General features: G+C 36.1%; 2 protein-coding genes across 4 annotated transcripts; one reads left to right on the plus strand and one right to left on the minus strand.

Annotated features, from left to right (window-relative positions):
• The first annotated feature begins 28,948 nt into the window (after positions 1-28,948).
• LOC115620738 (zinc finger protein 1) lies at positions 28,949-68,796 on the plus strand. 2 transcript variants are annotated; one of them, XM_030514124.1, is made up of 5 exons: positions 28,949-29,150; positions 50,436-50,608; positions 51,071-51,790; positions 65,824-68,176; positions 68,401-68,796. In XM_030514124.1, the coding sequence occupies exons 1-5, from the start codon at positions 29,054-29,056 to the stop codon at positions 68,592-68,594; spliced, it is 3,537 nt and encodes a 1,178-aa protein (XP_030369984.1). In that variant the 5' UTR covers positions 28,949-29,053; the 3' UTR covers positions 68,595-68,796. The 2 variants fall into 2 exon arrangements, with proteins under 2 accessions (XP_030369984.1, XP_030369983.1); XM_030514123.1 differs by lacking the exons at positions 28,949-29,150; positions 50,436-50,608; positions 51,071-51,790 and adding an exon at positions 65,563-65,741.
• A 4,644-nt stretch (positions 68,797-73,440) lies between these two features.
• On the minus strand, positions 73,441-104,097 carry LOC115620668 (serine/threonine-protein kinase Warts). 2 transcript variants are annotated; one of them, XM_030514024.1, is made up of 8 exons: positions 103,895-104,097; positions 90,390-91,621; positions 77,792-80,087; positions 77,601-77,721; positions 77,413-77,528; positions 75,774-75,852; positions 75,515-75,710; positions 73,441-75,459 (listed from the first exon to the last, which is right to left on the minus strand). In XM_030514024.1, the coding sequence occupies exons 2-8, from the start codon at positions 90,510-90,512 to the stop codon at positions 75,061-75,063; spliced, it is 3,330 nt and encodes a 1,109-aa protein (XP_030369884.1). In that variant the 5' UTR covers positions 90,513-91,621; positions 103,895-104,097; the 3' UTR covers positions 73,441-75,060. The 2 variants fall into 2 exon arrangements, with proteins under 2 accessions (XP_030369884.1, XP_030369885.1); XM_030514025.1 differs by having other exon boundaries at positions 103,990-104,079.
• Between the last annotated feature and the right edge of the window lie 571 nt (positions 104,098-104,668).

Raw genomic sequence — 104,668 nt, forward strand, 5'->3', positions numbered from 1 at the left:
AAATTGTTTATCAGTAACTAGTTTTTCCCAAATATTTTCATATACAAATTTACCCCATTTAATTTTTGAGATCTTTGAGATCTGTTTTATAAATTCTTAACAGTTCTTTCATTAAGTTCACCTTAAACTAGTTATCAGTAAGTAGTTTCTCCGAAAAATTTTCATTTACCCCATTTTGGGGTCGAATTTTTGAAATCTTTGCGTAAAGCTGCTTCTACGAGCTGTATTTTATATATATATATATATATATATATATAAATGTATTATATATTTACTTGGAATTCTTTCCTCTCACACATTCTGATGACGTAAAACGATCTTTTCAATAATACTACAGTATTAAGTAATTTCGGAGATATAGTTCACCTGCTTCACTGAAATCCATATATTAGTTGCCCCATTTGCTCTTTTACCTTAATTTATCCCAATTTGGGGTCGAACTACCCAGAGTTTCTCCTTAAACAGCTATGGATTCTTTTTAATAATATTAATATTAATTGAATTAGCAGCTGTAACAATGATCTTACTAGAATGTGTGCTCTAAAACGTTGTACCATAACCGATACAAGTTTCTAGCTTCCTACAAATTTGTTATAGCATAGCTTTGCTGTAATAGCTCTACGCTAGCTTGAGCTAACAAAACAAATAATATGAAGCCAAGGCAAACAATGGCGCCAAGTGGCGGCATCTTTTAAAAGGTAACAGAGCCCTGCCCCGCATTGTCCCGCCATCAGCAGCACATCGATTTTAGACTACTATTATGCCCGTTAACGATTTGTGAATTGCACTTTCTGTCGGTAAATAACCAAGAACTATAAATTCTTCGAATGTGCTGCTTACTCGATCCATGGACAACATTTGCATGCCAGGCTGCTCCTGCTGCTGCCGCCTGTCGCCTTGAATATCGTAACGAATGTGATGGGTAAGTGTGTGGCATCTCTTGGTTTAACAGCAAAAGTTTGTCTTTCAAATCGAAGACTAGAAAAACGTTGCGCTTTTCAAACGTAGACACATACCTCCGTGTATATGGAGATATGGTTATAAAGCGTGTAAGATCTTGAAGAACTTTTAAAGCAAATTGCCTGCGCTTCTGGCTTAAAATGGAGCACCTAGTGGCGCTACCCATCCACATCCTCACATTCTGTTTCGTCCTATCATATATATCCTTGTTTGCTTTCGATTGCGCGTTTTCCTCACATGACGATGGGAGTGTGTGCGAGTGTACGGATGTTGATGCCGTCTCTCAATGCTTGCAATTTTCTTGCGCATTTATTTGCATTTAATATTTGTTTGTTTGTTTGTTTATGCATAACGGCAAAAAGAGTTTTCCACAGGAAAAGCAAAAAGGACCTCGCTTTGTCTCTCTCTTTCTATATATGTAGTATGTGCTAGTATATGGCGGTATTTGTTTGTTTTAAGTGAATAATGCAAATTTTATGCTTTTATATAAGCGCAAAACTTTTGCACATGAACATGAAAATATCGCACACACTCATACATTCATACATACACACACACACACACACACATAGTTCAGTGCATCAACAGCAGCAGCAAAGAATGCAAACTTTTATTGTGGGTTAAAATGAACTTCCGCTGGCTGCTAACGGAAGTTCATAATTTCAACTGATTTGCAAAACTTTTCGCTACTTTCTTCTTCCTTTTTTTCCTTTTGTTTTTTTTAACCACTGCCGCTCAAGTGGTTCATAGTGGCTCCGGCAGCTCAAAGCCAATTTACTTTCGACGCTATTGACTTGACAAAGACGATTGCTCGGCAATTTTAAAAAGCTAAGAAAACAGTAGTAGAAATAGTTATAGTAATACCAACAACAGCAATGAGCACGATTTGAATTCTGCATTTAAATTTTCAGTAATAATATATTGAAATTAGTTACATATACTATAATTCAAGACCATCTAACACTTCTATTTAATGGAGAAATCAAATGGGAGCTGCTGTGCAGATCAAAGCAGACCAATTGAACAAAACCATGTGCAGTTATTAATTTATTAGAACCACGTAATCCTCAATATTTTCTTGTCAAACAATCCGGTTTCCAATTTCATTTTTCAGCAGAAGAATACATAATTAAAGCCTACAAATCAATTAACTAAACTACGGCTACATAAGCGACTCATTTTCATACACATTTGTGTACTTTTAGAAGTAGATTTTAAAAATATAATCGCCAAAATTTGATTTAGAATTCTTATTGGAAATTATTTACCTGCCTGTCCGTACCTTAATACATCAACCAATAATATAATTCTTATTCACAAATTCAATATTTTGGATTTATGAATTTTTAAACAGAACTTGTAACAACCCAGAACAGAATTCCAGCTATAAAACTGTAGCTACATTAAAAAATAAATTAATTTAAAAAAATCAATTTAAAAATAAATCAATTTAAAAATAAATCAATTTAATTTTTAATAATTTAATTTTTATAGGGAAAACTGTCAAATGCATAAAAACTAATAAGCGGATTTGACAATAATTATAGTTGGTACTTTAAAAATAAATCAAAAGTATAGCGAATCAATATCAATTTAAATATTATACTTTGATTTAAGTTATGAATATTTATTTTGTTCAAAATTAAATGTAATCGTTTTTAAGGGAACTAATATCGTAACTAATAGTAACTAATATAGTAACTTTTCAATAAAAATTATTAGAATGCTATCTAAGTTAAGTGTTTATTAAATATGTTATATCATTTGTTTATAACAACAACAAAAGCCTGCTTCATTGCAAAAACTAAAATATGTTCTGCTTGACTAATTTACGGTTGAGTTCTTTTGTATTTTGCTGCAAAAAATACCTAAAGCGAATGATTTAAAATTCATTCATAAGCCTAAGCCTGAATTTGGCACGCCCCCCTATTGAGTTTTAATAGCGCCGGTAAACGCCGGCGACGTCGGCCAACATAAACAAAGTGTGAAACATTCTTTTCTTTTTTGGTTAGCTAAAATAAAAATGTTGAAAATGTATGGGTACGTGTGTGTGGTGGGCGGGCACATCCTTTGGTCGTTGTTCCTAGCTCAGACAGACGCCGCAGACACAGACAATCTACATTTGATTTCCTGTGCGCTGTTTGGTTCTTTATTTGCATTTGTGTGTTGCCTTTTCACATACAGACGAAGCCAGGACAGGACAGGCGAGGCCAGGCCACGGCAGGGCAAGCCGAGCGATTCACACCTCTGCACATTTTGGTTAGGTTTGGTTTGTAAAGATTTTTCACATGCCGTGGCAAACATTTGGCAAACACATGTGCACCAAAATGCGCACAGTCGTGGCAGGAAGGCAGAAAGGCTGCCACAGAGCGTTGAAGAGTGCGGCCAGAGGCGAGAGAGGGCGTCATAAAGTCGTTCAACGCTGCTGTTTTGGCTTCAAAAGATGCGAAGATATCGTAGCCGTGTGTTTTTGAAATTTGGTTTTGTGTACCTACGCCTCTTGGTCACAGCAACAGATTTTTATGTATATATGTATTTACATAAACAAATACAATGGCGCTATAGTTTTTTCACTCTTGTTTCAGAATTTGCAAAGGAAGTTGAAATAGTAAATATCTTGATGCTAAACGAAAAATGACGTAACTAACCCTCTACTATTTACTTGATTTATATCTTCTCTCTCATGCACTTATGTAGGCTGATAATGAAAAACTATCTAAACAAAGATACTCTTCATTTCTACAAGCGTGTGCGTGAAGATCTGAGCTGTAATATTTTTGATGGCAAGAGAATATCTTCCACCTTAATAATACCAAAGGATTCCCAGAGTGGAAAACATTCATAAAACGAGTCCTAGGAGGAGTCCTAGGGTGCGTGTTCAGATCGAGAGACGCGTTAGTGGCATTTCGTCTTCTCACCAAACTTGTCACTTATATTATGACTAATATTTTAATTTATAAAACCGAACTCCATTCTTCACATCTCAAATACAGTAAACAAATCAAAACGTTCTGCCTAAGAATTTAATGATCCTTTTACAGCTAAACTTCTGTAAACTTTTCTAGTTCACCCTTTGCATGAATACTGAACGTATTGGAATCTCGAACGTATTGTCTGTCCAGAATCAATTCATAGTTTTTGCTGTACGTAGATTAGGCTGGAATCGCAACCTTCGCTGGCCATCGTATTCCAGCAGACTTTTGCTTTTTCATAAAAATCAATCCGAATGACTGTTATTTGACAATAGAGGCTCCTCTGCCACAATTTTCAGTTCAATGTAGACCAACAAGTAATTAGTCGTTTTTTCTTACAAGCTGATTATTGACGATGTCTCTTAGGTCATCTGAAGTTTTCTGCTCCTTGTAAGTTAGACCCATATTATAAGGATCTTTCTGGCTTATTCTCAACAGAACTAAGTACCTCTCTCTCTCTCTACCTCTACTGTATAGAAACTATTCTCTATATTCTCCTTCTTCTTTTGTTAGTATATTCGTGACGCTGTCTTTTCTTTTGAGTTGAAACAATGACGTGATGTACATTTTAATCTGGGTGGACAGACTACTAAAAAAATATAATTGTTTCTATATCTATGCATTCCACAATTAATTTCACTAATTTCTCTATTAATCTCCATATATTTTTTAATAAAATTTATATACAGGTATCGGCTGAATTTTATTTCTTAATTAGGTTTTAGAAATGTCGCTAATAAAACAAAGTCTAACTTATGAAACGATTGGTTATGCAACGCATGCTTTACTTTAACCCACCAATAGTAGTCCGAAGTCTAATCAGCTTATGACTTGTTTGTATAGCTTTGTGTAGGCGTGCATTATAAGTTCCCATTCATATATACATAGTGTATGCAAAAATAAAAAAGATAAAACTCGGAGCCAATCACAACTAGCTGAGTCAACAAATTCGCGAGCTGCCGCCGGGAAACACTAAACAGTTTTCTTTCACATTTGCAATTGACCCACTGGCGGGTTTTTACTTTCCGTTAATGCGAAAGTACAAAGTCCAAAAGTGTTGCATTAATTAGACATGCAACACATGCAGCAGCAGCGAAAAAATGTAGCATATCATTTGTCTTCATCAAAGATCTGTTGATAATGTCATAAGTTCGCATTCGTTGCATTTTGTTTTTCTTTGCAGGCGCCAGCAAATGCATTAAAAATTAAACTGTAAGCAGCATTAGACCAATAGGAGACTGAGCAAGAGAGTGGCAGAGAGAGGGCGGGGGAAGCTAACGAGTGGCGCCTATTAAAAATGTTAAACAATAAGAAAAATTAATGCAAATGTGACAAGTGACTGCGTCAGCGACTGAGTCGGGCTGCATCGAGCGCTTGCATACCTCAATTAGCATTTGAAAGATGCCTGTTGATGGACAGGGCAGACAGCTAATAAAAAAATTGCCAGCACTTGGCTATTAATGCAACAAAATGCAACTGGCAGCCAGCCTCATAATTACAGCAACAGTTACAGTTACAAAATAATTAAGCGCCTCAACTTTAGTCGCTATTTTTAGCTTAACAGAATGACGGCATGCCCCCATGGCAGCCATTCAGACAGCCAGAGTGTCAAATGGTGTGTTTAATTAAAGCCGGCGTTGTCGCAATCGCAATCGCCAACATCGACATCCATATCGGTGCAGGACATTGACTTCCACTACCGACGGCCGACTACCAACCGTACTGTTCAAGTGTTGTGCGGAATGTGCAAAAAGCGACAACATTACACAACAGTCAATTAAAATTAATAACTTTTGCAAATACACACACACACACACGCTCAAAAAGCGAAACATTTCACATGTGTCATCAGTTGTTGAGACGCGCCACAAAATACAAAAATTGTATCCAACAAACACGAGCACGCCTGCCACACCAAAAAATAAAAAGCCCCGAACTCTCTGATCTGCGCTCGAAGCACGCACACACCAAGCTTTTCGTTTAAATGTGAAACATTTTCAGTTTTTTTTTTATCGTTTACGTTTTTTAATGCGGCTTGGTGTGGCTTTATTTGTGTGGTTCGTAGCCATCAGCATGTGGTTCGCAAATTTAGTGACATTGAAGGAATTTCTTAGGCAATTAATGAAAGTTATTTAATAAAGAACTCTTGAGAAAAACGTTATTTTAATTATAAGACACTAATGGAGATTGAAACAATAATAAAAATATTGAATTACTTTTTCAAGACTATTGCCACATAAAACGCAATCAAACATGTTTCAAAAAATTAGACTTCGAAATGTTGACAAAATACTGCATTGATTTGGTTCAAACTTTAATTCTTGAATAATACTTTATAAATCACTACAACTTTTAAACAATTCAAGTATCAGTGAAGAGAGCTTTAAACGCCTTACCACGATGGCAGTACATACAAATAAAATAAATAAAAAATGTTCTTAGGCTGCATAACGTGACGACTTCTAGACATGTCTGCCTAATCTTCCGTAGTATGTTCATCCGTCTGTCTGTATGAACATCTGGATTTTGGAAACGGTTGAGCCCACATTGACAAAACATGGTAAGTAGACTCTTCTAGTCTATATGCATTACGAGTATGCTTTATTTCTTCTTTTCTGCACTTCCACTCTATCTCAATTCGCCAAAGCTACACAAGCATTGTATATAATTATTTGCAAATAATTCTCCACCTACAGTCTTAATTTCCATTGGTTAATCCTCCCAAAGTTATTGCGGAAGTCAATCCACTCCACTACTGTATTGGACCCACAAACTACAATTCGCTCTTCTTTTTTTTGCATATTTCTAGTTCTGTGCTCGCTGAGAACAACACATATAGGACAGTGGAGGAAATTCGATTTTCCTAGAGAGTATTTCACTGTCGTACATGTCGATTGCAGTACATTTCCTCTAAATTTATGTGAAACAGCCTCTTGTGTTTTGAATTTCAAGGCTTTAATGTAAGCTCAGTGAATTTTTTTTATTTATTTTTTTTATTTTTTATTTTTTTTTTTTCATAGCAGATTGTCCATCATGGACAATCATTAAATTGGATAAAGATAAACTTCACAGTTTATTATTTCATTTGGGGCTCAGTGAATTGGCAGCACGAACGTGCAGAACGTGTAGATTGTAAGAGTTCCAGGATGATAAAACAATAATTAAATCAATAAATAAAATAAATTCAAAATCCTGTCAACTATGCTATTAAAGAGTAAGTTGCGTATTTATTTTATACTCTATTAATTTCTTTGCAGTTCTTTAAATCCATCCAGCAATTAGTAGTTGCAAAATATCGAAAGTGTGAGTTTTTATATGATGTTTGTGATTTCGCCTTTTCATGGACTTGTACCTTTTATGAATTGCCTTTTCAGAGTACAAATTGAATTTATACTTCATTGACTATGTAGTTTCTGAACTGCTATTTAATTAATATAACTAAAGTATTGACCAAGTAGTAGTTACACATGTTTAAATCGGAACTTGATTGCATTGAGAAAAAGAGGGAACATTTATTGTAATGCTACTCTATATTAATCAGTTCATGGTCATGCCTGAACAGTTTTAAAATATTTTACAGGTAATCCTCAACGATTAAGTGACATGATTTTGATGACAAAATTCAACCACTGCCCTCCACTATGTGCACAGCTGCGATTGTTGCTTGGCAGCTTTCACTTCATTACCTTAAGGCCGCATTTTTTACACCTCTGAAGGGGCGGCAAGTGGAAGAGACTCAGGACAGGCAGCAGACAAATCCGCCAGCCAGTAAAGACAACCAGCCAAGGACTGTCGCACATTTCAATCAATTAATCTAATTTAAATTTTTTCTTTGTGGGACGCTTCTGCTCACTTCTCTTTTATTGTTGTGTCTACGCTTTAGCCACCACCGTTAAACAGGTTTAAGCTCCGCTTCTTTTCTCCTTTTTTTTCTGCATAATCATCAACATTGTCGTGCCTGCCAGGTTGTTGCTCGCTTTGTTGAGTGTCATTAGCATGCGCTAGGGGTTGACAGCAATCGGGTTTTTGCATGACAAACACCCTAACTGAAAAAAAAGTCCTCGACTTGAAATAAAGAGAAACCGAAATTGAGTTATGCTGCTGATCGGCATAAGCTCAGAAAACTGTAGCTAAGCTGCAGCCAGCGGAAATGCGCTTTAAATGCGATTTGCTGTGGCCAAAGTGCAATGAGCCATTTCCGCCATTGGCGCACAGAAAACAAAACTACTATGCCATAAATGTTAAGCAAAACCACAGCAGGACCGCAGGAAAACATACATAGCCACATCACCACAGGCGAACAGAAGCAGAAGCATCAGCAGCAGCAGCATAAAAAAGAGCAGTGAGTGCACTTAGAAAAATATTCCAACAGAATTTGAATTGCTTCAAAAGCGAAATAGATTTAAAAAATAAAGTAATGCAAATTTACCTAAATATATTCATTTTCTTAAAGATAAACAAGAGAGAACGCTACAGTCGAGCAAGCCCGACAGTGTAATACCCTGTACCCAGGTAAACTTCCGTCACTGAGTTATATGCGCCCATAGCAGCAGCAAAAAGAGGAAGAAGAAGAGCGAACTTGTTGCTGCAGTTTGTGGGGGTTGTACTGTAGAGAATTTGTTTCGCTAATAACTTTTCTCAGAATTGACCGAATTGGATAAAATTTTAAACAACAGTAGACAATTATATATAAATATGTGTGCAAAGTTTGGTTTAGGTAGCATTTGAAATGTGGACGCTATTGACGAAATTCTGTAGCGGGGGAAGGGGGGGAAAATTAAAAAAAAATAAACTCGTCCTTACTCGGACCTAGGAGAATCTGGATGCCAACTTTGGTTATTCTAGCTTTTATAGTTTCTGAGATCCTCGCGTTCATCCAGACGGACAGACGGACGGACATGTCTAGATCGATTTCTCTCGTCATGCTGATTCAGAATATATATACTTTATGGGGTCGGAGATGCTTCCTTCTGCATGTTACATACTTTGCACAAACCTAATATACCCTTTTTACCCTACGGGTACAGGGTATAAAAAAATGCATTTTAAAAAGTAGGATAAGTTTTCTTATGAAGACAAGTCAATGAAATATAGCCACGATATTAAGCTAACGTTTTAGCTAAAATACGAAATTCAGAAGTGTGCTAAAAAGTTATGGAAATTTCTCAAGCGTGTACTTTTCATTTTTTTAAATAATTTACTTATTAGTAATATATACTTGTAGTTGAAATTGTTCAACAGGAACCAGAACGGCCTCAAACTCGCAGGAACAACACAAGAATTTATGAAGAAATAGGAATATTATAAATTATTTTTAGTTTATATTTATATTTTTAATAAAAGCTATAATTCTACTAAATAAGCTATATCAAATATTAAGAAAATAAGAAATCTTATATTCTAATAAAGAAGTGCCTTATTTGTAAGTCAATTATTTTAAAAGCAAGACTATGATATTTCGAAAGAATAATTATTCAAATAAAAGTAAAGTACATGAAACGATATTATTTTTTTCATAAATTAACATTTAATAAAGAATTTAATCGGAGACTGAAGTGTCATTTCTTAATTACTATAAATTAGTAATTTCCCGTAACGCCAAAGAAGCAGTCTTGGCTGCAACCATCCGCCAAATTCCTATTCCATATACTAAAACACCACTTTTCTAATACAATTGTAATTTCTAAAAAAAAAATGTTTAATAATATAGTAATATAAATATATACAGATGCGTTTATTCCTGTAAATTAACGTTTGTTTCTATTAGAGCCGGCACAGGCTGTAGAGGAACACATACGCGTTCGAGGTCGTCCGTGCCCTTTTAAATATTATCCGAAGCTCTCGGAAATACACAACCTACACATCTCTACAAACCGATAATCACAAATAAGAATGGAGCCATCTGACGTCTGTTATAATTATAATAACTTTCTCTATTTTAACATAAAAATGCAACTAAAATCGTATCGTTATAGCAAAAGAGGATGGAAGTTAAAGCCTCTTTTGAACAATGCCAGAAAATACATTACTGAATTTCATTTTCAAGATTTATGTGCAGAAAACTATATATGAGTATATTGAAATGTGCGGTTTTCTAAATAAATAGTATTTGCCATATGCTTTTTCGAGTGTAGGAAAAAAAGGTAAAAAGGAGGCTAACGAAAAACTGGCAGCAGTGATGCAAAAAATGAAGCAGTAGAAAAAGCGCATACGACGTGTGGTGCACGGGCCCAGACAAAAGCAATCTGCTAGCAAGCAGCCAAACTGACAGCCAGCCACGCCCACATTAAACGATGCCCGACAGAGCAGAGCGCACAAAAAGGTAGCGTAAAACTAAAACGTGTGCCAAAAACAGCAGCCGTGCAGGAAGAGGCAGTATATGTACTATCCGAGTATGTGGTATGAGTAGGAGAAGGAGAAGCCCAGCAACATTGCAGTCACAATCAACATCAGCATCCTTGTCGATGCGTCTGAGAGCTGCTGCTGCTACAGCTCCTGCTCCTGCTACCGCCTGCGTATCCATATCCTGGCTGACGTGCGCCAGCCGCGAGTCATGCCATCTGTCAATGTACGAGGACTAATGTCGGTGGAGTGAGCGGCCCGGGCGCAAAAGCGACGAATATCAGCGGCGATATGGCAGAAGGGTTGCTGCGTTTCGCTGGATTGGATTTTTATGAGTTATGTTTCGGGATTCGTTACAGATTTCAGCTGGATATGTGTGCATTGCAATTCAGACACTGCTTCGTATTACACCTTTGGGTCATGCTTTGAATTGCTACGCACTAACAGTTCGTTCAAGAGGCTCAAAATCTCAACTCAAATTGGATTTGTGGAGATTGGTACTTAGTGCTGTGGATGTATTTCAATAACGGATTGGTAGAGAAAAAATTTTTAAATATAAGACCGTCCACTTCTTCATTAACCACAAATTGTTTGTAATTTTCTGCTGCAATTTTCAAACCTTTGAATGTTATGTTTCTTGTTGAATGATAACATAAAGCCAATATTTCTGAAGATTAATTATATTTAATACATGTTTGACAACATTATTTGTAGATAATTACTTCTCGATAGTTGCGGTTTTTTATTTAATATTTGTTTCACATCGTTTTGTTGAAAACATTTTTATGAAAACAGTTTTGCGGCATTCTGAAAACTAGCATTTAAAATTCCCTTAAATAAGATAAAATTTTCAAGAAGGGGGAAAAATAGTTGTCTTTGGATTCTTTGAATAAATCGATAGCTTTTAGTATTACTCTAGACGGCACAAGCAGGCACAAATATTAAGATAAGAATATGCGAATTAAAAATATCTAGACTTGCAAACAAATTATTTTGTTGTACATTTTTAAATGTATTTGTAAATAGATATTTTATGCCCAAAATTCGGTGAAAGTAATAATTTAATAAGAAAACAAAATTTACAACTTTAAAGGGATAGAAAAAACAATTAGCATAGCATTATAGTATAGTTGTTTACACGTTGGTTCACAGAAGCATATTTAAGTTAAATATCTTAATCATTTCAAATGCCTTATTTGTCCATAAATTAAAATTAATTCAAATACCTTCAGTTAATTTGTTTGCTTTGCTCGACAAATCATACCTCTTATCCTTAGTTCAAAGTATCAACAAAAGCAATCGTTTGTCTCCACAAGTGGAAGTCATGCTCTTCTTCTGCCTTTTTATACAACAAAAATACAGAACCTTATAGAAGTAAATCACAAGGCCGTCAATATTTGATACAAAAAATGAAATTAAGGATGTATTTCTGTTCCAAAATTTCACATATTGATATACATTATCTAACATATTTAGTCTAGATCGATTTTGCAAAATATTGGGTGTGAATTCTAATTCCCTTACATATTCCAAACAAAAATCTAAAATGCAATGATAAAATTCACTCTATTGTTGATTCAAAAAAGACTATGTTGGTTATCTTAATAAAATATTATTGTAATTTGATTAGGTTTCTCCTTCTTAAGCTTTTCCATACTTGTAAGATGCTTTTTATAATTTTAATATAATTTCCTCCTATGTCGACAGTCAAAGTTTGTTGACATACTATAAATAAATAAATCTTTGATCAACGACATCATATTATATTGTAGTTCGCCGCCTCTTAATGCTATCTGTGTAGACAAATATTAAGCAGTACAGATAATACTTTAGCTGCTTGACACGCACAGGCATGTTCTTCAAGGTAACCGAAATTGCCGTTCGATCTGGAAATGATGGCAATGTCTGTTTTTTTTTTCTTACGCTTTATCTGCTGACTACGTTCAAAGCTATGAATAGGACTAATAATTGAGGCATATTGCCATTGTTGTTCTGTTTATGGCTAATTAGGGTACTAGTAGGAATTATAAATCAACAACTTTCCTTTCCAAATAATACAAAAACGTCCTTTCAGGCTAAAACTTCTAATTGCAGCTAAATTGTTCGAATCGGAGATGTTAGGCATGTCTTTATTTGATTCACTCTTAAATCCCTAAATATATATAATTTAAATTATATCTGCATGTATGACCTCCCGTCTGCTCTTGACTCCTGGCGTCTGGCTTAGCGTCATATAAAACTCATAATTCAAAAGGAAAACAGACAGCAATGCCCAGAACCCATCACATTGAAGACCAACGAAATCAATCAAAATCGAGCGGCTGCAACAATTGCAGATATATATATGCTTGTACAAATATAAATATAGAAATGTGTGTGCATTAATGCATGAATACCTTATCGAAATTATGGCCCGCACCCTGCACCCCACACCCCGCACCGCGCGCCACTGCACAATATAAAATACGAACAATTGAACAATTGCGAAAAACCAAAAGTAACAGAAGGATTAATGCTGGTCTGATGCCATGACTCCGGCGAGTCAGATTCTGAATGGGCTGCAGTCGGGCATGTGCCAAATGTGCCCAAAGCCCCCGGTAGCGTGGCCGTAAAGGTGTCGTCGTCGCTGCTTTGCAACCCTAAATTGCAGCAGCAACAAGGTAGAGTAGGGCTGCCCGAAACTCGACATCATCAGCACTTTTCATTATGCTAAACCGTAAATGAAGAGGGTTGATTGGGAACTCTGGGTTATGGGCTTCTAAATATGGGGTGAGTGTGCATTTTGTGTACGCGCGCAGGTAATGTCTTTGAAATTTAGCTGAGGTGAGCTAGAGAGCAGGCATGGTCCTGATGAGCCTTGGCACGAAAGCGTGACAGATTAGCGAGCAGGAAAATGCTGACATACGGGCGCATAAGCTGTGCCCATGCGGGGCAATAGCGGCTGCATTGAAAAATCTAATTTCGACCAACATAGAACTATTCGTCATTGTTGCTGGGGGGCTGAGCGCGGGCGCGACTGCGACTGCGACTGGAAGTGAGAGTGTTTCACAATTGGCATTGCTTGCAATCCAAAAGTCATTCCATACTTTGCGGCCACTTCCGGCACTTTGGTCAGGTTTCCGCCTCGGCATTTGCGCGTCTCTCCCACTCCCTCTAAAACTCTCCCTGCGTGACATCAGCTGCACAGGTTTTGGCTTCAACAACAGCAGCAATAAGGGCAACAACAACACAGGCATGCAGAACAGCACTCCGATCAAGGGAATCTAGTATTTCTCTGTGCTGTAGTTTTTAAAATTGAAACTAGACTAGTTGAGTCCGTCGCACATTAGAAACTATACAAATTAGTTAGAGTTAAACAAATTAAATAAAAGGACAATTGAGCAAAAAGCGAACATTTTTTAAAAATCTTCAAGAACAAAATCGAGTTCCAAGGCTTCTTCCATCTGGTTAGTCTGTACAGAGAATACAGCATCTTGTCATCAGAAAATAATTGTAACTTAATGTTTAAATTAATTTGATTTTATTTCGTTAAAAAACAACTCGCGAGAAACAAAATTTAAATGTTTAAAAATTTGTATTAGATAAGAATTAGATGGTTCGTTTATTTTTATAATACTTCCTTATTGTTAAAATGTGCGAGTTTTATTGTAAATTAAATAGAGTTTCGATTTAGCGTTTGTTAAAGATAGCACTAGTGGTGTCGTTCCTATACCTTTTCCTCTAAAAGTTTCTAAAAAATATATATATATCATCCTACTATTGAAATCACTTCATCTTCTTACGTGTATAAGCGTTTCAAACCTAATTCGTCTAAGGACGATAAAAAGCTTATTAACTTCGTTTATTTTAAATGCCATTCATCGACTTTTCATCTTCCTCTTTGCTTGAAAATTTAATTATATTGCAGCATTGTTTTAAATTTATTGCGATTTACTTATTCACATGTGTCTTAATTTCAACACTCTGTAAAATATTTTAGGTCAGAGAAAACTCCTAATTAGGTGCTCTTTTAGTGACCAGACATTAATCTAATATGTCGATTCAATTGAAAGATATTGCATTATAATTTTTTGGACCCAAAGAAAATAACTAAATACGACAGAATTCCACTTAGTTTGACAAGAAATTTGTTTCACTCAACAAGTAGGTTCTGAAAACTAAGTGGTTTATTTAAGCAGCAAACTATATTTTAAAATAGACTTTTTTGCAAATTTATTAAAATAGCATTGACTTCATGACATGCTTGGGTTATTCGAATAATATGTGTGCAAATTGTTTTTCAGTCTGACCATACCTTTACTAATTTAATACTGAGTTTCTAAACGAGAAGTAAATGAATAAAAAGAACCCATTTACTAGAAAAAATATAAACCTGTTATTGTTAAATAAAATGTGAGAAATGAAATATATATTTGAAACCCGAAAATACGCTGCTTTATAACAATCTTACGTTGATTATTTTATGTTTTAAGCAACAATCATGTACTCTTTAAAGGCAACTTTTCTGCATTCATTGCTCGTTTTCAACTGTAGTCTTTAAATACTTATTCCAAATACAAATGCAATATACTGCTAAGGCCGCCGTTTCGGTATTTGTTTACCTTTCCATATGGGACTGACCAGAACTCACTTTACTGCGGATGTTTTTTTTTTTTTTTGCAGCCCTTAAAAGGTAATATCAGAGTCGAGTCGAGTGCTGTGCCGGCTGCGCTTCTCTGGCCAGTCTCTAGCCATGGGGCAGGGGATTTGCCTGCCTATGCGGCGTTAATCATTAAATCTCTGCACGCACACACACATACAGATGTGGTGAAAAGTCGATAAAGGTGCATGGCTTTATACTCTGCATTGTTATTATTATTATTGCTGTTGTTCTTAGCTAACGGTATCATCAACAGCACACGCACGGCCATTAGGTTTCATGCCAGCCAGCCAGCCAGCCAGATAGACGGCAAGGTGTATAGCATTTACAGATACTACCCTCGAATTCAAGCTGACTTTGAGCTTCCCACGCGAAACAACAGCAACAAAGAGAACAACAGCTTTTGGTTTGAGCGCAATTTCGCAATAACTTCAAGCAAAATCACAAAACGCTCAGAAAAAATCCTAATGAGTAAACGTGCAGGGCAGGACTAGGCACGGACGCTGGTGACGCACATGTTGTCGCCAGTTGTCCTTGACGCTGCCACAGTCGCCGCTTCAGCCACCGTTGATGATGATGATGCTGATGACGGTGATTACTTACAACAAACAGCGGCGATAGCGGCAGCAGCAGCAACAAAAACAACAGCAACAACAACAACAGAGACAGCCACTGCGACAGCGACATCGAAATCAGCAGCCGGCGGTAGCTGCAGGCGTTTCTACTTACTATGACGCACAAATGAGGGCTGTACTCGTAAACCTACCCCCTTAGGATGTCAACAAAACAACAACAACAGCCAAGTGCGCGAAGCTGCAATTGAGGTGAAAACCGATGAGCAATTGCAAAAAAAAAAAAAAAAAAGGTGCACATCGTCTGCACATGTGACTCCCAATACTGAATGACTGACTGACTGAATGACTGAGGCTGTCCAACCACCACCACCAACAACAACACGACCAAGCAACACCACAAAAGGTGCATGATGAAAACTTGCGGATACACTCGAAAAATATATGTATTGTTATTAACAAATGGAAACAGAGGCAATCCTATACATCTAATTCTGTTTTTACACAATTTTGATACAAGGAGCGTTCCAAAGTACACAGGACTTTATGAATCTAGCGCCCCCTGGTGGCGCTATCTATATGTCGGCTGGTGCGTTAGATCTTACTATCTTTATCGATTGTCCAGTGAGAATTTCATGACATTTCATCGATTGGAAGTGAAGTTATTGCGTTTTAAGTGTCAGTATGTTTGTGTTATCGGTGCGAAAATGAGCTTCGAACAAAGAGCGAAACGAGCTAAAACACTCGTTCGACCGACATGCTTTTGGATCGTGCAAAAAGCTGTATTGAAGCAGAAGGAGACTATTTTAAATAAAATAAATTGATTTTGCCGAAAAAACCATTTGTACTGATTTTTTTAAAAAGTCCTGTTTTCTTTAGAGATATGGAACCAATCACCTATTATTGCATATGATCAAGATCTTTTTTTACACGGTTGTTTCTGGAACCAATCTACCGTGTAAGAATAAGGTGTATGTATTAATATATTGCACCAATATGACCCGCACTATCTTTCAAAATCTTTATTTATTCTTTAAAATCAATACTATCTTTCAAACCCTTATTTATTCTTTAAAATCCATATTATCACCTTCAAAGTAACCAAACTTTTATTCAATCCTCGAAGCAGCCGAAAAAATCCATTTCTGGAATAGCATTCAGTATCTGCCTCAATAATCACGAAGAACGAATGCATTTGGAACCAAACGAGATTTGACTTTGCCGAGGAACAAAACATCCTAAAAATTTCCAACAGCACGTCAACAGCCACGTCTCTGATTCTTCATCGAAGATTTTGGAGCGCCAGTTCTTTGATTTGCTTAACATTTTCTGATATCTAGAAACTTTTGTTTTTGACATAACCTGTTTTTCGAAAGCCTGCTGCAACATTCTTTACATATCGGCTGCAGAAACTCCATTCAGAACACAAGTCGACTTATGTTAGCAAGGAAGGGAATGAAGGCAGTGCTGACAATTTAGCAATAAAAAGATTTGAAACACCCGCTCGAATCTAATTTGTATTTCCTTGGCAGCTAACGAGATAAAATATCTTCTATTAATATAAAATAATAATAAGCCAAATGGGTAAATAAATAAATAAATAATAATAATACTTTAAATACTACGCCTGTTTGTCAAAAATTGAACTGAGAGATATTAAAAATTGAAAAGGCAAAATCATTTAAAAAGTAGCTAGAAAACTGAAATCAATTTCAAGCCAATAGTGTTGAATATTATGTTATTATAATATATTATTTAATTAAACAGAATATTCAATGACTCAACTTGTTCCATTTAACGCTCACAAATATTTACCAATGTAGTAACCACTTTTCTTTGAGTGTAAAAAATGCATTAGAATCAAAATCGTATGCCTTTGCCGAATCCATAGCCTCCACCTTTGCTGGCCATATGTACTATGTATGTGTGTGTGTATTTCCTCGTATTGTGTTTTGTGTTTTGGCTTTTCAGAGTTTTTCTTTAGTGAGCGTTGATTTTGCTGCTCGATTGCTCGGCTCGCTCCTGACTGGTTCCTGGCTGCTGCCTTCTGTCCGCTCCCCGCACCGCGCTGCCGAGGTAGGTCGCGTGTCGCGTGCCACAATCTCGTTTTTTATTTGCTTGCCATTGAGCGTCCTGCCTTCTGCGTCCTGGCCCGTGTCCTGCCATTGTGCTTTTCGGCTCGTTCATTTGCTTATTTGTTTGTTCACTTTCCAGTGAGCCAGCGCGACAGCATCAAGGTAAGCTTTGATGGTCGTGCGCCGCATTTCATTGTTTTCGTTTTCTTGTTTTTGTTGTGCACGCCGCCGGCCAAATGGGATTTATTATTATTTTTATACTTTAAATATTGTTTCAATAACTGTATTCTGTATTCTGCTCCCGCTTATCGGCATCAGTTTCGCGCAATGTGCCGTGACGTTTTGCGGACCAACTTCGTACCACCACAACAACATCGTGCATCTGTAGATCCGCAAATCTGGGAAAGCCATTGATATTATTCAGCATTATTTGCATTTATTGGCAGATATTGAGGAAACAGCTCCGCAAGCAAGCTGCGTGCAGCGTCCTGTTGACTTATTGAATGACAGCAATGAGAAATTGTTTGTTGTTGTTTTTTTACACACACACACACACTTCAACTGGTGTGGCCAAGAGTGGAGAGTTCCATACTTTGCAAAGAAAAAACCCATATAATTGATAAAAAATGAAATAATCAATTATCTTGCTAAAGAAGAAAACCTACAAAACGCTCCAGATCTGCGGCAGAACTTAAAATAGAATAGAATAGATAATAGAATAGGCAATGGAATAGATTTTAGAATAGAGAATAAAATAGAGAGTAGAAAACAGAAAAGAATAGAGAGTATAATACAGAGTACAAGTATTATAGAGAATAGAATAGAGAGTAAAATCGAGAAATTAATGCAGAGTAGAATTCAGTGGACAATAGAGAATAGAATACAGAATAGAATAGAGAGTATAATAGAGAGTAGAATACAGAGTAGAATAGAGAATTGAATGCAGAGTAGAATACAGTGGAGAATAGAGAATATAATACAGAATATAATGGAGAGTAGAATAGAGAATAGAATATAGAGTAGAATGGAGAGTAAAATAGAGAATTGAATGCAGAGTAGAATACAGTGGAGAATAGAGAATAGAATACAGAATAGAATAGAGAGTATAATAGAGAGTAAAATAGAGAGAGTAATAGAGAGTAGAATAGAGAATTGAATGCAGAGTAGAATACAGTGGAGAATAGAATAGAATAGAATAGAATAGAATAGAATAGAATAGAATAGAATAGAATAGAATAGAATAGAATAGAATAGAATAGAATAGAATAGAATAGAATAGAATAGAATACATAATAGAATAGAGAGTATAATAGAGAGTATAATACAGAGTATAATACAGAGTATAATACAGAGTATAATACAGAGTATAATACAGAGTATAATACAGAGTATAATACAGAGTAGAATAGAGAATTGAATGCAGAGTAGAATACAGTGGAGAATAGAGAATAGAATACAGAATAGAATGGAGAGTAGAATAGAGAATAGAATATAGAGTAGAATGGAGAGTAGAATAGAGAATTGAATGCAGAGTAGAATGCAGTGGAGAATAGAGAATAGAATACAGAATAGAATAGAGAGTATAATAGAGAATATAATATTGAGTAGAATGGAGAGTAGAATAGAGAGTATAATAGAGAGTATAATAGAGAGTATAATACAGAGTATAATACAGAGTATAATACAGAGTAGAATTGAGAATTGAATGCAGAGTAGAATACAGTGGAGAATAGAGAATAGAATACAGAATAGAATGGAGAGTAGAATAGAGAATAGAATATAGAGTAGAATGGAGAGTAGAATAGAGAATTGAATGCAGAGTAGAATGCAGTGGAGAATAGAGAATAGAATACAGAATAGAATAGAGAGTATAATAGAGAATATAATATTGAGTAGAATGGAGAGTAGAATAGAGAGTATAATAAAGAATATTCTATTCTCCCTATTGATCTTGCCAACACATTTATATAAATTCTAAATGTAAAATTATAATAATGAAAGACTTTACTCCTAGCTTAAGTTGTATTTGTATTTATTTTAGCTATTAGTTTAATTTAAGTTTTTAAAATAACAGTATAAATAAAGTGAAAAGAGTTATATATATAAATATCCTATATTCCAATAAAGAAGTTGATGAAATATATTTCGATACTGATTTAAGAAGTAGTACTTAGTTTTAGGTCAAACAACCAAGTCTCTTATTTTTATTTTGCAATCTTAAAGACATTTTTAATCTTAAAAAGACAATTCAAAACAATTTTAGTAAAAATTTTAAAATAGTGATTTTATTTTTCACAAAAAGATATTTGTTTTTCATTCTTAGGCCTATTAGATAACACCGAATGAGAGCAGAACTGTTAAAAAAAACTAAATGTTTTATAAATCCAAAAATGTAAGTATGCTTTTATATGTTAACCATTTCTGTTATGGAATTTTGCATCCAAGGAAGTACGTCAAGTGCTTCAGCCTTTCAATCCACTCAACCTTTTTTGTCTAAGTCTAATATTACATCAATCTAGGAAACTCCATTCCCATTCCCCCGCCCATCCTCAATCTATGTATTTGCGCAGCTGAGCTGTGGATTTTGACGTGCGTGCCGTGCTGCCTTTAGTATTCGTATATGTTTCAAATTTTTGGTTAATGTCCGTGCCATTTGAAGTAGCTGCCACCGCTAAGCAAACATTTTTGCGTAAAACAAACAGAATGTGGAATAAAATATTGGGTTACTCAAAAAAAAAAAATTGAGTTCCTGAACTGCAGGCGCAACGGTAAACGGCTCTGTGTTCACATTATATGAGGGCTGATTGTTTGGCACAGAGTTGCATGCACGGCAATTAAAATCGGTTTTAAATGCGCTCAGAGAGGGTAGAGAGTGTGTGTGTGAGAGAGAGAGAAAGAGAGAGCATGAAATAGAAGGCAGGTAAGAACCGTTATTAGTGGCTTATGCTGCTAACGAAAATAAAGAGGCAGAGGCAAAAACAAAATAAAAACGACGCTTACAAAACCACAAATCAGCTGTTTAACACACGTGCCCTCTTTCCTCTCCCTTTCCCTCTCCCTCGCACGATCAGGCAATACTGTATCCATGTGTGCGTCTGCTACTCTGCCCTTTTGTAACCACTACGAAGGGTTTTTCCTATTGACATTTTATGAATGAAATGCAGACGAGGACAAGACAAGCACATGCTGACGAAATTGTGGGTTCAGAGTGAATGCATGTGTGTGTGTGTGTGTGCGAGTTGTCAGATCGAATGCAAAAGTCAAGGATTTGCTTGACAAACTATTGACAGTTATAAAAACAGATGATGGTGCGGTATGGGTTTATTGTTTATTCCTTTCTACCGTTATTGTCACGTGCGGGCACCATTTGCACCAGGCACGGGTCAAAAATTGTAGCAAGGATAAATATCCGTTTTCTTTCTTTTTTAAACTCTAGAGATACTTTTAAACAAATGTAATTATGTTATATATTTACTTAAATATGATTAAACCAGTTTCGGAGCTAAGACCTTCAACTAGAAAGCCCCGGCATTTAGCTAAATTGGATCCATAATTGTAGATCCACACAATTAAAATTAAAATATATATATATATATATATATATATATATATATATATATATATATATATATATAGACGATAGCCATCACGTTTTATTTAAAAACTAAGCTCTTGTATTTTCCCTAAACAGCGTAGATATCTGATAAGCAATTCAAATAGTATAACAGTAATAATGTGGTTTATTGAATGTGCCAAATCTTAACGAGAATATTTGTATTGGCAACAGCAATAATATTTATGGAACATACTATATTTTGGCGGCTTTAACAAATCAATAACGGATCAGATTAATTAGGTGACTATTTCTTGGAGGTAATAACTCAATAATACAAAAAATAAAAACAAATAATAGTCACAGCTATACTCAATTGCTTCCAGCTCCAAATATATAAATACATAATTTCAGGAATACAGATGTTTGTGGGTAGAACACCCATGAGTGTTCATATTTCAAAATATTTCAGTGCTTCTGGTTGAAATCTCAATGTCATAATCGTCACATATTTAACATTAATTGTTAAGAAAAGGCATTTACCACGTTTATAAGAAAAATAAGAATGTGAAAAAATTGAAAACCTGGCAATAATTAAAAACGTGTTTTGTCTGATTTAAAGTCTATGAAGTCTAGAAAGAAATGCAAGCTCGCCTAGAGAAATAATACTAGCGTACCCCCATAATTAAAAAATAATTTTAAATTTTACATTTAAATTTTAAATTTCAAATTCCAAACATTTTACAGCTTAACAAAACGCCTCAGGCAATGTTTTTATAAGTATGTATACCTAATTCTGCTTTTACACGGTATATTGATTCCAGAAAAAGACGTGCAAAAAAAAAACCGTGTAAAATAACACATTGATTATGTTATTTTGAATCGTGCTAAATGGAATAACGTCGTGCAACCATATATAAAATTTTTAAACCGTGTTAAATCAAAATCGTTTAAAAAAAGAACGTATAAAAACAGAATTGGGCGTATATTCATAAATGTACGACACCAAAATTAACAACTGGTTTTCTGTCACAGTTTAGATGAGCACTAAAAAGTGATTGTTAAAAAATTTGTACAACTTTAATATTCACAATATTCAATATTTTATAACGCTTTTGATCTTAAAAAGTATTGAGATAATTTTGGGCTTACTGATCAGTCGCAAGTCCAGAAAAATCTGAATATTCTTTAAGTTCTTACATACTTTCTTGCACATTGTGTGCTAAAAACTGAAACTAAACTAAGTTTAAGAACATAATCGAAAGCCGTCGCTCCAATTTTAAATGCAACTCAATAGAAGTTATAACTCGTTATTATTATCGAATTGTGGAAAAATTCCAGTCCCGTATTAAACAGCATGGCAGAAAAAAAATCTGCCAATCATAGTTACATACATTACATATGTCCCGCATTTGCATCTACATTATGTTCCCAGGATCGCAAACCGACACAACACACCCACCGTCCCATTTCAGAATAAGTAGGTTGCTCCTGGGAATGACTTCATGCCGCTCCAGTTTGAAGTGATTGTATCGGTGTGTGTTTCTCTGTTTGTGTGTGTGTGCGAGTACTCGAAATTGAATTTCTTTTTGGCAATTTAATTGAAAACCTCCGCCGTGATCGCTGCTGGTACCCACATATAACATTCGACATTGTCTATACATATCCAATTGACGTCAACACCGATGGCCACTATCGACAGAGAGCGGAAGTAAGGCAAAGTTGTCGTCATTAAGTGAAAGAAGAAATCAATTTATTTCAATTTATAATTACCGATAACCTAAAAGTGTGCAACCGTTCTTCTTCCGTACCGTTTAGAGGGCTTCCTTCGCCCAGCGCTGGTGGGAAAATAGTGCGTGTGTGTGTGCGATGAGCGACAATCCTTTGGCTGAGGTGCCTACATGGTATATGAACACTCGTATATGAGGGCTTCACATTTATTTTTAGCACAAAAATCGGAAAAATCTTTCACACATTACAGCTGGGCGCAAAGGATAGAAGTGGAAACACAGACCTTAATAAAATGCGGTCGTTGCCTGCACTCAGAAAAAAATTGTTAACTAGATTTTAGAATGACGACTTGAGAAACTAAAACTTATATTAAGAAGAGTTGCTTTTGCTTTTGCTTTTGCTCATTACGAAATGTTTTAGAAATGTAGTTCTGTTTGGTTTTCAGTTGTGTTTTGTGAAGATTTTTGAAAAAGATATTGCCTAATAGTTGGGAAAATTAAAGTTTTTATTATATTTAATGCAAATTCATATGAACTGTAATTCAGTCAAGAGCTCTATTTATTTCTCAACTGAGCAAAAAAAAAAAATTAAGTAGTCTATTAGGTGGATTGAAAGGTTTGCTAATTTCTTAAATTTGCTTATAATTCCAAAGTGGGTTCTTTTTAAAGCTGAGAGGGGACTACAACTGCAAGGTACTTTGTTTAGAAAACATTTCAATAAACATCTATGAAATGTGTTTTAAAGTTAACAAACAGGATTATTTTGAAAAAAAACACTTCTTTATAAAACAAAATTTTCTCTTTCCCTTAGTTCAGTTAATTTTTCAAATTATTGTTCGCAGTGCATTCAATTGAGTTCGCTTGAGCCTGAAGTTGCGGGTGCGGTCGGGTTCGATAGATTTCGTTGCTTCTCGGGTTCTTCGGTATTGAATTGCATGCATGTTTTTAGTTTCTACAATTTCTAATTAGCAGTAAACTTTGCGCGGTATTCCATACCCAAATCTAAAAGGCAAGGCCAGCCAAAGTAATGACAGCATAAATACTTGGACCTCTAAATGGTGTGCGGGTGTGTGTTTTTCACATCAAAGCGACGGAGGAATCGGAGTTGGAGTTGGCGTCGGCGTCGCTGTCTCAACCTCTCTCAAGTGTTGCACGCATTTCTGTGGCTGCCCCACCCTCCCATGCATTTCATTTAACACTTTATGTGACAGTTAAGTGCATGGAATGTCAAATTTTTGTTTCTAATGTCTGTGTGTTCAGCGGTTTGAATTGAATTGGACATTGGCATAAGGGGCAATGCCTGCCCGCGGTGCAGGCTCTCGGAAAAGGGGTGTACGAATCGATGGGGCCAGCTCGTCATCAAGTGCATCATAAGTGTGGGAAGATTTCTCGGTGTGAAATTTGTTGCATTACCCCAAGAAATTAGTGGGTTCCCATACCTTAACTAATTGGTACAAAGTTTTACTTAAAAAAAAGCAACCCCAATCTAAATAGATCTACAATTGTATACAATTTATCGTCAGATTTTAGCTTATGAGATAAAAATTTTGAAAAACAAATAACAGATGATCACTATATTTTTGTTAATGAAATTTTACAAAACTGTTGAACACTAACGAAAAAGGTAAAATGTTGTTTTATATAAATATTGTAAGACTGTTTAATCATATAACTAGTGGTTCGCCATTTTATTAAATAGGTAGTGACTCATCAGTCTTCTTGTTGCTGGATGCGGATGAAAACCATAGACTCGAAAAAAGACAATTACATTGCTATAGTCCTGTATTTTTTTTATTCACAATATTTCCACACGACCAGTAACTGAAAAGTCTCTCTGGAACATTGTAGGGTTAACACTGTTTTAGTTTTGAGCTAAGACTCTGACAGAACACTGTCACATCCAAATACTATCAATAAACGAACAACATGAAAAACTAATTAAATATGCTAAATAAAAAGAACTCGATGCTAAATTGTGAATATTGTAATTCCTGAGTTATCTGTACTATTTTGTATTATATTTTAACGCTTTTAACAACATAACTACATAACTATCAACATAACTATCTAGTAATCCATTTCAACGTTGTAAGTCTTATAATCAATTCTCAAATTGGGATTTTACAGCTTTCAGCCGAAAAAGTTTAGATTATAATGTTATATTAAGTCATATCTTTAATATACATATATAAATTGTTAAAATATATTTCAATAATTATAGTGGAATATATCGACAGAACTATTGTTGATTTACTAAATAAATATAATTATAAAAATAAAAATAATTATAATTAGTTGTTTATATTTTTTTAAATATCCTTAATTCAATTAGAATGGAACACTGCCAAGGGCATAAATGTGTGATCGCCTACCATCCCCACCAAAAAACGTATACTCTTACACTTTTCCGTTAAGCGTTTAAAAAATAATTTCTAACAATTCTCTCTCATCGTTCATCTACATATATGTAGGTTTGTTTATATGTATGCATGCATGTGTGTGTTTAACATGTCATCATTAATTGCGCGCTGTCATGCAGTGGCTGCCATTGCTTTGTGGGAGAGAGTGAGCGAGAGAGAGAGCAGCCAATGAATTCACCTCAAAGAGCGCAACAGGTGCAAAGCGACCAATGCGAGCGAACCTAGCAACGCACCTAGGCAGCGAGTGCTGCTGGCACACCTCGAAGCGACGTCTGCTCATTAGTACACCCACACATTCACACAAATACATAGGCAAATGGCGCTCACAACAGCAAAAACAAAAGCAACGGCAACAACAACTAATTAACATACAAAATGAAAGCGGCAGGCAGTTGCTGAATAACAACAACAACAACAAAAAACAGCAGCGAAGTAAGCGAGCGTGTGGTCGGTCGGTTGGTCGTTTAGTCGGCTAGCAACCGAGCGCGCCAAATGAGAAATTTATGAAGCTCCACCTTTTTAACCACACACACACACACACAAATGTCAGATGTATGGCTGTGTATTTGTGAGCACATATGTTAACCGCATTAAATATTAATGTACAAATTGTTTATTATGTGGCCGCGCTTTGGCTTTATTTTGATATTTTCGTCTGCCAGCACAGATATTTCCCCATAATCTCACATACACACAGAGAGACATACATATACATATATGTATACATACATACATTTTAGGCATTCATATGTATATTTGAGTTTTTATAAGTATTTTTTGTTGTCAGATTTCCATTGCAACACTTTGAGGATTTTTGCGCCCAGCGACTTGTTGATTGAGTCAAGAAACCATTTTTGTGCCGCTTCTTGCTGCTTTCTGTTTATGGCTTGGCTTGTTTGTGCTTTTGACGTGTTTGATGGACATTCTCAAGAAGTGTGTATGTTCTTTTTCTCCTCAATTTTTTTTTTTTGCTTTTTTTTGAATGGGTTGTCATATATATGTATATATGTTTGGTTGTGTTTGTGTGTGTTGCAATATCGGACTGCAAAGTGACTGCCACATCTGTTGCTTTGATATTTTTTAGCAGGAAATCCAACACACACAAATTTTAGACATGAATTCATTCCGTTTTTATCGCAAGTGCAAACGACGCTTCCGTTGAATCACAAAAAACCGGTGATGATTCAAAGCTGGTTTCATTTTTAGATAAAACATTAGCTTTACTTAAAAATATTAAACAGAAAAAGCACAAATATGCAACCTCTATATATTCGTATGTACATATTTATAATATTTGTTTCTTTGTCGAATGTACATACAATGGAATTATAAGAATGTATTTCTGCTGCCATCAATTCAACAATGCAGGCAACTTTTTAACACGAAACAGCCAAGTTAAAAATTCGATCGAGACGTTTGTAAATAATTATCGACTTTAAGGTACATTTCTCGCCAAGCAGAGATTTGTGAGTGAATTCAACATAGACGAATTTTCTTCGCAAAAACGAGTATCTCAAGCATCAAAGTTGCACGAAGGACTGTCCGAGTCCGATAAATTCAAAGATCGAGAAAAATCCGCAAATTCTTGCGTGGAAGAAGCTTCACAGAACAAAAAACGGAAATTGACTTCTAAGAAATTATCGGGGATAAAATGCCTTTAAACAAAGATGAAGAATGAAAATGTAAGGATTATTTCGACACCGAGGACGTTGAACAGACTCGTTTTAGTAGCTCTTCACCGAAAAAAATAATAATTCAAAAATCCGAGTGAAATTATACCTTTTAAAATAACTATCATAGATGAAGGCAAACAAGATTGTTCCGCCTCAAAAAAATGATTTGTTGACTCCATTTCTTAAGCAGAGAAATCGTCATCTCCGACTAAAACACAGCAATCTACTACTTCTGCAGAAACGTCTCTACAGAGAACTAATGATTCAGAGATAAAGACAAAGCACACACAACAGCAGACTTTCTGCAAATATTGTTCAGCTCAGAACTGAACATTATTACAACATTGAGAGAAGGTAACATACAATGGAAATGCTCTGCCATGCTTTGCCACCAGCTTGGCGGTTAAGAACAAAACTTTTCGTGGACTGCACTGCATGCCGATAGTTGGAGTTCCTTTCGAAGGGCTTCTTCCCCCACAAGACTTGTTTTCAAACCCTTGGAAAGCATAGGAACAATATCTGCCCATATAAAACCTCAAACATTTTAACATCAACATAAAAATAAACTTACAAAATTAAAGGCGTAAAACTCCTTCTTTTTCAAAGAATAAATTTTTAACTTACTGCTGTGCTCTTCTTTTATTCTTTTATTTATTATTATTAAAAACGAACTGACAGCTTTTGTGTAAAACTAGCCACGATTTCGGATTTATTTGGACCCATCACATCAGAACTTTTCAAACCAAAACTTCTATGGTGGGCTGCGAATAAGAAATTCATAGGAATTACATTTATACAAAAAACCATATAACTTAAACTATAAAATATTTAAAACATAGCTGAAGGCTCACAAAGCTGTGCTTATATTTCTGTTAACTTAACATTAAATACTACATTAAATAAATAAATAAATGTTTCTAGTTATTACTCTTCTTACACTAAAGCTTTCTAAAACGAAATGCTTTGAGCAAAACCTAAAACAATTGAAAAAGCAATCGCAGTAAAGACTCTTACGTCGTGAGCTTACGTCAAAACGTAACGTAGGCAGCCATAACAGCGCACTAACAGTTTACGATAAAGCTAACAGTAACAGAATAGCACTCTGAGCATTCTCCAATTGGAGAGCGTAACACAGCACCAACACACACACACACACAGGCAGATACGCTCGCACACAGACAGATGGACAGGCAGCGAGGCTAGCGACGACTTCGACACCATATCACCTCGGCAGCGACGTCGCTGTCGTCGTCCACCACCACCAGCACCACCAACACCACCGCTACGCCACCGCCTGCCTCACACACATGGCTGGCAGTCAACAAACGGTGCATTTACACCGTTGCCGTTATATGCTGCTTAAGCATTGTTATTGGTGTTGGTGGTGGACAACACACATTCGCACACACACACAGACAGTTACAAGCGATACTCATATAAATTCGCTCTCTCGTTCGTTTATCGTCGCTGCTCCTGCTCGGCCCGCTGTGCTGCTGCTGTCGCTGCTATGATGCTGCTGCTGTTGATGCCGCTGCCGCTCACTCAGATACTACGACGACGGCCACGACTCAGAAATCAACAGAAGCCACAATTTAGTTGAATTTTAGACGTCGCGTCAGCAGCACACGCGCTGCTCCCCCACAGCGCACATTTAAAACAAAACACACAACAACAGATAAATACCAAAAAGAGTAAAAACACCAACAATCAAATTATTCAACCCAAAACTACAAGTTACACTTCAATTTGAAAAAAAATATATATATAATAATTATTATTATTCCCCCACAAAACCGCCAATCGCGACGCAACAATAAAAATTTAAAAAAAAAAGTATCTGTGAAATGTTGGCGGAAAATGTCTAGTGCTCTAGTGTCCAACTAATTAAAAAAAAAAAAAAAAAACAACAACAGCAACAACAAACTGCGCTCAGTGAAAATGCAAGCAAGGTGTTGGCATTCAAATGGCCCCTGCACGCGTGTGCTTACTTAAATCTCTAGTGTTAGCTCAGCAATTCTAAATTAAACTCTGAAAATCAGGTTGAGAAACGTTAGTAAAACAGCAAATAAAATATAAATAAAATAGCCGCTACAACAACTACAACAAAAAGCATTCCAATGTTGAGCTGTTTGACGCCGGGGTCTTCACGTTTTGGCCAAGAGGATAACATAATACAGCAAAGCATGCCATCGCCCACCGATTTCTCCATGCAGTGTAAGTGCAAAACCTATATAGTAGAGTAATTACTATGTCCACACATATATATAAATCAAGCAATTCAGCCCAACTTTGTTGCCCAACAACGATCATGATGATTCATACATTCAACTCAATTGGAAAGCAGGGCGAAATTGTCTAGAAATGTATTTCATTATCAGAGTCAAGCAATGCAATTGAACCGAGCTTCTAACTGTCTATACACGTATGTATATAGTATATGAATACATATATGAATAGGTACATATATGTATACGAGTCTGTGCTTTCTGGTTTCATTCAACTTTGGCTCGAACGTTCACACAATTCCAGAGCTGGGACGCTTAGGTTTATATTTGTTTTTTAACAAAATTGAAGACTCTCACAGAGTTGAATTGATTATAAAGCTTATGCTTTTTTATGTAAACTATAAACTGTATAATCTTAACAAAAAGAACTGCCAACAAGTTAGAGTTACTTATACTTTTAACACTTCTCTTTAAAATGCTTCGTTTGTTTAATATATTTATCATATTATATATCAGATTTCTGTCTTATACCTGCAGTCTAAGCACGAAACTAGACAAATTTAGTACAAAGTTAACAACAAACTGCCGCTTAATTCTATTCTTTATAATCGACTTACAAATTCTGCCGCCTCTTCAATAAGAAATAGCTTTTAACAGGAATCAAAATTAATTTATATCAATAGTAAGGGCCAGAAAAATTAGATCTACTTCAAAATATTTACAAAAATTAATTGTATATTTCTATATAAATTTTGAATGTTGAGAAATTGTTGAATTATGGAAAAGCATCCAAAATCCAAGATGAACTTAGAAAAAAAAGTACAGCAAGTATAAAACTATATTCCTAGCGCTTATTTACAGAATCTAGTGAGAAGTAGACGTGTTTTAGTAAAAATAAACTAACTCGAATTCAGTTGAAATTTTTTTACTTCTACTTATACATCTATTTACGTCTGCTATTATAGATCTTAAGCGGACGATATAGTGCAATTAAAACCAACTACTGTCTACGATTTTACACTTTAACAAACTGAATGACACACTACATTATTATTATAAAAATTCAATTAGGTCTTGGATATCTTACTTTAAAAATACTTATATTTAATTATACGACCTGGGTTCATCCTATAAAAGTAATAAAAAGAAAGAAAATTTTTTCAATTTCTTTAAAATGGAACTTGTTCTGCTTTTTAGATACAAAAGTTGCAAAGGAAGTTTTAAAATGAAACTTATTCGTTTAAGATACAAAAGTTGCAAAGGAAGTTTAAAAATGTTGCTGTGTCTAGTTTAATTTCTTCTATATCAGATTTTAAATAGTTCTTTAATCAAATTTGATCAGTCGCTATAAAATTAAACTATTTCTAGACACAAAAGGAGTTACAAAATTTTGCCCTCTCTCTCTCTCTTTCTATCTAGTTTAAGAGCTTTACGTCCGTTATTATGTTATGAAAAGTTGATCTTAATTTTAATTAATTTTAATTAGATACAATAGTTTCAAAAGTAGCTTTCATATGTTGGTCTGCCTGTTAGTTTGAGAATCTTATTAATGCCTTTTCGAGTGGCCGCCATTTTGCAAAAGTGCGCGCCTTTTGTGGATTCTTCTGTGTGGTCCGAGGTCCCAAGGTCCCCAGCCAACGAATTTTTTGCTGAGTCCACTCACACAGAATTCACCTTAAACCATAAGACGACGCGGCATAAACTCACCAACACACGCACACACAGACACACTCACATTATAAATATATATATGTATGTGTGTGTGTGTGTTTGTGTACACAAAGAAGATCGTTTGTTCGCTCTTTCGGGCGCTTGAACGCATCAAATTACAGTTTTTACCTCCTACGCTCAATCACACACACACACACACACACAAACACACACACGCGGACATACACACAGACTCCGACTCCGATTCAGACTCAGACTCTCAAGCAGGAGCGCGCGCTGCCTTTGAAATCTGCGCTTACGTTCGAGGCTATAAAAAAAATAAAATAAAATGCAACAATTCATGCAAACTTTGATAACCTCAACGGAAAAATAAACACCTTCGCTGGCAGAGGAGGGTAGAAGGGTTCTGAAAGGGACCATCCATGCCATGTTTGTAAACAAAAAGATCGTTCCTCTGCTAATGGAACCTGTAAAAAGTAACTCAAAACTAACCAGACAGCAGCAGCAACGCTGTGGGTCTCCAGACAGAGGAGAAATACATACGTATTTCTATTGTTCTAGCGAGCAAGCAGGAAGCGCTTACCTTGCCTTAATTTTTAATGCCCATCCACTCAAAAGTGTAAGGGTATATTGTTATCGGTGTGTACACATTAGGAAGAATGGTAGACCAACACACTATATATAATCAGCACCCCAAGATGAATGCAGAGAGCAATTTGTTATTGGAACCGGATTTTATATTTTGTTGTGATATCAGTTTAAGATGGATATAGGTAGGGGACTTTTGAGACTTTCATTAGAATCAATGGTTGATCAAAATATAGCGTGCAGCATGGTGACGATATTTCTGCCAAGATATATAAATCACAACTCTATTCATAAACAAATTGGCTGTCATTTAATTCAAGTTTTTTAAAAATTTGGCACAACAATTATTCCCTATTCTTAATTTAAATACTCTGTAACTTCTTCTTCCCATTTTCTTAAACAAAATCATTGCTTTAAAAAAAATTAGAACGACATGTTAATATTTTAATTGAACTTTCTGTCATTTTTGGGATTTTTACCAAATTATTGGTCTCTTTTATTTTAATATGTTGTTCCACTCAGCAGCTAATGCGCTTTTCAGGGATTCACTGAATGCCATGCTGTGCTTCCCTATATTTGTCTCGAATAGTTTCCAAGCATGACTTATGAGATTCAAATACCGTGACTGGACTGATGTTTAAACTTTTTTGTACATTTGATTATTCTTTTACTTCTTATCGATATGCACTTATTCGATTCGCGCGGGGTGATATTTTTGAACCTATTGCAATCACATGGGCTTTGGATAACCGTTCTATTGATTTCTCAGGATTTAAACCTAAAAACATTAAAGAAATCTATCAATAGTAAAATGTTTTATTTAGAAGAAAATGAGTATATCTATAATTAAACAGTTCTTTCTATAAAAACAGAGTGCTTTCTATCAGAATATACTTCTAACTATAAAAAGAAGAAGAAGAAGAGTCTTTTTTTCTTTGAGTGAACCATTTCTGACAATTGCCTGAACTGACAATCTTCAATATACTTAGATCACTTTATCTTAAGCATCTGCGAAACATTTTATTTAAGGAATTAGAAATTCCTCACTTGTAAAGGGAACTATGAATTCAACTAATTGGATTATACGAACAAAGTGGGGTACATAGTAACCATTAAGAAATAGTTTGTCTTGTCAGGCTCGCATCACAAGAATTTTTTTCTCTTAAATAAACTATTCTAAATTGTTTGATTTGATTTGATTTGCATTTTGGCACACAATACACGGTGAGGTGCTGCCTTGAATGACAGTGGGGCGACAATGACGAGAACACACACACACACAAACACACATGTGGCGCAATCTCCACCCACAATGCACACACAAACACACGCACACACACACACACACACACACGTGTAGAGACGACAGGTACACAGCTACCCCTAAAATCAGAGAAAAAATCAGCCATTAGCAAACGCTCGACCGCAAGTCAAGTGTAGCGCCTCCTACAAGTCAACGTCAGTTTGTTTTGTTGTTGCGGTCGTCATTGTTGTTGTTTCTGCTCACCTGAGACATGCGCATGCGAACAGGTAGCGCGTTAGAAGCAACTCTCGACAGGTAGCAGTTAGCTACAGCTTTCTCTCTCTTTCTCACTCACTCACTCATTCATTCATTCACTTGTTTCGGTAAACGAAAAACACAAACCGGTTACAAAAAGTTGACTTGCTGACCAAATGAGTTGTTCGGCACTTTATGGCCGACGATTCAGCATTCCTCTTCAGGTTTGTTGGCCATTTTACAGACAGCTAACCATTTTGTTTAAGTCAATTGTTTTGGATTTTTAATAATTGGGTTAATGACTTATGAAATTGTAAAAATGTAGATTACTTTTTAAAATTCGCTTTCTTGCAAAGTAACTTTTTCTTAAAGAACAAACATCTGATTTTAAAACAATATTAAAATATTATATTCCGTTTTTTATTGTTTTATAATTTTCATGTGTAAAAATGTAGATTACTTTTTGAAATTCGCTTTCTTGCAAAGTAACTTTTTTTTAATGAAAAACATTTGATTTTAAAACAATATTAAAATATATTCTCTTTTTATTATTGTTTTATAATTTTCATGTAGCTGCATAAATATAGAAAAAAAATACAGACGAATGGATAACCTCCTCCTTTTTTGAAGTCGGTTAAAAAGCAACTTAGCCTCTTTTCAAATTGTTTCAATTAAATAAATAAGTACTATAAATAGTTACCTTTCTGTATTTGGAGAGTTCGATTACTGTTTTAGTTCCATTGCTTACCATTGTATATTTTTTAATCTAAAAAATAGGAACAGAAAAAAACAATTAAATGACAAATTTGAATAACACAAAATAGTTTAACGAAGTGGATTAAATCTAAATTACGGCTGGCAGAAAGTTACAAAAAAAGAAATGTTGACACAATTATCGAGTTCTGCTTAAGCTACGGTCGCACATGGAAACAATTTGCATACAATTTAGAAAAGAAGATCGCAAAACAGTTTGTTGTAGCAGAAAATTACATATAAGTAAGAAATATATATTATATATTATATATTAGTTTCAATTGAAGCAGCATGCTTTTCTACGGTCACACATGAAAACAATTTGCACACAAATTTATGTTATTTTAAAAGTAGTCGGCAAGCAATTAATTGTAGCAGAAAATTGCATTTAGTTTTAATTGAAAGTACCACTCTGATCGTGAGATACATATTAGCAAAATGCGACAAATTATTTGCCTGTCTGGCCGTAACTTAAGCTATTAGTTTTGCCAACATAAATAGTACTTTCAAGCAATTATATATTGAGTTATACATTTATTTCATTAATTATTCATTTATTGCATTAAAAACCACATTTAACAACATTTTTAAATTAGTTTAAAGCAATTTTTTGAAAATATGCATTTACATGCAAAACTATTCTAAATAGAATTGCAAATTTTAGAAAAAATGTCAGCAATGATTGTAATTTGTGAAATTTATTATAATTATACGCATTTCACTAGTAAAATAATCACAATTTCTTCGTCTATTGAATGCCATTACCTTGCTGCGAGTACTTACTTTCCCACCCACTTGCCCGGTCTGCTCTCACAATTGGTTAAACAATTTTCACACAAATAAAATGAAATGCTTGGGCGCTGACTGCACAGACGACGACGCTTCCAATCAAAGTGTAAACAAAGCATAAAACTGTCAGTGGGCGCAGCTCATCAGACCAACGTCGAGCACCAAAGTGAAGGTGTGAACAAATGCAATATATTTGTGTATCTTAGTGTACGAGTGTGTGTGTGTGTGTGTGTGTGTGTGTGTGTGTGTAGGGCCAATAAAGACCAATTGGAAATACATAGAGCGGTAGCAAGAGCAACATCAAATATTAATGAATAACGAAATGCTTTTCGAAATCTCAATGCGAGCAAATGAGCCAGAAATTTATGCGTCTTTGCCGTTTAACTCAGAAAAAAATTAAAATATGGCGTAATGTCGAGACGGTGGCGCCCACACCCACATCTACGAATACTAGAATAGTATCCGACATCCCCACAGCGGTGGAAAATGTAAAATCGCGGCAACAAACACCTTAAAGCTGTGACAATTAATAAAAACTGCTAAACAAGCGGATTAATTGCACATGTTGGAGACGTTCGTCAGAGCGGCCAACGCAGAAGCTGTCAGAGAACCGCACGAGATGTGCAACTTTAAGCTACACACTCGAAAAGAAATAACAAATATAAATACCTTGGATAGCCAGTTCAGCATTCGAACGATAAATTATAATTTATGGCCGTTTAAGTTGTTGCCCCAACCCCCAACATCACAAACTAAACTAGACGGAAAGAAAAAACTTGCGTGTTGCTTTCAGTAGCTCTTTAAGTGGCACCGGCAACTTCTTCTTCTTGTTGCTGTTGTTGTTGTTGGGCACTGGCCTAAAAGCAAACGGCGCGCACTAATCGATCAAGCAAAACTTGCTACAAATATGCCCGCATGCCAGGGCAAACAGCGAGCACAGGTTGCCCAGTTCCAGAAAAAAAAACGAACCCAACACTAAAACAAAAACGAAACGAATGAAAAATGCTCTTCATTGTCAGCATGACAGAGTATTTAACGATGCTACTGAAAACTTTCTTGTTCTTGCTCTTGCGTGTTCTTTTAAGCCCATTTTAATGCAACTAGGGGATAATTTTTTAATTTAAATTTTTTTAATGTAAAGCCAGTTATAAAGTACTATCGGAGCAATACAATCCGAGAGTATTGTACTTATCAAAAATTTGAAACGAGCTTAATACGCAACACCTTTAGGCACACAAGCACACAAAATGTGATGTCCGCAGCGCTTCTAGTCTTGCAGATAGACACGTTCAGACGTGCAAACAGTGTTAAATTTCGATGTTAATGAAATGAGTTGATTGCAAAAGCAAGATGCCCAGTACCCTTGCAGTGTATGCCAATATTGAAGGAATTTTAGAAAAAGTATTAGCATAGATACATACTACACACACCTACCTACAAATGTGTGTGCTGTTGCTGTTGTTGTTGCTTTTGGCTGCTGCGGGCAACGTGTGCATGCCTTTCCGGTTGTTCGTCTGTTGTTTGTCTAGCTGACTGGCTGACTGTTTGCCTGTCTGCCTGCCTGCCTTCTTGCCTATTTTCTGACTGGCCTGCCTTGATGTCAACGGGCAGCTGCGACCGCGATGTGTATTAATCGTTGCTACATTGAAAATTCTGTTAAGGCGTCTCACTAATTTTGGCCGCGTGTGTTTGTCCGCTTTCGAAATTGCCTCAAAATTATCATAAATCAAAACCAACAACACATATTCAAATACAACGCCTCGCAAAACCTGTCGTTGTGTTATCACCTACACACAAATTATTTACTGAATACGCCCCTTGGCTGTTAGATTTGTTTTCTGCTGTTTTTTTTTTTTTTTTTTCTGTGTCACACATACTATACGCGTATAGTATACTATACTATATATGAGTAGTGTCCAGTTAACGGCGCATGTTTTCTAGCCATCATATAAATTCATGTTGAAAACTGTGCTAATTTGGCGAATGCTCAAAATTTATGACTACCAACCAACCTGACGCTTTAAGTTGTGCTGCTTTTTGATAACATACTCGTATACTTGTATATATAAAGTAAATCCTTGGGGCCGCCTGCTCTACTCACTTGCTTCCATCATCATTTATCTATATCTACTATAGCTAGCTACCTATATACGAGTATGTATGTGTGCACAATTTTCCTATCTGCTAGCTCGCATCTAATTAATCATTTCGTCCTGACGACGCGCCGTCAGTTGATGTCAGTTTTATATGCTGGTGCTGTCGGTGTTGCCATTAATATTCGACCGTCTGTCTGTCTGTTTGTCTGTTTGTCCCAAATTGTTGACATACGTACGCAGTATGCACACATCCTGCCTCCTGGCTGCGTAATCGAAATTAAACAACAAACTTTCGCTTCACTATTTATTTGCAGCCTGCCTGCATGCGAAAAATCATTAATTTCCACAGGCCCTCAAAAGTTGTGCTCAGCCTTCTTTCTGTCTAGCTAGAGAGAAGTTTACTTAATCGGATGCCAAGTCAGGCGCGATTTGATAAGAATCAGCATCTATGCTACTTGAAAGTCATGCTTTATAATTTATATATTTAAACATAAAATGGTGACGGCATTAATCTTTTTTAGGCGCTTACACATTTTCTTAAAATTATAAAAACTTAAAATTTTTTTATTTTATTGATAACAACAATTATTTAATTATTATTATTTAAATTATAAAACAAATTTTTAACGAAATTTTATAATTTCCCAAAAACTGCTTATTCTAAAGTTTTTGATATTTTTTATTTGGTTTTAATATTTTGAACCATATTTCTATTTCAGTTAATTATTTTTTTTTCTAAATGTCTAATTAATTTTTGTTAATTTTATAAATTTGAATTTCTCAAAAAGCAATAATTATTTTTTTTAACATGTTTTTGATTATTTATCCGGTTAAAAATTGTTTATTGTAATATTTTTAAGTAAATTTTTTTAAATTTATATGTTAAAGTTTAAATTTTTGTAAAATAATTTCTATATTCGAAAACTATTTTCTATTACTTGTATATTTATTTATAAAATATTAGAAATTCTTAACTGTATTTATATACTTCTAAACTAATAGGTTTTGTGTTTTTTATTTAATTAAATTTTGTTTTTAATTTGGATTTCCTTAAAATACGATTTTTTTCACAGTAAAAGGCTTTTATTTTGCAATGGAAATCATAATTTTCTCGTTTATTTTCAAATTCTTTCTGCAATTTGTCTTTTTTTAAATATTTTCCCAAGCGTATTTGTATCTGAAACCAATATCTGAAATCAATATTTGTTGTTCTTTGCAGCCATTTATCAGGCATAAATATGGTCGAAAGAATTTGTCAATTTATGCTCAATATTTGTCCAAAGAGAAATGATTTTTCATTTTTTCTGGCCAATTTCACTTTTCAATATCATTTGAAAATAATATCGCGCCACATTTATTTGCATTGCATGCGCATTTCATTTGGCCAACAAACATACCTTTTGGCCAACGCAACTCAATTGAAAGACAAAAGGCCAGGGAAGGGCGCAAGCGGGACCAACAAAAAGACAATAAATCAATGGGTGGATGTAATTGTGGCATGAGGCACGAAATTGTTGTTGTTTCGTTGCAAGTCGAGCGTTGAAAATTACTTTGATATCAAAATGCGGCACAGCTGCCGTAGCTGCCTCGTTTCTTGTATCTCTTAACCAACCAACCAACCAAGCAACCCTCCACACAGCCCCCTCATCTCTCCCTCCCTACCTCCCTCCATCAACCAGTGGTCTTTACACTCCTCCTGGCTATCGGCTACCGTTGGCCGCAGCTTTGTGCAAATTATTTGCAGTACTTGTATGTATTTTTTATTTTTATTTTATTTTGGCTTAAAATAAATTGTTTGCCAATATTTTTTGCTGCTCACTTTTTCTGCGCACACACACACACACACACACACACACTGAATTGAAACAAAGATAACTTTGAAACAGTTGTAAAGTGAAAATTGCATGGAATGTGGATGTTCCGACTCTGCCAGTCGACTCTTCTGCTCTTGGCCAAAACAAAAATACTGCCGAAAAAATGGCGCATGCGACGAGACAACGGCAGCAGCGGCAGCGGCAATGGCAAGAAAAACAAAAATTGTTGCCATAAAAAATAAAAATAAAAAAACAAGTGCCAAAAAATCGGCGCAAACAAAGCGACGGCCCGTGTCCTCATCCGACGAGCCCCATCAAGCCCACTCCACCTACAAAAGGTAGCCAAAGGGCATTGAAAATTGCAGCAGTCCCGTCGAAAGAGACCCTTCTTCCCCCAGATCCCCCTCCCTTCTCCCATCAACCATGACCAACCCATTTCCAACTATGCAGCGGGCACAATTTAACATGTAAACGATTTTTGTTAACTGTGCATTCGATGTTTTTTACACTTCTTTGCCATTTTATTATTTTATTTGAACTCACTCTGATAGCCGTTCAATTGCAATAAATTTCGCACAATTGCACAATAATTGTTAAAAGTTTAAATAAACAAGAGCACATGTCGAAGCATGGCAGGAAGGGAAAAAAAATGAACACATAAAAGTTGCCAATTCCCCAATACCCCGCCTGCTAGCCCTGGAATGTTCATATCAATTAGCTTGAACCGATAAAAAATGTATTCTCTGTTGGTATATCACTAAATAGAATGATTTTCTCTGCACCGATTTAAAGTTTCGTAGCGTTTTTGAATACTATCGATCGAGCTTGCTTTCTAATTATGACAAAATAAATGCTTTCAGACCTTTTTGTAAACCATTTGCAGTAATATGAAAGTTTGTTCTCCTTAAAAAATTAAATGACTTGCGAAGAAAAAGTACCCACAACATTCGTCAGATTACTGAACAAAATAAGCAATTGATTAATAATGATGCTTTTTAGAACACTGAACAAAGAGTTCCAGTTCCATTAACTGGGAAAAAGACATTTCCCCACCTCACGACTTTTTAGGATCGATTCTAAGATCGATAAGCAAATAAGCATGTGAATATTTTGTTACTTTCTCAATATTCTGATCGGTTAATTTCTCAAACTATGTATAAAAATTGAAGTTTTGAAAAGTAATGTTACATTCAGTATTTAATGATGCGTGCAGATTTATGTAATACCTAAGCTTTATACTGATAACGTCTATAACACAAAAATTTTCATGTAGCTAATGATCGATCATCCCCTAAATTTAGTAGAAATGTTTTTTGAATGAATCGGGTATTTCTTTTTAATATTTCACATTTTTGCTAACAGATCTTGCATTCTCTACTTTGATTAACGAATGCTTGACAATACAAATTAAACAAAAATTTAAATATATTTCGCAATATAAATCTACAATCTTAATCAAAAGTTAGAATTGACATTCAGTTGTTGGTTTTCTATTTAATTTATTTCTATTTTTCTAGTTTGTAAAATAGTGTGGGAAACAAGTTAGGTTTCTTTAAAAGCACCAGTTTCCTGATTTCATCATCCAGCTCCCTCTTTCAGCTAAGAAATTAGATGATTAGATGAATAAATGCTGAAATTAATGATTAATAGTGTTATTCAATGCATATGCTTTTAATCCAACTCCAGCACCATCAGCACTCCCTGCCTAATCTATTTCATGTTTAATATTTACATTCTATTTACAACGTTCCCCTCCCCCACCACACCCACATTTGCTGCATTTCTTATGCAAATTTAACTTGGCATATGAGTACGTGTATTTCATTAATTGCTTTCTTGCCGCCACGGCAGGCAAGAAGAAAAAGAAGAAGAAGCAAGAAGAACAACAAATATTGCAACTTCAGAAGACGCCTACGCAGTCACGATCTGCACGGCATATTGTGGATATTTTTTCAAGGTAAAACTCAAAAATAGTTCAGACACGGACACAGACACAGACACAGTGAGGCAGCATATGTGCGCCTCAAAGAGGACAACACAGACACAAACATTTGTACGTACATATGTATGCCGCCTGTGGCAAACTCCAGGAGTCAACGGTGTTGCTGATGGGATGGCAAAATGTAAGCAACATGGACATGGACACGGCTCAGTTGGCTATTAAAATTTCACACTACTCGGCAAAGGGAAACGCTACAAATAAAATAAACGTGGCTGCCAGCAGAGAGGCCGACCAGCAATAGCGACGAAAAATTCTCTGTACAAATAAATAAAAACTAAAGGGCAAAATGAATGCTCAGGCCTCTGCTTTGCTTTGCCTTTTGCCTGCCGCTCTATTTTTAGTCTTGGGCTCCCCGATGCCTGGCTCTTGTTGTTGTTGTTGTTGTTGCTGCTGCTGCTCTGACTGCACCTTTGGCCACCAAGGCACTTGAAGCGAACGAATGCTCGAGCGGCTTACCTAAGCCACCTTTAACTATCCATTCGTGCACCCTTACAGACGAGTATCTCCATATGCATATACTAAACGAGTGTGTATCTAAAGGTGCAACGTTCAGGCCTTAAGTGTTTCTAAATATATAACATTAACATTCTTCTGATTATTACATATGGGTCTCAATGTCGGCAGAGCCATATGTTTTTCATATGGTCGGGTTTAAGTGCAATTCGAGTGCCAGGCAGGCAGGCAGGCAGTTTGAAAAAACCACAAAGAGTTGGACCTCAGGTTTACGAATAAACTTTCGCACGCCAGCACAATTGATTCGAACGGCGCCAACTACATAAATACATATGCTATTGTATGTGTGTGTGTATTTATTTGGAGTCTGGCCTAGCACCTAACGCCTAAGCCAGACGCGTAGTATAAATAAATAAATTGTGGCACAACCTTCCCACAGGTTTTCACTTACAGACGCGCAAGCGAATTAATTACAATAAAAATATATCTATGCCGATATTCAACAGCAGGGTGGTGCGGTTTTCATTCCAATGGAACTAGTTACTGGCTCATTTAAGTGATTTATTGTGCAACGGATATAACAACAAAATGAATTCATTCATTTATTAACTTGCTCTTGAGTTCATTCATTTATTTAAGAATTCGTTCATTCATTTTTGAATTCATTCATTCATCTTAAAATTCGTTCATTCATTATGGAATTCATTCATTCATTCATTCATTTTAGAATTCGTTCATTCATTATTGAATTCATTCATTCATTCACTTTAAAATTCGTTCATTCATTTAGAATTCGTTCTTTCATTATGAAATTCATTCATTCATTCACTTTAAGATTCGATCATTCATTCATTCGTTCTTGAATTAATTTATTCATTTTTGAATTCATCCATTCATTCTTGAATTCGTTCATTAATTTTCTCTGGCTAAAACTATTCTTCAAAATTCACGAATTTTACATTTTTACCAAATTAATTTCGTCATTTTATACCCTGTACCCAAAGGGTACAAGGGTATATTAGTTTTGTGCGAGTGCACATGGAACACACAGAAGGAGGCTTGGTAGACCCCACAAAGTATATATATTCTTGATCAGCATGACAAGCCGAGTCGATATAGCCATGTCCGTCTGTCCGTCTGTCCGTCTGACCGTCTGTCCGTCTGTCCGTCTGACCGTCTGTCCGTCTGTCTGTCCGTCTGTCTGTCCGTCTGTCTGTCTGTATGAACGCAAGGATCTCCGAAAGTATAAGAGCTAGAATAACCAAACTTGGTATACAGATTCTCCTGAGACCGAGAAAGGACAAGTTTGTTCATTTTTTCTGATCCAACCCCCCACTCCCCCCCTATTACCAATTTTCTATAACTCCAATAATTCTTGGAATTTTAAACTTAAATTTGGTAGTCACATTAGGTTAGTAATTATATATCCGTATACCAAGTTTCATTATGATAGAATGATCAAAAAGAAAGTTATAGCCATATAACCAGGCCCAATGCACACATACATACATATGTACAAGTACACAAACACGCATAAGGCACGATTCTGATGTAAATGTAAATGTATGTATGCATGCATGGAATATTTTATATTTAATTAGTTAATATTTAGTTAATTAATTAAATTAATTTAGTTAATTAATTAAATTAAATTAATTAATTAATTAAATTACTTTTTTGTGGGGTGGTACAGGGTATTTAAGAGTTGAGCCTGCTCGACTTTAGCATTCCTTTCTTGTTTCATTATTAGTTTTTGTTTCAATATAATGTATATCTGCGAATAGAAATCCTTGAATTAAAAATGCAAAATGTTTATATTTTCTAAATATTTAAACTAAATTAACATTTCTTTTTCGAAATCTCGAAATCTTAAAATAAATTGTTTCAGGCCAATAAAGGGATTGGCGAATTTTACATGACTTCCCTGTTACGACCGATAAGCTAATGAAGCTTTATAAAGCCACATCTAAATTTTGATCGCAAAAAAAAATAGGGTTCCCAGCGAGTCCAACACAACGCAACAGATATACTTATAGACTCGTACATACTGTGCGTCGAGTGCGTCGATCCGGCAGAGTATGTCGCCCATAAAGGTGTCACTTTCAGTTGAGTGCGGAAGAGTATGGGGTGGATGAGGGGACGGAGGAGTGTTGGAAAATAGCACAAACAAACAATTAGCTAAAATTGTGCCATTTATTAATTTTCTAGCCGGCTGCCAGGCGCAACAAATTTTATGGGAATTTATTTTATAAATATGCTAAAAGCGTGCAATGTGCAAATGACTTTATCAGTGTGTGCCCGTCTGTTTATAATTAAGTGCTAAAATTTATGTTTATTTACAAACGCACCCAGCCCCACACACCCGCAACAATCTTGTGGTTTGTCAATGAAAGCTGAACGAAACGCCACCTGTCGGTCATTTGTATTGCCAAATGCGTCAACAAAATATTGACGCGACAACAGCAAGCAATTAAACAATTAAAATAGTCTTGAAAAAAGAAACCCCTAGTCGTACCTGTCCAAAAGTAATATTCTTTCACCTATGTACATATATATGTATATAGTAGAGTCGGTTTTCATTTACCAACATTTCGAGAGCACTATTTGACAACGAGCTGTCACTGAAATATTAAAAACACTTTAAAATATGACATTTAAGTGCCAAATGAAAGTCCAGCCACATAGCAGATTTGGCAGACAGGTGGGTTGAACATTTCCTATGCCCAGCAGCTCATAAATTAAACGTGGAAATTATTTCAAATAACATAAATGAGAACATACCCAGCTACCTACCTATCTAAAATTAAAAAAAAAAAAAGAAAAACGTGCCCACCGATTCAAGCAAATAAATAAATTTGCATTAACTAAGCTTAGACGAAAAAATGTTGGGCTAATAAAAAGTTGCAATAAAAAGCACATAAAATTAGTGGCTGAAAGCAGAATTTCTGTGAGCCTCGTGAAAAAAAAAAAGAAAAAAACAAAATGAAAGAAAAATTTATTTTCATTTTTTTATTGATTTACGTCGGTTTCTTAGCATTCATATTTATATTGAAATAAGAAAAGTCGAAAATTGTGTACCCTCGAATTAAAATATAGCTTAAAAGATCGGCAAGGAGTTCTTCTAAGGACTGTAATGGATTTGTAAGTTAACAAATTAATTTAGCCAAGGTCAGACAGGTAAATATTTAGCACGAAAATTTGTCAAAGTTCACAGAAGTGCATTAATCAGAATGTCTTTTTTATTAAAAGCAGGGAATTTAGTTGTTTGGGCATTATGAAGAAGTTGATCTCTATATACATCATAATTATTTATCTATATTTTTATTTCTTTTGTTCATGCTTCTGAAACTTATGTTTATTTCATTAGTATTTTTCTTAAGAAGCTTGCGGTTTTTTAGCAGACTTCTCATTTTTTCCATATATTCATTCATTACTTTATACCGAACAATATATGACAAAAAGATTTCATAAATCTGAAAGGATTACTTCTCGCCTTTAGTTGTCATAAACACCTAATTATTTACTTCGAGTTCTGCTATTTGACTTTGCATATAACAAATTTCAATATAATTATAACATTTCATTTGCAACATTTATGTTAACAGTTTATTTCAGTATTTTGAAGCATTAAGCTTAAAATCAGATCTTCTTTCTATTGTGCTCGTATTGTGCGTGACAAACCTTTCATCACAGGTATAATGCCCTTGCTAATGATGTGCAGAGCAGACCAGTTCGGCTATTTCTAGCAGCGCGTGTAGAGATGCCAACAGGTGAAAAATACGGGGGCCGCTTGCCATTGACACGAATACTATTCTAAAGTCGAAAAACGAACCGCAAAAAAGCTGACAACCTAAACAGCCTAAATAGCGACATTAACTTAAAAACAAAAAAAAAACAGAAGGAGAAACAAAACAAAATTCTAAGATATTTAATGCTGCAATATGCCGCACAAAGCTCATTGTTATTTTTATTATTTTAAATTCTAGTTCGTGTTGCCATTGTTTGTATTGTTGCTATTGTGTTTGTTGTTGTTGTTGGTTTTGGCAAACGTATGGCCAGACATAAATTTTGAGTTTGAAATGTATATCCCACACAGAAACGCACCTTCAATATTCTGTCCACACGGTTTCCTTTTCGCTATTTTGGAATTGACTGTCGCCGTCGTTTTCTATAAATTTGTTGTATTTTCTCTCCGCTTTTTGTTTTCTTTATGTTTTGTCAAGTTTTATGTTTTTAATGCGCCCATAAAGGTGGCATTTTAATGTGTGTGCGTGAATGGAAAGTCGTTCGTTTCACTTTGTAGCGAGTCAAAAGCCGAAATAAATCATAATTAAAACAACATTATTAACATATAGTCATTAACGCTAATGTATGGTTGAATGGTCTAGAATCAACAAATACTTATATACTCGTCTGCCAAAGTTATATTGGTGATATAAAAATTTTTAATTCTACGTCCACCTATACTATACACTTCTGATCGTAGTTATACGAGTATACTTGTATACGAAATGTCAGTTATTCTTCAGCTTTTAATTCCCAGCTTGGGTGTCGCCTTCAATGTCGTCAGTTAATTAATTTTTTTACCTGGAGATATTACATGAAATACTACTTGAAATGTTACAAATATCTAGGCTGCGGGTTTCGCTATCTAAGTATTTGCTATAACAGTTGACCTGATAATGGAATTTCCTAGTTAAATGCATTTATAAATAGTGGCATGCTTTTTAGCTAAAACGAAAAAGTTAGATCTATTCTTAAAAAACTATTGTGACTATCTAAAACAAATAAAATGTGGTAGGGAAGGCGGAATACAATTGTAATAATGCAATCAAATTTAAGTACATACATCGCTTTGGTATTTTTTGGTAGCCTTGACAATTGATGATGACTTTTAACTAAAACTGATCCGGACCTTTAGGAAACCATAATATTATTATAATCAGACCCAGAGCTGGCGGAATGCACTGTAATTTGTATTTATATTAAGCTCGTTTTAATTGCTTAACACATTTTTGTATAATTATTTATTAGTTCTCTGTAAAAAGAAACTTTATTTTGAAAACAAAAATACTCGTTTAAATTTTTCAAGACTTAGGAAAATGTGTGTAGAATATTATGATATTTGAGAAGAGTCTTAAATTTATGATAATATTTTGTGATTGGAATTTTGCATTTTAAGATGTCAGGAAATACTTTCAGTTTGAAAATATGAATAAAAATACGAAAGAAAACCAAATTATTATTTACGAAAATGGGTTCCAAGCTTGGGAATTTATAAGCTACTTATATGAGTCACATGATTAGAAAATTCCCAAGAAATGTGTGAGTATTAAAGCAGTTTCCTAAGTTTTTTAGCTAACTATTTGAATCCACATTGAACAACATTCATTTTCTGCTTCTCCCTTTTCTCAACAGATTGCTCTTTAAGTTGAATTCGTGTTGAATTTGTTATCTTCAAAATATATAGTACTATCAATCAATCAGCTTCAATTGGGCTGCGTTAGACAGCAAGCAATAATAAAATAATAGATATATGTACATAGTTGGCTAACAAAAGAAAAGAAAACAAAAATCAACAACAAAAATTTCTCGGCTGCTGCTTGCTTTTTTGATTTTGTTGCGCACAAATTGAAATTGAAATTAATTCGCGAGACACTTTCAATATTTCAATATCGTGAGTGCACACTTTTACGATTACGTTTAAAAGTGTAAAAACGGTTTCGTTAAAATATCTGTTATGAACAATTGATTGAACTAAATGAGCTGGTGACACACTTGTTGAGTGTCACACACACACACACACACACACACTCTCTTAACAAACCACAAAGCCATCACGAACCACTCGACGCCATTATGCTGATGAAAAAAGCCATAAAAACACTTTATATATAAATGTTTTTTTTCTTCACATTTTTACAACTTGCATATATTTTATGAAGATGAGCGACGAGACAGACGATCAGAACGGGCGACAGGTTCATTTAATAAAAATGTCATTAAAAAGGCAGCCAGAAATAAATTTCATGAAATTATTAACTCAACTATATAGTATATGACAGAAGAGCATTGATGTAATACAAGCTATAGATTGGGTTATAAATGAAATACATGCGCTGCTTTTCTTCAACACTCTGCCTACAGCTGTCGTTTTATTTGCATTTTAATGGCATTTAAAATTGTCATAAAACTGTAACAGCGTTGTGGGTCTAATTAGAACGATTATAGAAATAAAAGTGTGCTGAAATGATGTGCCAAAAACAAAACCAAATAAAAATGTTAACAAACAGAAGAAGAGAAAGGCTAGTCCAGAGATTTGAACCCGGAAAACCAGGTGTCATGCTTAAAGAAAATTTAATTTAAGACATGCAAGCGATTTGAAAACAAATTTGTCTTATTTTAGATATGGGATTTGAGAAGTTTATATCAAAGAAGTTTTGGTAGAATAAAACTATATTTCAGTAGAGAATAAAAAAATTAGAAATAGTACTATTAAAATTAAATATAAATTCGGCAAATTCATATGCAAATTATTGCCTGTCTGACCATATCTAACGCCTAGTGCCTAATTTTTATTAAAATATCATTATTTTCATGGCACACTTTTAAAACCCGCAAACTTATGTGCAAATTATTTGCCAGTCTGACCTTCTCTTTTGCCAAATCAGAGTTAGGTTTTACAAATGGTTAGGGCGGCACTATTTGCTCACTTATCCCATTTGTGTAAAGACCAAGCTTAGAAGACAAGCCCAGAAAATTAATAGAGATGTACATTTTTAAAGAACTTCAAATACTATAAACGAATATATTACTTCAGTCGTATATTTTTTATTTGTAGCTCATTTTACAGAATATTTTGTTTAATTTGTTAATTGCTGTTGTAAAAGGGTAGGAGTTGTCTTTATAATACCATAAAAATTCTTAATATATTTAACTTCAAAATAGATTGAAGAATGAATGCAGAAATTTCGAGTAGTATTGAATGATTGCTTCCCCTATATACTTGTAGTATGTTTCTATTCACTTTTCGTTTCAAATATTTTCGCCCGCATCTATTATAAGTGTATTTCATTCAAACTTTAACAATATCAATTAATGTTTGTGAAAGCAAACAAAAACGAAAGTGATAACAAACATATACATACGTACGTGTATATATAGTAGTACATACATATATAGCGGCAATACCGATCAACAAAACGTGCAACGAACTTTTGTAGATTGCTCTTGATTGCCCCTTCCAAGCACTGCAATTCCAAAGATACTGCGAGTACACACAAACGCGCTCAAAAGGTATGACCAAGCTATTAATTTAGTGACGAACAGGCCGCAACCGAAGCGGCTGACGTTGCATGTGACTGCAAGTTGTTAGTTGTTGTTGTTGCTGTTGCTGTTGCACGCTCGTCTGCAGGCGGTTAATTGGCTTAAATTAAGGTAGCGATCAAATAGCAGCAACCAGTCGAGCAATACAACAAAACAGAAACAGTTTTTATATACCTATGTACTCGAATGTTTGTATGTATGTGTGTATATACTGATATACAGATATATATACACAATGCCTGCTGCTTCTTTGAAACTCCATTTTGTTGAACCACTCGTTGGCTCACACGTCTGTGGATCCGTCCGTCCGCCCGTCCGACTGTCTTTGAGAAACACACATCGAATCGAAACCAAATCACCTTCAACGACCACATACAACAAACTTACACTGAGAAAAAAAACCTCTTGCAATGCAATATAATACTTTTCTTTCTAAAAAATATTTTCTTTTTTTTATTAAATTACTACAACTTAAATTTTTGTAATTAAGTTGTTCTTTTCGCTTAAGTAACTTATAATCTTGAATCTGAACTCAGCAAAAAGTTCGAAGAAACGCCATTAAAATTCTTCAAAGGTATTTGTATTTTGGAAATACTCGTAAGCTAGACAGACCATATTTAAAAGTTTTACTTCAACTTTTTCAACGGCTTAAGTTAAAACAAACTAAATAAATGTGCATAGACTTTTAAAAAGTTTAAATAAAACCGTTGCAATAAAAAACAAATGAGGACAATGTTAATTTAAATTGAATTTTAGTTTGGAAGATAGATAGATGATCAAAATAATGGCAAAAAAGGAAATATAAAAGAAAATCGACAAAGTTATCATGTTTCTAAATTGCAGAAAAAAATTTATACATATTTAAAAGAAGCTTTCTAAAACGGAAATATACTGAATAGAAAATAGAGCAATATTTTAAAGGAAGCTCTATAAAATAAGTTATAGTGAATACAAAAGAGAACAAGTTACAATTTTTCTCAATTTTACAAACATTACTTATTATTATTTTAAAAGTATTCTTAAAAAGTTTAATTGCACCTAAAACTGGAGCAAATTCCCCACATTTGAGGTAAAATTTTATAAATTATAGCGCAGTTATTGCTTCGAGTGTACTCACTTAGTCGACTTGCGGTTATTTACCAAGCAACTCACACACACGCACACGCACTCAGTTATTTACTTGTGCTGTGTTATGTACAGCAATTGGCTGACCCTCGTCGTCGTCATCAACGTCATCATCGTCATCGGCATCAGCATCGCCATCGCCATTGACGAACAAAGCAATCTTCAAGATACTTTTTTGTGTGTGGTTGGCGTTCACGTTCGTCGTGTTCTCCCTTTTCGCATGCTTGAACGCTTTTTTAAACTGATTAAGTCGACTCTTCAAGTTGTTGTTGTTGCCAATGGCAACGTAAACCAGTTCCACTCTTTTTCTTTTTTTTGCTTGCTTTTCGATTGGCGCATGAGATCATCGCCTTTTACGTGGAAACGTTGCGTGAAGGCAACTCAGAAAACGCCAACAAAGTACAGCCAACATGCTGGCGGTTGGTGAGGGGAAGGGCGCGGGAGCGAGGGCGAGGACGGGGCACACAGTTGATTTGCAGCAATATTAAGTTGATCTTCGGGCATAACTCTCTCACACACAATAACACGGCACGGCAGGCATGGCAGGCAAGACAGGTCCGGTATTCAGCTCCAACTTAACAAATGGCCTTCGCCTCGGTTCGTTATTCCGTTACGTTCCCTTGTGGTATTAATTTAACTCTTTGCCTGCCTTTTTATCGCCTGGCAAGATCTTCCAGTTAATTTGTTTTCATTAAAACGGTTGCTGATAATAATAATGATGACGATGATGATGATGAAGAGGTTGCTGAGAAAAATGGCGTTTTCTGGAACACATTCTTACTATGACTGCCACTGCCATTAGAGTAGCTGAAGAACTTTTCGTTTGATAAAAATTCAATTAAAATAATTGAATCTCGCTAGACTTTTACAAACTATTCCCAAGTAAATAATTTAGTAATTGAAGTAAAGTAATTGAAGTACGTCAAGGCTGTAATGCGAACAACTTAATTCTTAATCATCAAGTTATAGAAAAGTCACTGTAAGTTACCATATATTTAAAACTATTTAATCAATAACAGCCTTTATAAGCGATCTTTTTGAAACAAAAATATTCAATATTGAAACATTTCAATCAAAATGTAAAGCATACAAAGAGCTAATTAATTTCATTGCTGTTCATTTTCTAACCTATTTATATTATTTTCTTTTCATCTTGCAGTTCCCTCTCTGGCCAACAGTCTGCATCATGCACATCCAGCCCATAGCAATGCCAGTAATTCCGGCAGCCAGGAGCATGTGGAGCATGCTGCTAATGCCACAGCCTTGGCTGGTGGCGCCGATGATTATTTTGTGAAGTGTACACAATGCCACAAGCGTTTCACAGAATTCCAGGTGAGCCACAAATTCTCTACAACTCTTTTCACTTCTAACAGAAAACATTAAGTTATATTCTCGTAATAATTATTTTCATCATTTATTGATTTTCTTTTTCTTCTAACATATAATATTAAGTTCTATTCTCGTAATAATTATTTTCATCATTTTATTGATTTGGTTTCTGATTTTTTTTGCAATTCCTTCGAAATTAAATTGAGACACAGACATTTCTGATCAACTTTTTGGTTTAATATTTGTATTATTTTCGTTTTTTGCATATTAATGTAATAATTTCTGTTTTTCTTAATAATTTCAATGCTCCTTAACCATACAATTGCCAACAAAATCTGTTGCGCTCTTTTGTCCAAATAAATTGAAATCAATACTTCAACAATATTCAATGCTTGGCTTTCATTTAAATAATATCCGGCATTTTTGATCTAGCATTTCTAAAGTTCTACCCCACTTGCTCCACAGTCCTTCAGCGAGCACATTGCCAGCGAACATCCGCACGACAAACTCAATTTTGAGTCCGGTCGAGGAGCGTCTGCTGTGCGCCCCGCTCAGCCGGAGAGCGATGCCGAGGACGCTGACCAGCTGATGGACGATTGTGAGCAGCAGAGCAATGGCAGCAGCAGCCGTAAATATACAAAGTCGCCGCCCAACAACAACAACAATGAGATGGCTAAGAATCACAATAACAACAACAACCACAACAATAACAATAATAACAACAACAGCAGCAATAGCGTTCACAGTATTAACAAACAATCGCCGCTGTGCTCGCCCAACACTGTGGTGCCGCCACCGTTCACCCCCAGCGAAATGTTTGCCCAACTGCCGCCCCCACAATTGCCCGTCCATCTGCGAGCCCAGTTCATGGCCGCACTGGCCATGCAAACGGCACGCTCGGCCAGTTCGCCCAGCGGTCAGCTGCTGCCGCCCCAACTGCCCCCTCATCACCCGCACCTTAATGGCAATGGCAGCAACAGCAGCGTGGGCAGCAACTCTGCCTACGATCTGGATTTAACTACAGCGCGCTCCACCTCCAGTCCCGGCTCGACGACGGGTGATCTCAGCGGCGCCTATCCCTGTATGCAGTGCACGGCAGCCTTTCCAACGCGCGACCAACTGGAGCAGCATGAGGTGCTGCACTCGCCCACCGGACAGCAGCAGCAGACCCAGAATGTGACACAGGTGAGCAAAAATTTCACAATCGCACTATATAGAAACTTATGTTCCGTATATAGATCAAAAGACAAGAATATTGTTACCAAATTACAGTAAATAGATCGAAAAGGTGTTCTAGTTAGAAGCCAAAAGAAGAAATTTCAAAATGTCACTAGAAAGTCTACCTTAAATGTATCATCATACATAGATCAAAGAGGTGTATGGAAAAGCCGGAAGAAGCATTTCATAACTCTATACATGCCTTTACAAGCTAATGAGAGTATGTATTTAATTTCCTTCAAATTGCTAGCTTACTCTTAGTCCAGCAATTGAATAAAAAGAAAATAACAGCATTTGTTTTGCACATACTTGTATTTGTGTCAAAAAATGTGAAATTAAATGTGGTTAATAGTTTTCCCAACATTCGCAACAAAAAACAATGCACAATTACTCCAAAATTTCTTCATGAAGTGAACAATTTAAAGCGATTAAATGAACGGGAGCCGAGTGGAGCTTTTATAGAGAATTTCAAAATTCAGGCTTTAACAAATTTGGTATTTCTATGCCTATGTCGTTTACTATTATTCCATTTTCATCAAATTTTAAACATTACAATTAAATTGTTCTTCTTCTTCTGATCGATTTACGAGTTCGCCTTTTCCATTACATGGCCGTTGCAATGGCCACGTCGCAACGTTGCAAGTTGATAAAATACCAGAAATGTATTTTTATATAAACGCAGCACTTGTTTCTGTTCTCTCTTTTTATCACTCGTGTTAAAGTTCATAATCGTAAATAACAAGCGGCTGTTACTCATACGACATGCTGTCCCACTCACACTCACATTAGTGTGGTGGCCAGTTGCGTCGCTTACCGTTACGCGTGCTGAGAAGCACACGCACACACACAGGCACGGAGCAAAGGCTTCGTTGTTCGCACGACGGCGGAGTCAGTTCGAGTCGAGTTCAGTCTCGAAGACTTGGTACTGATTGTGCACACGCAGCTCTTTTTTTCTCTCTTTTGTTGGACTTGAAATGATCTTTGCACAGCTCAAAACACAAAGCGTGGGCTTTGTTGGAGACTCGGGTGTTCGGTGCCTTGTACTTTTTCTTTTCTTTATACACTTTGGGCAGGCGGCATAAAAGGGGAAATGACGATAACAACGATAACAAAAATGGCCGTGCGCAGCAACAAAACAACCTTATAAATGTGCCCACGTTTCCTGTTGGCAAAACAAAAAATAATACAAAGTACATACAGATTTATATGTATGTATATATATAGTATAAAAAATACAAGTAATTAAGATAAAAAACAAGAACTGAATTCTGATAATTCCAATTTGATTGAAATGCATTGCAGCTTTGGCAATGGACATTTTTTAAGCATGTCGGTCGGGGTTTACTTATAGTTTTTTTATTTTGCCTTTAAAAGATTACTTTGCCTTTGTTGGTAGAGCAGTAAGATATTGGCTAACTTTACAACAATGTTCCTCTTCTTCTGTCTAAGTCAGTGAAGAAAGTTGCGAGCCTTACACGTTTCTGTGTTTCTTTTCTAAGATACTTAAGCCAATAAATACAATTTATTTTAAACGTTATGGGTGGAAACTTGTTAGTATAAAATTGATGAAAATGTCATTTGTTGTTAACAAAATATCAACAGATATTAGGTTATTAACGCCCCCTTAAAGAGTTCACTGAGCATGTCGATAAATTGTTGCTTGCACATAAAATGTAAAAAATTTAACAAAGTTGTAGCCCATTTTAATAACTAATGGAAGACTTTGTTTTGACTAGAATGGATTTGTTTTATAAATTTCTTGGTAACTGGTAACGCAAACAAAAAATGTTCTAGTTTATTTATTATTTTATCAGCAGCCACACACAACAACAACAAGCTCAATAAACTATGATAAGAAACACCGTCACGCTATCGTTGGAAGAAAGAAAAACCCACACTCACACTCGGGGCATAAAATAAAACGTAGGCGTTTACCAAACTATGCAACAACAACGACAATGGGGTCTATAATAAAAAAAAGAAGCATAGTCAAGTCGAGTCGAGTGCTGATGACGCGCCACAAAATAGAAAACGGGAAAAAAGTAGGAGAAATAAGAAGAAGTAAAAGAATATTATCAGGGGAGAGAACACAAGTTGGCCTTAACGCACGTGTGCGAGTGAGATGGCAGGCATGAATGCCCGCCCGTCATTTAACGGTAGGCCTACGACCTATCATAAAGTGTGTGTAAGGCACACATACATATATGCCTGTCAGTCACAGCCATAACTCCCAATTGTGCAGTTGTTGTTGTTGTTGTTGCTGTTGTAGCCAGTTCGTTGTTTCTTCGTCTTAACGGCGCACTGCCTGCTTGATAAGGTATTAAAATAAATGTTACTACAGGCGGCAGCTGATAACACACACACACACACATATGTATACAGATATGTAGCACCATAAGGCCTAACACTTACCTACTATATCTTATTGTTGTTGCTGTTCAGTATTTTCTCCTCATCTCTTACTTGGCTCCAGACAAGAACATAAAAAAAAAGAATAAGAAAAAACGAAAAAAAATGCCTGCCCTGGTCCAAGTTTCTTGATAAGCGGCGCCCTCATGTGTGTTCGAGTTTCCACCTTTCTCCTTCTTTTGATTTTACGGCCGCCCTGTGGCTATTAAAGCCACATAAATTATAATTTTGTTGCAGCCACCACCTGCCCCACCACCCTCTGCAACGTTTTTTGGCCACCCCTCGAGCCAGGAGCATATAAATTCATATCGCTAGTTTTCGCTTACCTACGAAATGTTATGAAAAAGTTGCATAACAACGGACTATGCAGCTCTCATATGATGGTTGCCTACACTTGGCGAAATTGGTTTGGAATTCTAAAGTGAAAATGTAATATGATTACATTTTGAATACAACATAAAATGTATTATAATTATTGTTACGTTATAATATTAGGTTCATTCTATATCTGGTTTCAGTCGAGTTGGAATAAACAAAGGCGTTAGAGAGTTATGTTTGTTATCAAGAAAATACATTTCTCTGGAACCACTTTGTCGGAATAACGAATTCTTTGGTCATGGCTTTGCCTCTGAAATAGTTACTGTTTTTAAATCGACAATTTTACGCAAAATTTTACATTTAATGGCAGCTCGTTACTAAATTATAGCTATATTTTCGTTCAGTGTCCAGCTTTGTGCTACTTTTCTCCTCTATTTGTATTTTTTTGCGATGTCTGCTTGCCTGACGTTATTAATATTTACCTAAGCTGCCCCGTTCGCCGACGCTTTATCAAAAAGCTAATAAAGTTGAACAAACTGCATGCATGAAAAGCGTAGGAGCCCGTTTATGCCACACTTTGCAATCCTTTTGCTCATTTTGGTTGCCTCACTTCGAGTCGCATTTGGTGTGGGTTTTCGTTCGCTTTGCGCACGAAATAATTTACTGCTTTGTTAATGACATTTAAACATTTAAACATATGCAAAAGCCAAAATGGCAACACACGCTTGACACATGCCATGGTTTTGGCTATTGTTGTTGTTGCAACACTTGCAACAAATATTGCAATATAATTGATTTATTTAATATTGTTGTTTTAACATTTCAATGGGGAAGGAGGCGGCGAGTTTCGTGCTTACACGTGTATTAAATTATTATGTGTGGAAACAATTAATTATGCTGCAAAAAAATGACAACAGCAACAACAACAAAGAGGCGAGAAACATATGCTACAAGAAAAACAACAACTTTGGGCTTTTTGCTCATTAAAAAAAAAAAGCAGAAAAAATCACGCACAAAAGTAGGCAATGCGAAATTTTTTGCATTATTATTGAAAATTCATTAAATTGATTACATGTGGGTGGCGGAGTGGGAAGGGGGCCTTTTGGCCGCAAGTTGCGACATGGTGTGGCCAATACGTTGACAACTTTTACATTTGTCGTTAAGGTCAACATCATTAACAGCAGAAAATGGGCGCACAAATGGGTTTGAGGCCATTATAATGGCCAACACATAAATTATTGGACAAACTCAAATGTAAACTTTCAACGGGCATAAATTTTTGTGTGGAGTCTAGCAACAAAAAACAATAGCAGCAGCCAGCAAACGAAAAAGTGCAGCAAATCAATATTTGCTTAACTGCTATGCAGGCAAAAATACAGCCATTACAGGAGGATATGGATAGTAGTTTGTGGAATCTAATAGAACTAGCTGCATGAGCTAGTTCGTCAATATTCCTTCGTATAAATAAAATAAATTAATTGTCACGTTTATTTAACCAATTTAATGATTGTCCATAAAAACTCTGCTAATACAAAAAAAAAATGTTCGTTTGTTTCACTCCATTGATAATGAACTAAATAATAAACTAGACATTTTGCTAGTTTGTATAAAGTATTAAAAGCAGTGTTTTGTTGAGCTGCATTTGTAATCAGCAGAGATATTTCTTGATTTACAATAAATTAATTATTTAATTAACATTCATCAAAGTGCTTCACCAAAAGTTAGATTGAAAGGAAAACATTTCTTTCTTACCAAATATGAACCATTATCTTTCTTCTAATATCTAAGTTTAATTTATATTGAATTGTAATGGACAGTCAAACTTCTGACTAGCATTTTTCTTATAAATATCGGAAATGGTTCAATTTTTTCAAATATTTTTTAAAACATTAGTTAAGTCCTTTGGTAAAATTCTTATTCAATTCAATATATGTATTTAATGTAATTCATTTTATACTTCTAACTACTTATTACACACAATCCAATAACTTGTACAAGTATATTCAAATTTTAACAAATCCACAAAGCTCCCGAATAAACTTTTAAAGACTATACGCTTTTATTATCTGTTAAGAGATTTCCTCATTTATATAGCTTTTTGAAAATATTTTTAAAATGAAATCCAAGATTTAACAGATTTTCTGGTTCTCTGTCGGACAACTCTAGCACACATTTGTTTGGGCAAAAACTCTTTTAAGCTTTCTGGCCACAATTCATTTGCCAGTCGCTGCGCTAAAAGTCGCCACCTTTGCTCGCCACAAAATGACGTTGAAGGGACGACAGTAGGACTGTGGGACTGTAGTATGTCTGTTACCATTCAAATTGAAAAATTATATGCACTTTAGGTGTGCCACCCGTCCGTCCAGCTTGTCCCGGCACGACGCGATGCGACGCGACTCTTTCGTGGTCAGTTCGTCTGTCCGCACTTGATGAGAGCGGAGCTGTGAAAAATTAATGGCAATTTATTTACTCTGCTCCATGCTGCAGCTGCCCTTGCGGAGCCAATCGCTTCTTTTTTGCTTTTCTTTTTTAAATGTACACATTTTTTATGTATTTCCGGAGCTCAAATGCGAGCATGTGTAAAGGTCAAACGGCAGCAGCCGCTTTGACCTCGGGTTGGAAGGCTTAAAAAATTATTTGCAATTAAAGCAAACAAATTAAAAAACTTTTACATGGCAAGCAAATGCATTTATAATATAATGAGAATTTATTGAAATTTGGGTTCAGCTCTTTATGGCCGAGTTGAAAAGTTGTAGAAAAATTGTACATACGAGCTATAAATTCCGAGCTCGTGTGATTAATGTGAGTGTGTTTTAATAAGTAGTAGGTCTGTCTATGTATTACTTTCTCCAAGGCAAGCACATAGCTTTGTCATTTGGAAGGCAATCCCATCATTATCATAATTAGTTTCCTTCAAAATGACATTTAATTTAATGAAGTTAACCCAGTAGCAGTGTAATGATTAAGAGTATCAAATTTGTATTAAAAAGTATTAAATATTCAATAAATTAATATGATTTAATAATCATTGAGGGTATAGAGTTCATCAACTATGCTGCTAACTAGCAAAAGAGTTAAAAATGGTGCAAACATTTAAAAACGTATATTTTTTTTTCTCCTAATATTAAAAGCACTAATCAGTATTAAAAATCCATCAATTAATATTTTAAAAAATTAACTATAACAATAGCACTATACATTTGATTATCTTCAATTGTAGCTTCTTTTTATTTGTTTCTGTGAAGTTCAAGTCAGCAACTAACACGTGCTGTTTTTCTTCTCTGTCTATATAAGTAGTACTTTCTTGGAAATAATCATTAGACTGTTCATTATCAGCTGCCATTATTTCAGAGCAACACTTACTTCCTCTGTTGTGCTGCCTTTGGCACACCTGCGCGTTTTTTCTTCTTCATACGCCTAGAGATACCTCCTCCACCTTTAAAGCCGTGCACCACATGCCCAGACATCTCTTGGATTTTTTAATTTAAATTTACTCTAGAGATTTATATCAACTTTCACCGCGCACATCATAAATTATGTGTTGGCGTCTGCAGCAGTTTCTCACATGGAAATTCCATAGATACATATATACATACATACATATGTAAATCCCCAAGTCGCAGCACACTCAAGTCCCGTGGGTTCTTTGGTGACGTTTATTGTGCGGTTGTTACTTGATATGTTTAATGAAGATGCCAGCAGACACTTGACTCTCTAGCCTGCTTCCAGACTGAACTGAAACCCCAAGACTAAGAGCTGGTCAATCTTTTGCGTCTCATTGCTGACCCTCGGCCATTTCTTCTTGTTACATTTTATGTCCTTTTACAGGACACAGCTTGAATTACACATCAAAACATGAAGAAGGGTTCTCTCACTTCTGCTTAAATGTGGAAAAAGAAAATGTTGAAAAGACTTTAAGGAAATAAATCTGCATTAAAATATTGGCACAGCTGTTGCACAAAAAACTCGAAAATCTTTTAAGGCTGGCCAAAAAGAAATCATAATTATGTGCAGACAGACTAACAAGAACATTTCCTTCATTTTGGCTCGCTAATTTTTTTATCAACCGCAATAAAGTTTATTTATTCAGCTGCAGAGTCTAATTTATGTTTTTCTAATACACAACTAATTTCGCATGTTAAGCTAAAAATTTATTTCAAATACCCAAAACGCTTGAACTTTTTTATGTTTTCGACGGCGACGGCGTTGGCGACGCATCATTGAGCAAAACGTTTTATTTATAAACAATTAAATATGAATTGTCGTGCGTTGGCTGCGACGTCTGGTAGAGATGGGAAATGGAGAAAACTCGAGCATGTTTCCGCTTGTCTTGTCTTTGTCTTTATGGCAATGTTCGAACTAATCGAAAATAAATATGCAGCATGCTATAAAAATTTGCAGAAATTTATGCAGCTAGCCATAAAAGCTTAACAAATATGCGGTAGCCATAAAATGTCAACTGAAAAGTGTTTTCCTGCTCGATCAATTAAAACAAACAAAAAACATATTTCACATTAGTGATTTCCTTGATTTCATAGCAAAATGTCAGTGACCTGGTTTTTTTTTGCTGGAATTATGAGGTACCTGTGAGAGAGAGTAAAAGGTTAAGGTAAACCCGATGCTTAACACTTTCTGGCCAATTCAATTCAAATTTGACATTTTTTTAAACAAGAATCCGTACTTAATTTTAGTTGAATTTGGTTTTAGAAACGAGTGACAGTCCGCCAGCCTTGGGGTGCTTTCTAGAGTTCAAAGCACCCTTTTCTCAAACGGGAACAAATAAAAACTTGCCCAGTCAATGCGTAAAAATCATCAGTCAACTTTCTACGTTTCCATATAATTTATAACGATAACCCTGCACTGAACTTTGAGCAAGTCACAACGTGTCTCGATTTACTACAGTGTTTATATATACAGATATATAGTACGTACGTAGGTACATATACATATTATATGTGTATATACAATAATTAGTTTTCTAGGCAAGGTACGTCGTAGAATTCACAAAATTCATTCACTTTTCAGAAACGTCGCTAATCAGCACGACTAGCTTGTTACTTATTTATATGCATATGCATTCGTGTGATCATAATATAGTCATATATACGTACATATATATGTATGTATTGGTACTATATAATATTTCTTTTAGCGGCAGCTGTTAAAAGGGGAGCGCGATAAGCAAAAGCGACATTTGAAATTGGGTCGCACTTGCTATTAAAACCGTAGAACATTCTTAATTCAATTCTTTTCTATGCTTTTCAATGCCTTTTTGCTGTTTTCATCAGCTTGGAATATTTTTTGTGGCGTTATTATATTAATTTTTGCAACAAATTTTTATGACTGACCTCAAAAGATGAGTGAAAACCCCGAGAGAACCGCCTTTTATTTCATATTCATGCTGTTTTTTTTATTATTATTATTTGTGTTACGCATTTCGTCAGCAGCGTAGGAAATGCTGACGTCGACGTCCACAACAGGTGCGTTTCTATATGTAGGGTTTTTTCTTACTGACTGTGGCGTTTTGTCAATTTCAAAAAAGACAACAAAAACAACAACATCAAGAATCATAAGCGCCGCAATCTAACAAAACAACACGTTGTGTCAGCTTTTAAAAGCTTTTGCTTTTATTTTTATTGAACTTTTTTTCGAATATTTTGGTATCTGCTCTGTTGGATCTTCTATATCTTGATATATATAATATGTATGCAGATCGTCGCTGCTGTCGCTGTCTAGCTTTACAAGCTAATTATGCGCGCTATTATAGCAAAATTCCCATGTCACTCAATGCATAAAAATGTTTGCGCCGCAACTTGAAATAATGAAATACTTTCACAAATTAGTTGTGTCGCTTTTTCAGCAGACATATAGACACATACACTCAGAGAAAAACGTGTGGAAAATCACTTTTATTTCAAATAAACCCCCATTAAAAGTTCGCTACAAAATTTCAATTCTTTCTTTATAACTGAAGAAATATTTTGAAGATTTCGTGTAAAAATTTAATAATAGTAAATGAATGCATGTTCACATATGCAAACAATTTGTGCAGAAATTAATGTAACAAGTAGTTTAAATAAGGAATGGAATTCCTGTTAATTTGAATTGAAATAACAAACAACTTTTTGATCATCATTATGATTTACATTACAAAATAATTTTGATGTTTTGATATGGCGAGAGATGACTGGGACGGGCTTCGGTTAACGACCTGCCAGCCTATTTTGCTGAGCCCGCAGTTGGTTACTGTAGCTGCTGATGTGGCGATAAATTTGGAACGTACTAGTTGCAATCAGTGATAAGCAACAGAGCCACTCCCCTAATCTAGATTCCATACCTCTAGGTGCCAATGACATTACAAATAGAAAATAGGTCAAAAATTCCAAAGTAAGTTGTTGTAAATGGAAAAAAAGCATCGCTTTGCTAAATTCAAGAAAATCATTTTTTTTTTTGAATTTACATTTGTGGAATAGTTTCTCAAATATGAGTTTAAATTATATTTTAAAGGCAATTTATATCTTTTAGATCTTAGAATACTTTTTTTTGAGTGCTGGCACTAATATGTATATATTTTTGTGGACATGTCTGTGTGTGTGTGATGTATACGCCCCGTTTTTTTCATTTGATTTGTCTATTAGTGCCCATGTCTGTCGCTCTTTGTTGCTGTTGTTGTTGTTGTTTTTGTCACTTGTTGGCGCCCACCTACGTTGTGACGTTTATAATTATGGCAAGTGCAGTGCCGTGTGTACGTGGGTGTGTGTGTGTGTTTTTATAGCAAACAGCAAATAGATAGTCAGATACTGCATACAAGTATTACTCGTAGGTTGCTTTGCTTCTTGTCCATGTCGGAAGCAATTAACTCTCACAGTGGACGGTGCGTCAGTGGCATTTAGTTTGATGTTGCTTTGAAGCTGTTGTGTGGTCCTCCACATAGGTATAACACTTACACACACACACACGCATAAATAGCTACTTATTTATGACCACTATCGACTATTGATGTACAACTACCGACAGTTTTCTGGCCGCAGCGATAAGACAACCCTCACAACCAACCGCTGTGCTATTATTCCACATTATATTTTTAATAATAATAGTCCACGTGCATGTCCGAAAACTTATTTGCCTAGACGGTATTGTCCGGGTCTTATCAGTGACGTCATTCTGAATTTGTAGAAAAAGTATATTTGCGGTTTCCTTTTTAATTTATGCGACCGCCTATTAGACACTTGCTTTTAATTGCCAGTTTTTTTTTTTTGGTTATTCATAGAACATTTCGTAGAATTGAATTTTGTGTCGAAATTTCATCAATTAAGACGTTCCAGGCATAGAATTTTTCCAACTTGAATTTAAGCGGGCGCACACGTGTGCGAGCCTTATCGAAAATAGATTACAAATAAATATAATATGTACATACATATGTACATACATATGTACATATGTATGTATGTACATACAAATATATAACCATTTTTGGCACGTTGTTGGGCCATTGTTTTACAATCTAAATTATTACTTCAACAGAAGAAACAATATTTATCGTAATAAATATACATATGTAAGTTTAATTCTTTTTATATGCATATTTTTACCCATTATGTATGTTCGTAGAAATGCGAAAGGTAAAATCTTAAATGAGAATACATGTTAATGGATAGAATGCTCCAAGCAACAAATGAATAGTTTTTTGGAACTTGATGTTTATAATTTTTCGAAAGGGTAATAAAAATTAATTTAATGCTGTATTAGTCTTCATATTTAGTATATTAGCAGTGTTTTTCCGCTAGTTGTTTTGCTTTTTTTATAAATATCAATCAACATGAACCTTTTGTTCTCAAGTGCCAGACACTTGAGTCATGCACTGTACAAACACACACACACACTCACACCTCTACACGCAGCACTGACTGTTTAGTCAGTCGGTCATTGTCAAGCCCGCTGTGTTCATCCAGAGCCCCCTACACCAGCCATCATCTTAATGGCGCATATTAAAGGTGGAGCTTCAATTGCCATTTCCGTCCGCACTCACCATCATCACCATCATACACACAATAACAGTACATTCCATGATTATACAGTACATGATTATACACACAGTGTATAGTATTTACAAATGAAAAGAAAATTGCTGACGCATCACATCCAACATGCTGAGGTACAGACTTGACTTACCTTTTGTGAAAACGCGTGTCGAACGTTGACCACAAAATCCGTTTCTGGCTGCCATTTTAATTTGTTACTTTTTGCGGCTTTGCTTCTCTCTTTACAAATGCACGCATTCAATTGATAACGAAGAGCAATAACAAAAGAGCGCTCTCATTGTTGTTTTTACCGTACAGCTTACCGTTTCACGTATTAGCGCGCGATTTGCAGTTTAATGCCCGCACTTGAGGTAGGCGTATTACATTTGGCTCATTCTCTGTTGTTGTTGCTGTGTATTTAACGTGATAAAGCAAGCGCTCGTGTATATGTATATGTATGTATTTTGTTTGTGTGCGTAAGTAGGTTTTTGTTTGTTTGTAACTTCGTGCACGATAACGTGTTTATATGAGAGAGCGCAACAGGTAGTCCAACAACAAGCTAAAACTCGTTTCTTCAGACGCTAGCCATCTCGTTTCCACGTTCGGCACAGGCACTAACAAATTCCATTTTAATTTTAGCAGGTGGAACAACAAAAACAAAGCCACATATGGCGGAAGCGGAAACAAACATAATGATCATGATTACCATCATAAGCATTCACTCAATCATCGCATTTACATACATGAATAGGTCGAAACGAAAAACCAATTGTAGTTTTGTTCACTCTTTAAAGAAAAACATACTTTTCCGTCGTTTTTATGCGCAAATTACTACAAAATAAACAAATTAAGCACGAACAAAAATAATTGAGGGTATTGTGTATTATGTATTTAACAATGTACATATGTATATATTTCTTCTTTTCACATCCCAAATAAATAAACACAATGTCACGTTAATGCACAAACTAATTATGTAGGCCTTTGTGGCCTTTTAGTAGTTTAATAAAGCGGGCGCCTCGCGCCCTCCCGATGATGTCATGTCAAAAATTCATATTTGTATGTATGATGAGTATTGGGATGGTTTGGTGAGTGTAAATTATTGTTAAAGTATTCAAATAATGACTCAATGGGTTAAAAAAATAACGGCCATATATAAAGCGATGAATGTTACTATGCAAAGATATATGTACACACATACATGTACAAGCATATACATATATGTGTATTTGTACATACATACATATGTACAAAAGTTAATTGAAATTTATACAAATATTTGAGTAATACAACAACAATAAAAACAGCAACAAGTACTCGTGTGCGAACGGATCTCAAAGTCCAGCACCAGTGGTGAGACATTGAAGACTGCCACCACTACGAAAGCAAACCAATAGAACTACTTAACAGCAGGTTACGTGTTTAAGTTCGTATATTTTTAGAATATTAATGCCATCCACATACTTGAAATTAATAATATAGGGTTGATACTGCCAAGCCAAAGGTGCATAACTTCAAAAACGCAAGAACTTTAAAAAATGAGTTTTTTTTTAATTCTCTGGGTAAATAACAACATTGTTAATAAACTCAAAAAAAAAGTGCCGGACCAAACCTTTAGGTCAGTCCAGTTTTCTCATTAAACGCGCACATTAAATCGCCATTAAAATAACTTTTATAGCGCCTGCTGATAAACAACGAAACAGCCGATAATGTCATGAACTTTACAACAATAACAAACAAAAAATAATGACACATTAATTATATTTGCACGAATAACGGCGGAAAAATAATTGTAAATAAAAACTGAGGTGAGCGACAAAAGTTCAACGGCTGCTGCAGAATAAAGCAAAGCCAAAAGCATAAACAACAGCAGCAGCAGAGGAAGCTAACGTTAAATAGAATGAGTGCAGAGGGGAGTGTAGGTGAGACAGCAGGTCTGGCAACACATGTTACCATATTGAAGCAGACAGCACTGTGAGGGCGGCGGTGGCGGCAACACACAAAGTACCGCAAATCATTCAACGCATCAGCCTAAGTGGAGCCTGCACCCATCAGCGTCAGTCATTCTACACTTTGTTGTTATTGTTGTTGTTGTTTTTGCTGCATAGATTTACCTTTAAACAAACTTGCACTTTGATGCGAACCAATTTGTTGCCAAACTAATCAAACACTATACATAAAACAACAAAAATTATACACACAACACACACGCACACATGGAAATGCATTTAAAGTTTTATGACTACAGTGGCGTTGATTTTCTTGATTAGCATCTGCTGAAACATTTGATTTGTTTTTAGTATGATCTTTGTTTATTGCTTTCTTCAATCCGGCCGCGCGTTTGTTTATTGTTGTAACACATTTTATTGGCGCTTTGTCGCAATTGAAGTTCGATTTTAATTAAACTACGCAACACTTTGTAAAGTCAGATAGAAACGCACGCACAATAATAAGAAACCAAACAAGAATTAAGAGAGAGAGTAAGAGAATGCGCGCACGCAATGCAACCTTGCGTGGGGCATTTGATGGTCTTGCTGTTGTTTTTTGTTTTTATTTTGTTTTGTTTTCTACCTTTGTGCTCCTCTATACCTGTCCTTACCACCAGCAAGGCATGTCGAGTAAAATATTATCGCCAGCCCTTTCGCACCCATTGGCACTTGCGCTTGCGCTGTGTTTTGTTTTATCATCTTTCTTCATTAGTTTCTGTTAGTCGGCGCTTGTGGCGACTGCGTTTGGTTTCGGGTTGTGCGCGAGTTTTCGTTTTAAGTCCCTATGTTTGTTTTAATTAAAGTTTGCTCTGCGCGCAAAAAAAAAACAATAATTTATGGCCTCTATTAAAAGTTTTTAATCCGCTAGAACAAAAATAATAAGAAATGTATGCTCAGGCATTGCCAAACTTTATAAATGGCTCGTGGCCTGCGCTGTATGCTTTGTGGTCTCGCCTTGAGGCAAATTAAAAACCCGTTAAATTGGAACAAAAAAATAAAACGGGGAAAGAAATAAAAACAAATAAATACGTTTTTGTTATTTTAAACAAATTTTATTACCTGTGCGTCGGCGTAGCCTCAAAGATGCGCATAAAAACAGCCATAGAAACAAAACTAAAAGCAGCAATAACAACCCATAGAGCAGCGTCAGAGCTTTTAGATTTTTTAGCAAGTGAAGCGAAGGTGATTTATGCTGATTGGAAAACTGCAAAAGCAACACACTTGGAAAATATCATTAACCATCTGTTCTCTTCTTCTTTTACAGACCTGCAAAATATGTAACAAGACGTTTGCGAATGTCTACCGGCTGCAGCGCCACATGATCAGCCACGATGAGTCTGCACTCCTACGCAAGTTTAAGTGCCTCCAATGCGACAAGGCCTTTAAGTTCAAGCATCATCTGAAGGAGCATGAGCGTATTCATTCCGGCGAGAAGCCGTTTGGCTGCGACAATTGCGGTAAACGCTTCTCCCATTCCGGCTCCTTTTCCTCGCACATGACGTCCAAGAAATGTATCAGCATGGGATTGAAACTGAACAGCAATCGTGTGATGCTAAAGACGCTCGAGAAGAATGTGTCCAATAATGTGGCTGGTAATGCACGCTCCTCACCGATGGAGCAGCAACACCAACAAGAACCACAAATGCCAAGGAAGCGCACACAAAAGCTGCCCGAGCTGCCATCGCTGCCAGGACTGCCACCCACTCTGCCTAATCCGATGATCTACTTCGCCAACGATGCTCCGCCAGCGGCTGCAGCTCCATTGAACGCCAATGTGCCGCCCTTCTATCCTAACTACAATGCCATGAATGTTCTGCTATCCTCCTTCCCCAACGCCATCTACCAGATGGCTCTCGATCCCCGCATGCAACCCTTTGGCATACAAAGCCTTTTGCTGCAGCAGCAGCATCAATTCCACCAGCAGCAGCAACAACAACAACAGCAGCAGCTGGAGCAGGAGCAGGAACAGCAGCAGCGTGAAGAGCAGGAGCTGTACGATGATGAGCTAAAAGCCAAGGATGAGGAAGAAACACCGGACGAGCCAAAACTGGTGATGGATTTGGATGATAACGAAGACAAAGAGCGAGAACCCACTCCCCGTCAGCCATTGCCCGAGCAGACGCATGTGGAAAATGAGTCTGTGACACAACAGGCAAATCGCGCACCCACGCCCACAGTCATCAACAGCGAACCAGTCACGCCCAATTGCATCAAACAAGAGGAGCAGGAGCAGCCAGAAGTGCAGCTGCTGGTGCAGCAGGAGGAACCTCACGTCCTGCCGAGCCGGCAGAATAGCCCCCTCGATGTCACGGCCGCCGACTTGCGCTGTAGTCGCTGCGACAAGCAATTCAACCATCCCACGGAGCTCGTGCAGCACGAAAAGGTGCTCTGCCACATCAAAGAGGAGCTCGAACAGCAATACCAGCAGCGCCAGCAACAGCAGCAGCAACTACAACAACAACAGCAGCAGCAGCAGCAGCATGAAGAGCCCAATGGCCACGGCTACAGCGAAGCAGATGGCGAAGACGATGAAGAGCCACATGTGGACACAGAGGAAACGCGTCACGATTTCAATGGCAGCGACAGCGGCGAGCGCAAGGTGCGGGTCCGCACCGCCATCAACGAGGAGCAGCAGCAACAACTGAAACAGCATTATGCCTTAAATGCGCGTCCAAGTCGCGACGAGTTCCGCATGATTGCCGCACGTCTCCAGCTGGATGCTCGGGTCGTCCAAGTCTGGTTCCAGAATAATCGCTCGCGCGAACGCAAAATGCAAAACTACAGCAACAGCAGCATTAGCAACAATAACAACAACAACAATACCAGCAACAATATTGTCAATGAGCCTTCTGTGCCGCGTAGTGGCGAGGATCAGCCGTTGGATTTGTCGCTCAAACGTGATGTGTTGTCGCCCAAACGCAATGGCCTGCAAATCCACTCTCCCCTTTACGGAGAGGCCCCACAACAGGCTGAGAATAATGGTCCCCTGGATTTTCAGGAGGCCATCAATCTGAGTCGCAAGCTTTCGAACTCTGCATGCTCCCTATCGCCATCATCGCTATCGCCCTCATCGGGTACTTCAGTGCCACATGCCTTTAAGCAGCAGCAACAGGCAGCCGCTGCAGCCGCCGCTGCTCTCTACTTTGGAGCACCACCGCATCAGCCACAGCCTCGTCAGACGCCCTCGCCGCCAACACATGAATCCGCTCAACCGCTGGGCAGTTCCACGCCACGCGGCAATGCCACCTTTCCCGGCCTGGCAGCTCATCTGCCGCACTTTATGCTGCCCGGCGCCATGCCACGCAGCCTAATGCCCATGGATGCACTTTACCAGATGGCGCCCGGCCCGCTCATGAACAGTATTAAGCTGCCCGATTATCGGGGCACTAGCCTCAGTCCGGGCTCGGAGAAGCGCTCCTGGCGTGATGACGACTCACGCATCTCGCACGAGGACGATTATGGCATGGGCGGTGGCCTGTTGCCTCCGAAACCCAAACGTGCCAAGGCCGAAACGCATGGACATGCGGGAGATCCGGATCTACCATTTGTGTGCGATCAGTGCGATAAGGCCTTTGCCAAACAGAGCTCACTGGCGCGCCACAAGTACGAGCATTCCGGTAAGTGGTTAACTCCAATTCTCATAAGAAGTGAGGGTCTAAGAAAAGTGTTTTTATTTTCTGAAATTTTCACAACTTTCTAAAGATATATTCCAATCTTGGTGTGGAGCCCCATCGATGTACTATTCTATAGTCAAATAATTTCAGTACATTCGTATGTTTGCATTATTCCTACATCTGTTGAATAATACCTGACTAAAGCATCACCTTTTATTTGTTTGCAGGCCAGCGACCCTATCAATGCATGGACTGTCCGAAAGCCTTTAAGCACAAGCACCATCTGACCGAGCACAAGCGTCTGCATAGTGGGGAGAAGCCGTTTCAGTGCTCCAAGTGCCTGAAGCGGTTCTCCCATTCGGGCAGCTACAGCCAGCACATGAACCACCGTTACTCCTATTGCAAACCCTACAGGGAATAGGTAAGCGACACCTCAGTGCCGCCCACCTCCGCAACAGTGGCAGCGACGACGATCACGACGTCAACGACGCGTGGACGTCGCAGCAATGCCAGAAATCAGCAGCAGCAACAACAACATCATCACAACAACACAAACGGCAACAGCAGCCACAATCATAGCCACAACTACCAGGGGCAGCATCCGCTGGCCGCGATGGCAGCCTTCCAACAACGGCAACGACTCCAGCAGCGTCTGCCATGCCAGGCACTGGCCTGGCCACCGTCCGCACCCGTTCCGGGGACAATGTTGCCGCCACCGCCTTCAAATTTACAATTACGTGGCGCAGGGGCGGCTCAAACGCAGCCACCGCCGCTGCTCTCGGCGCCGGCCGCCTTCGGACAGCCCAACTATTTTGCCGGCCAACTGCATCATCCACATCATCATCACCAGCAGCATCATCCTCATCATCATCATGGCGCATTATTGCCGCCACCGCCGCCGCCGCCAGCGCCTGCGCGCTTTGCCGCACCACACACGCCACCACATTCGGGCGCTCCGTCCACCCATGGCCATGGCGCCGCCTTCGATTTCTTCAACGCCAAAATGCTGCTCAATAACTGAGCGATCGATCAACTTGTCTATACAAGCCACATAGATATTCGAATAAGCTAACAGTGCACTTAATTGTTGTACTTAAAACCCAGAGTCAGTCAGTCAGTTAGTCGCCCCAAAAACAAAAAAGCAAAAACCAAATAATAAATCTCAAAATGTGCAGGAACACACACACACAGGCTAAAGAATCATGAGGATGTGGCGCACAATTCTCTGCCCAACTCATCAACACTTTGCCAGCGCGAGCAAATCAAATATTTTTTATAGCAATATTTTCGTTTTGCAGACAAAAAACCTTTCGTTTAAGCGAATTTATTATTTTGTAATGTGGCAAGACCATTTTTTAAGTATTTTACTTATTGCTCTATAATTATTATTGATTTACACGCATATATATATACATAAATATATATATTTTAAGTATATATTTTAGTTGATATTTTAAAGTTAGGCGAGTTGCAAACCAGTACCAAGTGCTGAAGAATACTCCAAAGCTTTGTTTATTTAGTTTTAACAAGTATTTGTATACAAATATTTGTACTGTTTTAATTTTTATGCATCTGCCATAAATGTGTATGTTAATTTGTATAAGTTTTTTTTACATTTTATTTCATATACATAGTACATTTGTTATTAAACAATGCAGCACAGCCGCTAGCAGAAGCAGAGGCTGGGTTTACATTGAAATCGCTCGTAAATTTCTAAACTTTGGACCAATCCAACAACCAATGGCGCATTAAATTCAAAGCTTAGTGCACGCCAAAAGTATTAAACAACAACAAAAATTATACTATTGATTTTGTTATGTTCATGAAAACCCACCGCTTGCTGCGCGTTACAAAAACTATTACTTAAAAAAAAAAAACAACAAGAAAAAAACCAAACGAGAACAACAATTTCACTTTGAAAAGTTTACGCTTTTTCGTATAATAACTATTAACTAAAGCAAAGAACAACAACAACAACCTATACGATCATTCCATTTTACTAAAGTTGTGCAAAATGAAGGTTGCCCTCCTTACGCATTTAGACCTTCGGCTACTTCGGTAAACAATGTTTGTAAATTTCATTAAAGCCTAAGCTTACAATTAATGTTTAATATTAAAAACAAAACAAAAACTTCATTATAGCTAAAGCGAAAACAAACACTTAATTTGGCCTTATTAACAATTATTTTAACTTTAATGTGCGTAGTTTTAGGCAACAGACACGTTTAAAACCCTACTATAACTTAGCAACTAATTAACATAACAAAAACGTAAAATAACAAAAACTACACTTTTGGAAAAGTCTCATTAAAAATTTATTAGAACAATTCAGTGTGCGTATTGATGTGAATGATAAAACAAAAAGAAGTTGAAAAAAACCCAAAACTATTAACTAAAGAAATGTTTACGAGGACAATAAATTTATATAAATAATTAAAATGCTTTCAAATTTCTGCGCAAACTCAATTCAATTCAAATAGTTTACAGCTCGCATACCCGCTCGAAAAAAGCAACGATATACAACAACAAGAAGAATATGAAAAAGGTTTCCAGAACAACGAACATTTATTTTTAATGTTTAAACACGAAAAAACAACCCACGCGTTTAAGTATGTAATAGTTTTTGCTTTTCCAAAACGATACGCAAAGAAAGAAATCAAAAAAAATTTATATATACATAAAATATGCATTTATTACTTAATTAATTTTTATATTTGTATTTTTAAACACTCAAAAATATGATACACAAATATATGAATATATTTATATATTTTTTGTAAATTGTTTCACAACCAACAAGCTAGAGAATCCAAAAAAAAAAACCACAACACAACGCGCAACTGTAACATAAAGAAGGAAGCAGCCTGCACCCGTTTAGCATAAATTTAATATTTAAACAATTAGCCTAGTTAATATTAATAACAACAACAACAACATTTTTCATAAGCGTTAAAGTTTTTGCTTTAAAATAACAAACACTTTTTGTGAACTTGCGTTTGCCACAAAAACAGCTAAAAGTCAAGTCTTTATAAATGTTAACTCCAAATATATATATAACTGAATGAATTAAACAAATATATATATAAATACATATATATAGATATACATGTATATGTAAGCGCAGATATTTTGATTGTGAAAATATTTGCACTCTAGGGCCTTATATGAGATACACACACACACTTGTTAGTTATTTAAATTACAACTAATTATTATTATCCAACACCCGCAACTACTTTTTGTACACTCTCCGTTAAAAGTTATCCGACTTGTCCCACTTTTTATGTAAATACTCGTAAGCGTGCGGAATTCTAGTTAGATTCGATTCTGTTTTCACTCTGTATTATTATTTGTTTTAATTTTTACATTCTATCGCAGATATACATAGTTTTTATGTTCAGTTATGCATTGAAACGGCATCAGATGTTAAGGAAGGGAAACCCAACAACTCTAATAACAAAATAATGAAATAACTTATAATAAATATATTATGCATAATTGTATTTTACTCAACTTAAGCAAAGAAATGAAAACAAAACATAAACATGAACAAAGCAAACTTTTTGTCTTGATAACTTTACAAGAACTATTATAATTATTACATTTACAATGTGAAAATAAAAACAAAAACAACAAATTATTAAATTTATGTTCGCATTTGTATTCATTTATGGTGGCTGGATCGATCTTTCGAAATGATTTTAGTGGTTCTTTGGTTACAGGGGGTCAGGCTCTAACTTCGATAATATATCCAAAAAGAAACAACGATTATACTATAGATACGTCGGAAACAGAAATCTATAAAAACCATCAATTTTACGACATCATAGGTTATATTTTTCTCATTATTTTCATAAAAATAGATTAGTTTTTGAGCCGTAAAAATTTCAAGGACATTTTGACACAAAAAGGGAACATATTTATTAAATGAACAAAATTGATTCAAAAAGAAATAATAATAATAATAAACAAAAAAAGAGTGCGATGCCAGGAAGCGGGTGGCGTAGTCATAAAATTCCAAAAACAATTGACCGCTAATTTAAATATTTCGCTGCTCTAAAGAAGACAAAATGTTCATAAACAAAAAAAACATATTAAGAAAAAGAAATCAAAAATAATAATAATTAAAAAATATTGCAGAGCACTACTTGTGGTGTTCACTCCTAAACGTGTGAAATCAAAATAAAGAAAACATCGAAATCAGTTAAATAAAAATTCTTATTAAGAAAAATTAATAAAAAATAATAATTAAAACATATTTCAGAGCACTACTAATGATGTTTACTCCTCGGCGTATAAAACCAAAATGAAATTGAAAAATGAATTGAATGAAAGTTAATTTCTTGTCTCCACAGCCTGCTCCGATAAAAAATAATATATTTTGCTGCTCAAAATCAAGTAACGATTCTATGAAATCGATAACGATATTTATGAAAATTAGTGTACATATTTTACTTCGGTCATAGCTTGCTGACCACGCAAAATATTCAAGGAAAATTTGACAAAAAGAGAAAATAATTATTAAACAAAATTTATTCAACCAAAAAATGAACAAACATAAAGGAATCCTGAGACGCGGGTGACGTAGTTATAAAATTCCAAAAACAATTGAGCGCTAATTTAAATATTCCGCTGCTCTAAAGAAAACAAAATATTCATGAAAAAAAAAACATATTAAGAAAAAGAAATCAAAAATAATAATAATTAAAAAATATTGCAGAGCACTACTTGTGGTGTTCACTCCTAAGCGTGTGAAATCAAAATGAAAATTCAATGAGTGTCAAATTTTTCATCTCCGCACAGGCCTGCTGCGATAAAAAATATATTTTGTTGTTCAAAATCAAGTAACGATTCGAACTAATCGATATATAGGAAAATAGGGTACTTCAGGATAATCATAACATGCTGAGGAAGAGCGGCAATGCGTGGGTTAAGGCTTCGTGATATCCACAAGTGAGTTGATGCATTAGTCCCTTTTAGACTTAATTTCCATCTGATTGTATAATTTTTCCTTGAAGTACACATTTGCTTTCTTAGCCGATTCTTCATTGCTTGGTCTCTTGTTCCATCCTGCAACGCGCTTGATTAGATAGCAGTTGGACTTGCGTGCAAAGGATAATCAGAATTGGACACTGTGGTTGTTCCTGCTTCTTAGCCATCACCATTGATTGGAAAAGCCAGAAATTGTTGCAATGAAAACACAATCTACTCATCACATTTTTGATATGATTTCATTTTCATTTATTAATTTGTTATAGTAAATTAATTGGCCAAGGCACACGTTTTTGTTTTTTTTTTTTGTTTCTTTCATTAATTTAATTAGTTTTCCTCTCACTTTTCTCGCACATTCAAAACAAACTCAGGCGCTTTTCTTTATAAAATTTTTTCAATTTCTGCGCTCGTCCACATGCACTTTTTTCAAATTCCTTTCAGTTTTCAACGAACTTATATGACAAACAAAAAAATTGTTACTCTTGCTTACAGAATAGAATTAAACTAAATTATGGTTAGAAGTTTATAAACTAAAAAACATCTTAGCGCTAACAGTTTATTGATAAATAAAAATGTATTGCATATACTCGTATATAAAATTTACTTTTACAGTTTACTTCAACGTTTACATTATGTATATATAGTTTTTATATGTATATGAATTTTTGTTTGTTTGTTGCTTTCTTTTTTAGAGAATTTCTGTTGAACTTTATAAAAAACAATCTGATTTGGCATTCAACAACAAGTTCGTCTTACAAATTATAAATAGGGTATACCATAGTATATTTTTTTATATATATATTATAGTTTGTTCTTTCAAGGGGGGCGCTTCCCAATTAGAAATTACATAGTACAATAAGCAGTGATAGATGTGGAGTTGATAGATAATGGGAAGCGCGCCCGCGGGCATAACAGTAGCTAGTTTTGAGTTGTAGAAGAGTAGGCTTATAAGACCCGCTTATATCGCTAACTTAGTGCGATGCTGTCTGTACGCGTTGTAGTTATTCTTGTTGTGGTTGTTGTTGTTGTTATTCTTGGTCATTGTACGTTATTTGTTGTGGTCGTTGTTTGTCAAACATAGGTTTGCAATTTAGAAGAGGGTAGTGGCCCAACTAATCAGCCTGCTGAAATAGTTGCCACCAATATAAATAATTGGTCCAGTATTTTAGTGTGATTGTGAAAGTTGTTTTTAGGTTTAAATTCGCTTTTCTTATCAGGTTTCTCATAGGTATTTTCTTTTCATATTTCGTTTAAGGCGTATGTATAGCATTTGAGCACCAGAAATTGGTTCCATCAAGTTTACATAAAAATTAACATGCACATTATTTTCTGCATCATTCAATTATCCTCACCATCATCATCGTCATTTATCAGCATAGATATATAACTATTACATAATCTATATATATGCACATATGTATACATATATTTGTAGATTTTACAAATTACTAGTTTACAGCAAATCAAAAGTTATGACTCATTATTATTTTTGTTATTTGTTTTCCATTTTAATTTATTCAGTTCATGCTTTTCAAGCATATATGTATTATGTATATATATCGTGTGTTTTTGTTTCACTTCTCCTTTCTGTATAATTTATTAAATAGTATTGAGTTTTAGTTCTTGCCATTGTGTCACATCCAATAAAAAATTCTAGACATGTTTGATAAACAAATTCTACTAAAAAGAGCACTAAAAAATATATTTATATATATATAGTATGTAGCTTTTAAAACTGCTTAACAGCGCCGCTGTTAACGCGCTGTTATCGCTCTGTTAACAACAATATGCAGATTTTTCTTAGGGTTTTTTTTTTTTAAATTTGTTTTTTTTTTTTTTGTGACTATTTGACTAACAAGTATTGCCAATGATTGTAGACGGTTCGGTTCAGCTGTTCAAACATAGACCGGCGCCTGATCGTCCGTCATGTCTGCGTGCTGCCAGTCAAAAAATCTTCTAAAGGTAAATTCGTAAAAACCATGGGATTGCCTGTCATTCATATCGATGTCATCGCCGCTGCTCATGTTGGAGTCGTTGGAGCGCAGCTTCTCCGTATCAACGGGATCAAAGTTGGATGTATCCGTAGGATGCTTTATTTCAGGTATGTATGGAGCCTTCTGTTTGCGCATATCCGCAAAATCAATGCCCTTAAAGAACTCGTGACCCTTCACCTCATCGACGCTTTTGCCCAATCTCTTATCAGCGGAGGCGCACAGGCGACGTATAAGATCGCTGGCCTCATGTGTTAGTTTAGCCTCTGGCGGTATATGCAGTGTTTTCTCCCAGTTGATGACCTGCAAGAGGACACTAAGTGAAAACCAATTTCTCATTTATAATGAAATGTCGCACCTTCTGTTGCGTCTCCAGCGGCGTATTGGCCAAGAACGGAGGCTGTCCCACCAGCATCTCATAGAGAATGACGCCAACACTCCAATAGTCGCACAATTGTGTATATCCGCTGCGTTCCAGCACCTCCGGCGCTATATAGTTGGGTGTGCCGACCAGCGAGTGTGCCAGTACTCTTTGGTGATCGCGTATGCGTCGTCTAAAGGGAGAAATTATTTATTAAACTATTGGATTATCTTATGAAATTGCATTGTTAACTCACCTCTCCAATACAGTTGGCCTCCTGCCATTCTCAAGGTATTCCTCCCAAGGTTCCATCGAGTCCTGGCGCGAATGATTGCCTGTTGGAGCGAAATTATTAGAGTTATTTTAAAAATTTCAAGTTTAAAAAGGTATCTGAAAGAAGTGGACCCTTCTGTATGTCTTAAGATATCCCCGAAAACGAATACCATTTAATGGTTTATATAAACGTTCCGACTTATTATTTAAATTAAACTCCTGGATATATACTTTATAAAGCTTTGATGAGATAATATAACGGTTCGAAATCTGAATCTGTAACGAATATATATATATATATATATATATATATATATATATATATATATATATATATATATATATTAGATCTAAATTACTCTTTAAATATTATGTTAGGGCTACTTAAAGATAGGTATGGAAATTTTTGTCTGAGCTTTTATTTATTTTTGGTATATATATATATATATATATATATATATATATATATATATATATATATATATATATATATATACCAAAAATAAATAAAAGCTCAGACAAAAATTTCCATACCTATCTTTAAGTAGCCCTAACATAATATTTAAAGAGTAATTTAGATCTAATAGATTTAAGGAATGGTTATGAGTGTCGGGTACCTATAAAGTAAAGCAACACAAATTTGTTCAAATCGGGCTAGAAAAGTAAAGCCAATAAAGATTTGTTCCAGTGGAAAACTATATTTATTGTTTTCAATTAAATTAACGTAATATTCTCGACGCTCGTGTGCAAATTGTCTATAGACTCTCTCCGAAAAAAATGGATTTATGTGCCCTGTTTTTAGCATAAGTACCCAGATGAACAAGAGCTCTGTTGCACCTTGGGTCTGTCCCATATTTTTATACCCTGTACCCGTAGGGTAAAAAGGGTATATTAGGTTTGTGCAAAGTATGTAACATACAGAAGGAAGCATCTCCGACCCCATAAAGTATATATATTCTGAATCAGCATGACGAGAGAAATCGATCTAGACATGTCCGTCCGTCCGTCCGTCTGTCCGTCTGTCCGTCCGTCTGGATGAACGCGAGGATCTCAGAAACTATAAAAGCTAGAATAACCAAAGTTGGCATCCAGATTCTCCTAGGTCCGAGAAAGGACGAGTTTATTTTATTTTTTTGAATTTTCCCCCCCTTCCCCCGCTACAGAATTTCGTCAATAGCGTCCACATTTCAAATGCTACCTAAACCAAACTTTGCACACATAATTTCTATATAATTGTCTACTGTTGTTCAAAATTTTATTCAATTCGGTCAATTCTAAGAAAAGTTATTAGCGAAACAAATTCTCGCCAGTACAACCTCCCCAAACTGCAGCAACAAGTTCGCTCTTCTTCTTCCTCTTTTTGCTGCTTTGGGCGCATATAACTCAGTGGCGGAAGTTTACCTGGGTACAGGGTATTACACTGTCGGGCTTGCTCGACTGTAGCGTTCTCTCTTGTTTTCGGTAATCCACTTCCTTACGATTAAGCAATTGGAATTAAAATTAAAGTAGAATCTACAATCCAAGTTTGGACAATACGAGCAAAGCTGTTTCTGAAATCTAGGTTCATCCAGACAGACGGAAATGCCTAGCTTAATGATGATTAAATTTGGTTAAATACGCACCATTCTCCTGATAATATTTGGAGTTATGAGTCCAGCGAAAGCCTGTGCACAGACCAAAATCGGTCAGTTTGATGTGCCCATCACGATCGATTAGTATGTTGTCAGGCTTGATGTCCCTGTTGCAGAAAAGTATAAATGGGCATTATGAGGAAACGTTTGGTAGGACTCGGGAATATGTATGCACAAACCTATGAATGAAACCCATTTTGTGCACACTGTCCACCGCGCAGGTAATCTCAGCAATATAGAAACGAGCCAGTGGTTCCTTAAATATGCCCAACTTGATCAACAAAGACATCAGATCGCCACCTACAGATAAAAGAAATGAGATCGTTGAAGAAGAATGTGGGAGAAGAAAAATGTTTGCAGTTAAACTTACCGGGAATATAGTCCATCACAAAGTATAGGTTGTCCTTATCCTGAAAACTATAATAGAGTTTGACGACCCAGTTGTTGTCGGCCTCGGCCAAAATATCACGTTCCGCCTTCACATGAGCCACCTGATTCCGTTTCAACACCACCGCCTTGCGCAGCGTCTTCATCGCATATAGATGATTTGAAGTATCGATTTTACGCACCAGCGTTACTTCGCCAAACGCACCCACACCAATGGTCTTGATTTTCACGAACATGCTCTTGTCCATCTTGGCCCGTTTCAGCCGGATATAGTTGCTCTCCTTCTGATTGAGCATCTTACGCATCTCGATTTGCGTCTCATCGGGCAGTCCAACCTTGATCATCTCCTTTTCCAGCTGATTCTTGCGGAACGTGCGCTGTCGATAGGACTTGATGACATTCTCAATGTGCTGTTCCATATAGAATTTGAAGGCCTGCGGCGAGTACTGACGTATGCGGCACTCCTTGCGCTCTTCCTCCTTCTCCTTGGAGATTATCTTTCGCTGCGGTTTGGGAGAGGCATGCTTAATCTTTTGGCAGCTTGCTGCTGAGGCCGCCATAGCGCCGGCGGTGGAGGAGGAGGAGCCGTTGCTGCCGCCAGAGCTATTGCCATTGCCGCCGCCGCTGCCACCACTGCCGGTGCTGAGCTTGGCAGGTGGTATGGGTGGTGTGGTGCCTAGGTTGCTGTTGCTGATCTGCACGTTGTTGTTGTTGCTCATGCTGGGCTTGCTCTCCGGCACGTTATTATTGTTGTTGTTGGTCTGATTGAGCTCGGGAGTGGTGACACGTGCGCTCTGGTAGGGTGGTGGTGGGGGTAGCTGCCTATTGGGGTTGCCATTGTTGTTAAGTGGCAACGGTGGTTTCTGTTGGTGTTGTTGTTGCTGCTGCTGCTGCTGCTGCAATTGCTGCTGTTGTTGTTGTAATTGCTGTTGTTGCAGCTGCTGATGTTGTTGCTGCTGTTGCTGCTGCTGTTGTAGTGCCCGTAGAGCCTGCAACTGTTGCTGCGGCGGTGGTTGCGGCTGCTGATGTTGGTGTTGTTGGGCGGTGGCTGCCTTCGCCTGCATGCTCTTGGCATAGGAGGGTGGTTCCATGCAAGCAGGCTTTCCATTCAGCGGATTCGCCAGCAGTGGTGGTGTGGTGGGTGTGGGTGGTTTAACTGCCGTTACTGGCGTCGGCACCAGCAGCGGTGAATGCTGCTGGGCAGCGGCTGCGGCAACAGCTGCTGCCTGCGCCTGTTGTTGTTGCTGTTGCACCACCGCAGCAGACTTCTGTGGATAGGAGGGTGGTGCAGAGAGCACATGCACCGGTGAATTGCTCGCTGAGGCGGTTACCGGTGACTGTGGTGCCACAGCGGTTTGCAGCACAGGTTTCTGCACCTGTGTCGACTTGACACTCTGCATTATGATCGGCTGTTGGGTGCGTGCTTGATAGGTACGTGGCTGTGGACGCGCCACACTGCTGCTGGAGCTTAATGGCAACATGCCACTGCTATTTGTGACCGTTATGGGGCTCGGGGAGCCGGCCGAGGTGGCTGAATAAATGCCACTACTGGGCGACTTGCGATAGTCCGACTGTTGTGATTGTGTGGGCGATTGACGTGACTGCATCGATGCTGTGTAGCTGGGGGGAGGTGGTGCTGTGCTCACCACCACCGTGTTGATGAGATATGGCGGCGGTGGCTCAACCACGGCACCACTGACTGCACCTGGAAACATGTTCATCGCCTTCATCTGTTGCGTGAGCTGTTGCTGCGCCTTCATACCGTTCTGTGGTATCACCGGAGAGGTGCCACGTGTGGTGCTCGGCGCTATAGCCATTGCAGGCGCTGGCCGCGAAAGCGCCGGCGATCGACGCTTATATGCCGGATTGGATGGTGGCAGTGGCGGTGTCGCTGAGCTGCCGGCTGTGTGATTACGCGGTGGTGGCGCTGGCGGTGCCGCATCACTGAAGCTCGACGGGGATGGCGAGTACTGGCCGGTGGTGGCGCGACTGTTAATCTGCTGATGGGAGTGCGGACTGTCCGACCGTGAGCTGCCAGCGCCCGAATCCATAGCAGGACTGCTGCGCAAATAGTGCGTCTCCCGCTCAATGCTCGGCTTACGAATCAGCTTGGGCGGTATGAGCACATTCATCATCTTTGGCACATGTCCGTTGGCCGCCACAACGACGTCGGGTGAGGGTGACGCCGAAGGTGGCGGCTCCATCGGCGGCTTCGAGTGCTGGTAGTCGGACGCATCGGTGCGGCCATTTACGGCGGTGTAGCGTAGTGGTGTGTAGCTCTGTAAAAAAGAAGGGGAAACGAGATAAAAGAATGATAACAATTTTAATTCAATTGTTTAGAATTATATTATAGAACTTAAAATATTCAGAGTCGATTAGTACATCAATTATATGGCGATCTGCAGCCCTAGCAGTACGGTTAAATAATTTGATTTGTAAGCCTAACCCTACGCCTACGTCACTGTCTATGTAGGAATGCCGCCGTGAACAAAAAAAATATGCATGTAAAGTAGCCGCCACAATCAAAAACTAAACAAAAGGCGCATACACAAAATAAAAACAAAGAGGCAAAAGCGAAAAACGCCTCAAAGAGAAGGCAGAGGAAAATAGAAGAAGAAGGCGGCAGGCAGGAAGGCAATGAAACGAAATCAAATTCTTGCCATCGCCGAAGAAATTCCTGCAATATCAAGCGAACGAACAAACGAAAGAATGAGCGAGGGAGCGAGCAAGCAAAGAAACCAAGAGAGCGCGGAGAGAACAAAAGCAATAAGAACAACAACTACTACATTGTGGATCAACATCGCATTTTGTTGATCGCCGGCCGCCAGCTGCCAGATGTGCGAACAAGGCACACATACACACACATACATATGTGTGTATGTATATGTTTGTATGCATACATACATATGAGGCGCATTGGGGCAACCTTCGGCATGTTTATGTTGCCCAGATTCTTTGCTCCCGCTGGTTTTGTTTTTATAATGCAGCTACCAGTTTTACGCGTTCTGTTACTCCTTTTGTCCCTTCTTCCTATTGTCCCCACATCTACACTATATGCCCTTTCTTTACTCGCACAACTTTTGACAGAGTGCCATGCGCCAAAGGTATTTTAAGTCCGACTTGACAAGCGACTCGATTTCTTTCCTTTGTGTTTTAACATAAATCGATAGATTTTCGTAAAACTCTAAGCGTCGTATTTTAAGATTGGAAGATTTTAAGATACATATATATCCATCCCAATAAAGCAATTAAAAAAAAAAAATTGTATGAAAAATCTATGCAATTTGTCAGCAAATTCTTAGATACATGAAGCCATTGATTTTAAGGCTTGGTGATTTCTGTTACCGATTTATAAAGTCGATGCTAATTGTGGACTTACATTACTATGCTAGGGGTATTCGAAATAATAGTTTAATTTTGTGTGGAGAAATACATAGTTTCTAAATATTAAAAAGTTTAATGTAGACGTACAACAGATTTTATAAAAATAATTTGAAATTCCTTTTCAAATTAGATCATTCGAAATAATAGATTAATTTTGTCTGGCGAAATAAGTAGTTTCTTCATATTGAAAAGGTTATTGTGGTTTAGTTTTTTAAATTTTTTTTTAAATAAATATAAAATTATGAAATTCCCACAGAGGTAGAGCTATTTAATATTTTCCAATTTAGTCACACTTTTGTGGTTGTTTGAAGGAAACAAAGCATATTCAGATTAATCCTCTATAAATACTAGCTCCTAATACTAATTTACATCAGTTGTTTTTATTATAATTTTATCCTCAGATCGCTGTAAGATTCTAAATAAATGAAAAACAAATTCTTATTTCAGTACAAATTTTATCAAATTTGATTAAAATTTTGTTTTTTTTTTTTGAGTTATTTTAGATAAAAAGATGCTTGAAAAAACCAAATATTGCACCAAAAATTCAAATTATTTCAATTAGCTAGTAAAGAAAAAATCTCCAAAATCTATTTAAATAATTATGTAAACGATATGAAATGAAGTCATACGAAGAGAAAATAGGTGATAATATTCCTTTCCTCACATGAATACATATTTGTTTTCAATTAGCTGACAATCTGTATTCTGAAGAAATTAAAACGAAGGACACGAAACCCAACAAAAGCCTGTCTGTCACATCTGCATTTGCAACATGCTTACAAGAAAGCCAATTTACGGGAAATTAGCAAAAGCCAATGGGCGCACTAAATCAGCCAACGAATTGGCGAACGGCCCCCCACAATGATGGTGGTGAGGCCGGCCGCCTACGCGAATTTTCGCGTTATTTTCAAATAAAATAAATTGGATTTGCAAACGCTTTCGCTAATCCATTTAAGCGCCTCGCTGCAATCGCTTTTGGCCACACAGCAACTGAGCGACAATTAAAATAATAAAAACAAAGACAAGGGCATGACCCAGAGAGACAGACAGATAACCAGATAGATGCGGCAAGCAGCCAAACTGGCGGCCAGATGCTGTTGTTGCTCATTAGACTTCTAATTGAGTGTTCGTTGTAAGTACTGCTTATTACCTTGACCGAAATAACTTTGAACCTGACATTTGTGCCAGCTCCGCACACACATTGATGATGATGTACCGTTAGATCAACTAGACAACCAACAATTTTCCGCTGGCATTCTTCAGAGCGTGTGCCCGCCCCCACGCAAAGAATCAACAACAACAACAATATCGGGAGCAAAAAAAAAAAAATTTAACCATGAAAAGCGAGGCGTATAATTTGCCTAAAATCGCGTACTGCGAACGCCAAAAAATACATCAAAATTCTTGGCAATAAGCAAACATTTCGTATTTGAATGTAATATTGTTGTTGTTGTTATTGTTATTGTCTTTCGTTATTATTAGAGGGAGCATTCTTTTCGGCTATGTGTTGTTGTTGCACAAATTATATATACTTATTCGTTTAGGTGAAAATTCCTAAGAAAATAGCTACACGTCCAAATGGCCAACAGAATGCGACAAGTTCGCACGAAAAACGCGCACAAAACGCGGGGTAACATCGCGCGCGATTAAAGACGCGTCAAGCATTATTTTTTTATTTTAATGGGATTTTCAAAAGGCTGCTAAGACATATTGTTGTTATTATTATTTTTTTAGTTATATTAAGTTTTCAAATTTCAATGTTTTTTATTTTTCAATTTCAAACTTTTATGTGGAATTTGGAAAATCGTATTAATTGGTGCTTGTTCCTTTTCTCTACTTTTGTTTTCACTTTTTAATTTTATTTTAATAAATCAACAAATTGTGCTGATTACAATAACGTTGTATTATAGTAAAATATATTACAATACAGATATAGAATAAACTACTATATGTAATTATTCTCAGAAGACCCGAGGTTTGAACACAAAAATAACAGGAAATTTAGAAACTTTGAAAATTAGTCTTTTGTGGTTAAGTTACTTATTTTTACAATTTTTTTTTAAATTTTTATTTTTATTTTTGTAATACTCATTTTGAAGTATTCTGCCATAGAATTTTCTTCACCTGGGGTTACTTTATTTATTTTTGTTTTGTTTGTTACAACAATAACCACATGGACTGAATTGATTTGCAGAGTCTGTAGAATGCTGTTCAGACTAACCAATTGTCTGCAGCAGACAATTGTTCAACCAACGCAGAAGACTCGATTTCGCAGACGAGGTTTACACGTGCAAGTCAATAGTCTACGTGTCTGACCGTAGCTGAAGTCAAACTAAATATTTAATATGTTTAATCTATAGCATATTGAATAGTGTGGCTCCTTATTTAGTTAATTAATTGATTAATTAATCTGGGTAGTTTAATTTAGTTACCTATTATGGGAGTACCTTCGACTCTCAGAGGTTACGCATGCGCTTTTGTTAGCTCATTTATTTTCATTTATTCATATAGTCATATTTTCAATATTAAGTTTATTAAAATTTTTGTAAAGTGCCACTCGAAACGCGTTGGCGTTGCCATTGATAATGTTTGTTAAATTTATTTATTGACGATTGTTATTTTAATTAATTTTTCATCAGTCTCACGCATATTTTGACTCGATTAGGGTGTGCAACGCTTTTGTTATACATACCGTTGTTGTTGCTGTTGTTATTGTAATTATTAGGTTCGTGTCTTTGCTATTAATATTTATAGCATTGTCAAATGGTAGCCGGCTGGCCAAAGTGCCGCCAAAACGTTGCGAGTAGGCGTGAACATGGCCGCTGAAAAAGTGTTGAGCGCTCGCCGCAACGCTTGCCAGCCAATGCATAAATTGTTGTTACTTTTTTGTTGTCTTTAAATTTTATTTATGTATTTATTTAGCTATCTCGCATTTGACTGTGGACTACTGCCCACATATGGGCAGGCAGGCGTCTCTATATATGGCCAGATTATGGGCCAAAGCGCTGACTTGGTATTTAGCGCGCGCGCTCGACTCCAACAATTAGCCGGGCCATTGTATTCGATCGTTCGAATGCCAAATGTTGACAATTCGACCTGGCCGGCCCGGCCCGGCCAGTGGCCACTCGCCTATTCAATGACTCAAGAGTTATGGTCGCGTGTAGGCAGCGAAAGCTGGCCAGAAAAAACACAAAAAAAATATAAAAAAAAATATAGCAGAAAGAAACAAATTTCTACGCCAATGCCAATTGCAGCATAAAATTGTTGGCCTGTCAAAACGATGGCTCCGGCACAGTCATAACAATTAGACGCGGCAACAGACGAGTGGCAGATCCGTTCAGGGAGTCACACACTGAGGCAAAAGCTGATTTTTTGTTTGCAGAATTGTATCGAGTGGGGGTAAGGTTATGGTTATGGTTTTTATGGATGACACAGTAGGGCGGTCATTATGAAATTTTGGAAGAAAGTTCGAACATTTCAATTCAAATCGTAATGCTTCCTCTTTTTATGTAAAAACCAAACGACTTTTGTTTCTTAAGAAAAATGATTAAGTTGGTAAAAAGTTGTGCTGAAGTAAACTCCGAAAATACGCATCAGCTTTCGCTATCTAGCAAGGTTTTTTATTGGGTAGTCTCTCTAAAAGCTTTCTGGAAATTTGTTCAAAGCGGGAACAATATAATTATATACTCGTATAAGCAAAAATACCTAGTCCAATAGCTACGGGAAAGAACTGCTCGTATTCGCATAAAATTAATATTAAAATTATAATAATACAATAAATCGATTAATATTGTTCATTTCTTGTTAAACATATATGAGTTTCTGTAAAAGTTACTAATGAAACAAAAAAGGAGAAAATTTTTAAAATATCAAATTTTTTTTGGATACGTAAAGTACACGAATACTGATATTAAGAGTAAACAAACAAGAAAAATTTTCTGCGAGTTCAAAAATGTTTGAAGGAAAAAATACTAATATATTAAAAAATCGAAATTTATTTGCGATCTGAAAAATGTGTAACGGCATGAAAAAACAAACATTTTTTTGTTTTTATAAGAAATAGTTTCTTTAAAATTATATAAGATATACCTTATCTAAGGTGTTGCCTTCAATAACTGCAGTACACAAATAAATTTTTATTAAATTTAATTTTTCGGAATTGCTAGGAGCCTATAAGTTATTATGTTCTGCATTTTAAGAAAGCTATATTAAAGGATCAATTTTTAAATGAAAAGTAAACAAAATAAGAAAATTTTACAATAACACAGCTTTTGGACCAACAATGTCCAACAAAACCTTTCCTTTTGATTACAAAATTGATACTTAGACTGCCTTTTTCATTCGCTTTGATAGCTTTCACAAAAACTAAGAGAGGAGGCATTTTGTACGCCTGCATTAACGAAACATCACACAGTGGCGCTGCAGGCAACATTTTTATGAGCACAGAGTTGGTGTACGCCCAATGGTGGATCGACAACAGCAACAACACGCAGAGCAGTTAACATGGACGACTAGGCCAGGCAGTACCTAAGACAGACTCAGCCGGATAATGCCAAAACGTGGCCGGGCGTAAGGAATGCAACACAAACAGCAGCAGTGGCAGCAGCAGCCGCATCGAGTCGGCTTTAGCTTTGGCTTCGGCTGATCCTCGATCATAATTTACAATCGCACAAACAGTAGCTGGCAGTCGAATCGTAAAATTTTAAATTAATGACCCGTCAGATCATATTTAAGAATTTTTATGACGTGTATAGAGTGGTGGTGGTGGACCCGTGGCTGGCTTACTAGCTGCCTGCCGCCTGCCTGCTCGCCGATCGTCACAGTTTCCTGCGACTGCAGAAATGAGTTTGCAGATCTTAGTCGCAGCAATTTGGCTGCAGAGTTGAAGTTTGGCAGCAGCAGCGCAGCAGCAGGCGATAAACCAAAAAGCAAACAGTTAATAAATGATTATTGCAACTTGTTGGCTAATTGTAGTGATGGTGCTGAAATTTTTACTGATCGTTGCGATCGTGTTTTGGGGCTGGGCACTCGCAGAATGACTTTTAAATACGAGCATAGCCAGCTGGCTGCAGCAGCTTTCGCAACCTAACGGCAATACGGAATGCCGAGAGGCATTAGTCATATGTGTGATCAGTAGCCATAAAATCGCTCTCGAGCTCGCACTACCTCTCCGATTTTTTTTCGATTAAATTCAACAATTTTCGCTTTTCATTCAAATCAATAGCACCCAGTTGGCAGCCGTGTATTTTTGTTGGTGTTTCTCCACTCAATGATCTAGCTGTGACGTCAATGCGAAAAATCCAGGGCGATCGCGTGCACGAACACAGAGACAATCACACACATTAAAAGCGTATTTGTGTGTGTGTGTGAGTGAGTGTGTATGTGTGTGAGAGAGCACAATGCTGGACACTTTGTCTGGCAGCTCAAGAACATTATCGTGCGCACAGATGATCGCAAACTGAGAAGAGACACACAAAGGCGTGCCACCCACTCGAAAAGCAAGATGAAATTATAGAATCGCAGGAATGCACTCGAATACGGAATACCCTCTGTCAAACATAACATACAACTGTTTAATAAACAATAGCTATGGAATGGGTAATCAATCGTGAGTTGGAATGCTGCTCACTTGACTAGATCTGTTGATCTATTTGATTGATTATTTTTTAGCGGAATTCCCCCCTTGATCGTTTTTTAAGAACATGAACTTAATTACTTGCAAATTATAGTTTTTATAGGAACAATTATTGGCATTACGTGTTTCTTTTTCTTCTTCTTTTTTTTCAACAACTTCATAAGTTAGTAATATTAGCATAGGTTTCGAAAAACGAAATGTATATTACTTTAAAAAAATTCTAGAGTGCCCATTAGGGACTATTAGAACCAATATGTTTAGGGTTTATTATAGTATTATAAGCAGATATATTTAACTGGTATAAATAAACAAAAAAAAAAGGAAGAATTATTGGATTTTGATAATAGAATTGTTTATAGATATTATTGAAACAAGCGATCCTATTGATATTATCGTGTTTATAATAATTCTAAGAGTATCTTGCTTCTTGTGTGGATCATTATTTCCTAAGGGAAAGTAATGCCAAATTGGATTTATAATTGCGTGACTAGGACTTGTTGATATTATATATAAAAAAAATACACATAAATATATATATATTTTTTTTACATTTTTTCTTATAAAATGTAGATAGTTTTGATATAAGGAGTTTTTAGTAGTAAGAACCATTGGATTTTGAAAAAAGCGTTGTATTACTTCATGGATGATAATTATAAGATATCACTGATACTATCGGTATAATAATATTATTATTATTAAATTATTATTAAAAGAAAATCAAATTTGATAATTAATATTGAAATATTGAAAATTATCCTATCAATAATTCCTGTTTATACCAATCGTACCAGGAAGTAGTTATAGTATATTATAGTCTGCAGATATAATACATAGATAAAATTAAAAAAAAAAAACAGATATCAACCTAATTTGCAAAACTTTTTGTTAAATCTCAATACAAAGTAGCATGTTTTTATCTTTCAGAATCTCTATAAGGGCAGGGTTCGTACAGACAAATATATCGTGGGACAGTTGAGACTAAAGTATGGCGTCGAGGTCGGTAACGCTTTCGTTTGAAAAATGATAGCCTTTTGATGGAGGGTATTAAAACCAGCAGCGATCGTTGCGCATACGCCTCGTGTAACCGCTGGCATTTCTCCGCATATGTGTGTATGGGTACAGTACACGTATATACATATAGTCATATGTATGTGTGTCTTTTGTTTGTCTCTGTGTTTGTGCGTAATGGCAGAAGGTCAATTGCATTTCGTTGGCAGTTCATTAATTTCGTTTTAGTGCGCGGCGCTTCATTCTCTGCATTTAAATTTAGCACACATTTTTATTTGCCATTCACTGTGCGGTGCGGTGGTTGTGTTTGTGGCTCTAGCTATTGTTGTTGCCATCCGTGAGTTTTGACCAACATTTATTATGTTTTTGGCTAGACTAATTGCCAACTCCTGTAGACACCCACCCGTCAAAACAAAAATTATTTCGTAGCCCACGCGAAAGCGTGCCTCGTCTTTCTTAAATTCTTCTTCATTTTGTAGTTGTAGTCTGGGCCTTTGTTGTCATTGTTGTTGCGATTGTTGTTGTTGTTATTGCTGCCATGACAAATGTTTTCATTACACTGATGTATTATTTTCATTAACAGACAAGCGATCGGATCGTCTCATTTGCTTTGCCATACACCGCACAGGTGAACAACTTGAGGCTCGTGCCATCGAGTGGGCGTTGAGTTGAGAAGTCGCCCACGTTTCTCCCATTCCCATTGCTCTTGTTGTTGTTGCAGTTCCGTTCAGGTAATGTGGCTGCCTTTGTTGATGTTGCTGCTGTTTTGTTGTTGTTGTTTGTCGCACGACGGCGTGCGTTTTATTATCTTGTTGTTAATTTTTTATTAGTTGTCGTGTTTTTTGGTTTGTGATTTTGTTTAACTACATGCCATCGAAAAAGTTGCCGCATCATTGGAAAAGCAAAAGATTTATAATAGAGCTTATGGGAGTTATACTGGAATTGTGAATTCTCACTCTATAAAACGGTAAGCATTTGTTTATAAACCATTAAATATCTCGCTTTAAAAAAATGCAGCTATTAAACTGGTCTTGTGACAATCTATTTAATGATTTAAGGGAACTCTACGTATATTTTCAACACTAATAGATAAATATGTCAAATTTCAAAGAACTATTAAATTATTCCATTGATTGATATGATACAATGAGCCGATCTTCATAAGACTTCAAAGGTGAAAAACTGAATATGCTGACTATATATTTAAAAACAACATAGAATAATTTTTGAATCATTTTTTTAAAGAGTTATATCATGCATTATTATCAAAGACTCAAGAAAGCCTTTTATTGGTTATAATATCTTAATAAACGACAAGTCTTTGGTACTCAAAGTTTTCAATATTTCAAATTTGTATATGATGACATTATTAATTGTATTTATTTATTTATAAAATATATAATATATAAATATATAAAAATTTTAAAAATAATCTTAATATGTCAATAGATTTTTATGAAACTGAAAAATACCATAAATACCAAATGAATAAATAGATATCTTCACAAACACATAAGATATCCTACTAAAAGCCTAGTTTCTAACATTGTCTATTGATTCGTTTATCAGATTCGGTTCGTCATGTTGATACCTATAACATAGGGTCAACCAGACATCCTTCCGTCTGTTACATACATTTGGCATTTAGAGATTGAAGTATATTAAAAGTCATTACCAATAAAGTTGTATGTATGTTTCAGAATTATTGCAGATAAGTAGGGATTAGTCCTCCCACTCTTCTGCATACAAAAAAAATATATATAGAAATTCGACTTTCTCTAAGGCGAATCTGCCTTTTATAATGATTAGTTATACTTATGAGTTTTGAGTTCTCACAGTCATTGGAAATTCGAATAGTTTTGCATATTCATATAAATGTTTAAATCTGAAATCGAATTCATATCCGAAAAAATTCTGAAGCTACTTAATCTGTTTTATATGATCAATTCTAATTATAAGTAAGTTCGCGACTTTTTCAGTTCTCACAATCAATGGAAATTCCATCTTATACTTTTGAATATTCATAGAATCATTAGTTGAATCATCATAATTCAAATAGTCTTTCAACTTTTGCTGGCCTTTGTACAAACATTCTTGAAATGGATTGCAATTTTCCGTTTCTGTTCTGTATGCAAATCTGAGTTTAATGATATACATTACTATATTTATAGTGCAATCCCCAATGCCACAGTTTTGCATCGCACTAGAACTTTGGCGTATTCATCGAAACTATGAATATTCTTAATTCAATTAGACTTTCACCTACATATAGTATTTCCTGGACTCTGTGTAAACATTCTTAATAGGAAATGATTCAGTGAGTCAGCAATTTCCTGGACTCTGTGTAAACATTCTTGAAATGGAATCCCATTCTGCCTTTCGGTTCTGTATACGAATATGATTTGAATGTCTGAATCCTCACTGCCACAATTTTGAATCTCACTAGAACTTTTCCTGATTCATAGCATCTTATACTATATACATACATACATTTATACTATATATATTGATCTGCTTTAGAAAGCTTAATGTTTAATATCTTTAGTTTACTCACCTGATTATTTCTATGATTATTTTGTACTTCGAATCGGGTTAGATCCTGTTTAATGCTCTCCAGCGCTTCCGCTGTGTATTTATCATTGGGGCGACCCCCCCTTTTTTCGCCCGCTGGATGCATTCTGCTGCTTCAGTTTGTGATATATAGTACTCATATCACAAAATACTCATGCACACCACCGAGTTGTCGACACTTACACACGCGCACACACACACACACGCACACACACGATCACGCACACACACACTACTACTAGTGCACAGCAATAATCTCGTTTTATTATTATTTCTCCTCTCCTTATTTATTTATTAATTTTATTTGTTATTTATGGATGAATATTTTGTAGAAGAATATTGCTCTGATTTCTGGTTGCTGCTTTTTTTTTAAAGTCTAGCGTGGTTTTTTATTTTTTAATTTTTCGGAGTCAAGCGATTCTTTGCATTTTGCACTTGATTTATGTATTTAACGTTTTAAGTTTTGTATTTTCTCGTATTATTATAATGAACGACTTTGTTTAGGGCATACATATATACAAACATACATAGTATTTATGCATGTGTGCTTATGGTATTTTGTTGATTGTTGTTAAGGCTGTTGCTATTGTTGCTGTTGGTTTTGTTGCTCTCACTATTGTTGTTTTCAATAAAGATAAATGTGTTTGCATGCTGCCGCTTGTAGGCTCGACGCTTTGTTTGCGCCGGTTTCTTTATTTCTTTTATCACTCGCAAAAATTCTTCACACAAGCCACATCATTTGCGTTATAAACAATGTGTACATACATATATATTTCTCGCAAAGTCGGCGATAGCGAAGACACCGCACAAAATATTTTAGCCATGTAAATATATATTTTAGTATTATGGCTGTTTTAGGTCTGGCTTTTGTTAAGAATTTTTAACATTTCTGCTGTTGCTGCTGCTGCTGATGATGATGCTGTTGTTGTTGTTGTTTCTATCAAAATGGCTCTCTGCAGCCGCTTCAGCAACGCGGAGCAATTAAAAATTTATACTCCAAGCTGACCGAGCAGAGCGTTGACGGACGACGACACACGAAAATAGTTCGTGGAATTTTCAGTTGCCGCCTCTATGAATGAATTTGAATATTTGAATATAAATATTATTGTTAAACTTGATTTAGATTCTTTAGCTTTAACAACACTTTCGGCTCTCACACACACATACGACTGGCTGGCTGGCTTCACGGAATTTTAATTGACGGTTAACTCTTTGCTGAAAATAGATAGAAACAAACCGTTAGTAAGTGATGATGCACGACTTCCACATTATGATGAAAAAAATAATGCACAGACGATTCAAAATTGTCACACATGTTCTATAAACGCCACAAAACAGTCATTTTTCTCTAGCAGCTGCCAATAAAAAACACTATAGAATAGTTTATATAAGAAATTAAAATAGTGTACAACTGTGTTTCAGAATTGCTCGTCATACCCATTTAAAATATAACTGAGATACTCGTATTACAGATAGACCAAGAGAGACTGAACATTCATTTCTAAAGCTCTTTTCGTGGTTAAAGTTTTTAGTTTTTTTAAACATCGATGTTTTATTCCCAATGTTCGATGCTCTTTACTACTTGTTCACCACTGAATTTTTGTTTTTGTATGTTATACTTTCCTTAGATTTTGTTATATTCTTTGCATTTGTGAAAATATCGTTTGTTGTGAAACCTTTTGTAATTATTAAAAACTTTAGCTTTTTAAATAATATGGCAAATCAAAATAAAATCACTATGTTTAAACATCAATAAAACCTCTTTAAAAATTCGTTCATAGAAGTTCGATGCATCGATAAATCGATGTTCTTCCCCTTACAAAATCGAAACATCGATATTTCTCCAGCTCTAACATGTTGTGTTTACAATTTGTATTAAAAACAATTTTAAATATTAATATAGGAAGGTTACCTAGGGTTGTAAAAATACATCGATTTTTTTGACATCGTCGATTATTTCATGAGTACTCGATTTTTCTGATGTTTTATGCATCGAAACAATAATTTAAAGAAGTTGGAGAGTTTAGAGAAGTTGGGTCAAAACTAAATATAAAAATCAAATAAATACCAAAAAATAAATAAATCGATGCATCAATCTTTTGTCGCCATTTATCGAAGTACAATCGATGGCACTGGACGATAGATCGATTGTGTGAAACATCGTTGCTTTGTACTTTATTTACAACCCTAAACCTTTTACAGCAAACACGATCATGAGCCTCGTACTGTAATTATTTACGAGTATTATTATACAGTGAAAATTCTCTTGATGGACACCCCTCTTAAACAAACGAACACTCCCCTTTTGCGTACAAATAGAGTTTTTACTATAAGAATGTCTCCGTTCCATCTAATCCTTTATTGGGAAGCTTTTTTTATTTTGTCATCCACGGTCACTATAAGTAATCAACACATCTATTTCCAAAAACTCTTACTAAATAACATAGCTTGTATGACAACTATATAATAGACTGATCTTATCACAGAGCCATAAAACTCTGCCATAAAGCAGATTCAATAGCCGATATATTTGATAACTATTTTACAATAGTTTACTATACTTGTGGCGTTGAATATGATTTTAATAATATATTCTGTTTTTATTTATACAAGTATTTAAGAGCGTTCAGCGTTTCCGGCGTCAATCTTTGGTTCGTACTCCTTTGGTATCGATTTTCAAAGGGTGTTTCTATAATCGATTACTAAAGAGGATGTTCCTATAATCGGTTACTAAATAGAGTCTCCCTGAAATCGATTGTGTTTCTACAATTGCTTATTAATTCGAGTGTTCCTACAATGGGTTACTCTTACGGCTTCTATCGATAGCTAATCAGGGTGTTCCTACAAGTTTTCTAAACATTTCTAAACAATGTCCAACCGGACGAAGAAATGAGTGAGCTGTAATTTTCTTAGATTTGTGTAAAAGCATTCAGTAAACTCGCACTCTCAATGAGACTTTTTATATGAGTTGTTAATAATTTGGCAAATTGTCCGTTAACAACAACACGCACTGACAAACAAAAAAAATTACTATATACGCGTATAAACTTTGGGACTGGATTGTGGACTCATTTACATGCCAGTGCCGTGAGTCACAAAAAAAAGCGGCGCATAGTGTGGACAAAGCTTTATCGACTTGCCACACATTCCATTCTTCTATTTCATTTCATTTTATTCCAATTTATTTTCTTTTTATGCTTCTTCTTTGCAAATCACATACGATAATGAGTCGTTTTTCGTGTCGTACGATTTTCATGCATTTCGCTGTTGATTTCTATTGTTTTTGTTTTTCAGAGACTGTCGAAAAGTACCCAGCAGAGAGCATTATGTCATGTCCATATTCTGCGAAACTATAAACAAATTTCTACCAAAAGTTTATGACGGGGCCCATAAAAATCACACTACACAACAATGTGGGGGAGCAATCCAAATCAATCCCATCCAATTAATTCGTACTGCGAAAAGTGAGAAAGCAAACAAAAAAATGTTTGCGCACCTGACTATTAAACAGTCATCAAAGCCTAAAAGCAAACAAATGCACGAAAAAATACACACAATTCGTTGAATCTGGGCAAGTGCTAAATAATTGGAAAAGCAAGAGGCTGTATTGGCGTTCAAATTCTTATATCTAAAAAGAATTTAGTCATGATAAGCTTTTTGTTGAAGTTTTTGGGGGGAATGCCCATAACAGGTATCTCGGCGGGTCTGATAAGACATAAGACTTTTGCAAATGACCATTTATTTGAATATGCATACTTATGTATTGGAAAAGTCCGAAATAGATAAACAGTGTGGGATATTCCTTTTCTATTACTTGGAATTTCCTGAACAGGTTGCCGGCTGCTTAATAACTGAGCTACTTCTGAAGACATTTATAGACGGTTTTGTTAAGTCAAGTTATTGCTAAAGCTAAGCTAATTGGCTTTAAGCTGGGGGGAAAATGGAAGTAAAAGCTTCTATCTTAAAATTTGTAAGAAGTTGTATCTTTTAACCAGAATTATATATCTAATCTAAAGTTTTTGTTTTCAAAGTAAAGTTGAAATTTGCTGTTATTTTTATATCTAATCTAAATTTGTGTGGGAAAAGACTATTTCTGATTCAATAGTTGCAACAAAGACTATTTAATTTATAAACAACTTTTTGCTAATCACATTTTAGTAAAAAACATTTAAGGCGCAAATATGAGAAATGAAATTTGTTATCAAAGCCTTTCTAGAAAAAATTGTATAAATAATATAATATATATAATATATATAATATAATAATATAAATAAAAGAACCCTTTTATCAGCTACCCTATATATTTTATATACTGATCTAATCTAAACGGCTCTAATATAATTTTGTGTTTTCGGTTTGTCAAAGCAATTATCTATATTCTTAATTGAACGAGTTTATATATGGTTGATAAGAAAGAAATTAAATCTATGTAATCCCTAATGAATTATTTGTTGTTGAATTTAGCTGAAAAGTTATAATTTTTCAATAATTATTGGTCAATTAGAGCTACAAAAGTTGAGGCCGGATTTTACAAATTAGCGAACCGGCGAACTGATCTGTAAGTCCAGAAAGCATATTGCTAGCCAGAATTGTTAAACTGAAGAGCAGAATACCGGAACAGCCAAGGGTAACTTTAATTAATGGAGATTTCCCATACTCTAAAAAGCATTTGAGTACAAATATTTCAAATAATTTTGAATTTTCGGATATCGATGAATAGAATATATCAATTTTGAAATAACACATTTTAAACTAAATCTTGTTTATTATATTATTTAATCAGATATCTAACTTTTAATGTGATAAGTTTATTAAATGTTTTTTTTCAGCTTTGAAAGATTGTTGGCTGATTTATAAACCATCTATAGATCGCACTTAAGTTTGGCATTTTAGGGTATCTTTACAGCGAGAGGTAACCTGTAAGACCTTCCTCATGATCCAAGTTATTAATCTCCCATCCAGGTAAATTGCCATTACTATAATGTTTTCCCTATCTTCAACAAAATTGGATTCCCTCTTCCTTTACTCCATTACTAATCTAAAATGGCCACGTAAGATGTAAATTTTACAAATATAAAACAATATTGCGGTCCCAAAGTAATTCAACAAACAATCTCGAACCCGAAAATGGAAGCTAAAGCGGTTACCATTTACATTTGTAAGCTAGTGTAATAAAAACTAGTAAGTCGTTTAGTATTCATTTTAGCTTTCAATTCCGGCTTCACATTCACCATTAAAGTATAATATAGACTATTCGATCCGAGCATGACGAAATTAGCAAGATAGCATCAAAATAAATGTATGATTGAAAATATCTTCATAATAGTAGGCTTTAACTATGTTTTGTGTACTCGTTCATTGGACGACATTCCTAATACGAGCGAAATAAAAAAGTTAATCTATGTTTTGGGCTTGTTTTTGGTTTTATGTCGCACTACGTCTTATAATTCATTTTATTTATTTGGCTTTGCTGAGGAATGTTAATTTAGAGCTACACATGTTTGTATGTAGATGTGAGGGAAGATAAACGAGAATGAAAGTGGTAGCTCTGCTGATAAACAAAAGCACACACATACAAATAGTTTATATATATGTATATGTATATCTAGAGATCTGCGGTTAAGTAAACAACAAGCCGGCAGAATAAATTGCCTCAAAACCCGCAGATGAGTAGGAAACGCCACACGCGCCAAAATTAAATGTCAACAAAATATCGCATAGTCTGCAACTCAACCCCCGCTGCTGACCCCCTCTCTCCATAGGCGGCGGTAAAACGATCGTTTGGATTTGGCTGCCAAGTATGGAAAATTTCACATTCCATGAATGCCACAAAGTATGTTTGCGCAAAAATATTCAATAACTAAACAATTGCAAAATAAACGCAACTACTTGTAATTCACATGCATGCCAAAAACACACACACACACACAAATTTGATGATTTGTTGTATGTATGTATATATGTATATGGGTGTGGGTGTGAGCATTGTACATATTTTGATTTTGATGTGTTATAAAGCGGCTCGACGATTGTGGACGTTATTGGAATTTTTAATTGTTTAATTACGAAAAGTTAATTTTTATTTTTGGGGAAGTTTTTTGAGAGATAAAAGCGTAATGCCGCAATAGAAATTGTTTATTTTGCACACTTTGTTTTAATTGAGACATTTTTATGATCAATTATGGCAACTTAGCTCACAAATTCCAAAGTGATTTGCCAGTTTATGACATTTTGTCGCTTCCTCTTGCCACCACCGAGAAGTGTTTTTGAAACGCTTATAAGAATGTGCAACATTAATGCGGGAAAAAATACATGAAAATATGAGGTAATAAACAGGCATACGAGTAGACAGCACAGGTAGCAGGTGAGTATGACGCTGAGCAGTAGAGAGAGAGAGAGAGGGAGAGAATGCAGAGACCACTCACTATTCTGCCGCAATGTTATGTGCGTTGCGCCAATCACTTAACATTTTTATGTTAATTACATGGCCTCTGTTACGTTTTATGTTAATGGCATGTAAGCCTATTTTTAGTTAGTTTCTCTATCGCAAACGTCACTAAAAGTGCCCATAAAATGTGCAAAGTGAGTGTGCGAGGGTGCGAGTGCCTGTAAAGAGCATAAAAAATTGTCCATAAAAATGTAAGGCTGGTGGAGGAAAATGTAAATGGGAAAGACATGTGAATGCGATCGCTGTTAGCTGAACTTTTCCAGCTATAAGATGAGCTACATCCAAGCTATGCTTTTAAAAATATTCAATTGAATAATCCTACATTAGCTTTTATAAATATAGGTATTTTCAAGCATTGGAAAAGTTTTTTAAGCTAATTTTGTAAAACCAAATAGGTTTTGAATAATCCAATAAAAATCTTTTTATATGTTCAGCTCTGTTTCTCATAAAAAGTATAAATTTGTCCGCCCTTGCTGTCTTTTAAGCCGTCGTCTGCGATTCTCACTTGTTTCTGAATCTTTTTTTTTTTTTTCAAAACATAAACTAAACAAATAGCTCCCAACCCTTTAAGTGCAGGGTGTTAAGAGAGAGAGAGAGAGAGAGAGAGAGTTGAGCAACGACAAGAACAGGATCAATGATGTGGGATCTAACTGGCAAGCCAAACGTATGCTTAGGAGGGTGGGGACAAGAACAACTACGCACTCGCACACTCACACACACACACATACAAACAAACAGAGGTTGACTACTGCGCCGGCGTCGCTGCCTAGCTGGGCAGAAGATAAAAATAGTATTAGTTGCTGATTATTATTGCAAAAATGCGCATTCCTCGGCAACTTATTCCAACCAAGCGGTCGAACGAGGCGGGTCGGGCCCCACTCCGTGACGGGCCGCAAGTGTGCGAGGAGTGGGGATGTGTGGAGCGAGGGGCCAGCGCGGAGAGGTGGTAAAGCGGCGATGGCTGCTGCAACTGCTGCTCCACTCTACGCGCTGTGTTTTCGTTTCGTTTTCCCTTTTTCAAGCACACACACACACACACTCACAAATACTCTGCATGCAATACACACACACACACATGCGCGCGAGCATGTTTCAAAATGTATAGAAAAAAAACAGGAGAAAAAAATTGAAGCAAGCAAGAAAAACGAGCTAAATTGCATTTTCGTCGTACGTCGTCGTCGTTGTTGTTGGCCATTGCCGCTCGTCGATTGCAACTTGCAGCAGCCGATGCCGCTACTAGCGTCGACGCTGACGTTGCATGCTGCGACAGCAGACTAGAGAGACAGTGGCGTGCGGCCAAGGGGGGACGTTTGGCTAAATGTTGCATCAACCACCCACCAAACCCCAAAAACTGTCCAAAAAGTGTGCGCGTGAATGCCACAACAACAACATCAATAACTGCAGCAACAAACAACAATTACACTAGGCTTCATAGTTATTGGGACAGCAACAAGTGAATTAATTGAAAATGTTAACTAAAAATGGAACACGTCGATATAAATTTAAAAATTAAGAAGAAAATTATAAAAATAACAAAAAAAAATTGCTCTTGTTTTCCGAATTTATGGAAGAGTTGGGTAAAAAAAAAGATGATTTCAGTTGAATGATTTAATTGAAATTAGTTGGGAAATGGAGTTTCTGAAGATATTCAAAGAAAGAATAACAAAATTGTAGGTTTCCAAAATGGGAGTCAACTGAAGAAATAACCGAAAGCAACTTAAGCTCTTAATAGATGGGGATTTAAAATTAAAAAATTTCATTTTTAAATTGAATTTAAATTGGTTTTTATAAAAATTTGAAAATAGTCAATCCGCAAAATAAGCCAGTATCGATTTGGAAATCTAAAGTCTAGGAATAAATTGGAAATAAGAAAATGTTAGCCAACCAGCTGGGATGCGAGGAACACAAGGTCACATACTTGGTGTGTAGAAATCTGATCAATAACCTAGATCCCGCTTTTAAGCAGAGAGTACACTTTAGAAAACAACGCCTGTTTGGCGAAAATCTAAAGAGCTCTAACTAGCCACTGAGTACAGTTTCTTAGCAAAAAAAATAGTGCGACTAATTATAGATTCTGTAATATCGTCTTATATATCCGACCAAAGTATATCAACACTATAACCACAGGAGAAGACAAATAGAGTTTGCAAGTTTACAAAGTAAAACCGTGACTGGAATTGATTTTTTAAGTTTTTTCTATCATTAAATAAAACATTTTGAGAAAAATTATGAAAGAAATATTCTTTAATTAGTGACTGGAATTAGTTTTTTAAGTTTTTTTCATTAAATAAAACATTTTGGGAAAAATGTTGAAAGAAATATGCTTTAAATACCCTTAATTTGTTTGGGAATTCTTTTGGAGACAATTTATTTTACAGGAGAGGGCGAATACTTCGTACAACTTCTACTAGATGTGATAAGTTGGAACTTGCTGTCAATATAAAATATTTAAAATAGCTGCTTCAAGTTGTCAGCATACTTTAGTCGATTAGTGTATAACTAGACGACGTACTAGGCACAGGCTTTGATCAGGCTTGGCCTGGGCACTTTTTATCGTTCATTTACTTTTGAAAAAGTCAGCGAGCAACAACAACAACAACAACAGCAGCAAGCAATGTGCTGTATTTATTGCCCTGCTCATGTATGTGTGTGTGTGTATGTGTGTGAGTGTGTGTGCGTTGTTTGTGTGTTTTGGAATGCACACGATCAACGCCACATCGCCTCACCTGTTCAGTTTAGTTCGGGCTGCTGCTGACGGCAAAGGCAGGCGCACAGCCCACAACAGCAGCAGCACCAACAACAACAATAACAGCAACAACAACAAGCATAATCCACTACGAAATTGCATGCTGGAATGTGAATGGAATCTGAACAATTTTCAGCGTCGCTGACGATGACGCCGTCGTTGGTTGTTGTTGATGTTGCTGCCGTTCGGACTTTCAGGCAAAGCGGCAACATTTTGCACGTTCGACTCGTGCATGGCAGAGGGGGGAGCGAGGGGCAAAAGTTTGTTGCTTGACGTATTTTACTCGTTAGTTTATTTTGTTTGTTGTTGTTTTTTTTTTAATACTGTTATGTGCGCCGCTCAATGGCAGCGACAAAAAGCCAAAAAGTATTTGACAATTGCTTTGACAATTGTTAAGTGCCATTACATTTTTGCGGCTGCGGCTGCTGCTGCTGCCCACACGAACAAACACACACACACACACAAACATATTAACACCTATGTATGTATACTGGCACAATATGTAAATATGTCGGGCCGCAGGTTCTCATAAATAAGCTGCTTGAGAAATTATTGTCGCACTGACATTGAAGCGCGTTGCCGTCAACAACAGCAACAACAATGTTGGACTGCCTTTAATTACAAGCGCGCGTTTGCAAGTCAACAGCACTGTTATTGTTGTTATATGTATCTTGCAGTTACTTGTGCCACATTTCGACTCACACACACACACACGCATACATATTTGATTTTGTTGTTTTATTCATATGTAAATCAGCGCAATGTTGCTGCTGCCTGCAGCTACCCACGTAAGGCTTTCAGCATATTACCCAGACATTGCCATTTGTTAGCCATAAGTGTCTTTTCTGTCAATTTTTGTTAAATTTTTCTATACCCTGAGCTCAAAGGAATCTCCACCATCAGTTGGGCGAGCTTCTTCAACTGTCTGATCCTACATTTTATCATTTTTTGCTACATTTTTTAATTTGCATAGCGCTGGAAAATAATCTCCGCAAACTATATTTATTATTTAAGTTCATCCAGAAGCTTTTTCGCCTGAATGATCCTCTAGATCTTTACAATCAGAAGCGCTATGCCGCAACAAAGTATATCATATACAAGTATAATCGAAGTATATGTAAATTTTAATATGTAAATATTTAAATTTTATTTAAAATTGCATATTACTTCTAAATTTTATAAAATTGAAAAGACAATTTGAATTCATTTGAATAAACACGAAAAGATTAAAGCGTAATTGCTTAAGGAATTATGTTTAGTTATAAAGACACTAGTCTGAAATACTTGAAGAACACCCACTGAGAATTTAAAGTAGTCACCTAATATCTTTAAAACATTGTACGATTTCTAGCAACTAAAAAACGACACTTGAGTCAAGTAATTTACATTTAAGATTAAAATATCACCTGCGAAGAAAATAAACTTCTAGATAATGCGATGTGTATGCTAGTATTGAGTTAGAGTTTGAAAGAATAGGGCCATTTCAAAGTTCGATTGAAAAGTTGTTTTTAATACAAAGCCGCTTCGGGTTAAAAAACAACAGCTTCTATTTATATTCCTTAATATCTTGTGCAACAACCAATAATTAAAAAAAAAAATGGATAATATAAGAGTAACTACTAGGATAATCGAGTAATTTAATTACCGTAGCTCCACTCAGTATTCGAACTGGCTTAAAAAAGTGTATTCCCAAAAGGCAACTTTCTGTGAATTAACCTTTAATTTTTACATTTTTTATGTCTTCTTCATTAATGAATGAATGTTTTCTGTAATAGCTACAAATTTTATTTAGGTTCTTATACAAATTTGCCTGATCTTGCCAATGAAGAGCATCTCATAGTCTGCCAATTATGTGTTTCTTATAAAAATTCTTGCATGATGCTGCTGCTGTTGTTGTTGTTGTAATTGTCACGCTTGTTTTTACCGACCTATGCACTGCATAAACATTTGTAGAAATTTGCATGCGAATTATTTAAACAAACGCCTACAGAGATCTGCGATTTCGCAGCATATGAGAATGGAAATGGAAATATGGAAATCTGCACAGATTTGAATTGGAATTTCAACTAGAAAGAATGTATGATGCTTCAAATGGGCATGGCATGGAAATTCTCAAACGAAATATGGAGTGGGGGGAATTCGTTGAAATTGAAAACGTTTCCTAAACAAAGGAAAAATTTAAAGGCACTATTATAAACGCTTTTGTTTATTATTTATAAAAATGTGTGTTTTTCAAAGATATTTATAGTTTTATACGTTTTATGATTTTCTTTTTATTTTGATAATAAGGCAATATTTTCATAAATTATTTTAAAAGTCAGGCTTAAAGCGTTCGAAAAACGGGAAATTTTCGTAAGTCTTTAAAATATTAGAAATAATGTTGTCATAAATATTAAGATCTCAAGAGTTAAGAAATATGTTCTAAGATATCTGATAATTGTTTACAATCTCATAAATTGAATATAATTTAAAATAAACATGTAAATCCAAAATTTTAAATATCCAAGCTAAGGCAATATTAATCATAACCGACAAAATCATCCCCAAAAACTATACAATCATATGCTAACAAATAATTAATTAATAATAATGATCGCGATTAATGGTTAATTAATAATAATGATCGAGAACAATCGAGAGAAAATTGTAAAGTGGGGTGATTCCCCTAAAGAATAAAAAGAAAAAGAATTTAAATTATAATTTAAATTATAGGTTCTTAGTAACCCCAGGAAGGCACGCCTGTTTCATAAATTCCAATAATTTGGAATAATATATGGAATATTAAAAATATTCCACCAATATCGCAGCAGCAAAGGTAAGGGATACAAGCCTCAAAGTACCTTTAAAGTTTACATATTGGACTTCACATAGGAACTAGCCAGACATTATGAGATATTTGAAATATTCGACAAATTATGAAAGTAAAATGTGAAGCAGAACGCTTTCTAAACTCTGGTTGTCTCAAGCCCTTTAACTAATCCTAAAGGGTTGCGTCGTTTAGTGGCATAGGGAATAGGGGCTACCAGACTTTAATTATATGTACATATATAGAATATTGAAAATATTCGACACATTTTTGAGCAACAGTAAAAACAAGAAAAATGCCGGGAATTGTAGTTGGGTTAGACCCAGCTTAGGGACTATTCCACAATACCTGAAGCGAAAAGATTCCATTAGCTTTTGTGTAGGAGATTATCAGTTTCTAAAGAATTATTCCTACAGCGCGTAATCTGCACCAATTAGACATGCATATTTACAGACCCATGTGTGTATACATACATATGTATGTATATATGTATATAGTAGGCATGTGAATATTCAAGATAAGAGATCTCTCGTATGCCATCCAAACAAATGACCTTGTGCATTGCGCCCCCAAAGATCAAAGACGAGATTTTTATACAAAATTTGTGCACAACAGCATTGCAGAAAAGGAATTTTCGCCCCGACTGCTGGCAGCGTGTAGTAAAAATCATTTTCGCACTTTTGTTATTAATAGTTTTTCTTGCATATTTTTGTTATGCTCTTGCCTGCCTGCACACACACACATGCGAATGTGTAGTCAAAGCAGACACAACAACAAAGTAAAAATAAAAACAACACACAAAAATGCAACACTTATTGCCACACAGTGGGTTGAAGTGAGATAGAATATAGAGAGCAACGGAGCAGCAGCTGAAGAATTTAATCCGATTTGTAGTAAAGAGTAACGAGCGCGCAGATGTTGCGGGCGATGTTAGCGGCAGGGGGGCGCATAGGAAAAGCAACAAACACACACACGCACACACACTCGTTTGTATTTGTATGTACGTGTGTATGCATGCAGTTGCACACCACACTCACAGACACTCATACATAGATACGCTTGCAACATTGCATAGTTGAGAAAAATATGTAAATACAAATGGGCTAGCATTTTTATGGCAAATCAAACATTTTCCAAACACTACAAACACACACACACTTACTGACGTCCCCTACCACTATGTAAACGCAGACACACACACACACACGTTCGCAGAATTATGCACTTTTTAATTTCCACATCCATTTTGATACGATTTTTACGCACTTCCTTTTTGGCCTGCATTTACTTTGTACTTTGTGTTACATTTTTCATAAATATTTTTAAATTATTTTTATAGCCACACACTGCACGGACGAGAAAAAATGCACAGGCAACGGCGACGGCAACAAGCGAACGAACGAGCGAGCGACAGCTACACACAATTGGAAATACACTCGCATACATTCACACATACGCGCAGAGCCATAGCCATACACACACACTTACACATGCACGGACGATGGTGTATTGCGTTTTTCGTCGCCAAAAACACGATTCGCGCAGTTATTTCATTGCACTTCTTGCAGATCCATCTTATTTACCTTTACGCGCAACGTTTGTGCATTAACTAATTAAATTTAGTTAGTTAAACACTAATTTTTCCGTGCTATTAGCGTCACGTCGCGCTGACAGATGGTTAACAGGGTTGTGAAGAGTAGCGAGGGCTGCACTGTTGTAATAGTCACAACAAACTGCCAACTCGTTGGTAATTCACGTGCGTTGGCAGCCTGCATTTGGCACAGACAGCTTCTGGCAGCATCGCAGTGGAAGCTGAGTGCTATGGCACGTTTTCCATTTTGAAATAGTTGGCGCGTGTTTTTCATTATTTCAAACAGCATTAAAACCCTGAAGCAGAAATATAAACTAATCAATTGCAACAAGGAAAGTATTAATAAACACAAATTAAATATATATAGTGCTACGTAGTAATGTAATTGTATTGAAATGCTAAATTTCCTGCTTCATAAGTTGGCTGACAACGGCTCCTCTTGTAATTATTGTCTTGTCTTGGCCACAAGCAAGCCACGTAGTTTCCATTGGCACTGTTTTAAAAAAAAAACACATGTGAAGCATTGAATAAAGTCTCAGATCCATGTAGATATTTAGGAATATTAGGCATTGCTTCGATTACGAAGCAGATTGATAGGTTAAAAATAATCTGGCTATAAATTAGTGTCTGGTAAAAGTAAGTTGTTGTTAGAACAACATTTGCCTTTTTAA

This window comes from Scaptodrosophila lebanonensis, unplaced genomic scaffold (genome assembly GCF_003285725.1).
Source record: "Scaptodrosophila lebanonensis strain 11010-0011.00,11010-0021.00 unplaced genomic scaffold, SlebRS2 tig00000024-arrow-pilon, whole genome shotgun sequence".
NCBI lineage: Eukaryota > Metazoa > Arthropoda > Insecta > Diptera > Drosophilidae > Scaptodrosophila > Scaptodrosophila lebanonensis.

Coding starts and splice junctions, on each gene's coding strand:
- LOC115620668 (XM_030514024.1), bottom strand. CDS start 90,512: ATGCATCCAGCGGGCGAAAAAAGGGGGGGTCGCCCCAATGATAAATAC. Junction 77,722..77,791: donor TGTGATGGACTATATTCCCG/GTAAGTTTAACT, acceptor TTTTATCTGTAG/GTGGCGATCTGATGTCTTTG. Junction 75,711..75,773: donor AGGCCAACTGTATTGGAGAG/GTGAGTTAACAA, acceptor TTCTCCCTTTAG/ACGACGCATACGCGATCACC.
- LOC115620738 (XM_030514124.1), top strand. CDS start 29,054: ATGTTGAGCTGTTTGACGCCGGGGTCTTCACGTTTTGGCCAAGAGGAT. Junction 51,791..65,823: donor AGACCCAGAATGTGACACAG/GTGAGCAAAAAT, acceptor CTTCTTTTACAG/ACCTGCAAAATATGTAACAA. Junction 68,177..68,400: donor CCACAAGTACGAGCATTCCG/GTAAGTGGTTAA, acceptor ATTTGTTTGCAG/GCCAGCGACCCTATCAATGC.